Below are 102,556 nucleotides of genomic sequence, written 5' to 3'. Positions count from 1 at the left end.
TCTTAGTTGCAGGGAGACACTTGGACAGCCCAATCCATCAATCAAAGCAGTCCATTTGCTCAATCACAGATTCGCACTGATTGAAGGATTCAAATCATCTCCTCAATCACTCGTAAAATGGACGGCAAAAGGTATCTATGACAAAACAGGTCTAATCAACCACTCATCCATTAATTTGCTGCCTTCTACGGTGGATTGCTTATGGTTCCACAGAATCGTTTTTATTAGGTTATTGTAACCATCGGTCTATGGTTTGGAAAAGGGATGGATATAACAAAGATAGCTAACTTATGGACGATCGACCGAATTAAGTCTTTGTGATTTTCACATATTAGCATATGAAATTTGTGCTACACCTGATGGAAAGTGAGGATGCGACTGAGTATCCCAAATGCAACTATGAGCACTATAACTGATATGGTGGTCCGAGCGCAACGATTCATCTTGCCCCACGTCAATGAAAGTGAGAGAGATAATATATAAAAAAGTATTGCCTTCGCCCCCAAGGAAGTGAGCGGGATAGTTATTACCTTCGTCAGGAAGGAAATGTTGTTCATCAAAAAGTGTTGCCTGTGTCTTTCCGACCCATTCAAATCTTGTACCCTTTCCGACCCATTCAACAGGGTCTCCCACGTAAAAACGAAGACGTCCCAAAAAACATGCTAATCCACTCATTATGTGAGCCACAATTTGAATTTGGGAGTTTTCATGATTAGCCCGTATATCTATGGTTTACCTAGCCTAGTGGAAATTTCTAGTTAATCTCATCACTATTGTGGGACTTAATAAGATGCACGGGTTAGATTGGTTATACACAACATGGTGGCCCTAACCAAGCAATTACTTAAATTCTACGCAGGTTTGAATAACAAATAAATTTAGGGTGATTGGATAGTAGGGATGCATTGTGGTGTAGCTCATTATAGTTATTATTACAATTTTACAAACACACGTTACTCAACACAAATTATTTAACAGTCAAATGCATAAGAACCAGATACTAGTAAAAAAATTTATAATCATTATAAATTTATATTTCGTGATGATAGTAGAAATCTCTCATCGAAACGTAAAAATCAATGTATTTTCTTTTTCTTTTAACATCTTAATAAAGTAAAAATATCACTGTTGTACTTTTACCATATTTATCCAAATAAGAAAATTCTTAGACAAATGATTTATTAAGCAAGAGGCAAGTATTGTAATTTATAATCATTGTAAATTTATAATTCATTAGCATTCAAGGCAGCTATTGAATAACTCATCCACCTGGTTGAAATTTTTTTACTCCTAGTTCAACAATAACCCCATAAGAGCTTTGCTCAACCCCCACATGTTACAAGAAAAGCCATTTGCACAACCAGGCGGTGCAATATGCACTACATCCAACGAGTTGGTATGCATGGGCTAGGATGTTAGAAAAGTTGGAGAAGTAAAAGAAAAAAAAAAAAGAATAAATAAATAAACATGGTTTCACAGCACAATAGGTCTGATGTGCAGTCCATCTGTCAAAAAGGAATCACTGAATGGATGTTCTAGCAAAAATTTGATTGACCCGTGGGTCAAGGTGGACCATAGTTTACAAAACAAATGTACAAAAACTTGGCTAAAGTGAGGAGAAAAGATAGGAGGTGATTTTGGGTTAGGACAAGCTACTTAGGCCAACCAACCTGCTATACTAGGTTGCCCACATTGTATTTGTGAGATTCCATTAGATCCCATTAGATCGAGGTCAAAAGTCCCCTTTAATTTCATTTTTAATATAAATAGTAAGTTTTAGTTTGAGTATAACTTTTGATCCTTTGACTTGTAGGATTCATGCCCAATGTGAAAATTGCTTGAAAATGTTAGGAGAATAACGTGGTTGATCCAAATTGGACACTTATTATTTTTGGCCGAAAACTACAAAGTCTAGTAGGAATGAAGACCGTCTATAAATAGTAAGTTTACTATTTATAGTAAGCCACCTTTTTAGGCAGTTTGAGTTGGAGTCTAAGTCTAAGACTCCACTTTAGGTTTGAGCTCATTATTTAAAGGGTTGTAATTTCAATTTTTTTATTATCATTAATCAAAATTTTTTGAATTTATTAAGAAATTATTCTTACTTTTATCCCTTGTGGATTCAAGAAAGCTCTTAATTAATCCAAAGAGTTCCGTAAATTCAGAGTAGTTATTTAATGAGGAAGATGATGATTGACCTCATCACGTCTCTCCATGAGCCAAGTGATATCAGAGCGAGACTTCCTCCTCGTATCTATGGCTACTAATGACAGGTCGGGTAACATTCCCATAAACTGTGCTCTAAAAAATTTTCCTTTAACGGCGGCAGCTTTCGAAGCGGTGTAACAAGAAAATCATCAAGTCATGCAAGGGTTGCAAGCTTCCATCGATGGCATGATGGAGGCCTTAGGGTAACTCCATATTCATGGTGGTGATCCGCCCCCAGTAGGCGCTGAAATTCGTAATCCTACAAGCTCTAAACCGCTCGTTAGTAGGTCACTAGTTCTGAAATTATAGAGTAATGTTCATCTCATTAGGTTTGTGGTCCATCGTGGGAAATAGAATCAAACGACACCTAGAAACAGACGACTTGTGCCGTCTAGTCGGCACTTGTAAAATGCAACTCTCCCAAGTATTGGACAAAATTCTGAATTTTAAAACAAATGGCCCTCCCGCTTAGGACAATAAATTAAGACATTTCAGCCGTCGGATTCCACCAAAATTTACATCATAGGTTGAAAATATTTTCCTGTACTCGTTTGCCAAATCTAACCCCCGATCGAGAAATGGTGACTGTTGATCGCAAATCGAACCCCTGCGATAAAACTCCATGTCCATTTGCCGTCAAACTTTGCACAGCCATTCATTGGGCCATGGGGAACCTATCCAATAAATTAGATGGACCATGGGGCTATCAGGGCAAGCCCAACAGTCAGAAATGGGTCCCACAGGGCCATTTGAAGGAATTTATAAAACTCAAGGCCAACTAATTTAAAATTTATGGTATAAAACCCTTTAACCCCCCCTCTCTCCCTCATTCCCACAGCAATTTTCAGCAAAGGGAGAGAGAGAGAGAGAGAGAGAGAGAGAGAGAGAAGAGAGAAAGTGAGAGAGAATGAGGTTGTAAGAGGGAAGGGAGCTAGAAAATTGGAATTTCCACACTCCTACCTCCATCATTTACCGGGAACCACGATCCTACTACCGTAGAGACACGGTGTGGCTGATCTAAGGTAATAAATTCGAGCTCTCCTCCATTTTTCTTAAGCTAGGGTCGCATGCATGCGCCTTGACATGAAGTTCACGTGACACAGGGCCTCGACATGTCAAACTTGCAGACTCGGCACCGCTAAAGCAACTACAAGAACTTTCGATCGATGATAGGTGCAGACCATTACCTCTATGTGGCCGATTATCGTGCCTAGCGTAAATCATAGTGATTTTGTGTGGAAACTATGTGTGCATGTTGCTAAATTTTTTTATATTGTTTGGTTTAGAACCCATGTGTAAAATTTTCCTAAAATTGGGAGAGGGATTTAGGTCCTGAGGTTCCCTGACGTGTAGATTGCTAAATTTTTGGTCAATTTAGGGACTTGCATGTGCAATTCCCCAATGTTGTTGATTTTGTACCTTCAAGTTTGTCACATGCAATTGATAGATGTAATTGGCCCACAAAAGAAGTTCCATTAGAAATTGCCCACCATTGGACCATCCTACCCCCCGTGGCTTGGTTAGAAAGATACGGCACCGACAACAGCGTCGAGAAGTGGGACCAAATAGTTGTGGTGAGTTCCCCTTCAATGAAGAGGTGCTCACTGGTTTCTTCATCCCGATTGGACGGGTTGCAGCAGGCACAGGTCAAGGCCAGTTGGACTCCTCTCTGCTTCACCCTGCTATTGACGGGAATGGCTTGTTGAAAATCTTCCATGAGAAAATAGCTATTTCCCGAGGGAGAAAGGGATGCGACGTCCATCTAGTCCAAGCACGAGGCTGACCCCTGGACCTGATCAGCTTCCACGCTAATTTGGTTGAGAAATTCCCCAGCTTCTCCCTAGTCCAGATGATGCGATCTTCTCCCTGATTCACCTCTAGACCCTCAACCTGCACGTGTTGTCTGACCGCATCTGGCAAGGAGGCAGGGAAAATACCGTTGTGGTGAAGGTCGGCCGAGCCCAGCACGTCTCTGATCTTCAGGTCTGGCGGGTGCAGGGCCGCACCATCTAGAAGCCAATTCGAGAGGGGGCCAAGCCCCATCCAATTCTCAAACCAAAAATTGCTGGTCCCATCTCCCAGTAGAAGGCGGGAGTGATCTAGAAGGAGAGCATGGAGGTTCCTTGCCTGCTTCCAAATGTGGGAATCAGTTCACCGATACATAGAGACGTCCCTGGAGTGATTGACAATGTATTTCGAGCGCATAAATCTCATCCATAGGATGGATTTGTAGCCGAAAAAACAGTCGAGGCCCTCTTCATTCTCAAGGCCTCCGAGACATCCTGCAAGGCCTTGATGTCTAGGCCACCTTCCTTCGAAGGGGATGCAATATGCTTCTAGCCGACCCAGTGAAATTTCTTTTTTCCTTCCGACTACCCCCAAAAGAAGTCGGTAAAACCTCTTTCTAGTAAAGACGGTGTTTTCCTCAGGGCCTCAATTGATGCAATGGTGTGAATTGGAATACTCGAGAGGACATGTTTAATGAGCATGATCCTGGCCCCTTGATTGAGGAATCGAGATTTCCATCCCAAGATACGGGCCAAGATTTTATCGATCATGGGCTGAAAGGCCTCAGATGTAGTCCTCCTGCTGGATAGCGGTACCCCAAGGTAACGAAGAGGGGGGATGATCTTGAGATTCCTGACAGTCTCTCCACGCACCACGCCCTCCTCTCAGTCATCTTAGAGGAGACAATGAGTCTGCTCTTGGCCATATTGATCTTGAGGCCCGACACTTCCTTGAAATTCTTCAGGAACGCCATCATGTTTCTGATTGAAGGGGTGCTACCATTAATGAAAATCATTGTATCGTCCGCGAAGAGCAGGTGGGTAATTGGGAGGCATCCTCTACTCGTGTGAAAGGGCTGACACAAATTGGCTTCAAACATGAACTTGAGACCCCCGCCAAGGGATTCCATCATCAAGATAAAGAGACTGGGTGAAAGAAGGTCTCCCTGGCGGAGCCCTCTCTCAAATTTGAAGAAGCCCGAAGGCTCCCCGTTAAGAAGAACCGAGAACCACGAACCCAACCAACATTTTTCAGCCAAATTGATCCACTCCTTGCAGAAGCCGAACTTCTAGAGCACCTCTTTAAGGAACAACCAACTGACCCTGTTATATGCCTTTTCCAAGTCGATCTTGAAGATGGTATTATTGCTCCTAACTTTTTTGTCAATGTCCCTAAACAGTTCCTGCGCTAAAGAGATGCTATCTGCAATAGATCTCCCCTGCACGAAGGCAATCTGCTCAGCCGAGATGATCCTTGGCAGGATGAAACTCAACGTAGCTGCAATCACTTTGGAAAAGACTTTGTATACAGTTACAAAGACTAATGGGGTGAAAATCGAAAAAGGATCTAGGCGCTGGGATCTTTGGGATAAGACAGAGCAAAGACGAGGAGAACGCTTTAGGAATGTTACCTCCTTGGAAAAGGAATTTGACTGCGTGATGAAGGTCCTCTCCAATAATACTCCAGCAGGCCGAGAAGAAAGAACCAGAAAATCCATCCGGGCTGGGAGCGCCATCCACTGGAATGGCAGAGACTGCAGATTTTACTCCTTCCAACATTAGCAAGGCCATGAGATAGGCACTGTCCTCCGCAGAGATCAGCGAAGGGTGTGGGGATAAGAAATCGCCCATCGGGGCAATCTCCTCTTAAGAGAATAGGCCATTGAAGAACTCAACCGCTGTAGCCCTGATCTAAGCTTGGTTGTCAGTTGTGGTCCCGTTCAGAAGCTTAATTTCCCTAATATGAGCTCTTCTAGCCCGGTCGATAGTAAAGGCATGAAAGAATTTAGATTTTCTATCACCCTTCTTGAGCCACCTATTCCTGGACTTTTGTTTCCAGAAAGTTTCCTCCATACACTCCAACTTGAGCAACGACCTTCTCTCCGAATCCAGATTGGACAGAATCACCGATGTTGGGCTGGTAATCGACTCCTGCTCTAGCCTATTAACCCGCGCAGATGTGGCCTTGATCTGGTTGAAGATGTTCCTGAGAGAATCCCAGTTCCAAACTTCAAGGGCCTGTTTTGTACTCTACAACTTGCACAACAAGTGAACCATAGGATTAATGAATATTTCCAAGCGTTGGAAACAATCGCCTGGAAGTTATCGTGCTACGTCCACATCCTTTGGAAGCGAAACGGATGGGGAGCTGATGTGTGTGTGTGTGTGTGTGTGTGTGTGGGGGGGGGGGGGGGGGGGTAGGAAGAGGAACACAGGGCCCTATCCAACCTCGCCCATCTCCTACTAATGCCCGAACAATTGTTACACCAAGTGAAAGTAGAACCAGAGAACCCTGCATCAATGAGGCCAGATTGGTTGATCGCATCCGAAAATTCGGACGTGCTAATCCCCGTCAAGGAATTCTCACCAATTCTCTCCACCTGGGCCGCGTTAAAGTCCCCACAAACAATCCAAGGACCAGCCACCACATTAGCCTGAATGAGAAGATCAGCCCACAAACTCCTCCTACGCAGGTAGGAGCACTTGGCGTACACACATGTGAAATAAACAAGAGTGTTGATGCCTGGGACCGGAGCCCTGAAAGCCAAGAACGGATCAAAAGCCGAAAGCAAATCCATGGAGATCGCTGAGTGATGGAACACCCAAATCTTCCCACATGCCGACAAATTAAACAGGGAACAATGAAATCCCAACTTCAGCCCAATACTGACTCTCTTAGAATCAGCAATCATGGGCTCCATGATGATGACAATCGAAGGCTTGTTGGACTTGACAAGGCGCTTCACGTGTCTGGTCGAGGGGGAATTACCAATTCCCCACACATTCCAGAGAAGGATATTATCCATCCAAAACGCTGCCTGAGTTGATGGCTCTATTGTTCTTGGTAATCCTCCTGCCGCTTCTTGATATGGCTAAGCCATTCTACCCCGCGTCTTGATCACAACACGATCCCTGGTTCCTATTATACTTAATGCTGGAAGATGGGAGTAGTCTGGAGTTTCGCAACCACCTATTGAATCATCAGTCTCAGAATCAGATAGCCCACTGTGAGAAGAATTCAAGGACTGGACCTGGCTATCCTGAATCTGTGGATCCTTGGTTCAAGCCTAATGAGAGAGGAAATAGGGAGACAGATCAACATGTATCTAGCCTACCACATCATGGGATGCCCTTTCCTTGATGACTGCTTCCATCCTTAGAGAAGAGCTAACTCCAGCAGCTTGAAGGCAAAATACTAGGTTCCTCGGAGTTGCGCCCTCAGATTGAGAAAGATTTATGCGTCTGTACGTGATAATCTTCTAGGGCCTGCCCTTCTGGTCTAGGATTGCTTTCTGCTGAGGGGAGGGGCGCTGGGGGTCTCTGAGCGAGAGATGGTGCGCCTTAGAAGCACATTGGGGGAGATGGGGTGTTGGGGTGGAAGTCTGATTGATTGCCAATAATTGGATCTTTGCTAAAGGGGGGCGCTGATATTTCCAATTGGGGGAATTGCCCTTCCGCAAGGATGAGTTAGGCTGCATATGGCTAGGAGCCCTACTCCTTTGATCAGATCCTCTCTCTGTTAGGGGAATCGACTGCAGGTGAGGGGAGAACGGGGTGGCGGTATAACTGAGTCCTCTTGGGAGGGCGGAGTTGACAGCATGTGAGCATCATTGGGACTGCAATCTGACAGTAGCCGTAACTGTAGCCCACCCTGAAGACAGGGAGGAACCAGGTCAGTAGAGGCATTTTGACAAACACTTGGGGGGCCTTCCTGGAAGTCTCCTCTGATGGGGTTAAAGGACTGCAAAACCCATTGTTTTGTGCTCTGATCCTTCCTAGGATGAGGGATATTGGGTGAGGGACGGAACTTGTGAAGATCCTCCACAAGGTTTTCAATTACTGCTAGAATGGGGTAAGAATCCTGACCCACCTTTAGGTCCACCGTTTTGAATAAGTCTCTACCTGGCCTGACGAGCACCTTGATTCTGGCAAATACCTCAAATATGTCGAACCTAGACACCGAGTCGATCTCCACCACCTTCCCATAGTGTTGGCTGATGTCGACGATCACTGATTCCAGCCAAGCATGGGCTAAAATTCCATACAACCTAATCCACACCCCTCCACGCCCGAGGACGGCATTGGGGTGCCAGGGCTCAATCTTGTCCAGGCCCAAAGATGAAATGAGGTCACTATCTGCATTGAAATCCTCGAGCTCTTCCTCAGATCTGAATTGAAGAAGGAATGCATCAGGAGCTATTCTGTTAACATCAACTGCCAACGCCGCAAACCTGGAGTTCCAGAGAGTCTTGATGAGGTGAACGATGGGAGTTCTTTTATGACCTACATATCCCACCAGGGACAGAGCCAAACCCTGGCATCTTTGCTCGACTGTTGCTTTGTTATCCGTGACCGTGAACGACTCGGTTGCCGCCGGGGAGGCGAATGAGGGAGGGGGCCTTTGTTTGAGAATATTGCTATAGGAGTTAAAGATAGAAGGTATATATCTCTAATGCTGAGTTTTTGTCTGCTTCCTCTTTCCCTGGGATCCGGACTTCCAGAATGTGGGTTGAACCGTGACAACTCTCCCATCCAAGCGTTTACCATTCAAAACCCCAATCGCGGCTCTCGCATCCTCTTCGTAGGCGAATCGAACGAAGGCATACCCTCGCGATTTGAGAGATCTAGGAAATGTTGGTTGATATATCTCCCTCACTTTTCCGTATCTCTCGAAAATCGTTTGGAGGTCCTCCCGAGAGAAATCAAAGGGGAAATTCCCAATGAACGCAGTGAAGAAATCATACCTAGGTTGTGCCGGTGAGGGACAATGTGGGGTCTGGACACACTTCGTATACCTGTTCGTATTGCTTCGATCGCGGGGGAAATCCCTAACTGGAGGACGGCCTCTGCCTTGTTGGTATCGTCGCTCTGGCGAATGCTGAATGTCTAGAGGGTGAAGATGGCGAGACGAGGAGCGAAAATTCCTCATCCCAAGATGTATTACTTAGGTTGGGTTTTTTGAATACGCTAATAACAAAAAAAAATAAAATTAGCCTCCAGACTTTATCATTGCCCTCTCACATTCTGTCACCCACATGGCAATCTTTCCATCTGCATGGATATCCTGTGATTCTAACTGAAATCAAAGTTTGTTTAATTACATAAGAGTTTTTTTTTTTTTTCAAGAAAAGAGAGTGAATATGTGATGTAGGCCAATGCGGTTGTAATGTGTAGCTAAACTACACTTGACTTCAAAATAGCATATCTTCTTAAATATAATTTCAATTAAAGTAATTCAAAGTTCAGAATGATCCTTTGATGAGTCTTGTTTCAGAGAAAAAATAAAGAAAAATACAGATCCAAACTGAAATGATAATGATTTTATGACTTCTGGAAACAATCTAGAAAATCGCAAACTTCAGACAATTTGTACTTTAAGAATTTTAATAATTTTGAGGCAAAACCAAAATTTTAATAAATTCTTTGAGATTGTACTCGAAAATAAATTATCAGAAAAAAAAATATAAATAATAATTATCAACTAGAAATGCAAAAGGCTTTGCAAGTAACAAACCTGTGAGAATTAGAAATTTCTGCAACACAAAGTGGGGTTGAAGAACTGCGAATCACTCGACCAGTATGTGGCTGCAGGACTCACAACTAAAAAAGATCACTCGACTCCTTTCGGTTGTAAACTTGCAAGAAATAATACTTTTTGTAACTCAAAATAAATTCTTTTCTCATTACAAATGAGTACTTTTATAAACTAACGACAACAACCTCTCTTACATATATTAATAAAAATCTCAAATTTCCAATGTATGCAACATCTTTCTAGGCTAAAATACAATTTTCTAAGCAATGCAAAATAGTTTCAAGAAATTGTTGAGTTTCGTTGTTTTACTTTTACATGCAATGTAGTCTAAGGCCATGCGTCATAAAGACCATTAAATGCAATTGTTCTGAAAATCATGGGTTGAATTTCTAGATTTGGGCCTAAATCATGGGCGCCCATTAGGTACTACCCCGCCTGTTCGGAGCTGGGGACAGGTGGAGGCTCCAGGGCCACTGTGATGTTCCATACATTTTTTTTTCATATGATTGTAAATTATAACGTCAAAAATGGAGAATATTCACGGATCAAATGGACCACACTGTGGGGAATAAATTTCTACCGTTGAAAATTTCTGGGGACCACACAATTTTTGGATCAAGATGATATTTGTTTTTTCAATTCACCCAGGTGTATATGACATTATCAACAGGTTGGATGGCAAATGAATAACACGGTGGACCCTAAGAAGGTTTCAATGGTGGGCACCCTTAGCACCGCTGCTTCCTGTGGTGTGGTCCACTTGAGCTAGCCTTGGATCCGCCTTATTTTTGGTTCAATACTCTAAAATGAAACGGGAAAATGGATGGACGGTAGGATAAAATTCGAACATCACGGTGGCCCTCGGAGCCTCCGCCTGTCCCGATCTCCAAACAGGCGGGGTAGTACCCTGTGTTAATGGAAGTTGCATCAATATGACTCCTCCATGTCATTTTTACACGTGTCGTACGTGGACATGCTAGTACAACCATTAATTTTCTATTTCAAATAAAAAGTAGGCCATGGTCCAAAAATCACAATGCTCGGACCATCCTAACCATCCAACTGAAGGCTTATTGTCCTTCACGTTCCAATTTAATCTTGGATTTGTTAGTTTCTCCTGACAGAAGACGTCACGCAAAACAGTTTTGGAAAATAAAGATGTCAGGGCTAGAGCTTATATGCAGTGTTGATAAATCCATAAATTAAACCGTCCATCGATGCCATCGAGCAGGCTTTGATATTATCGAAGTTGGCTCGATGCCATCAGAAAAATCTGAAAATTATCGAATTAGTTGTTGGACACTTTAGGTACCATGTTCGATGCCATCAAAGGCTGCTCAATGTTATTAAAGGTTGTTTGATGCAATCGAAGGCTGCTCAATGTCATTGAAGGTTGTTTGATGCCATCGAAGGCCTGGTCAATGTTATCAGTAAATTTCGAAATTTTCATGTTTAATCGCTAAAACGTTTTATTATTAGTTCGATGCCATTTGTGTGGGGTTCGATGTCATCGATGGTCTGTCGATTTCATCGAATATGCCATCAAACATATGTACATATGTACACGAAGTTGCGTATCTGTGGGATTTGTTTCTGATTTTGATTGTAATTCTTTAAGATATTATATATAGGAGTGTAATTGGGATCAAAGGATATAGTAAGGGTTTTCTAATTCGTTCATAGGGTTTCGAAGGGCTTGTAAGGGGAGATTTCAGGGTTGTTTGATTTTGGTATTCTCTCTATCTCTTATAATTTCTGATTTCATAATGATTATTGTCATTTTGTGCCGCAGATTTTTCCCAAAAGGGTTTTTCTACGTTAAATTCGGAGTTTTTTTTTATTAGTGTGATTGGAATACTTGATTCATCTCTATGTGCTTCCGTTGTTCCCCAACTAGTGGTAACAGAGCAAAATGTTGGGATGCATGTTGAATTTGAAAGTAGATTATCAATGGCTTTTAATCTTAAGTTCGATGTTGAGAAACACTCTGGGAAAAATAATTTTAATTATGGAAGGTCAAAATGATTACGTATTAGTTCAACAAGGATTGGATGAGGTCGTTGAGAAGTGAACTAAATCTATGGAAGACGATGAATGGAACACGTTGGATAATAAGGCGAGAACCTCTATCCAATTGTGCCTAACGAATAAGGTCTTCTACAATATCATGAGAGAGAAAACTGCATCAAGTTTGTGGGCGAAGTTAGATAACATTTATGTGAAGAAGTCCCTTGAAAATCACCGACACTTGAAATTGCAACTGTTCAATCTAAAGCTGGCAGAGGGAGGTGATGTTGAGTCACACATTAGCAACTTTAACAATATGATCTACAAATTTCTAAATGTGGAGGAAGTTGTTAAAGATGAAGATCATCCCACCCAAATGCATAGACGAGAGAGAGAGAAAGAGAGACTGTGGTTGCCGGTTGGGTAAGGTGGAGCATCGGGCCACCAGCAGTGGGCGGCTTGTGGCTGTCTTGAGAGAGAGAGAGAGAGAGATGAGAATGGAAAGGAGGCAACAGGGGCAGCTTGAAGAGAATCAAGAGATTAAGGTTTTTTTAAAAAAAATTGTTTATTGCTTGAGATGGTCCGGTTCCAGGTTTGGTTCCAAGGACGGTTCCACGGTTTAGTTCTATGATTCGATTCAACGGGTTGGTTCAGTTCTACATAACCCCAAACTAAGGATCCAACTGAACTAATCGGTTCTTTGATTTTTAGAACCGGAACCGGTGCGCTTTATAACCGGACCAAACTGTGCGGTTTGGTCGGTTCCAGTCCAGTTTACCGGTTCTACCGGTTCCATGTGCACCCCTAGGGATGCCTAGCAAACCTCACATTTACACCGAACATGGACTGTTTGGCAAATTTTCAAATTTCAACCATCCATTTTCTTACATGTGACCCACCTGATAGGCGTACCACCCTTACATTCTGCACCCGGAGAGCACCTGGTGCGCATCATAGAACAGTCCTATAATTCTAAAATTGGCAAGTGAGACCTATAAAGCTTCAAACACCCATATATAAATTACAAATCCAAGTTTGTATAACTATAATAGAGAGTGGATATGCTCCTCTATGTCATAGTAAACAGGGCATGGTCCAAAATAAGACGATCCTAGCCATCTAGTTGACGCTGTCATTCACGTTCCAATTTGATCTCCATATGATTTACTTTCTTCTGACAGAAGACATCACTCAGAACTGTTCTGGAGAACAAAGCAGCCTTCAGTAGAGATAGAGCCTGTGAAGAAAGACACAAGTCACTATTTAAATATTTGGAGAGACAATTCATGGCACGTATAAAAAACATGGGAGACATGTGGAAGCTGTGGGCTACTCACAAAATCAAGATGGTCCATTCATATAGACCATCAGTTACCTGTTTTCCTGTCGACTTTCGCAATCATGTGAGGCCCACTCGATGTCTGGACCAACCAAACGTTTGGCCAAGGGTAGTTTTCACAGGGGACATGTCTAGTGATTGGCCCAGAATCTCACACGTGGTTTGCATGACTGCGGGTGGCAGACGAATGCAGGTTGGCCAAAAAAAGAGACGATGCAGTAAATGTCATGGGTAATTAGGATCTTCCATCTTTTTTGGGCTCACCAAATCAGCAATATCCGAGTCACATGCTTAAGTTTGAGTGCACGGTTAAGAAAATGGTGGATCCTGAGCCACGAATATGCAAAGAATCCTGGGGTATTCAGGTTGTCGGTTCGGAACCAGACTGTTGGTTTGATGGAACCCCGCTGATGGATCATGCTCCAAATTTTTCCTAGATTGGAACATCTGTTGCCATTCCTAGTTAAATGTGGACCGTTGTTCTTCTTATTGTCATAATCAACTGTTTGCAGACGCGACCAGTAAAACCGTCAGGATCTTTACATCTAAGGAGAGTGTTAGGGCATTACACATATATGGACAGATCCATCTTATCAACAGTCAGGATCAGTCAGCCATGGCTAATTCACTCATGCAAACTCAAAGTAATAATTTGCAAATGCAATAGAGGAAAAGATGGAAGCCCGTGCAACAAAACCGAACCTACGTGACATCCACTTCATTCATAGTTTTTTAGTTCTTTTAGGATGTGATCTCATTGATGAAGCTAATTTAATATTCAAGTGGGCTAAACCTCATGAAACAGCGGCGGGGATGGGATCGCCCACTGTTGAAATCTTCTTAGGGCCCACCGTGAGATTTATATCATCCAATCGATTGATAATGTGAGTCCCACCAAGATGAAATTAAAACATTAATATCAGCCTAATCCAAAACTTCAGTGGGCCCAAAGAAAGTATGATTGGTGGTGTTCCCATCCCCACTAGTTCCTTTGATGATGCGCACTTTAACTTATGATTTGATCACATACTAACATAAGCTGGTGAAATGGATGGACGATGGACAAAGTAGATGTCACCAACATTACAGTGGAGTTCGAGATCTTTTTGTTACACGGGCTACTTTTTGCGGTTTGTCAAATAGGTTGAATATATAATTAGCTACGCAAGTACCAACATGGAATTCTTATGACGAATCTAGGCCACTCGTCGGGAGAGGCCCTTCGCGAACACACCCTTGCCCAAAAATTAGACCGGACTTCTTGTTAGGGGTCCGCTGTGAATGAGAAAATTGGATGGGTAAAATGTAAAAGAGCCAAAATGTCTATAATTCAATTTCAGACGTTCGGTCCACCAGATGAGGGAGCACCAGATTTGATGCGGCCATAGTGGGGACCACCTTGATGTATGTATTGTATATCCCCGCTGTCTATCCGTTTTACTAGCTCACTTTAGGGCATAAGCCAAAAACGAAGCAGATCTAATTCTTAGGTGGACCACACCATAGGAAAAAAAGTAGTGGTTCAACGCCCACCATTAAAAGCTTCCTGAGGCCCTTGGCAATAACCAAAATAATGTTTATTTGCCATACAACCTGTTGATAAACCAACAGAGACCTGGATACAAGGAAAAAAACAAATATTGGCTTGATCCAAAACTTTTGTGCCACACAAGAAGTTTCCAATTTTCAATCGCCACAGTTTCCCGTGGTGTGGTCCACTTTAGATTTGGATCTCTTTAATTTTTGGGATCAACCCATAAAATGAACTGGAAAAACTGATGGACGGCATGGATTTAGAATACATACACCAAGATGGGCCCCACGGTCAGGGCCGGTTTGGCCGGGGCGCACGCGCACCTAATCCCCTCCCACCTGATGCATGGATATCAATGAGTTTTGGGCAAGGACGCATTCATGGTGGTCCCCAATTGGTGAGTGGCCTGGAACCGTCTATGCCACATTGGTCACCTCCAACCGCCTGTTAACCAGTCCTAGCATGACTTGCCTTAGCATTTCTCAATCTAATCGATGTAGGGAACAATCAACATTACCTCTTCCTCACCCACGCTCACTACTCGCTCCTGTACATCGCTGATGGGCACGTCGAATCTGTCAAGGATTGGAATGCCTGAAATAAACGATAGAGGCTTCACATCTAACCCATCTGTTACCATTAACATCGTATTCGGTCCCTTCACAAATCCTCCTCCACACTCCGTCGCTGCACCACTTAACTTCGGATTTATGAAATGGAATGCTGAACAAGGGCTTAGAAAAACGATACGAGGGATGGAAGTGACTTGACATTCCCGAAAGAGAGAAGTGTCGATTGTCATAGGGCCCGTATCCACGACAGGCAGTAGCTGGTTGTCACAACCTGAATGAACCGATAGCTTGGGGTCAAGTAGCATGGCCCTGCATTCCTCCGAAATGATACAATTGTCGTCACGGCTTAAATCTTCCACGCTTCTGTACAAGTTGTCCAAACATCTGATAGAAGAACCTGGGCCCAAGAGCTTTACTATGGACCCAAGAGGGAAGGTGAGGAAGCTGAACAGAAGGTCCAAGAAGTCATTTGTGGCCTCTGCATACAACACCTTGTTCTTGGATTCGCTGACCAGAAGCTTCACGCTCATCTTCTTGCCAGTGTCTTTCTTATCTGTGGCTATGTCTTCGAGGTACAACTTTAGGGCGCCAGAAGCATTCCCAAGAGCATCTGGCTTCGGCAGAAACACGTCCGTCAAAGGTGTGTTGGAGACCATCAATTGTCTCAGTATATGCAATGCCTAATTCATGATAAGACCAGTAATCATCAAAAATGTAGTTAGGGTCGGTGAGGAGGAGATCCAGCCTGAATATATTAGTAATTTGATTTTTTCTGTTAAATCGACTAATTAGTGGACAGTTAATGTACAGCCTGATGAAAACAATTGAGCCATCTATTCTTAACTGATGCAAAAACCATCATGGCTCAAGTATGTATAGGCCATGCCGATGGCCACACACCGGTGAACTAAAAATGAACTGTCATCTTCCCCTCTCGCCGGACCAAATCAATGAGTGGTCCAATGTGAATCTTGAGATCACATTTATGGCTCGTTTGGCATCTCTACTCCAATTGAATAAAAGCTACTCCAACTCTTGTTTTTAAAATACCATCTTTTTTTAATGGGCAGCTGACATTAGTTTTAAAAATTAAGATGAATCCAATGGTTGATGTTCATGTTCCATCATGTGGGTCCCACCTTTAATGTGGAATGGCCATCAAATGGGACCCGCTTGATGCACATGTTCCGTCATGCTGGGCCACACTTTGATGCGGGCCATCTATCATTTAGGGCCCACCTTTGATGTAAACCGTTCATTACGTGGGCCCACCTTGATGAGAGGCCCCACATTTGTTCATCATGAGGGGCCCACCTTTGGTGTTCACCATCCATCATATGGGTCCCACCTTTATTGTGGACCATCTATCATGTGGGGCACACTTGATGTTGATAGTCCATCATGTGGGACCCACCTTTGATATCCACCATCTGTCATGTAGGTCCCACCTTTTCTATGGACCATCCATCATGTGGGGCCACAATCTTCAATACGGGTCATTCATCATGTGGGCCCACCTTTAATGTCAACCTTTCATCATGTGGTCCCACATTAAATGTCCACCATCCATCATGTGGATCCCCCTTTGATGTGGACCATCCATCAGGTAGGGCCTACTTGATGTGGATCGTCCATTATGAGGGGTTACACTTTGATGTGGTCCCATCTTCAATAGGGGTCGTTCATCATGTGAGTCCCATCTTCAATAAAGGTCATTCATCAGGATGGCTTACTTTGAAGAAATTGTATAAAGAGAAGAGAAGAGGAGAGTAAGATGGAATTACTTGATTTTAAGGACAAACTTGTTCAAAAATTAATTCAAAATGTTTATCCATTTAAGCCAAATAAATTTCATTTCAAAAAATAACTCCTCCGTTATAAAATTAGAGGCTATTTGCTAATTTTTAAATAAATAAGCATTTTGATTAGACTTTACTAAACAGTCTAAAAGTTTATCCTTTTAAAAATAAGCCAGCAAACTCTTAACTATGGAGATGTCAAACGACTCCCTTATACATTGGGGGCACCTGATGGATGGTCTAGATCATGCATGGATTAGGAAGGTGATCATGCGTGCGTAGCTAGCCATAGATGGTCGAAATATTTAGTCACCGTAACATACCTCATTGGTACCCACATTCACACTCTTCTCCTCGAGAGCAGCCCTGTCCCTGACTCCAAGCTCGTTAAGCAGCGATAGGCAGGCATTCGTGGAAATGGGCCCCACCTGTAGATCATCGCTTATCATGAACCTCATTGTTCTCTTCACAAAGACTCCCTCATCGCTACCGTCCACAACTGGCTTTGACTTCCTAAAAACTATCTTGACAATCATCGCTCCTCCACAGCGACATCGGACGTTCTTAACAGTACTGATTAAGGGGTCGGCCCCATTGAAACGACAATTTTCACATATGTAATACGTAGTAACCTCTGCATTGACATTTAGCGCTACGTCCTTTGTTTGGGCCTCCGAGGCACTTCGTGGGCAGAGCAACATCTCCTTCACAGCCTCTGTCTGTAGATATCGAGAATGGAGATTCTCTATGCTCTCATACAACGCATCCATGCTTCCGAGATTGGATTTCTTGCTGCTGAGTCGCACCACAGTAGCTATTGGTACCGTCAAGAAGCTGAAGAGGGCATCGACAAAAAACGTATCGGATTCGGCAAACACGACTCTATTTTTCTCCTTGTCGATTAGCAGCTTCAACTCGATAGCCATGCTTCGATCATACATAAAAAATAATAAAAATAATAAAAATAAAGAAGAAGAAGAAGAAGAGACCATATCAATTTCAATGTTTGATTAGTTTCTGATGGAGCTAACTGTTGTGTACATGAAGGATCGTCTAAAACTAGCATGCATCGGTTTCGGTAAAACCTAGAACCTCTCGATTCACCTATTATAAGCTCGTATTGAAGGGAGATTAGTATTAAGAAACGTGTATTGCCATGTTTTAATGAATTTTGTTGGTTGGGAGTGTTCCACACACCCTTACATTACACGGCATGTCTCGCAAGTGTGGAGGACACCTGAACACAGCATGAGGTGGCATCCACTGGAAGATAATCATAGAATTATATATATTGGGTATCCGTCTAGAATAGACATCCTAAAATTCAAAACGAAAAAATTAAAAAAAAAACCCCTCACCAATGGTCCTGGTGAGTAGCCCGGCCTATTTTGCGTGAGGCCATTTGGACAGGAGATCGGCCACCTAATTTACCACTCGGATAAACCACACACTTGCCATGTTGCCATGAGCATAGTGACAAATCTTGTTCTCGGCAATTTTAAAATTACTTACCATAAATTAATAAATAAGTTTAGATTTTTAAATAAGGGTTTCGTAAATGTCCTGACCTTCATGGCAAAGCTAGGAACATCCTTTTAAACAGCACACGGGAAGACCTAACTTCGATCCAATCCATTCATCCATTCATACAATTAGAGTAAACCATGGTGCAAGAATCGTGCTAATCGGATGTGTTGGTGTTGAATTTGGTCGCATGTTTTATGTGTGTATGTTATATGATGGCCAGCTAAAGCCAACAGTTGCTCAACTCAAATTGAACACCTTGTGACCTCATGTGCTAACATAGACAAATTAAGACCGAATATGAAAAGATTGATGACCATCAAGCCACTCAATCAAGCCATTTCCCGAAAATGAGATTTTCTTCTTCTAATGAGTTCTTTTCACTTTAGGAGAAAAGACTTTTAACTGCGTAATGGCTTGTACCATTTAATCTTAAGAAAATATAACTTAAAAGAATAAAACTAGATCAAAACTAATCAATTAAATAAATAAGTTTTAAACATCCGTTAGAAAAGCACGTGATAAAAAGGAAAAGAAAAAGGATAACTAACAAAAATTTGTTCGTAGCAGATTCAGAATGACTGTCTACTCGTAACAAAAAAAGTCGTCGAGCCTGAAAGCTAGATTGTTAACATTATTGGCTTCATGATTGGACAGTTATTTGTGGGCTATGCTTAGTTATGCAGGACAATCGTGCCTGAAATGAGCTGGAAAAATGGAATGATATTACTGACAAAACACAAAGATCACATTAGTGGGTGTTACCCTTAGCGTGGGGCCCACCTTAATAATGTGTTGTATATCCACGCTGTCCATCCATTTTTGCAGCCCATTTTAGGACAAAATCCGAAAATTTAAGCAAATCCAAATCTCAGGTGGACCACACCACAGGAAACAGTGATGATTGAACACACCATTAAAAATTCCTAGGGCCCACGATGATGCCCTAAATAATGATTCTTTTCCACCCAACCCGTTGAAAAGGTCGACTATACCTGGATGAAGGGACAATATAAAGATAGCTTGATCCAAAACTTTTTTGGCCCATGAAAAGCTTTTAATTGGTATTTCCCACTATTTTCAGTTGTGTGGTCTGCTTGAGATTTGGATCTTCTTAATTTTTAGCATCAAATTCTAAAATGATATGGAAAATCGGATGGACGGCGTGGTTATACGTATAATTCATCAACTTGGGCTCTACACGGTGAAAGTAGTAACACCTGCTCCGCTCGCGAGATCGCAACACACGGTACTGTTGCCGTGTGCTCCGTACGCAGTCCCTGTTAAAAATAAAAAAAATAAAATAAAATAAAATAAAAGATGAAATTTTATGGGATGCCCACCCTCGCATTTGACGTGGCTTACTATGATGTGTATCTGACATCTATTATTAGGAGTCGTTTGGCTGCAATCCCTTCGTCCAGGTCTGCGTTACCTAATTAACAAGTTGGATGGCAACTAAACATTCAGGTGGCCCCAAGAATTTAACAGTAGGCGTTTGCTTTTCGGATTTACTTAAATGATGGCATGATACCCTAAAATGAGCTTTCAAAACGGATGGACGGCATGGATATAACACACGTCCATGACGGTGGCTCCCCGGTCATATTCTGGGAAGCCGCGTGCATACACGTCGAAGGGCATTCAGAGATTTATTTACGAATCTTTGTTCTTTTTTCCTTTCAAAGCAGCACCGAAGATAAAGATGCCTGTTGACTGCGAAAGCCGTCCTCGGGAAGCTAGCTGGGGCACCATGATATTTGTGAGGAATCTACCCTCTTCATTAGTTTCTTCATACCATGTTAGGAGTTAGAACTAAAAATTGAGGCAGATCCAAGACCCAAGTGGGCTGTAGGATGGGAAATGGTGAGGATTGAACGTCCACCCTTGAAACATTTGTTTGGTCACAAAAGTTTTGGATAAGATTAATATTATTATTTTTACTTTTGGATCAGGCTTTTTATTTATTTTTTATTTTTTTTAAAGTTCATCTCAACAGGAATGACCTTATTAACGGTACGAATTGCATCTAAACATCACAATGGATAATAGATTTCAACGTATGCATTTCGCTACCCACTTTGTTCAAGAAGTTTTGATTGTGCCTCATTTTTTAGGCCCATACCCTGACATGATCTAGCATAATGGATTAATAACGTGAATTTCTCACAGACATAATAGCATATTATTCCCTTCTTTCCTATTGTGGCTAGGAGAGGTTTTTAACGGTCAAATACCACCTCTTCATATTATTGTCTACTTGAGATTAGGATATGCCCGATTCTTTGGGTCATGCCCTAAAATAAACTTTCAATATGGATGTATGGCGTGAATATAGTCGCATACATCACAGTGAGGCTTTGTAGTAAGGGGTCCCACCCACCTCAATGGATCCAGGCTCACCTAATCCCCTCCAAAGTAGGTAGGACCCATGACTGTAGGGCCCCACTATGATGTATGTGATTACATCACACCATCCTTTCGTATTGAAAACCCATTTTAGGGCTTGATCGAAAAAATAGCAGTTTCAAATCCTGAATGGACTATAGTAAAGGAAATAGTGATGATTGACCATTAAAAACTCCCCGAGGGCTACAAAAGCTTTGGATCAAGGTGATACTTGCATGGTCTCTTCATCTAGTTGTTTGTGACCTTATTGAAAGGTTGGATGGAAAATAAAAATTCGGGTGGAATCCGTGAATTTTTTAATGATGAGATTCAATCAAAACTGTTTCCTCTGGTATGGTCCACCTAAGACATGACTCAGCATCATTTTTGGGATCACGCTCTAAAATGAGCTTTCAAAATGGTTAGATGGTGTTGATTTAGGGCACGTACATCACTATAAGTCCTACCCACCTTAGTGGATCTGGGGTCTCACCTAATCCGCTCCCCAGTGGGACCCACTAGAGATAGATGATCCTGTCAGATGATATGTGGGGCCCACCATCACATACATGTTTTATCCAAGTCGTCCATCCATTTTAAAATATCATTTTACAATATAATCCTAAAAAGAAGGCAGATCAAAGGCTCGACTGGATCACACCAGAGGAAGCAGAGGTGACAATGACCCCCACCGTTGAAACCTTCTTCCTAACACCCACCGTGACATTTACTTTACATCCAATCTGTGAAAGGATCACGTAAACCTGGATGAAGGGAACACATAAATATCAGCTTGATCCAAAACTTCCTGGCTCCAAAAGCTTTTAAGCGGTAGGCATTTAATCCCCCTGTTTCCCGTGGGGTTGTCCAGTTAAGCATTTTCTATCTGTCTCATTCCCTATAATGACTTTTCAAAATAGATGGACAGCATGGATAAAACACATACATCATGGTGGGCCCCACCTGGAGCACTAGTCTCTAGCTAGGTCCCGGTGGGTAGTACCCAATCCCCGCCCCCAAGTGAACCGCATGCAAGCCAGTTGAACCTGAGGTATAGTCCAACCGGTTGGACTTGAAGTTGAGAGTGCCGGTCCTTGGGCTGGGCTTATGAGTGTCTAGCCCGGTCCATTTTTGAAACGGACTTAATTTTTAATCTGGAGCCGGCCCTTGGGCCTGAGACACCCACTCAAACCCAGCCTGAAGCCAGCTTGGCCCGGAAGCTCGATGGACCAACCCAGCACATTGACACCCCAAACGGTCATGAACATTTCGGGTCATATGCTCGGAGGTTAGCTAGAATCCATCCTCATGCATTAATACACAATGGCTCTAGCCTTGTATCTGAATCATTTATCAGTGATCTAGACTTTTAATATGATGAGATACCCATATAAATGTGTCTGCCCAAAAAATCTTCAAGATGAGAAACCCTAAACGATCGATATGAAAACGCCCGACAGGTTAAGAGACATTACATACTCAAAACAAATGACTTAAATCATCAGTGTTGAAATATTACACTATGAGAATTTTACTAATCTACACAAAGGTCCATTATGCAAACGGTTTGAATTACTGACTATGGCCTCAAATCCAATGTTTATCTAGCGGACCCCCTGTATGGAAAACTTGCCGTACACCTAGTAGAATTAGGAGTCGTTGGCATCCTCATAATTTGCATAATTTGATCGGGCCGTCAATTAGGATCATTCCACTCTTCTTCCCCTCTGCAAAAATCACCACAATCGGATGGCCATAAACATTACCGACTGGAAATATCTTCTACGAACGATCATGTCCATCCATTTTTTTCATGCCACCAACTGTATGGTTTGGATCATCCAATCAGTATGATTTTTCAAGGCAGATTACAAAGCATGGCCTGGACGTAATGGATAATCCAGATAGGTGATGTGAAAGCCAACGAGCTCAAATGCAACTAGGTGCATGGAAAGCTTCCATGGACATGGCTCTCTAGATCATTTCTCTTGCTAAAATAATTATTAATTTTCCAAAGTGCATTAAAATTGAGTAATTGAGGGGGAAAAGCTGAATTTGGACAGAAAATGATAGGGATTAAGAATATAATTACCTAACAAGGCTGATAGAGCTTCAGATCTAATCTTCACTGTAATCTCTTCTTCACATCGTTGCTGGTATTTATTCCTCTTATCCCACAAAGCGTTTGGTCATCCGCAGGAAGAAGGAAAGAAATAAAGAGAGAGTAAAAGTAGAAGGAGAAATGCTCCGGTTTCCTCGGAGCACTGTAAGTTATAGCCTTCCTAACTACGTTGGGACACTAAACAGTCTATTCCTTCAATCTAGACTCTTCGCTTGATAACGAGCACATTTAATGGGCTGCAATGCAAGTATCACGTCGATACCACAAATGTTAACCATTTGATCAATGGTCTTTAATGTGGACGGTGAAGACCATTCACAGAAAATAGGTCCAATTAACAATTCAACCCATCTATTCGTTAGGACCCATCATGGAATTTTTATGATTCTAATGATTCACTTGTTTTGAAAAAGAAATTCTAACCATCCCATCCTTGAACGAGAAAAAAAAGAAGGGCTATGAAAAAGCGCCAGATGAAGGATGATTGGATCATCAGATTAATGTGATTTTTGCATGACAGCCCATAAAATATGTGATAGACTAAATGAACAATGTAGATTAATCAATTGAACTATCAAAGTGTCCCAGTGAAACAGGAGCAGTGTAACTTATAGTGCTCCGTGGACACTGGAACATTTCCGCCAAAAAAGCAGAAAAGCAAGAGAGAGTACCAAAGCAAGGAGAAAATTACCACTGTAAATGCCACCTTTCATCCAGCGTCTTCTATGGACAGTGCAAAACTTACCTTCCCTACTTAGACCTTGTATGTACGGACAGAACATTTGTCCGTATCGTGTAAAAAGCAAGGGTATTTTTGTCCTGAAATGCTCTGTACATACATTCAACGTCTAAGCTGGGAAGGTAAGTTCTGGACTCTTCAAAAAAGAGGCCGGATAAATGTAGCGTTTCAGTGGTAGTTTTCTTCCAAAGCAAGAGAGTGAAACAGCAACAGAGATTGTAAAATCAGAGAAGAAAACTATGATACCCCGGCATTGCCAAGGATAATACTAAGGCACTTACAAATTACTTAAACATAAAAGTTGCATACCGGAATACGATTAAGTCCAATTAAACGGTCCAAATTATTTCTCATGTATCACATACCAAAATCTACACTTATGTGATCATCTTAATATCATATAGGTGGGACACTCATTGGGCGGTTACAAATATTATCTTGCGTCTGTCACTTGGAGCAAGTGTTTTCCACAATTTAGTCGGTTTAATTTGAGCCGATGTTAGTCACATGTGGAATTTTCGAGTACCTGATTATGGAGCGTCATACACAACCAGAGTATCATATATCTCCTCAAAACTCAAAAGCGAAATGAGAAATTTATGACTGTACGACCCCTTTATGGCCCATTGAGGAGACTGAGCCCACCTCATTTTCCCTTGCGAGAATACGCCCCAGCTGTACGGATGGCTTTGCCAAAGGTCGAAAATGCCCCTGCTTGTTCCGTCAAGCGGATCGGTGGTGCTCGAAGACGAGCGCTGACACTCCTCAACTCCGAGTTGCACGAACGGTTCAAAAGATATCAAAGTTACGTAGGCCCCACAGTTACGTATTTATTATATCCACAACGTTCATCCATATTTCGAGATCATTTGGGAGCATTATCAAAAAAAAAAAATCATATCCAAAGATCAACTGGACCACACCACAAAGAGCAACGGGAAAATTAATTTTCACCGCTAAAACTTTTGTAGGGCCCACCATACCATTTATTTTCCATCCAATCTATTCATAAGGTCACGAAAGCCTGGATGAAGAGGGAAAAAATTTTTCATAATGATCCAAAACTTCTGTGACCCCTAAAAGATTTTCAATGGTAGACGTTCAATCCTCCACAACCTTTTACAGTGTGGTCCACTTGATAGCTAGATTTGTCTCATTTTTCGTCTCAAGCCTTAATACGAGTTCGTCCAATATATGGACGGTTTGGATATTACACATACCTCATCATAGGACCCACAAAAAGCGATGGAGATTACAAAAGTAAAAAATAAAATAATAATAAATAAATAGGCCAGGAACTTATAGCTACGGTGTTTTCTATAGCTACGGATTATAACTGTAGCCATAGCCGTAGCCCTTGATGCTTCGATATGTCCTTTTATATGTATCAAAAGTCTTTCAATTAATCGAAAAAAGTCCAGAACTGTCCAGCAAGTTTGCCTCAAAAATCCTGCAATTTTCGATACATACCAAAGAGTATTTGATATGTATCGAAGATGATATGACCAATAGCTACGGATTATAACCGTAGCCATAACTGTAGTCGGTGTCGATTTATGAATTTTTTTTTATTTTTTATTTTTTATTTTTTTACATAGATAAATTTATTCAACCTACAATTTTCTCTAATACATATTTATATAAATATGTATATATAAGCATATAAAAAAAAATTCTCTCTTTTTTTCATTTATTTCTTTATTCATTTAACAAGAATATCTCCTAAACCAAAATTAGTTACTTGACGTACCCTATATGATTTTGGGGTAGGAGAAGCTACTTTAGCCAACCAACCTAGTTATTTTTCAAGATTCCATTAGATCTATGGTCGAAAATCCATTTCATTCACTTCGCGGCCAATTTCAATCAGTTCGTGGTCAATTTCATTCATTTCATTTACATCGCGATCAATTCCATGCATTTCACGGTCAATCCTAGCAATTCCATTTTGATTCAGGTCATTTTCATGCATTTCACAGTCAATTCCCTTCACTTCATGGTCATTTGCATGCATTTCGCGGTCAAATCGCTTCAAACCATGATCATTCCCATGAATTTCACGGTCATCCCAAACTATTCCGTGTTGATTCACGGTCGTTTCGAGGCATTTCACGATCAATTCCCTTCACTTCACGGTCAGTTGTATGCATTTCGCGGTCAATTTGCTTCAAACCATGATCATTCCCATGCATTTCACGGTCATCCCAAACAATTCCGTGTTGATTCACGATCGTTTCGAGGCATTTCGCGGTCAATTCCCTTCACTTCAAGGTCATTTGCATGCATTTCGCGATCAAATCGCTTCAAACCATGATCATTCTCATGCATTTCGCGGTCATCCCAAACAATTCTGTGTTGGTTCACGGTCGATTTGAGGCATTTTGCAGTCAATTTCCTTCACTTCACGGTCATTTGCATGCATTTCGCGCTCAAATCGCTTCAAACCATGATCATTCCCATGCATTTCGCGGTCATCCAAAACAATTCCGTGTTGATTCACGGTCGTTTCGAGGCATTTCGCGGTCAATTCCCTTCACTTCACGGTCATTTGCATGCATTTCGCGGTCAAATTGCTTCAAACCATGATCATTCCCATGCATTTCATAGTCATCCTAAACAATTCCGTGTTGATTCACGGTCATTTCGAGGCATTTCGCGGTCAATTCCCTTCACTTCACGGTCATTTGCATGCATTTCGCGCTCAAATCGCTTCAAACCATGATCATTCCCATGCATTTCACGGTCATCCCAAACAATTCCGTGTTGATTCACGGTCGGTTCGAGGCATTTCGCGGTCAATTCCCTTTACTTCACGGTCATTTACGTGCATTTCGCGGTCAAATCGCTTCAAACCATGATCATTCCCATGCATTTCACGGTCATCCCAAACAATTGTGTTGATTCACGATCGTTTCAAGGCATTTCGTGGTCAATTCGCTTCACTTCACGGTCAGTTGCATGCATTTTACGGTCAATTTGCTTCAAACCATGATCATTCCCATGCACTTCACGGTCGTCCCAAACAATTCCGTGTTGATTCACGATCGTTTCGTGGAATTTCGCGGTCAATTCGCTTCACTTCACGGTCATTTGCATGCATTTCGCGGTCAATTTGCTTCAAACCATGATCATTCCCATGCATTTCACGGTCGTCCCAAACAATTCCGTGTTGATTCACGGTCGTTTCGCGGCATTTCACGGTCAATTCCCTTCACTTCACGATCATTTGCATGCATTTCGCGGTCAAATCGCTTCAAACCATGATCATTCCCATGCATTTCACGGTCGTCTCAAACAATTCCGTGTTGATTCACGGTCGTTTCGAGGCATTTCGCGGTCAATTTCCTTCACTTCATGGTCAATTGCATGCATTTCGCAGTCAATTCGCTTCAAACCATGATCATTCCCATGCACTTCCCGATCGTCCCAAACAATTCTGTGTTGATTCACGGTCGTTTCGAGGCATTTCGTGATCAATTCCCTTCCCTTCACGGTCAGTTGCATGCATTTCACAGTCAATTCGCATCAATTCATGATCATTCCCATGTACTTCACGGTCATCCCAAACTATTCCGTATTGATTCACGGTTGTTTCAAGGCATTTCGCGGTCAATTCCCTTCACTTCACGGTCATTTGCATGCATTTTGCGGTCAAATCGCTTCAAACCATGATCATTCTTATGCATTCGCGGTCAATTCGCTTCACTTCACGGTCAGTTGCATGCATTTCGCAGTCAATTCGCTTCAAACCATGATCATTCCCACTCACTTCATGGTCGTCCCAAATAATTCCGTGTTGATTCACGGTCGTTTCGAGGCATTTCGCGGTCAATTCGCTTCACTTCACGGTCATTTGCATGCATTTCGCGGTCAATTCACTTCAAACCATGATCATTCTCATGCATTTCACGGTTGTCCTAAACAATTCCGTGTTGATTCATGGTCGTTTCGAGGCATTTCGCGGTCAATTCCCTTCACTTCACGGTCAGTTGCATGCATTTCGCGGTCAATTCGCTTCAAACCATGATCATTCCCATGCACTTCACGGTTGTCCCAAACAATTCCGAGTTGATTCACGGTCGTTTCGAGGCATTTCGCGGTCAATTCCCTTCACTTTACGATCATTTGCATGCATTTTGCGGTCAAATCGCTTCAAACCATGATTATTCTCATGCACTTCACGGTCATCTCAAGCAATTCCGTGTTGATTCACGGTTGTTTCGAGGCATTTCGTGGTCAATTCCCTTCACTTCACGGTTAGTTGCATGCAACTGACTGTGAAGTGAAGGGAATTGACCGCGAAATGCCTCGAAACATCTGTGAATCAACACGGGAGTGAAGGGGATTGACTGTGAAATGAAGGGAATTGACCGTGAAATGACCGTGAATCAACACGGAATAGTTTGGGATGACCGTGAAATGCATGGAATTGTCCGTGAAGTGGAAGGAATTGACGGTGAAATGCATGGAAATGACCACGAACTGATTGAAATTGACCCCAAAGTGACTGAAATGGACTTTCGACCATCGACCTGATGGAATCTTGGAAAATAACTAGGTTAGTTGGCTAAAGTATCTTCTCCTAGCCCAAAATCATATAGGGTACATCAAGTAACTATTTTTGGTTTAGAAGATATTCTTGTTAAATGAATAGAGAAATAAATGAAAAAATGAGAGAATTTTTTTTTATATGCTTATGTATACATATTTATATAAATATGTATTAGAGAAAATTATAGGTAGAATAAAGTTCTCCATGTAAAAAATAAAAAATAAAAAATAAAAAAATTTGCATAGACTTTTACAGACTGCAGTTATGGCTACGGCTATAATCTGTAACTATATCTTCGATACATATTGAATACACTTTGATTAATCGAAAATTGCAGGATTTTTTATGCAAAGTTGCTAGACAGTTTTGGACTTTTTTTGATTAATCGAAAGACATTCGATAAATCGAAGTACATATCGAAAGACCTTCAATGCATAGTAGAGGACATATTGAAAAAGCATTGGCTGCGGTTATCTCTACGGTTATAATCCGTAGCCATAGATACCAGGCTTCTTTTTTTTTTTTTCCTGTTGTAATCCTCACCGCCTTTTTGGGTCCTTTTATGAGGTATGTGTTATATCCAAACCGTTCATCTATTTGGCAAACTCGTACTAACGCTTGGGAAGAAAAATAAGATAGATTTAGCTATCAAGTAGACCACACTGTAAAAGGCAGTGGAAGATTAAACATCTACCATTGAAACCCTTTTAGGGGTCCCAGAAGTTTTGGATCGTTACAAAATTTGTTTTTCCTCTTCATCCAGGTCGTTGTGACATTATGAATAGATTGGATGGAAAATAAATGTTATGGTGGGCCGTACAAAAGTTTCCACGGTGAAAATCAATTTTCTGCTGCTCCATGTGGTGTGGTCCAGTTGCTCTTTGGATATGATTTTTTTTGCTTGGATAATGCTCCGAAATGATCTCGAAATATGGATGAACGTTGTGGATATAATAAATACGTATCTGTGGGGCCCATGTAACTTTGATATCTTTTGAACCGTTCGTACAACTCGGAGTTCGAGGAGTGTCAGCGCTTGTCTTCGAGCACCACCTATCCGCTCGAAGGAACAAGCAGGGGGCATTTTCGACCTTTGGCAAGCCATCCGTACAGCTGGGGCGTATTCTCGCAAGGGAAAATAAGGTGGGCTTAGTCTCGTAAATAGGGCCATAAATGGGTCGTACGGTCGCAAATTTCCCAAAGTGAAATGGACAAATGATCCACTGCTCTCAGAGGACAATCATTTATAGCACACTTAGTTGCATTGGGACACTTGGACAGCCCAATCCATTAATCTAAATTGCCGATTTTCTCAATCACAGATTCCAAGAGCTACTATGCAAAAATTCACACGGAATGAAGGATTCAAATCATCTAATCAATCCCTTGTAAAATTGACGGCTAAAGGTGTTTATGGAAAAACTGGTCTAATCAACCAATTCATCCATCCATCTACATATGGCAGTCTACGGTGGATTGCTTAAGGTTCCACAGAATCACTTTTATTAGCTAGGTTACTGTAACCATTCCATCTATGGCTTGGAAAATGGATGGTTATAAGAAAGATAACTGACTTGAAGTGGACTGAATCATCAAATCAGTTTGATTTTCACGTATTAGCCCGTGAAATTTGTACTACACCTGATGGTGGACGGTGTGGATGCAACGATTGATTATTTAAGTGTTCCAATGCAACTAAGAGCACCATAAGAGCACCATAATTGATACACTGTTTTGAGGGCAACAAATCTCCCTCCCCGGAGTCTTAAAAAAGTGTTGCCTTAGCCTCGAAGGAAGTAAGATAAGAGGGACGCGTATTTCCTTCGTCACCAAGTGTTGTTCTTCAGCAAGTGTTGCTTGTGTGGCCCACCCTGGTGTCTTGTACGGTGTCTGAACCTGATCAACACGGTCGATCTCCCCACCGTAAAAAGAAGGCATCCCAAAAATCGTGCTGATCCACCCATTATGTGGGCGACCACATTAATTTAGGAGTTTTCGCTCGGTGGTTGTGTCTAATATCTATGGTTTAGCCCAAGTGAAGATTAGATAAGTGATTTTTGGTCATACCATCACTGTTGTGGAACTCAATTAGATGCACGGGTTAGATGGCTTGTATGCAACATGGTGGGCCCAACACAATCAGTTAATTAACTTTTACACGAAATTGAATAACGATTAAACTTGGGACATGTTTGGATAGATGGGATACATCCTGATGTGGTGCATTATAAAAGAATTTATAATTATTACAAATTTACTATGTATCCTTTATATAAATGAAAAAATCAGTGTATTATCTTTGTATATAATACAAAAATATTATCATTGCCTTTTATCATGCCTATCCAATACAAAAATGTTAAGTCATCTATTGACCACCAAACAAGTATGGTAATTTTTAATATTGCAAATTTACAATTCATTACCATGCAATGCAGCCATTGAATGCCTCTATCATATAGTTGACTAAATTTCGCACCTAGTTGAACAACAGCTGTGTTAGAGTTTTGCTCAAACCCATGAGTTACAAGAAAATTGAACCATATGCGCACTAGCAAGAACGCCGGCGTGGCCAATACGTCCGCCTGGTCGGTCTGGGTAGGCGAGGATGTTAGAATGACCAGAGAGGTTGAAAAAAAAAATAATAATAATAAGGAAAAAAAAAAAAACATGATTTGAGGGCTTTGCCAGGGCACCTTTGTAAGCAATAAAGCTCTTGTACACACCACACATGTGCCAGCATTGTACGGAAAGTCTGACATCCGACCCATCTGTCAGAAAGTAAACACTTCATTGAAGACCTAGCAAAAGAATCTGGTTGATCCAGATGTCAAGGTGGGCCATAGTTTGTGAAAAAACGTGCGGCTTTCAAAAAACAAGGATGAGGTTTCCCTGCACTTGTTTGCAACAATGGAACCGCATGCTGAGTGGATAAGATTATTATGATTATTTTTATTTTAAGAAAGTTCGTAGAAGGTTGGACGAAACCGATGAATGAATTGGATCTCACGCCTATGTGACACGATGATACATTGTCACATGTACGTGAGTTTTACTGGAGGTGTGTGTACTTAGCAAAGCTTTGTTTCATAAACCGCAATTCACCTGGACTGACATCATTCACGGGTGAGAACATTTACGTGATGGATTGCGTTTGTCGTAGAATATACCTTATTCTACAACACTTGCATAGAAATGCCCAAGGCTGACAATGGGCCGGGCTGATCTTCGGGCTTCCAAATTTGGCCAGACTTGGGCCAGGGTATCAGGTCTAAGGGCTGGCCTTGGGCTTAAAATGTATTTCATTTTTTAATCGGGCCAGGCTTGGACCCTATGCAACGCCCCAATCAAGCGAGCGTATTGTTACTGTTTGCAAAAGGAAATTTTGTAATATAAAAATGAATTCTGAAGTACTTCCAACCAGTTTGAAACTTGGGCCCCAATGTGGTGTTCGTTGGGGGCCTTGCACAAAACCTTAGGATCTAGCCGCCCAAAACACCAGAATTATGGAATAATAAAGTAATGAAATAAATCAAAGCATAAACCACACGACACCAAAGAATTTTACGTGTAAAACCCTCGAAGAGGTAAAAACCACGGGACCTCGTCCAAATCAGCAATCTACTATAAAGCAGAACGTTACAACCGATCACAAGCACACACCGCTTAGTTCAAACCTTCTTCACTCACACAGGAGTGGATAAACAACAAGAGAACAAGAAAAAAACAGAGAGATCTCACCGATCACGATGACGTAGAAGCGCTGAGACGTGGACTGTGAAACAGATAACCTCTACGAGCAGAATCTCCCTTTCACAAGCTTCCTCTCTCTCTCTCACATTTGATAGCCCTAAGCCCTCCTAAAAAACCTTTAGGAAACCTTAGAATACCCTGGAATACACCCCAATCTTGCATACACATCTTTATATAAGAATAGAAAGAGGTAAAATCAAAATAGGAAATAATTTTCGTAGAATCTGCGTTTCCGCAATCGCATCTGCGTAACTCTTCGATGATATCGAAGGTTTCTCAATGACAGCCTTTAATATCATCTAAGGTCCTTTGATGATATCAAAACAGGACAAAACTGTCCAGCGACCAGGGGTGAAAAATTCTAACAATTATCGATGTCATCAAGCAACCTTCGATGACAGCCTTAGATATCATCTAAGGTCCTTCGATGATATCAAAACATGACTAAAACTGTCCAGCGACCAGCAGTGAAAAATCTTGATAATTATCGATGATATCGAAACTGGTTCGATTTCATCGAACCCAGCAATGGGGAGAAATTTCTCATCAAATCTCCCCCTTTTCGACTCAAGAGGAATTCACTTTCTACAAGCCAGTTTAGTTTTTATAAACCTCAAACTTGCCCTTGAGCAAAGCCTTTGTCATCATGTCTGACCCATTATCGTCTGTGTGGATCTTTTCAAGCCATAACACCTTTTGTTCGAAAGTATCCCTAATCCAGTGATATCGAATCTCTATGTGCTTCGACTTGGAGTGCTGACTTGGATTCTTGCTCAAGTGTATAGCACTTTGACTATCACAATAGACTACGTGCTGCTGTTGCTTCAGGCTAAGTTCCTGTAGGAACCTCTTCATCCAAAACATCTCTTTACATGCCTCTGTGACTGCAATGTACTCGGCCTCTGTCGTCGACAATGTTACGACCTTCTGTAGCTTGCTCTGCTAAGAGACCGCTCCCCCTGCAAATGTAAACATGAACCCCGATGTAGACTTCCTGAAATCTATGTCACTTGCCATATCTGCATATGTGTATCCCTCTAACACAAGTTTTCCATCACCATAGCATAGGCTCAACCTGGATGAGCCTCTTAGATACCGCAGTATCCACTTCACTGCTGCCCAATGCTCTTTGCCAGGATTGGAAAGATATCGGCTGACAACACCAACCGCATATGCTATGTTTGGCCGAGTACACACCATAACATATATCAAACTTCCTGCTGCTGATGCGTGGAGTATTTTCCTCATCTCTTCCACCTCTGCCTTCGTCTTACGATACTACTAACTGGCTTCGCTACATTCATATTGAACCGCTCTAGAACTTTCTCAATATACCGCTCTTGTAACAGCCAAAGCTTTCTGCTACTTCTGTCACGGTTTATCTCCATTCCTATGATCTATTTAGCTAGGCCCAAGTCTTTCATCGCAAATGACTTGCCCAACTCCTGTTTCAGCCTGTTGAACTTCTTGCATGTCTTTTCCCATGATGAGCATGTCTTCAACGTATAAGAGCAGAACTAAGAAATCACCATCTAAGAACTTACGTGTGAACACATGCTTCAACATAAATGAGTCGAACTTCTTGTGTCATTGCCATGGAGCTTGTTTCAGCCCATACAAGCTCTTCCTTAGCCTACACACCATATGCTCTTTGCCCTTGACTTCGAACCCCTCTGCTTGGTGCATGTAGATCTCTTCTTCCAGGTCACCATAGAGGAAGGCAGTTTTAATATCTAACTGCTCTATCTCCATATCCATGCTAGCCGCCAACCCAAGCAACACCTGTATGGATGTCATCTTCATCATTGGTAAGAATATCGCCTCGAAGCCTATGCCTTTTCTCTGACCAAACCCTTTCACCACAAGTCTGGCCTTGAACCTCATCTGTGAATTCTTCTGCCCAACCTTCTTTCTGAACACCCACTTGTTGCTCAAACCTTTCTTGCCCTTAGGCAATTTCACCATATCATAAGTGTGATTTTTATGTAAGGATTCCATCTTTTCTTGCATAGCTTTCAACCACTCCCCATTATACTCGTCGGCTAGGGCTTTAGAATAATCTTCTGGCTCTCCCCTATCAGTTAGCATAATGTACTCATGCGGTGAGTACCTCTTGGATGGCTGTCTGTCCCTAGATGACCTCCTCACCTGTGGCTCAACAGGTGAATCAAGTGAGGGCTGCTTCCCTGGTCCATCTTCTTAAGGAACTCCCTCGTCCTCTACACCTTGCTGTACTCCCCCGTCATCAGGCACCACGGGTGGAATAATTGGATTCATGTCCTCTAGCTCACCTGAACTATGATAGTTCTTCTCTGGCTTACCAATGTCTTCTATACACTGATCTTCAAAGAAAATCACATTTCTGCTCCTGACGAGCTTCTTCTCGGTCGGATCCCACAATCTGTAACCGAACTTTTCATCACCGTATCCCAAGAACACACACTGTCTGATTTTCATATCGAGCTTGGACCTCTCGTCCTTTGGTACGTGAATGGATGCCCTGCATCCAAACACCCTGAGATGACTATACGATAGATCATGTCTAGTTCACACCTTCTCAAGCACTTCTCTATTCAACGGGGCCGATGGAGACCTGTTTATCAGATACACTGCTGTGTGCATTACTTCTCCCCAGAACATCTTGGGCAATTTCGCATGGGATAACATGCATCTGATTCTCTCAATAATGGTGCGATTCATTCGCTCAGCTACACCATTATGCTGGGGAGATTTTGGGAACCGTCTGTTCATGCCGTATACCCAGGGACTTGCAATACTCATGAAAATCGCCAATATATTCATCACCATTGTCAGTGCGGACGTACTTCAATGATCTACTTATCTCTCTCTCGACCATAACATGAAACAATTTAAACACACTAAAGACCTCGTCCTTAGATTTTAAAGCATAAACTCAAACCCTCCTAGATGCATCATCTATAAAAGTGACAAAATATAATGCCCCACCCAAGATTTTTGTCCTCAAGGACCACAAACATCAGAATAAACCAAATATAATGCATACACTTTATTAACATGAGAAACAGTTTTAACGAATGAAACTCTATGGTGTTTCCCTAATAAACAATCAAGATAGGTTTTGAGAGGTGTACCCGTCACGTCTGGAAGAAGCCACTTCCTCGCTAGTAGTTGAAGCCCTTTTTCACTTATGTGGCCTAGACGCCTGTACCACATGTCAATACCTGAATCTTCCGTTGCGTTCAACCCACCCTTGCATACACTGACACTTACCTTGTAAATGGTGCAATACTTCTTTCCTCTGGCTACGATCAATGAACCATTGATGAGCTTCCAGTGCCCACTAGCAAACCGACTTTCATAACCATCATCATCCAACCTGCCCATCGACATCAAGTTGAGGCGAAGGTATGGGATATGCCTCACATCCCTGAGAACCAATGTGCAGCCCACATCAGTCTTTACACAAATATCATCGACTCCTACGATCTTCTATACGCCAGAATTTTCCATCTTCACGGTCCCATAGTCACTAGACTTGTAGCTTGTGAAGAAGTTCCTGCATGGAGTCACATGAAAAGAGTCTCCTGAGTCAATCATCCAGTAGGTGTCTTGACTCGTAGCCGTGAGAGATACATCACGATCTGCTGAAAGAATAACTATAACATCGCCATCTGAAGTAACCTCAGTGGAATCTGATTCATCTTCCTTCTCCTTTTCTTTTCCTTTCTTGTCGTTCTTATTTTTACGACATTCATGCTTATAGTGACTCTTCTTGCCACAATTCCATCATTCAACATCCTTCCTTGTACTCGACTTGTCTCTTGATTTATCTCAAGCCTCCCGCCCTTCATGTTCTTTTCTCTCCCCCGTTCCTGTGTCATAAGAGCCTCTTCCTGAGTGGAACCCTGAGACTTCCTCCTTGTCTCCTCATTGAAGAAACAACTAGTTACTTGTTCCATGGATATCTTTCCGTCTAGCGTAGAGTTACTCAGAGACACCACCAATGTCTCCCAATTGTCAGGCAATAAACTAAGCAATAGTAAAGCTTGCAATTCATCATCCATGACCATCTTTATAGCAGAGAGCTGGTTCACTATATTACTGACCTCATTCATGTGCTCAGCTATAAAACCACCATCTTTGAACTTAAGATTCACAAGTCGCCTTATCAGAAAAATCTTATTACCGACTGTCTTCCTCTTATACAGCCCTTCTAATTTCAGCTATAGGTTAGCGGCTGAGGTCTTCGTAGACAAATGGTGGAACACAGAATCATCCAGCTATTGTCTAATAAACCCTACCGCCGTCCGGTCCATCTTCTTCCAATCACCATCAGACATATCCTTGGATTTTGCTGACATGTTTAAAATTGGAGAATATAAATCCTTACAATAAAGCAAGTCCTCCATCTTAGCCTTCCATATGGTTCAGTTAGAACCATTGAGGCTGATCATCCTTGATGAACCACCTTCAATAATTCAAAACCGATCCCACTCCATTCAATGAACTTAGCTTTGATACCACTTTGTTGGGGGCCTTACACAAAACCTTAGGATCTAGCCACCCAAAACACCAAAATTATGGGATAATAAAGCAATGAAATAAATCAAAGCATAAACTATACGACACTAGAAAATTTTACGTGGAAAACCCTCAAAGAGGTAAAAACCACGAGACCTCGTCCAGATCAACAATCTACTATAAAGCATAATGTTACAACCGATCACAAGCACACACCGCTTGGATCAAACCTTCTTCACTCACGCAAGAGTGGATAAACTACAAGAGAATAAGAGAAAAAATGGAGAGATTTCACCGATCACGAGGACGTAGAAACGCTAAGACGTGAACTGCGAAGTAGATCACCTCTACGAGTAGAATTTCCCTTCCACAAGCTTCATTTCTCTCTTTCTTACCTTTGATAGCCCTAAGCCCTCCTAGAAAACCTTTAGGAAACCTTAGAATACCCTGAAATACACCCAAATCCCGCATACACCTCTTTATATAAGAATAGAAAGAGGTAGAATAAAAATATGAAATAATTTTCGCAGAATCTGCATTTCCGCAATCGCATCTATGTAACTCCTCGATGATATCGAAGATCTCTCGATAATAGCCTTCAATATCATCTAAGGTCCTTCGATGATATCAAAACAAGACCAAAACTGTCCAGCGACCAAGGGTGAAAAATTTCGACAATTATCGAGGTCCTTGAGTAACCTTCAATGATAGCCTTCGATATCATCTAAGGTCCTTCGATGATATCGAAATAAGACCAAAACTGTCCAGCGACTAGCGGTGAAAAATCCCGACAATTATCGACGATATCGAAACTGGTTCGATTTCATCGAACCCAGCAATGAGGAGAAAATCCCCATCAGTGTTTATGTGAAATCCATACAGGACGTCAGGTGTGTCATGCTCGTTTAGAGCTAAAATCCAAAAACTCGCCCCATCCATTATTCAGGTGGACCACACAATCAGAAACAACATACAAAATGACTTTTCAGTCTACAAATAGTTTCCCTTGTTGTGACCCATGGTGTGTCATCTAAAGGCTAGAGTAGATTTTACATGATCATTATAATTCCTTGTAAGGGTGGACATCTCTCCCACCATTTTTCCACACCTTAATTACACATCAGCTTGGTTTTTAGGCCTTGGGACTTACATGTGATTACACATCTAATAGTCGCACAGGATCTCATATACATATTATGATGGGCTCGTCCAAAATGAAAGGTAGGCGTCACCTAAAATTCCCTCTCCCTCTCTTAACTTTTTTAGGGCGTGTTTGGATTAGTGATTCCTGTAGTAATATATTGTAAACTATAATAAAAAAAAATATTATCATTACTATGGTAGTCCAAAGAAAAGCAAAATTATAATGGTATGCAATACCAGAATGGTATCTCCGCTTTTCACATGCAAAATAATTTTAGTGGCTAGATACACTTGGATGTAATTCTGTTAATATGTTATATCCACGTCATCTATCTATTTTACAAAATCATTTTAGGGCATGTTCCCAAAAATGAGCTTAATCTAACACCTCCATGACCCCGAGAAGTTTTCAATGACAAGCATTCAATCAAACACGAGGCCACATGTGTGATCGAGGGCCTATATTTAGGTTTCGTGTGCGGTTAAGAAGTGTGGACGTGCTAGAGTTGTACTCAACTCAATGTTTGATTGAACACTAGTGCCTGATGTAGAGCGGGTCGCGGACAGTTTCATGGCCAAGATGGATCAGAAAAGGCCCAGTCGACGACAGAAGTGATCCGGACCGTCGGACCTTAAATCGGGCGTATCTCGCAATTCGGAATGAGTTACTGACATAAAATATATGATTTTGGGGTAGAACAAACTACTTTATCCAACCAACCCCGCTACGTCGGGTTACGCAGCCTGGAATTGCGAAAAGCCCCTGGATCGACGGTCGTTTCCCTGTTTTAATTTCATTTTTACTATAAATAGTAAGTTTTAGTTTGATTATAACTCTTCATCCGTCGGGCTTTAGGAGTTGTGCCCAACGTGAAAAGAGCTTAGAATAATTAGGAGAACGGTTTAGTGAAGCCAAATGGGACACTTACTATTTTTGGCCGAAAACCTTGCACACTAGTAGACATCACGACCGTCTATAAATAGTAAGTTTACTATTTATAGTAAGTCGCGGATTCTAGGAGTTTGAGTTGTAGTTTGATTCTGATTTTCTTTCCTATTGCTTGGTACTCCTATTTAAAGGGTTGTGAACTTATTTTTATTCATCAATTAATCAATTTCGAATTTATTAGAATTTATTTCTATTTTCTGCTTTCTTTCCTCGTGGATTCGAGAAGCCTCTGTGAGGAGTCCAGAGAAGCTCCATGGATTTGGAATAGTTATCCTCATCACATTCATCCCTGCGTCAATGCTCCCCATGTTGAGTCAGGTTGATTGGAGACTGGACGCAGGATATAGCTATTCTCTAAACCACTAGTTGAGATTACCAATCAAGTGATTTGCGAAAGGGTAGGGGTTAATCCTTTCTGATAGATTCCTCTTACCTTGTGTCTATGGACTTGTTCTTTCACCAGTAAAAGCGTTAGATTCCTTAAAAGATTAAAGAAAAATAAATAAATAAATAAATAAAGGTTGAATTATGCCGATTGAAATAAATAAATAAACGAGAGATAAATATATAACCTATATGTAGGAATAGATGATCGAGGCGAATGGTCAACAAGATGTGAGCGGATATGTATGATTGCTTAAGTAAGAACTCAGTTAATGGGAATCTAACAACTTAGGATTGTGGGCATTTAATCTAATCATACGGTACTAAAGGATGCTGGCAATAATGATCTATGCTAGAGCAAGACTAGACTATGCTAAGATAGAAGTAAAGATAGATGAAAAATGAAAAATAAATTGTAAAAGTAGATAGATGCGTTTACCGTGGGGCCTCGAGCACTTCTTCGCGTGCTCCTTTTATAACTTGTTGAGGCAGCTAAACCCTCATTAGGTTTCCTTATTGATCATAAATCTTCCGCGTATTCAACATGCATTCTAAATAGAAATGTCTATGAATAGATTCGAATCTACTGGCTTTTGGGATCTTTTTCTCGTAGTTAATCCCTTTATAGGAGATCTTCATGGCCCACTAATCGGATTTATGATCAATCAGTGAAGCGTTTATTGTCAATCTTGGACCTCAAATCAATCATGATCATGCATTTGGATGGCTTGATCAAACCATCTCAAACTCTCTCTTCCTAATGGTTTGGAGTGTTGGAGGGATTAGATAGACCAGATCCATCTAATACTAATTTTTTATCAAATGGGTTAGATTAGATCTTTCATTGAGCACTTCCATCCTCTTAATTTCAATTATTGTACAACATGGGACTTGATATGCCTGATGTTTTCTCTTTCATAGTTTAGGTCCAAACCACTACCGAATTTACATAGCTAGATATCAATCCAATCTTCAAACATTCGGGATTTTCAAAACCTTCACAAATCCTCCCAGCTTCTCTAGGAAAATTTCCAATTTTAGGACTGTGAGAGACGACCTTACTGAGTATATCATAACTAGATCTGTGATAGGATTCACTATTTTTCTCGATGGGTCTTTATAGATATGTTAGGCACGTTGTCTTATTAATTGGCTCACTAATCATAGCCATGTGGCATGGTTGATTTACTCTTTAAAGGCATGTGTAAGGGTCTATGCCATTTCATTAATAACTAAATGCGTGTCATTGAAGAAATATCCGTTGAACATATCTTCGAGTGTAAGTAAGATTTTTGTGAGTACCAAACCCGTAGTATCAACACGTGACCGACTTTCCATTAGTCCACGTCAAGGCATTGAAAATAGGTGTAAACACTGTGATTAAAGTGAGCCATGATAAAGGAAAGAGTTGGGAGAGAGAATTCCATCCTTGAGTTTTACAGGGCCCATGATGATTATATGAAATCCACTTCAACCATTATATGTTATACCAAAAAGCTTAAGCCTGAGACTCAAAAATTCAAGCCCATGTATAATTCAGGTGGGCCACACTAAGAGAAATAGTTTGGAGGATGAGTGTTTCCTTATATATATTTTTTTGTATAATTGTGTGGTCCACCTAGGATGGGGATGATTTTTGGGACCTTAGCCTATATGAGTGATGTACCTAATGGTCAGGACGCATTTCACTTAAACACCATGGTAGGGCTCATCCCAGCCTATGACTCTCCCCCCTCTCCATCCATTCCCACAGGTTCAGAAAAGATTACGTCGGACTTGGGCTAGAGTGGGCTGGATTTGTGTCTACCGTTGAACAATAGAGGCTAGGTTTGGATAAAGCTTGGCCTCCTACACCGGAGGACCAATCAATAAGGACATTAAGAATGGCCCAGATGATCTGACGCATCAACATCACCAACATCAACACATATACCTTTAAATCATAGAGGATTTCCCACATGAACCCAATGACAACAGTTTGTCATAGAGGAAAAACAATACTTCCTCTAGTTTGACTTTCCATATTTTGATATTGGTGTCCCTAGAATACATCCCCACGTATTGCAATACCATATGGCGGGACTTTAGCCTTTGAATATTGTTGTGGGCAAAACTGAACTGGTCTACCATAAGGGAATTACGATCGACCATAAGAGAAGTGTCTCGAATTTGAAGCAGCTAGAGAACCAGGACAGGCCTTTGTCTCAAGCTGATAGAATTAATGGATCATAGAGCTCGGAAGGCAGGGCAAGTAATTCTCCCAATGAAGAGATGAGTCTCGAGCCGACCCAAGCCAAGCTGCCTAAGGACAAAACCTGGTGGGATGAGAATAATCTCACCAAGTGCATCTACAAATGTTGACAATGAACCCGTAAGGCAAGGAGCTTGGGCCACAAGCCCCTAACCTCCTGAGCTAACTGGATCAACTACGACCAAAGGCGGGATGAAAAATCCAGAGAAAATCCTGCCTCAGACCCATAAAGAAAAGATTTTGAACAATCCCACCCGAAGATCACATCGACCGAGGCAGACTCAATGATATTTTCGGAAGACAATTCTAAATAAGGACCATCCAACTTATCCAAGGAAGATACGCAGGTCTTTGAACCGCCCAAGGATCGTATAAGTATAGCCACTGCAATTGAAGGAAGGTAAGTGAATAAACACAAGCTCAAGGCTTTGATTTGATTATACCAGTTTGACTTAGGCATCGGGCGGTCCACGACCATCAATGGTTCCCTCCATTGTCTACATCTTTCTATTTCTTTACAAGTCCATCCTTGGGTGCACCTCCACAATTGATCACACCTGTTCGACCAGATTCCAGTGATAAAAAATATGATGATCCAAGCCAGTTATATGATGTGTCTTCTTGTTTTTTTATTTTTTGTTACAATGTATAGGAAACAAATAAGTAATCTTAGCTAGATGATTTTAATACGAAGGGAGCGTTTGGATCATAACTTACTTAAGATAGTGTTGAGGGTCAAATATTGCATATTAGACCCCAATTATTGCCTGGATTTACAAGCATGATACCGTTTAATGACCTGATTTAATCGTATTTGTGATGCAGAGTATATTTACAAGCATGGACTGAAAAAGGGTGCTTAAAGCATGGATTTAACGCTCTGATGACACCAAAGGCAAGGAACGGACTCCAGGGGACCAAGATCGATGGAATTACATACCAGGGATCTGCGAAAATCGAAAAATTGAAGCTCAAGTGGCTCGAAAATCTTTCAGAATGCAAGATCACGGGGTTCCCACCATCCGTTCAGCTCAAAACTTCATACATGGCCAAGGGCCCACAAATTAACCGTAAATGTTGAATTTCAACCCTCAAATCCCTCCGGAAGTAGCCCAATGGACAGATCAGCCCATTGAATCATTATGTGGGGCCCGCTTGATATCTGGATATACTTTAATTTTGGTCTCAACCCCTTAAACTGCGTGTTAAAACGGATGGATGGAGCGGATTTCTCACGAACATCACAGTGGACTCCACATGTACAGTGCGTATACATGAGGTACAGTGCTCGCGCCGCACCGGACGGTCAGCCCAGTCAAAGCCGGGCTGACCCGTGCCTTCTTCCTCACGGACCGGGCTGACCCGCGCCTTCTTCCTCACGGAGGCAGTGTCCAACGCTGTCCGACCATTTTTTGGCTAGTGGGCCCCACACATCATCCAAATGGATGATCAGTACCGTCTATTGTGTCCATAGGGGGACAAAAACCCTCTCCTAGGTGTCATTTTGTCCTCATGCAAGCTACTGGAAGATCCTAACTATAAATCGCAGGATGAACGGCAACGAGCAAAGTTCAGTGGACCACACCAACTACACTCCAAAACCGTCCATTCCTGACTGGTTTTTTGCCAGGAATTCAATGGACGTGGTGGATTTTATCAAAAACATCATTGTGGGGTCCATCAAACATCTTTTATTCCGACACGGAAGCTCTGTTTCGCGTCAGAAGCTGCGGAGAAATCTTGTGGGCCGCTATCGTGATTCATCAGTCGGATCTGGACCGTCCATCTGACGCCCATGCTGCTTATAAACATTGCTTAGGTGACAAAATTCCAGAAGGCAGAGGAGAACGATTTTCAATCATCCAAACGGCAGACGGACGGTGGAATGAAATCATTCATGGGCCACCAAGAAGCTGATCCAAAAACGGTCATGTCTAACCTATTTTTCGTGACTAAGCTAATGGACAGGCTGGATTTCTCAAATAATTATGATCAGGGGTCCCACCAATACCTCAGCGCATGAAGTGCGTACTCTGTTGCGCGCGTAACCAAAAGATCTGGGCCGTTCTACAATTTTGGCCAGGATCGGACCGACGATCCTAGACGACCAAATCTATCCCCTGAGGCAACCGACCACCCACAAGAAGTGTGAATGGATTAGATGTTCCAAACAGATCAGTTATTGTGTCGAACGAGGTTGAGCGCGGGTCCTCTGCGTATGTTGCAAACCGACTGCGAAATAGGTCGATTGTGCAAATCGAGCTTCTGTTGCTGCGCAGGCAAGGTCAGTTCCTTGCAACCAACCTTCCTACCACTCTTCCCTGCCTATAAGAAAGGAAGAGAGAGAACATGGGAGGGGAATCCAAGTCTTTGAAGGAGTTGCTGTGGATGCCAGCCGTGGAAGAGACTGAGAGAGTTTTTCCTTTTCTTAGTTTGTATTTTCTTTTTTTATTTTTATCTTTTTAATTTGAGGATAGCCTAATCATAGTAGGCTAAACCTCTTAGCTAGGGCTAAGAGGTGAAGCTTGTGGCGTGATGGGGTTGATCCTATGGCTTGGATGCATGTGATGAACTATATTTGATTCTAGTTAGATGAAAGAATGCTTTAATTTTTAATGGTTTATTGTGACTTACATTACAGTAGATCTGCGATGGCTTGAGTATTTCTTTTCCTTTCTTGTGATTATGAAGCCAGGACACCCCGTTGTTCACCATCGCCCCTTGGACATGGTGGAATGACGGAACTCTCCCTGACATTCATACATCACCCAGATTTGCTATGAATTAGTTTAATTCTGTTGTTTGCTTTGTCTCATGGGCATGATTTTGTAATGGAATTCATTCTAATTTACACGCGTCTGATCAATTGAAAACTAAATTAAATGAAGTTTAAAATTGATTTTCAGGTTATATCTTCCAACTGGATGAAGATGGGACTCGAAGTCTAGTTGAGTTCATGAATCGACCGTAAATCTCTCTGATCTCTACAAGTGGATCCTCTGAAACCCTAGTTTCCTACCTTTGAATTCTACATATTTTAGTTTACTATTTCATCATTATTCCTCAAATCCACCTGATTTAGATTTCATCTTTTTCTAGTTCTAGTTCTAGTTATTTTTAGATTACATACAGGTTTCAGTCCCTTGGGATTCGACCTCGGTCTTACCGAGTTCATTACTACATCACAACCCTATACTTGGGGAGTGAATAGATAGCTTGCTTACACCTCAAGTCTTATCTTAGTTTCTACTTATTAAGCTATAGTGATTAATAACTTTAAATAAAAAAGTTACTTATAATTAATCTTAAACTAAACTTATCTCAATTAAGTTACTTATCAACTGTTCTAAGTAGAAAAAGTAACTTATTTGACGGTATCCGAACGGGCCCTAAACATAACTTGGCTCATTTACCATTCAAAAAAAAAAAAAAAAAACCCTTGGCTCATTTACTTGAATGTTGAACCGTCACCATGACCTTTGTACAATCAAATTGAAATACTCAATCTGAGAGTTTTTTAGGGCATCCCCACCCGGAGAGCCCTGTTACATAGTCATTTTTAAAAAATCTTGTTTGTATAGTTTTGACATATTTTATTGCAACATGCGAGAATATAATTTAGTAAACCTCTTTAAAATTTCAAAATAAGTCCCAAAGTGGTCATGGATAAGAAAAACATAGTATATCTTAGCTAAAATGGCATCAATTATGTTCTCGACATGAGAATTTTTAAAACGCTTGGAAACTATATTAGTAATGGTATGTTAAATGGTTTTAAAGATGATAAAACCTAAAGTATTATTATTCTAAGTTTCATGGAAGAATATTTGTTTTAGTGTCTTTGAAGACTAAAAAGGAAATTATGGAAGCAATTATAGAAAGTGCCTATGAAACAGCATCGGAAATATACGATTTAACTTCACTTAGAAAAGTATAATTCCCGTAAAATGAAAGAAATTGATACGCAACGTGCATCTTAGCATAGTTTTCACACGATTTCAAATATTGTGAAATGCCAAGCTATTGTGCATACCATTGGTCCCCCGCATTCAAATGTGGATGGACTATGATCCAAAAATATCCGTGACAGGACAAAACTAGTGTCTATTTGTGGTTTAGAGATAGATGGTTAAGAAGAGAAATTCAACAAGTATCTAATTTTAACTGAAAATGGTTGGGTCCTTACTCATGCCTAGGGCTGTACATTGAGCCAAGTCAGGTCGAGGTGGGCCAAGCTTTCCTTGACTCATCCATACTCTCCTCGAGCTTGAGCTCACCCTCAAGCTTAAAATTGGAGCTTGATTTATTTTCCAAACCTTTCGAGGCGAGCAAGTGGATAGAGTCGAGGCGAGCTTACTCCCACCTCAATTTATTACATTTTTTTTTTTTTTTCCGCTACAAATTACAAAGTAAAAGTCCATCATTGCCATCTTGTACAACGGATAATGCCATCTTTTTTTTCGGGTTATTACAGACAATACCATCAAGAGCTCTCACCCTAAATATCTGCCATATTGGAAGAATCATAACCACTTAATGATGGTGAATTAATAGAAGGTTAAAGAATGAAAATAAACTAATAGCTCACATTCACCCTAGGGTTCTGCATTGGCATTTGGCCATCTACATCTAGGCCATGAAATTGATGGTTCAGATCACTGCCTCATCACCCATGGGACCCACTTCTACCATATAAACTTCCCCCTCAGCATTGCAGAAAGCTTGAGTAAGGGTTTGAAGCTGTGAAGAATCAGACTAAACAGAAAAACAAAATGCCAGACGATGGATAGTTTCAAGACGGAAATACATACACACATACATGCATATAGAGAGAGAGAGAGAGGATTGGGCAGGGTTAAGGTTTTGGGAAGAAGATTGTCCGGGTAAATTAGAATGATTAGGTCTTTTTTTTGCAACTATTTATAACAACTAATCCAGTCGATGTCGAGCCGAGTCGAGCCTAAGTCGAGTTGAGTTTCAAGGTGAGTTGAGTCGAGTGAGTAAGTGCTTGACCTCGACCCATTTTTTGACTCGAGCTCCTAAATACGACTCGCTTTGACTCATCCCACTAAGTCGAGGTGAATGAAGTCGAGTCAAGCGAGTTTTTCGAGCTGAATCAGCTCATGAGTTGACTGGCTCGAGTACCCATTAAGGGTGCGTGGATGTGAAAATGCACGGTCTCATCTCTGTGAGATATCTGGATTACCAAACCCCTGACTGGCCATAATGACAGTTAAAATCGCAAGTATAGCGCACATGATGAGTCGACCAGTCTGAATTTTTAGACCCAACCGTGTTTATGGTGGGCCACGACTGATGGATGCCCTAGCTTCCGTTGACAAGTGCCGCGGTGGCAGAAGTGCCCTCAACCCAGTACCACGCATGCGAGTATACGATCGATAATGGAGCTTCAATTTACCTGCGTCTCCAATCCAGTGTCTATCGAGACTATTTTACAACCGTGGAGCGGTCTCAATCAATGTCTCAGCGTACTTGTGGAAGTTATGAGTGGATCTGGACCGTCCACCTATTCATGTCTCCCTTGATGGCTCATGGCTCAATAACCATACTAATAATAAAATACTAACCATCAGTTTCTCTTCCGCTCCCTCCCCATTTGTAACCATTTAACTCTTTCTTGTATCTCACCGTCCATTTGAATTACTATAGGTCTCAAACACATAGGGATGTGTTCTAGCAAACCTCAAACACACATATATCAGTTACAAATCCAAGTTTTTATAACAAGAAAAGATAGAGGATATACTCCTCCATGTCATAGTAAGGCATGGTTCAAACTAAGACAATCCTAGCCATCTAATTGATATTGTCATTTGCGTTCCAATTTGATTTTAGATTGATTTGCATTCTTCTGACAGAAGACATCGCTCAGAACTGTCTTGGAGGACAAAGAAGCCTTAAGGAGAGAGAAAGCCTGCGACCACAGACAAGTCCAATATAAGTTTGCATTCTTATGGTTCCTTACTCATACCTAGTTGGCAGACTCACAAGAGTTCCAACACGAGGTCCTCCAGGACATGGGTTCAAGTGCCCATTTTGTTGAAATCACACAGTAGTATGAGTATATGTTTAGAAAGAAAAAGAAATTGTTCTGCTTCTATTCCAGATTGGATCATTTTCAGTTGGGGCAAAGTCCATCCATGGTGAGATCCAGCTTATTAGCAAAAGCAGTATAGGGAAGCCATGGGACAGGAATTTCCGGACACGCCAATTACAGGAAGTCGTGCAATGAAAACTGAACAAATCCACTCAATCCATCAGTTTTTTTTATTTTTTTATTATTTTATTATTTTATTAATTTTTCATTTTTTAGTTCTGTTTGGGATGTGATAAAAAAGCGAAGCAAATTCAAATTTTTAATTGGGCTATAGCCACATGAAACAGTGGGAACAGGAACACCCACTATTGAAACCTTCCTAAGGTCCACCGTGTATTTACATGCCATCCAATCGGTTTAGAAGGTGATACCACCAAGATGAAAGGAAAGCATTAATTAATATCAGGAGTGGGGCCTAAGAAAATGTCATTGGTGGGCGTCCCTTCCCCACTGGTTCCTGTGATGAGAAGCACTTTGCCGGATGTTTTGGATCACATCCTAGCATGAGATGGGGAAATGGATGGATGGAGTAGATGTCACAGACATCACAGTGAGCTCCACATAAAGTTTTGTTGCATGGGTTCCTTTTAATGCGTGTTGCAGGAAATTGGCGTTCATAGCCAAGGCAGTTTGTTAAACAGGTTGAAGAATTCGATGACCAAGTGCCAACATAGAATGCCTATGGGGAATCTAGGCCACTCATCATGAGGGGGCCATCGCAAACACACCCTTGCCCGAAAATCAGACTGGACTTCTTATCAGTTCGTCCACTCTGCATGAGAAAAATGGGTAAAAACGAAAAAGAAATAGACAGAATTGCAGACATTCAGTCCACCTGGCGCATGGATATCAGTGAGTTTTGGGCCAAGGCACGTTTATGGTGGCCCCCAATTGATGCTTGGGCTAGAACCCTCGCTGCCACATTGGTCACATCCAACAGCCTGTTAACCAGTCCTTGCATGACTCGCCCTAGCATTTCTCGATCTAATCGATGTAGGGAACAATCTACATTACCTCTTCAACGCCCACGCTTACTACTCGATTCTGTACATCGCTGATGCGCACGTTGAATCTGTCAAGGATGGTAATGCCCGAGATAAATGATAGAGGCTTAACATCCAACCCGTCCGTTACCATAAACTTCAAATTTGGTCCCTTCACAAATCCCCCTCCACACTTTGTGGCTGCACGACTCACCTTCGGATTTATGAAATGCAGTTCTCGGATTGAAACACCACTGCATTTTGAATAGTCGTGGCCATTGTCGCAGCCACAGTGAAAACAACTACTAAACTCAGACGGGTAGATTGTCTTAGGGCCTGCCTCCACGACTGGCAGTAGCTGGGAGTCACACCCTGAATGTGGCGATAGCTTGGGGTCTAGTAGCATGGCCCTGCATTCCTCAGATATGATACAATCGTCACCACCACTCAAATCCTCCACGCTTTTGTGAAAATTATCCAAACATCCGATAGAAGAACCTGGGCCCAAGAGCTTTACTACGGATCCAAGTGGGAAGGTGAGGAAGCTGATTAGAAGGTCCAGAAAGTCAGTTGTGGCCTCTGCGTACACCGCCTTGTTATTGGATTTGTTGATCAGAAGCTTCAAACTCATTTCCTTTCTAGTGTCTTTCTTATCTATGACAATGTCTTTGGGGCTTAACTTTAGGGAGTCAAAAGCATCCTCAAGAGCCTCAGGCTTCCGCAGAAACACGTCCGTCAAAGGTGTGGTGGAGACGAACAATCGTCTCAGTATACGTAAAGCCTAATTCAAGATAAGAAGAGTAAACATCAATTATGTAGTTGGTCAACTTGGCTCAGTTATCCAAATACATCAAGAAACATTTTAAAATTGAACAATCAAACATTTCTTTTACTCTTAATGTTTCTTTGAAGACCAAAGACCGACACAACTCGGCTTCTTTAATGGGTGGGTTTCTTAATAGTGGGTCATTCGTAATGGGACAATCAGATGGGTGGTGTAATCACCAATTTAAACATCAGCTTTATAGAGGTGAGAGCTAATGAACCGGGCCATGGCTGTAAACGCAAACCCAGCCTCATTTATCTACATTTCGAGTGCAGATAGTCTGGGTTGAAAAGGTAAAAGAAATTCCAGGACACATCATTTCCGATGAGTACAGCTCACCAAATACACCAATTTTATCTCAGTGAAATATATTGGGTGCTACACAACACAACTATAAACAATGAGCCAAAAAATAGATGAACGAACTACCGTTGAAACATTCCTAAAACTAACTGTAAGGCTTACATTCCATCTAAACTGTTCACAAGGTTATAAATACCTAGATGAACTTAAAACACAAATATCAACTTAATCAGAGCCTTCTGTAGCCCCAAGAAGTTTGTGTCAATTCCTACCACTTTCTATGGTGTGGTCTACTTGTGCTTTAGATGTCTTAAGGGCTCATGTCCTTACAATGATATGAAAAGATGGTATGACGTTTTGGATCTAAAAAATACATCACAGTGATCTAGTAAATCCGACACCTAAAGAAATTCTGTTGCTTGGTGTGTGGTGCGGCACATCCCCAGATAGAGAGAAGAACAGCCGAAGTGTAGACATGTGAAAGTTCCATAGGCTCCATAATGATGTATGCATTAGAGCCACACTATTCATCCATTTTTCCATGCCAGTTTTGGGCATGAGACCAAAAAACAAGCAGATCCAAGGCTCAAAAGGGCTACACCAATGGAAACAGAGGGAATTGAATTCCTACGTTGAAAACTTTCTAGGGCCATAGAAGCCTCTCGTTGATATTTGCATTTTCCCTTTGTACAGGTCCGAGTGACTTTATGAAGAGGTAAGATGACAAATAAACCTCACAGTAAACCCTAAGAAGGTTCCAACGGTAGTACCAACGATAGTAATTCAATCCCCTATGCCTTTCAAATTAAGTTTTCATTAAGACAGTCATTAATCAATTTAGTCTCAAACCAGTAGAGCTGTACATGAGTCGAACCGAGTCGAGCTTGGCACAGCTCAGCTCGGCTCAATTAGTAGCTAGCCCCAACTCGAACTCGGCCTGGCTCAGTCCTTGAGCATGACTGGCCAGTTCGGCTCGATTTAGTCAACAACTCGGGCCGGTTCAAGCAGAGTTTGAGCCTGTGCGACATTTTCTCTAATATATAAAGTGCATCTTCAATTTTCACATAATGCAAAACAGTAACAACAATTTACAGGTATTTCATCAAACACTTGGCAGGCGCGCAGAATCAAAATCAAGATATGAGGGTAGTTTTATAATACATTTTTTTTTATATATAGTGATTTGTTTCGTATTCATTCCTTCCTCGCCACCAACTGATCCCGCGGAAAATATATGCACCCAAAACAACATTTCGTTGAGTCATGTCATCAAACACTCGGGGAGCAGCGTCAATATCAAAACAATCAAGTCATTGAGTTGATTCGATCCGAGTCGATTTGAGTTGAGGTTTGATTCGAGTCAAGTCGATCTCAGGCAAGCTCAAACTCGGCTTGAAATTTTTCCGAGCTCCAAAAACTAGCTCGACTCGGTCTGAAACGAAGTTTGAGCCAATGCAAGTCATCTTTTCCGAGTCAAGTCGAGCGAGCTGACCGAGCTAACTTGACTCATGTACAACTCTACAAACCAATACCTTTCTTAGTTTTCTCTCACTTACACTAGTTTATAATATGATTTTTCCCTAAACTAACAAAAAATGCCCACCAATTTGCGTAATAGAGTTAAATAAATACTTGAATGTAAATTTTATTATTAGACGCCAAAATGGAAAATTCTCTCGATGCACGTTGCATTGTAGCAGTGATGTAACTACGGTGGGTGTTGAGAATTTCATATTTGGTTAAATTAAATAATGCATTTAAAAATAAAAATCAAATTTCATTTAAAAATTTTATTTCCCTCCAAAATAATTTTGAAAATTTTGTAAACAAAAAAAATGTGATTTTCATTTGTCCTACATCGCTTGGATATGACAAAATTCTTGGGTTCATAAATGATTCTTTTAACAGGAATGCATGCACATGCGCATGCTGGCATGAACAGTGTAGTTTTAGAAGTGTTGGTAACGCACTTTGCACTTCGCACGTGCATATCGTGACAATGGTTAGATTCATCCATTGTGTATAACGGCTAGAAACTAAAGAAGGTTAATGCTAACGGTCTGATGATGTACAATGGTCTATTCACCCAATCGAATGCCCCAAGTTCATATCAGTCACTAGAAATCCAATCAATCTTCTCTAAGAGAACAAATCTTTATCTTTTCTTTAACAAGTTAGTAACATTAAGACTTCTTGAGCTCACTGAGTCATGAGTTCGTGTACTCACTCAGTCTGTCAAAGACAGTAACTGCGTTATCGGCACGCAAGATCAAACAAGGCTCGTGGTACCAACCCGTCAACAATCTCAAATCTCAGAAAGGTAGTAAATTACGCTTTAAGGATAGTGTATCCATGGGACCCATCATGATATATATGTTTTATCTACACTATCCATCCATTTTTCCACAACATTTTCGGCCGTGAGCTCAAAAATGAGGCTGATCCAACTCACAGTTGCATCACACCATAGAAAATGGTGGTGATTGAATGCCCACTAGTAAAAATGAAAATCCTAAGGCCCACTATAATGCCTATCATAATGTTTATTTTCCATCCAACCTGTTGATTAAGTTACACATACCAAGATGAATCGAAAAAATTAAAAAAAAAACAATTAACTTGATCCAAAACTTTTGTAGCTCACCAAAAGTTTTCAAGTGTAGGCATCCACCACTGCTTCATGCACCGTCTTCCACCAGACATTAAGACGATGACCACAGAGCACCGCATGCAATCCGGGCTACACTTTGTCATCTTTGATGGACGCGGAAGCTCCTGTAATGGGAAACTGTGTGGGGCCCACAGAGATGCCCATCACAAATCGACTCCGTCCAGTTTTGCAAGACAAGAATAGGATAGGAGGCCGAAGATAAGGCAGATCCAAAACTCACGTCCACCGTTGGAACCGTCCGGGAGCCTCATCAGGATGTTTATTGGCTACCCAAACCGTTCATTGGGTTAATACCACACAGATAAATTGTAGGTACAAAGATCATCATGAAACAAAACTTCTGTGGCCGCCACAGACTTCCAAATGGTGGGCGTTTAATCCATGCGGTTTCATGTGGTGTAGCCCACATGAGTTTTGGATCTGCATGATTTTTAAAATCTTGCCCTATTGTTTTCTTGAAAAACTAATGAATGGAATGGATTTGTTACGGGAATCTCTGTGGGCCCCAGACAGCCTCCTACTACAGTACGCTTAGGGCACAGGTAATCCGCCTCTGTCTTTGCAACTCGCTAGAGCTGGGCAATCTTGATCTGATCCAGTAGATCCAACCCGATCCGACGGCCTGGATTAGTGCGAATCGAGTAGAGCAATCCAGATCCGAAAGCTTTTTGGGTCAAGTTCGGATCCAGACCAACCCGGACCGAACCGATTCAGAATCCGATCCGACCCGATCCTGAGCAAATAAATCACATGCATTTCCACGATGGGCCCCACCAAAGTTTACTCATACCAGAAACGGATTTGTCGGTTTACCACACACCAGTTGTATAGCTATTGTAGGTACATGTCGTGTGGGAAGAAGAGTACTAGCGGAGACGGATCGGCTACTTCCCCTTACACCAGCCCCGTGGCTGGTGGTCAGTGCTCTGTGGGCCCCATCAAGATGTATGTGTTTCATCCATTCCGTTCATCCATTTTACAGATCATTTTAGAACTTTATACAAAAAAATGTTAAGGCCGTAAGTCTCAGGTGGACCACAGCACAGGAAAACAATAATGATTGGATATCCACCATTACAATCCTCCTAAGGCCCACTGTACTATTTATTTAACATCTAATCTATTGATTAGGTCATAAGGACCCAGATGAAGGGAAACAATAAATATCAGCTTGATCAAAAACTTTTTTAGCCTGCAAGACATTTTTAATGGTCAACGCTCATTCAACACTGTTTCCTATAATGTGGTCCACTTGAGATTTCAATATACCTCATTTTTTTTCCTCATAATATAAAATGTTCTATAAAAATAGATGGAGGGAATGGATGAAACACATATATCATGGTTCGGGCCATAGAGCACTGACCACTAGCCATTGGCTGGTGGCAGGGGGAGTAGCCAATCCGTACTTGCGTCTGGCGCTCCTTAAGCTCCGAGTTGTATGAACGGTTCAAAGGAGATCAAAGTTATATGGCCCCACAGTGATGTATTTATTATATCTACACCGCTCATATATTTTTAGAGATTATTATAGAGCATTATCCAAAGATCATCTGGACCACACCACAAATAGGAACAGAGAATGATTTTCACCGTTAAATAATTCGTGTGGTCCACTTGATAGTTAGATCTGTCATATTTTATGTCTCAACCTTTAAGACAAGCTCGCCAAATGGATGGATGGTTTGGATATAACACATACCCAATGATCAGACCCACAAAACTTGGTAACTTCGATACAGAAGTCACCCTATGCAAGCTGTCTTTGCATGAAAAGCAAGTCACTGCACTTAAACAGTCCCGTAAAAACGTGGATACGTGAACAGAAAGTTCTCTCAGAACCATGTGGGGGCCACCTTGATGTATATGTTTTATCTAAGCCATTCATTCATTTTGACTTATCATTTTAGGCCTTGAGCACAAAAAGACGGTATATTAATAGCTGAAGTGGACCACACTAAATGAAAGGGTTGGATTAAATTCACGTGATCTGAATCGTACCCAACCTCATCCGACTCGCTTTCCTGACCGAGTCGGACTCGGTTTGGGCCAGGCCAACCACGCATCAGATCGGTCTGAGCCAGGTGACCCGGACTGGATTTCGGATCAGATCGAGTTGGACCCAATCCGGTCCGATCGGACCAATGCCCAGCTCTACAACTCGCTAGGTGCGGCCTCGGCTTCACCAACCACAGTGCGGCCTTGCCGCCCACCTTGATGCATGTGTTGTATATCCATGCCGTCCATCCATCTTGTCGGCTTCTTTTAGGACATGCATACAAAAATTGAGTAGATCCAAATCTCATCTGGACCATACCATAGCCTGGTTGAATGTCCACTATCATTCAAAACTTCCTAGAGCCCATCGTAATGCCCATCAAAACTTCATGTGACGTGATCCACCTGATATTTGGATCTGCCTCATTTTTAGGGTCGTGCCCTAAAATGAACTGGAAATTTGGATGGACCGCATGCATGGATTAAACATGTACATCTTAGCAGGGACAACAGTGCACTAGCCAGTAACGACTCTTTATTGGCAGGGTCAGGGATTGAACGCCCATCGTTGGAAAAGTTTTGCACGAGGATGATACTTGTGGTACGATTTATCTGAGTGGTAATAACCCTATGAACTGTTTGGAGGGCCTATAAGCAGCATTATGGTAGGTTCCAAGAAGGTTTCAATGGTGGACATTTTCCGTTCCCACTGTTTCATGTGGTGTGGCCCACATGAGTTTTGGATCTGCGTGATCTTCGCAATACTGTTCTGCTGTGGTCCTGAAAAACGGACGGATGGAGTTTATCCGTGACTAGCTTCTCTCGGGGACCACACACTTTCCGACTACAGGAACTTTCTGTGTGCATCCGGCGAGGACACCAAAGGCAAAAGGTAGGCCTTTGACCTGGATTGCATAGAGTGCACGGTCGATCGGCCCTATCATGTTTTATTCAAGCGGTCCATCCATTTTTCAAGATCATTTTTAGGCACGAACCCAAATATTAGAGAACCATATCTCAGATGGACCTCACCACTGGAATGGTGGTGATGAACGCTCACTGTTGAAAACTTCTTGTGCACTACAAAAGTTTTAGGTCAAGCTGATGTTTGTTTTTGCATTCGTTCAGGTCTGTGTAATCGGAACCACAGGTTGGATGGAAAATAAACATTATGTTATTAAGTTTTTAATGGTGAGTGTTTAATAACCATGGTTTGCTATGAATTGCTCCACCTGATCGTTTGGATCTGTCTCATTTTTGGGCTCATATCCTAAAATGATATGAAAAAATACATTGCCAGCATGGATACAACACATTTATCATGTAAGTCCCACGGAGCACCAATAAGTAGCCACGTCACTACTACTAGCAATCTTTGAAAGCTTAATCAGAAAAGGTACCGGCATGTAAATATAAGGATATTTGGGTAAATTTATAAGGCACGGCTTCGGTGGATCCCCGGAATTACGAGGTAGCTGGGAGCCGTGACTGTGGGGGCGGACGCGGATTAGCTATGGCTCCCGCTACTCAAGTGACGTCACCAAGTTACGTGGGGCCACCATGATGTATGTCTTGTATCCTGACCATCCACCCATCTAGAGATATCATTTTAGGGCATTAGCCAAAGAAAGAGGCAAATCCAAAGCTGTAGTTGACCCATGGTAGAAAACGGTGGTGAGAGTGACACCCACTGTTGAAAGATCACATGTTCATGAGTTAACACGGACATGAAAGAAGGTAAAACACAAATATCAGCTCAATCGAAAACTTTTGTGGCCCTTAGAAGTTTTTAATGGTGGGTGTTCGCTCTCCCCACTATCTTCTATGGTGGGGTTGACTCGAGCTTTCGCTAAAATCTTTGGCTCATGCTCTAAAATGATATCCCCAAATGTATATAAGGTGTGGATACAAAACATACGTCATGGTCGGGCCTCTGGCTACTCAACCTGTCAGTAGCTAATCTGCTTCCCTGTGGGGCGCACAGTGATACACTTTCCTTAAATCCACATTGTCCAACCATTTTGACAGCTAATTTTAGAGCATGGTTTCGAAGATGAAGCTAAACGAAATCTTCAATGGAGCACATTACAGAAAACAGTCGTGATTGACCCAAATATTAGGTGGTTGATCTAAGATTTGGATCTGCTTCATTTTCTGTATCAAGCCCTAAAATAAGCTGTCAATACGGATGGACCGTATGGGTGTAGTCACATACATCAGGGTGGGCCCTACTGTCATGGGTCCCACCCACTTCGTCAGCCGCGCCCAAATAATAGAGTAACATTTTGGTACGCAGAGACTATTGGATGCGGCAGCCGTATTTTAAACCCTAACCTGGGCAGATGCATGTGAATTTGGATCCTATCAAATTCTTATTGGCCCAAGTAAACTAACACGTCCAAACAGACTCAGCCCAACTCCTGACCGCTGTGAAAATGTACAACCCCATATCTATGCTTGTTAGAAGTTTAGAATGTCCATGATAGTATTTTGCTAACCCCAGTTGTGTCACACCGATCCTTGTGTGCTATAATATTGAAAACATGTGGGAGCTACCATACGTCCATCAGGTGAGCATTGTGTAGTGTTTCGCACTTGTACTTGAAGTGTGGGGTGGAGATGTACAATGCACGTGGAACTTAGCCAACTTTTTCTTTAACGCACCATTCACTTCCTGAAGTGTGGAGAGCCATACTGAGTTAACTCTTTGGGACCCAACCGTGATGAAGTCTTATCCACACTTATCACAATGTCCACTCGTTTTTCCAGCGCATTTTAAAATATAGTCCACCATTGAAGCCTTAGCAGAGCCTATAGTGATGTTTATTTGTCATCCAGCCTGTTCAGAAGGTCACACAGGCATGGATGAAGGGAAAACATAAACATCACATTGATCCAAAACTTGTGGCCCCTACAAAGATTTCAATGATAGGCATTGAATTCCTACTGTTTCCTAGTGTCAACTATTTGAGCTTTTGATATGCCTCAATTTTGGGCTCATGCCCTAAAATGAGTTGGAAAAAGGGATAGACGGCATGGTAAGGCACACATCACAGTGGGCCCACAGAAGCGTACTGAGTAACTCAGTAGGCAATCGGCTCTCTCAATATTGAGTGAACATTTATACACTGTGCGCACCTGATGGATGGTCTAGATGATGCATGGATTAGGCAATTGATCATGTGTGGCTAAGCGTATAAGGTCAACAGTCGTCATAACATACCTCATTGGCACCCACGTCCACATTCTTCTCCTCGAGAGCAGTCCAGTCCCTAACACCAAGCTTGTGAAGCAGCGATAGGGAGGTCTCCGTGGAAATGGGGCTCACCCGTAGATCATCGCCTATGGTAAACCTCATAGTTTCCTTCACAGTGACTCCCTCATTGATACCGTCCGCAGCCGGCTTTGACTTCTTAATAACCACCTCCTTAGCCATTTCTTGTCCACAGCGACATTGGACATTCTTAACAGTACTGATCAAGGGGTGGGACCCTGTGTAACATGACGTACATACATAATACCTTGTAAGCTCGGTATCGACATTTAGTGCTAGATCCTTGGCTTGAGATTCCCATGAACTTTTCGGGCAGAGCAACATCTCCTTCACAGCCTCTGTCTGTAGATACTGAGAATCGAGATTTTTTACGCTCTCTTGCAATGCATCCATGCATCCAATATTGGATTTCTGGCTGCTGAGTCGCACTATAGCACCTATTGGTATTGTCAAGAAGCTGAAGAGGGTATCAACAAAGTACTTGTCGGATTCGGCAAGCACCACTCGGTTTTTCTCCTTGTCAATCAACAGCTTCAACTTGATAGCCATGCTTCGAGTTTACATAAATAGAAAATACAAAAAAGAAAAAAAGAAAAAGCCATGTCACTTTCAATGTTATATTAATTTCTAAAGAAGCCAACTGTACGTTGTGTACATGAAAAATAATAACCTCGCCATTCACCTATTACAAGCTCTTATTGCTGGGAGCTAAATATTTAGAAATGTGTATTGACATGTTTGTTTTACAGGCCGTTACATTGCAGTGCATGTGCCAATCTCACAAGCGGGAAAGGGACACCTGAACGCAGCATTAGGTGGCATCCACGGGAAGAAAATTAAATCATATGCAAAAATAAGGTCGTTTAATCATTAGGTAATCCGTCTAGACGACTTTAAATTCATAAATAAAAAATTAGATAGTCTTGCCAATGGTCCACATTCAATTTTCATGTCCTGGTGAGTAGACTGGCCTACTTTACATATGGCATTCCGGACTGTAGGTCAGCCACCTAATTTACCACTTGGATGTACTACACCTGCTAGGTCGTTATGAGCATAGTGACATAAATCGTTCTCAGCAATTTTAATATTACTTACTGTAAATTAATTTTAAAAAAAAATTTAAAATTTTAAATATGGGTTTTACCAACATCTTCAGACCTTTTAAATGGCACATGGGGTGACTTTTTGGCGATCTGACCTATTCATTCATTCGTGCAACCAGGACCAAGCCATGGTGCAACAACCACATAGATGGGATGCTCTCAATCCTTTGAATGGAGCTAATTTGTTATAATTATCCATTGTTTACGCGGTATAAATTACATAGAATCATTAAATCAAATAGTAATACTTTAGAATCAGATAGTAATACTTTAGAATCATTGGCATGATTTTTGCACCATGGATTGCTCCTAGTTGCATGAATGAAAAGTCTGGGGTAATAACAGGTCACCCCATGTGACATTTAAAAGGTTCGGGGATATTGCTAACGTCTTTGTGAATGTGGGGACGCTAGCAAAACCCATCACATGCGTATGTTAATTGTAAAATTAATGAATTCTCATGTTAAATTCATGATAATTTTGCTATAAAATTATGGAAAAAAAAAATGGCAAGATTTTGAGAATATCACAAAATTGTCTTGATTTGATCATTTTGCTATTTACCACTAAAATACCGTCGGAATTTTAAAATTTCAGCAATATTTGTGACAACGGTCATTAGGGGTGTCAATGGGTTTGGTTAGGGCGGGCTGAGCTCCATCCAAGCCTGGCCTACAATTTCCAACATAGGCCCAAGACCAGGTTGGGCTTGGGCCTGTGACAGGCCAAAATAGTCTAGCTCGCTTGAGAGAGAGAGAGGGAGAGAGAGAGAGAGAGAGAGAGAGAGAGAGAGAGCTCATTTTTCTGAGGAGAAAAAAGAGAAGCAATGGAAACCCCCCCTCTCTCTGGTACACTAGATGAATAACCTCATGAGACCTCTAGGGCCCAAAAGTTAGCCTAATTTAAAAGTTAACCATATGAAATTGTTTCTCATGGGAATTCTCTCTCACTTTGCTATGACTCATCTGGTTTTTAGGTGAGGCTAACTTTTTGGCCCGAGGATTTCGTTAGGTTAATCATCTAGTGGACCATTTGGATTTTATGTCTACATCATATGTCAAAAAGTGCTCCAAAGTTCTTATGAGAACCGGTTCTATATGAGTATCTCTCTCCCTGTTTATATATATGTATGGGAAAAGGTACTATGAGGTCGACCTCAACCGGTTCCTATATGAGTATCTCTCTCCCTGTTTATATATATGTATGGGAAAAGGTTCTATGAGTAGGGGTGTACACGAACCGAGCTAGCTCGGTTAGCTCGCTCGACTCAACTCGAAAAAGCTCGATTTGACTTGGTTCGAAGTTGAGTTCAAGCCGAGTCAAATTGATTTTTTTAGCTCAAAAATGAGTTCGAGCAAGCCCCAGCTCAACTCGACTCAGATCGAATCCAACTTGAATCGAACTCGGATCGAACTAGTTTGGTGACTCGGTTACTTTGCCATTGATGTTGCTCACCAACTGTTTGATAAAATGACTCAACCAAATGTGGCTGGTGGCAAGGAAGATTTGGCTAGTGGCAAGGAAGGTTTGGCTGGTGGCAAGCAAGGTATGTACATTAAATAAATACATTTTTTCTCTATATTTTTTTTTTGGGTTTTTATGTTACTTAGAAGGTGTTTGATAAAACACTTGTAAAACCATTGACTCTGTTTTACAAACAGTAGGATTGTGAAGTTGCAGTTCAGGTGTTTGTGGAAATGTCTCAATGACGAATTTGACTCGATCTTGGCTCAAACTTGGCCTGAGCTGTTGACCGAAATGAGCCGAGCTGGCCAGTCAGGCTCGAGGACCGAGCCGAGCCGATTTCGCGCTGAGGTCAGCCAGTGTTCGAGCCGAGTCGAGCTGAGGCCAACTCGACTCAGTTCGACTTGATTTACACCCCTAATTATGAGGTCGACCTCACGGGAAGCTTCCCATGAGGTCAGGCGCTATGTTCTCCACCATGATGTGTGACAGGCATCCATAGTAGAGACAACTCTTAAGATTGGATATCCACCATTGAAATCTTCGTAATTGTTTATAGAGTCCATTGAGACATTGTTTAGAAATTCAGCCCATCCATTATGTGTGTCCCACTGACGAGGGGTCAAACTAAGTTTCAGCCATATCAAAATCTTAAGTAGGACCTCACAAATGCTTGTAGACATTTTATACATGATTTCATACTATTTTATATGGTGTGGCACAATTGAGTTCCAGATATAGCTGCTTTTTGAGATGTCTCATAACCTAGAGGGACAAGCCAAATGATTGGTACGTGGATGTCCAATACACATCAATGTCAACCCCATAGTACCATTTCCATATGTGTGTGTGTGTGTGTGTGTGTGTGTGTGGAAAAGGTTCCATGCGGTCGAGCTCATGGGAACTTCCCATGAGGTCGAGCGTGTTGACCATCAACACCGTACATTTGATGGGTCCCTTTAAATAATGGGATATCCCAAAAATCAGCCGTACATGGAACTCAGGTGGGCCATACCATCTAAAATCATGTGAAGACATGTCTAAAACATATAAAAGCACTTAGTGGGGCCTACCTAAAATTTGGCTGCATCTGAAACTTGGTTTTTCAAAGTGGGATACACATAATGGATGGGCTGGATTTGTGAAAAACATCTCGGGGGACCCAACAAATGATTATGAATGTTTTAATGGAGGGTAACCCCTCTCAACTTTTGTATGTGGTGTGGCCCACACAAGTCACGGATTGACTGGATTTTTAAGCCCCAGGCCCACCATGGAATGGTGCATCAAATGCACGGTGTTGATGATCAACACGCATCACGGTGGGGCCCACACAGCTCGACCTCATGGGAAGTGTATGGGCTTTTGGACATCAATGTCCAACCCAGCCCGATTTTAAAATGGGCTTGATTTTTAAGTTCGAGCCCAATTTTTGGGCCTAATACTCCATTCTAAGCCCAGCGTAAGGCAAGCAGGGCCCCGAAGATTGACAGGCCAACCCTGCCCATTGACATCCCTAACAGTCATGAGCAATTCGGGTTATACGATATGATTGGGGGTTAGCTAGAATCCATCCTTATCTATTACTACTCTATACACGGTGGCTCTAGCCTTGCATCTGGATCATCTTTCAGTGATCCAGACTTTCAATCTGATGAGATACGCAGATAAAGGTGGCTGCCTCAAAAATCCTCAAGAAGAGAAATCCTAGACCATCGATATGCAAAGGCCCAGAAAAGACAGGTTAAGAGAGTCCATATTCAAAACAAATGACTTGAATCATTGGTGTTGAAATATTACATTATGAGATTATTAGGACCATTAGGATACCACCAAATAAGTTGCTTTTTCTACTTACAATATTAGATAAGTAACTTATTTGAGATACGTAAGTTTATTTTAAGATCAATTATAAGTAACTTTTTTTACTTATGGCCCATTTAGACATCACCAAATAAGTAGCTTTTTTAACTTCTGTAAGTTAATAAGCTGCTTTTCTTAATTAAGCTAGTTTGGTTAATCAACTTAAGTAGCTTTTTAAATAAAGTAACTCATTTTCTTAAGTTGTTTTTTATTGCCTTCTAATTTACAAAAAGTGACTTAAACCACCATCAATATGAGGAGTGCCTTCTAATCATGATGAATGGAAGTACGTACCATGTTGGGAAATCTACCTATGATGTTTTTGAGAAATTAATCCTGTCAACAATTTTATTCATCTCATTTTAAGAGGTGGGCCCAAATATGACATAGATCCAACACTTAAGTGGGCCACGCAACTTACGATAGTGGTATTGCATGCCCACAGTAGAAACCACACTCATTGTTATGTGGCTAACCATGATGTTTTTCAGAATCTACCCTGTCCTCCAGTTTTTGCAGCTGATTTTTTTAATTGGCCGGCTCAAATATAACAAACATCCAAAACTCAAGTAGACCGGGTAGCTTGAAACAATGTTATTGAACCCCAAAGTCACCATGAAGGAGCTCAAAAATAGTGTCCTAACATAATGTTTTTGAGAAATCCACCCTATCCACCATTTTTGTGAGCGCATGTCTTCACATATGATCTTATGGGTGTGGGAATAACTTTATGACCGTTTTGGATGGCGTATAATCAGCATAGCAGGCGGGAAGATTTCAAACGTGGTTATTCAATCTCCATTGTTTCGTTAAATATGACCCACTTAAGCTTTGGATCTGCCTCATTTTTTGGCCCACGTTCTAACATGATCTGGTAAAATGGATGGACAGGGTAGATTTCCATGAAACATCATGGTAGGCCTAGGCATGTGAAGTTGGGTTCACACCTTGAAGTGGAGTAGATTAGGCTAATCAGGGTAACAAACGTGTTCAGTCATACCGTGATGGTGGACCCACCTTAATATATGTGTTGTAAATCCATGCTTTCCATCCATTTTGTCAATTTATTTTAGTGCATGAGCTTAAAAATGAAGCAAATTAACATCTCAGGTGGACCACACTATAGGAAACATGATGAATGAACGCCCACTATTAAAAACTTCTTAGGAGCCACAAAAGTTTTGGATTGAGCTGGTATTTGTGTTTCCCTTCATCTTGGTCCATGTAGCCTTATCAACAAATTGGAAGGCAAATAAACATTTTAGTTGGCCCTTCCAGGTTTTTAACGTGGAGCATTCAATCACCGCTGTTTCCCATGGTGAGGTACTCTAAGATTTGAATCTGATTCATTTTTGGGCCAATACTTTAAAATCAGTTGGGGGATTGATGAAGTGGCTAACATATACATTAAAGTGGCCCCACTGTTGGGGCATTACCAGACTAGGTGTTTCAACATGGCAGCTTGAATCTTTTTCGTGAGGTGTTTTAAATGAATATCAATTATCTGTGTTGAAGGCACATGAAATTGTATGCAGCCCCAGTGGTAAGGTGGCCACTGACAGTGCTCTAATCACCCCTGCATGATATACCGTGCATCTATTTTTTCGTATCATTATAGAGCACGATCCTGAAAATGAGGGAGATCCAAATCTCGAGTAGACCACACCACAAGAAAACAGTGGCAATTGAATGCCCACTATTAAAAGATTTCTAAGGCTCACCGTAATGCTTATTTGTCATCCAACATATTGATTAGGTAACGCGCACATCTGGATGAAGTGAAAATGCAAATATCACAGCTTAATCTAAAACTTTGGTAGCCGCTAAGAAGTTTTTAACGGTGATTGTTTAATCACCACTAGTCTATACGAGATTTGGATCTTCCTCATCACTGTGATATTTATTTCTCATCAAACCTGTTGATTAGGTCACGCACATCTGGATGAGGAGAAAACACAAATATCAGCTTAATCCAAAACTTTGGTGGCCCCTAAGAAGTTTTAATGGTGAGTGTTCAATCACACTTTTTCCTTTGGTGTGGTCTACATGAGATTTGAATCTTCTCATTTTTGGGCTCATGCCATGGAATAGTCTGAAAAAATGGATGGATGGTGTGGATAGGATACATACATCATGATGGCCCACAGAGGACCATCAGTAGTCAGCTCGCTACTGACGCTCAGTAATCCGCTATTGCAGTAGCTTCTCATTGGTCCACCTCATTTTCGATGACCGGAGATAAAGTGGAACGCTTCTCCCAAATAGATTGTTGACTACACTGTCTACACAACACAAACTTTCAACGTATGGAACTTTCCCGAGTCCCACCATAATTTTTGAGTTAAATCTACAACGTCTAATATTTTTCCAGATAAATCTAGAGCATGATTTTAAAAATGATCTACATCCATGGCTCAAGTAGATCACACCGCAGGAAGAAGTGGGGATTGAACAAACAACCGTTGAAACTTTCCTAGGGCCAACCGTTGAAACTTTCCTAGATCACACATACCTAGATTAGGTTAAAATACTCGGCTTGATCTATATCCACTCCGCCCATCTGTTTTTTCATATCATTTTAGAAGATCCAATTATCACGAGGACCATATTCTACGGAACAGTGGTGATTGAACACCCCATCATTACAAACTTCTTACGGCTCACCTTAATGTTTCCATGGTTTTTATCTGTATCCAGTCTGCTGATAAGTTCACGTAAGCGTGGATGAAGAGGAAAAACAAATATCATATTGATTCAAAACTTTTGTGCCCATTAATGGTCAATTATCATGGTTTCCTATGGCATGGTCCGCCTGATAATAAGATCTACTTTATTTTTTGGATAATGCCCTAAATTGATCCGGAAACGAATGAACCGGCTGAATACAGAATACACGTCATGGTGGGCACTAAGGTAAGGGCCGCACTCCTGTGGTGCAGCACATTCCATGTCTAGAGAGAAGAAAACTGAAAATTTTGACATATGTAACTTTTGTGGGCCATGTTATGATATATGTATCTAATCCACACTATCCATCCATTTTCCCCTGCCATTTTATAAAATGATACAAAAATTAGAGGCATAACCAAGGCACAGGTGAGCCATACTAAATAAATAGTGGGAATTAGACGCCTACTATTAAAAACTTCTAATGGGCCACAAAAAGCTCGGATAAAGCTGATATTAGTGTTTTCCCTTCATCCGGGTCTATGTCTCGTATGAAGAGGTTAGATGGAAAATAAACCTCACATTGGACCTCAGGAAGGTTTCAATGGTAGCCATTCAATCCTCACTTCTTTCTTTGGTGTTGTTCACTTGAGCTTTGGATGTGCCTAAAAAATAGGGCTCATTCTTTGAAATGATCTGTAAAAACTAATGTACGGTGTGGATCTAAAACATAAATCATTGTGGGGCATATAAGTTCCATACGTTGAAAATCATAATGTGCAGCACAATCCATCTTGGAGATAGAAATCTCCTGAATTATCGGCGAAGACGGAAACCAATGAGAAGTGACGGCACTGGACTTTCCAGTGCATTCAACACACGCGATCCGTACAGATTAAGTAGAAATAATGAAAAGTTACTTTATGCATAAGTAGCTTATTTAAAGTAATTTATCATCCGAACAAGCTCTTAAATTTACTCAATCACTTCAGTTTAATAAATAGAAACTAATATAACCTACTTGAGGCATAAGTAGCTTATCTCAAGTAACTTAAGATCCAAACGCCTCCTTACTATTGGCATATCCTCATCCACACAAAGGTTCATTTTGCAAACGGTTTGAATTACTGACTAGCCTCAAATCCAACAGTTATTGTGGCAATGTGTATTAAGGAGAATAATAATGCTACACAACAGAAGATAAAATCCAGATCTTAGCATTACGAATCAGCCCAGTCAATGTCGAGATTTCTGCCTTCTGTTACTGCCAAAGGGGATTTAAATTCATACGGTTTTTTTTTTGTAATTATCTTTTTGTAACAGCTGTATATTTGATTTTGTATTCCTTCCTAATATAGGACTCTTAAGTTCTGTATATATATCACTCTGATTCAATCAATAAGAAATGCAGGATTATTTCCATTAATTGGCAGTGTGCATTTATCTTATATGGTATCAGAGCACCTACCTCTAACGAGATCAAGATCCGAACTTCAAACCATGTCTTCCGTAACAGACGCTCCTTCTTCCTCCACCACTGAAAATCCCTTGGTTGTCTTCAACATTACTGCCCAGATTAATGAGAAGCTTACTCCCTCCACTTTTCCTTAATGGCGTGCTCAATTTGAAGCACTGTTAATTGGGTATGACCTAATGGCCTACGTTACTGGGGATTTACAGTGCTCTTCCCCTGTCGATACACCCACTGCTACCTCCCAAAAACACCATTGGGTTAGGCAAGACAAGCTTATCTTGAGTGCTATTCTTGCATCCACCTCCCCCACTATCACTCCACTCATCGCAACCGCCAAAATATCTCAGGCAGCCTGGAAAAAATTAAGCACCATGTATGCTAGTCACTCACGGACCAGGGCCATGCAATTGAAGGAAGAGCTCACCTTAATTCAACGAGGCACTCGCTCTGTCCCAGACTATCTCCATGCTGTCAAAGTATTAGCTAATGAAATAGCACTCATTGATCATCCCATCTCTGATGATTATCTCACTCTCTATGTCCTCAATGGACTTGGACCCGATTTCAGAGAGATTGCCGCTCCTATTCGGGCTAGGGAGAAATCCCTGATGTTTGAAGAACTTCATGATCTCCTTGTCGGTCATGACAATTATCTTCGTCGCATGGAGGCCACTCAACAGCAACTTATTGCAGCTGCTAATTTCACGACGAATAAACCAGGAAATGGAGGCCAGCAGCAGAGGTATTTTTCCAAGAACAATGGTTTCGAAACCCTAATTCAAACCGATCGGGCAACAATCAATCCAAGGAGCATAAATCGACCAACCGGACCTCGGGCCAAAACAACTCAGCCCAAAAACGATTTCAGCCCAAATGTCAATACTGTGATTAATTGGGTCACACGGCAAAAGGATGTCCCCAGCTGCAACCCACCGACTTTAGTGCAAACTTAGCTGCGACTTCAAATCCTCAGAACTCCAAGTGGCTTCTTGATTCTGCCGCTTCACACAATATCACTGGTGATCTTGGAAATCTGTCCATTCATTCTGAATACGATGGCACAGATGAAGTAATACTTGGTGATGGTACAGGTTTGTCTGTCTCACATGTTGGTTCATTAACCCTAAATTCGCCTCAAAAAACGTTCTACCTTCGTGATACACTTTGTGTTCCTAATATTCACAAGAATTTAATTTCTGTGCATCACTTCACAAAACAAAATAACGTCCTTGTTGAATTTCACCCATTTTATTTTCTTGTGAAGGAACAGAAAACGGGGGTGATACTACTAAGAGGAGCATGTGAAAATGGCGTCTACATGTTTCCAACTTCACTGGCGACATCAAATTCCACCATGGTTGCTAATGTGCATGAACGAACTTCAATAGATGGATGGCACAAGCGTCTTGGTCATCCATCTATGAAAATTGTTCAAAGAATTGTTAATTTATTTTCTCTTCCGCTTTCCACCAAAAATTTTCCATCTTCATGTACTTCTTGCAATATCAATAAAGCACATCAACAACCATTTGGCTTAACTAGTCTCAAAAGTTTTACTCCTCTTGAAATCATTTATACGGATGTTTGGGGTCCGGCCCATGCTACCGGTCTTGATGGTTCCCGGTACTATCTCATTTTTGTTGACCACTTTACCAAATATATGTGGTTTTATCCCATGTCATCAAAGTCGGGTGTCTTGTCTATTTTTCCACAATTCAAAACTTTAGTTGAAACTCGGTTTCAATCAAAAATACGAAGTTTCTACTCGGATAATGGTGGTGAGTTTTTAAGTCTAAAAAAATACTTGTCCATTCATGGAATAAGTCATTATACTACCGCTCCATATACTCAACAAAATGGAGTCTCTGAACGTCATCATAGACATATTGTGGAAACCGGACTCACCTTACTACAAGATGCCTCTCTTCCTCTTACATATTGGCCTCATGCGTTTCAAACCGCCACATATCTCATAAATCGTCATCCCACTCCTCTTTTGGAAAATAAATCACCATTTGAAGTGTTGTTTGGTCAAAAGCCAAACTATCTTAAATTAAGAAAGTTTGGGTGTCTTTGTTATCCTCTCACAAGGCCATATAATACTCACAAAATGCAGCCCAAGTCCGTACCTTGCATTTTTCTTAGATATTCTCAAACACAAAATGCTTACAAGTGCATGGATCCTCTTACAAACAGGCTCTACACGTCACGGCATGTCCTGTTTGATGAACATCAAGGCCCATTCAAAACTCCCGGGCCATTGACTGATGCTAATCCATCCATTGGATCTCCAATAGTCTATCTTCCCCCGTCGAACTCGGTTTCCCCAGGTTCCAGAAATGCCACTTCTGTTCAACCGAATCCATGCACCTCATCTCTTAAAATCCAGCCGCCAGTGACGTCGGAACCAGTTGACGCTGTTGGAGCATCACCTCCAGGTAATATCTCTTCCATTCCTGTTCTAGATCCCACACGCACATCTGATGCTCTAGGTTTTGGAGATTTAAATCCAATGACTCAATCTATTGATTCCAATTTAAATTCCATTCCTTCGCATACATCTCCGTTAATTGCATCTTCCATACCATCGACCTCTGTTTCAATGCCGACTATAATATCTGAAAAACCCCCATCTCGGCCTCATTCCATGACCACACGGTCAATGAACAATATCTTTAAACCCAAGCAGATTCATGCTGTCACTAAACATCCCCTTCCATCATCCATTGAACCAACATGTGTTAGTCAAGCTGTCGCTCACCCACAATGGCGTGAGGCTATGTCCAGTGAGTTAACAGCTCTCATGCGACATGGAACCTGGGATTTAGTCCCTGCTCCTGCGCATTGCAACCCAGTCGGATGTAAATGGGTTTTTAGGGTCAAAAGAAAAGCTGATGGCTCAGTGGAGCGATTCAAAGCCAGACTTGTTGCTAAGGGGTACAATCAACGTCCTAGCCTTGACTATAAAGAAACATTCAATCCGGTTGTTAAGCCGGCAACTATTCGAGTTGTTCTATCCATTGCTATTATGAATGGCTGGATGCTGCGACAAATGGACGTCAACAATGCCTTTTTACATGGGTCATTGACAGAAACAGTTTACATGGTGCAACCCCCGGGGTTCAAAGATCCTTCAAAAGCTGATTATGTTTGTAGATTAAAAAAAGCAATCTATGGGCTTAAACAAGCTCCCCGTGCATGGTACTCAGCCTTAAAAAGGGCTCTTGTTGAGCTTGGATTTCAGAATTCTAGAGCCGATTCTTCTTTATTCATCTATAGACATGACTCTGTTACTTGTTACTTTCTTGTCTATGTTGATAATCTTGTAATTACGGGCAGTGACAAAAAATTTGTGGGGTCCATTATTGACAAATTGGGTGCTAAGTTTTCATTGAAGGATATGGGTAACCTTCATTTTTTCCTAGGGGTCGAATGCATTACAACTTGTGCAGGCTTGTTTCTATCACAACACAAGTACATTCGGGATTTACTACAAACCACAAACATGTTTGGAGCAAAGGATGTATCCACCCCTCTCTCAACCAGCACTCCCCTCCATCTTCTAGATGGTACTGCAATTGTGGACAACACTGAATTTCGAAGAGTAATAGGCAGTCTTCAATACTTGTCTTTAACTCATCCGGATATCTCTTATGCAGTTAATAAACTCTCCCAGTTTATGCATAAACCGACTATCACTCATTGGACAGCTACTAAGAGGCTCCTCAGATATTTGAAGCAGATAATATTTCATGGGATTCAACTAAAACCAGCAACTGCTCCATGCTTAACCACTTATAGTGATGCTGACTGGGCAGGCAACAAAGATGATCGAACTTCAACTTCAGCATATATCACTTTTCTTGGATCCAATCCAATTTCATGGAGTTCTAAAAAACAAAAAGCTGTTGCACGTTCCTCAACGGAAGCAGAATATCGTGCCCTTGCAAATGCTGCTTCTGAAACCATGTGGCTGTTAGCTCTCTTCCATGACATTGGTTTTCCACTCAAGGAAACGCCTATGCTTCGTTGTGATAATCTTGGTGCCACACACTTGAGTTACAATCCAGTACAACATTCAAGGATGAAACACATTCAGATAGACTTACACTTTGTGCGTGATTTGGTTCAAAAAGGCACACTTAAAGTCTGTCATGTGCACACTGAGGACCAGCTTGCAGATCTCTTGACAAAACCACTTTCCAGGCAGCGCACAGAATATCTAAGGATCAAGATTGGTCTTGCCGATGGCAGCCAAATCTTGCAGGGGCGTATTAAGGAGAATAATAATGCTACACAACAGAAGATAAAGTCCAGATCTTAGCATTACGAATCAGCCCAGTCAATGCCGAGATTTCTGCCTCCTGTTACCGCCAAAGGGGATTTAAATTCATACGGTTTTTTTTTGTAATTATCTTTTTGTAACAGCTGTAATTTTGATTTTGTATTCCTTCCTAATATAGGACTCTTAAGTTCTGTATATATATCACTCTGATTCAATCAATAAGAAATGCAGGATTATTTCCATTAATTGACAGTGTGCATTTATCTTATAATGTGGACTGTAACGGTAGGTAGGGCCGTTTTCTAGCAAAACATATACGATCATATGAGATATGATATAGTGGGCCCACTGTATGGAAAACTTCCCATACACCTAGATGAATTAGGAGTCTTTGGCATTCGCATAATTTGCATAATTTGTCCAGGCCGTCAGCTACGATCATTCCCCTCTTCTTCCACTCCTATACAAAAATCACCACAATCGGATGGCCATAAACATTAGACTGGACATATCTTCCACAAACGATCATGTCCATCCATTTTTTCATGCCACCAACTGTATGGGTTTGGATCATCCAATCAGTATGATTTTTAAAGGAAGACTACAAAGCATGGCCTGGACCAAAAAATGGGGCAGTCCAGGTAAGTGATGTGGACGCCAATGAGCCCAAATCCATGCCCATGGCTCACTAGATTATCTCTCTTACTAAATTATTATTTTTTTCAAAAGTGCATTAAAATTGAGTAATTGAGGGGGAAAAGAAGCTGAATTAAGAAAGCAATTGACAGGGGTTAAAAATTGGATTACCTAAGAAGGCTGATAGAGCTTCAGATCTAACCCTCACTCACGTCTCTTCTTCACACCGTAGCTGGCAGTGATGCCTCTTATGCCACTGAGTTTTTGACCGTCAAACACAAGTCGGTAGAAAGAAATAAAGAGGAAAGTGAAGGAATAAAGACAAATGCTGCAGTGCCCTCTAAGTCAGTAGAAAGGCGAAAGAAATCCTTAGTGATGTTTGAAAGTGGAAAAGACGTCGTTTTTCTGCCTCGAGCCACACAAGATGCTTTTAGAGATTAGAGAATTTTACGAAAGTGGACCCTACCTTTTATCCATCCGTTTTTATGCGCAATACAAACTAAACAGACGAACTTAGACGTGCTTGCCTAAACAGACGAACTTAGACGTGCTTGCACGGACAGCAAATTTGAGGACGAAAATACCCCTATTTTTTAAGTAAGACGGTATATGGCTACAGATTTGGCAGCCCTCGTTGGCTACGGATTATAACCGTAGCCATATGTAATGTAGCCGATTTGGCAGCCAACCTCGACAGTGGGACAAGACATTGAATCAGGGTCGACCAGGTCAATGGGACAGTGACTCGGGGTCGAGGTCAGTAGGATGTGGCTTTTCAAGGCAAAATCCAATGGTTAGCATCATTTTCTCAATGTAATTTTTCAATTATTCTCCATAATTAAGTATCCATGCACCATTCATGTTTTTTTTTCTTTTTTTTTTTAATTAGCCATTTTCTTCGATTTTGGAATGAGAAAACTAATTTGGTTCCATATCTCTAAATTCAGATTGATCATATAATCCTAACCATCTAATTGATGGACATCAAATGGAGGGTTATAGTAAAATAGCCAGTGGTCCCAAATCCGACTATTAATATCACCATCTCAATGCAATATTTGGGTTATGCTTCATCAGCAATTGTGCATGCATTATGTAGTTATCAAATTCCAATGTTGGTTGTCTCATTTTGGAGTGGTTATACTAAAAAATCTACATCCCTGATAACCCATGAGTACATAAGCAATGTTAACATGTAATCGGTGATTAAGATAGATGATTGCAACATTTTGTATTGAATGCATTTCTACTAGCACCTTTTACTCGGATAAAATGATGGTCCGTCTTGATGTGTTTTGTCCTTGTTCTACAGCTAAGATATGGATGCTAGTTGATCATCCATCTCAATGTGTTTTGTCCTTTCTCTATACATGAGATATTGATGCAAATAGTCACGTCTTTATCGAACATGTCAGATTGGTTAATGGCCCGTCCTGCAACCTTAACGATCAAGACTAATTTTCTCAAGAAAACTCAGTTTAACTGTATGTTTTAAAGTCATTGTGATATCTTGAATATCTTATTGTAATTTGAGGAGCATGCATGAACTGACTAACCACTCTATTTATCTAACCGAGGAATTGCTTATTGGTTGGTGGTGAGATAATAATCTTTTCATTTCTTACCAAACAATTCCGAGCAAAAATTCTTCAATTTTTGAATATAAACATTATATCTAGGTCATTGTTTATTGTTTATTGGTACGTTCTCGAGTCATCATTCCTATTGGATTATCATAGACAAAACCCATGTGCTAAATGATATCGAAAATGGAGTTTCTGCAAAAATTGAAAGAGAATTTAACCACTTTTGTAAAAAATCTTGGGTTCTTCAATTTTCTATTTCGCAATAAAGATATATTGAGATCATACTTTTAAAATACAAATTCGACTCAAACCCTATTGAGTTGAGTTAACTAAAACAAAAACTCAGGCAAGTTTCTTGAAAACTCACACTAGTTAAATTGAGTGGGGCGAGCATGACATTGAGTGGGGAAAACATGAAATTGAGAGGGGCAAACTGAAAATTCAGTGGGGCAAACATGAAATTCGGCGGAGCAAATTGAAATTTGAGCGGGGCAAGCATGAAATTTAGCGAGGCGAACATGAAATTGAGCGGGGCAAACATGAAATTCAGTGGGGGAAACTGGAAATTGAGTGGGGCAAATTAGAAATTGAGCGAGGCAAACTAGAAATTCAGCGGGGCAAACTGGAATTTGAGTGCGGCAAACTAAAAATTGAGCGAGGCAGACATGAAATTCAGTGAGGCAAACATGAAATTCAGCGAGGCAACTTGAATTTCAGCAGGGTAAACATGAAATTCAGCGGGGGAAACTAGAAATTGAGCGGGGCAAACTAAAAATTGAGTAGGGCAAACTAGAAATTCAGCGGGGTAAACTAGAATTTGAGTGGGGCAAACTAGAATTTGAGTGGGGCAACCTAGAAATTCAGCGGGGCAAACTAGAATTTGAGTGGGGCAAACATGAAATTGAGCGGGGAAAAGATCGCAATATCCAAATAATACATGAAGGGAAATATCCCAAAATGAACATCTAAGTCAATTTATCTCCCTCTTTATAAAATTGATTGTGGACTGTGTTCATGGAACATTGACAAATGATTGCAAGCTTGCGTGTTAGTATTGAAGTGCAAAATACAAGTCAGTAAACTGAAAATGAAGGAGCTTAAATTATTGAACTGAGTGGTAACAAGACATCATGCAAGAGGTTCTAAAGTGATGAAACTTATTGTTAGTTGTGTCTTAAGTTCATTTGAAGGGAAGTCATCTTTCATTGTTGTGCAAGAACAAGTATTTGGACGAGATATAGAGGTATGTCATACTCATCCCACTGATAAAGTAGAAAAACTTTTCCCACTATTTTGGGACTTGCTAGGCAATTAGTAATGACTTACAACCGATATAATCGACAATATATCGATAATATCAACGGCCAAATGTTTTAAATTTAGAATATTTTTAGTTTTTCTTTTATTTTTTAAAGAAATTTAGGCTAATTTCATGTTTGGATTATCGATAACTGGTCGATATATCGAGAGAAGGTACTTTCTCGATCTATGAGTTCTGGTTCTTTTGGCATTTTTAGACCCCTCGCTACAAAATCACACCCATCCTAGAGATCAACCACGACACCCATCCTTTCCAACTCATTTCTATAAGAAGGCACTATTTCTTTTGTATTCTTAGTGCAATTCAGCATTAAGAGAACATTGGCACTAGTTACACCACTCGAAGATGAAAGTGACTTGAACTGAACGGCAACTATCTTAATTGAACTTTCGAAATCTATGACCACCCCAATTTCATTATCATAAAAGGATTCATCAATAAAAATCGTGGAGGCTATATTCCCCATTCAACAAAATAAGACTAACCATTTGAGCTTTGGATATGTGAAAGTTGGACTCTTTTTCATGCATCCAAGATAAGTGAGAGGATAAGAATGCTCCTTTGCCAGAGGTAATGAAAGGCGATTTGATATTAGAATAAGCTGGAAAGGTAACCTCGTACAATTTACTGAATTCCATCGCCAAAGGCAATCTAGGAGGGTAGCTTGGTTATTTTAGCGGGGCAAGCATGAACTTCAGTGGGGCAAACTGAAAATTGAGTGGGGTAAATTAGAAATTCAGCGGGGGAAACATGAAATTCAGTGGGGGAAACATGAAATTGAGCGGGGCAAATTAGAAATTCAGCGAGGGAAACATGAAATTAAGCGGCATAAACATGAAATTGAGCGGGGCAAACATGAAATTCAGCGGGGCAAACATAAAATTCAGCGGGGCATGCATGAAATTGAGCAGGGGAAACATGAAATTCAGCTGGGAGGAAACATGAAATTGAACAGGGCAAACTAGAAATTCAGCAGGGGAAACATGAAATTGAGTAGAGCAAACTGAAATTTGAGAGGGGGATTTCACGTAACCCTGGCTGTAACGCCCCGATTTTTCAGGCGCCGAGCAGGAACTCGACTCTCAAATTCCCGGATGTCACGTGTGCCAAAATGGGCTTCAAACTTTAATTACATTTGGATGATTTTGTAAGCAATAGAGAGTTTAACAGGGCATGAAGCATAACTAAGTCATAAGTCATAAAGCATAATCAAGTACCACTAAATGTAAAAATATCCAAACCATAAATCTAAAAATATCCAAAAAGGGAATTAGTCCCTCTCATACATATCCCCCCAAAGTGAATAAGAACACTTAAAATATATTTTACTATAGTCCACCACTAACACGAGCTTACGAAATATTAAACTATGAAATTCAATCCTACTCAAGGATCCTAATTTAATTGCACAAAAACAACTTAAACAAATATATATATATATATATATATATATGTGTGTGTGTGTGTGTGTGTGTGTGTGTGTGTGTGTGTGTGTGTGTGTGTGTGTGTATAAATAATCAAATTAATCACGGGATGATTCTTAGTATGATTATAAATAATTTCTAAATAGGCACCAAATACTAAACCTTAATATGAAAAGACATGACTAGACTATTGACAATCTCGAAGTTGCAGAAATTTCTGGTTTCAACTATTCTATTATTTGTAACATATTTGTCATTTTTGGTTACTATATTATTTTTATAATTTTTATAGTAGTCCATCATTAAGATTTCTTTTATTTTTATAAAATTTTATTTCATTTGAAGTTCTATAAAAAAAAATTTGCAAGTACCGGTTGTCCTAAAACCAGCGATTTTCCATTTGCTTATAAAATACTTCTACCGCTTATGGTGTTTTTCATTCTTAAAGTAACTAAATTATTTTTAAAATTTTTATAGTGAGTTATTAGTAAGTTTAATTTCATATTATAAAATTTCATCTGGCTTTCAGTTGTATAAAATTTATTAAAATTTTAGAAGTGACAGTTGTTTGAAACTAACGAATTTTTATATGATTGTGAAATGTCTCTATTCCTGGTAACGTTTTTTTTTTTATACTTTTAGTATTTTTAATATTTTTAAAAATTTTGTAATGATTTATCACCAAGTTTAAATTCATCTTAAAAAATTTCACTTCATTTAAAGTTGTAAAAAAAATTATTAAAATTCTAGAAGTAACAGTTGTCCAAAACTAACCATTTTTGGATAGTTGTCAAAGCACCCTAGATTTAGCTATATTAAAAATTTTATTTTATTTATTTATTTATTTATATGAAACTAGACTTATCAGGCTTCAATATGGTTTCTGAATTACCTAAATCGGAGTTATATTGAGAGAGATATGACTTTTTGAAGTTGGTCAAAAAAGACAGAAAATCGCAGAAAATTTCAGTGCGGTCCGCCGAAATTCGGTGCACAAGCGGTACGCCACCGTCATGGCGGTGCCGCCGATCTGGTAGTGGCGCTGCCATCCTCTGTGGTGTCTGGTGGTGGCTCTGCCACTTGATATTTGAAAATTGGTGTATCTCTCAATCCAGAATGAGTTATTCGATGTGTAATATATGATTTTTGGGTAGGAGAAGCTAAGCTATCCAAATAACTTAGTTATTTTATGAGATCACATAAGGTTAAGGGTCAAAAACTTAATTTATTTACATTTTTACTATTTATAGTAAATTTTAGTTTAATTATAATGCTTTATCCTTTAAGCTTTAGGATTTGTGCGTAATATGAAAGTACTTAGAAATATTTGAAGAATAAGGTGGTGGAAGGTGAAATTTCTCTAAAGGAGATGGGTTGGAAGGGGGATTTGAAATTTATGGATTGAGTTTTGAGAGCTTGGGAAGAGAATGAGGTGATGACTTGAGAGTGAAAAGGATACAAAGGACTAGAAATGGGGCATAAATGAAGTAGAAATGACCTTAGGTGAAGTCCCTACGGCTTCTATGTAATTTATGAGAGCAAAGAGGGGGTCCCTTCTATAGCTGAACCCTAGGCTAAGACTTCAGTGTTCAAATTAGCTGGATGGCTTGGTCCTAGGGTTCTTTAACATCGCTAAGTTCGATCAGTTAGCTCAATACGTTAGTACCTTATGCTAACTAACAATTAGCGCAATAGGATGGTAACTTATGCTAATATTAATGGCTTGGAACTATCTGATACATGTGGCTTTTTGGACCATGCTCCATCCACAATAGGAGCCTTAATTTGAGTGAGCTTATTGGCATAAATGCATACCATGTTTATGCACATGACTGGGTAGTTGCTCAGCATACTTAAGTCATGACAGATGAACATTGTAGCCTGTTTCACAATTAAACCATAAGAAAACTAGGTTCCCTCAATTTCATGTTTGGATGTTACCAACTTCAAAACTTAAAAAAAGTTACTTCAAATTGAGCAGGGCAAACTGAAAATTTAGCGAGGGAAACTGAAAATTCAGTGAGACAAACTAGAAATTGAGTAGGGCAAACATGAAATTCAGTGGGGCAACCTAGAAATTGAGCGGGGCAAAATAGAAATTGAGCGGGGGCAAACATGAAATTCAGTGGGAAAACATAAAATTGAGCGGGGTAAACTGAAAATTGAGCGGGGCAAACTGAAAATTGAAGGGGCAAACATGAAATTGAGCGGGGCAAACTAGAAATTCAGTTTGCCTCGCTCAATTTTTAGTTTGTCCCGTTGAATTTCTGGTTTGCCCCGCTGAATTTCTAGTATGCCCCACTCAATTTCATGTTTGCCCCACTCAATTTCATGTTTGTCCCCCTCAGTTTTCAGTTTGCCCCGCTGAATTTCTAGTTGGGCCCGCTCAATTTCTAGCATGCCCCGTTCAATTTCTAGTTTGCCCTGCTCAATTTTCAGTTTGTCCCGCTCAATTTTTAGTTTGCCCTGCTCAATTTCAAGTTTACCCTACTCAATTTGCATTTTGCCCCGCTCAATTTCTAGTTTTCCCCACTCAATTTTCAGTTTGCCCTGCTCAATTTCTAGTTTGGCTCGCTCAATTTTCGATTTGTCCCGCTCAATTTCTAATTTGCCCTCGCTCAGTTTCTAGTTTGCCCGCTCAATTTTTGGTTCGCCCCGCTCAATTTTCAGTTTACTCCGCTCAATTTTTGATTTGCACCACTCAATTTCATTCGGGTCTTTGTGACCTTATGAATACAATTTCCCCGCCACTATTTGTGGTGTGGTCCAATTGATCTTTGGATATAATTTTTTATTTTTCAAATTTTATATAATGCTCCGGAATGATCTCAAAATATGGATGAACGATTGTGGATATAATAAATCCATTATTGTGGGGCCATATAACTTTGATCTCTTCTGAACCATTCGTGTAACTCGGAGTTCAAGGTGCGTCAGCACTGGACGCGGATTTCCTCCTAAAGCCTTTTCAAGGAAGTTCCAGTGCTGGGAACCCAGGTGGGGTCCATGTGATATTTTTGGGAAATCCTCACCTTAAATCTGTTTTGTGAGTTAATTTCAGAGCATGATACAAAAAATGAACCGTATCCAAAGCTCAAGTGGGCTGTACTAAAGAAAAATGTGGTTAGGGAAATTCGTACCGTTGAAACCTACCTGGGTTCAACAGTGATGTTTAAATGCCATCCATACCATTAATAACTTCATTCCTATTGGGATGAACCGAAGTCACAAATATTAGCATGATTCAAAACACTTGTGGGTCACGAATATTTCAACTGTGGATGTTCAATGATCACATTTTCCGATCACTTGAGCTTTGGAAACGGTTCATTTTTAGCATCACGTCCTAAAATGAACTTACAAAATGGATAGGCGGGGAGGATTTCTCACAAACATTAGTGGGCGCCACCTGAGTTCCCAGCGCAGGAACGGAAATCCCCGTCCGTCAGTTCTCGTCTCTGCACACTAGCCAATCCGCTTCCAAAGGAGGGTCGGGGTATTTTCGTCCTCAAATGCTCTGGCCGTACATGCAGGTATAAGTTGATATGTTAAGTTTGATTTATTTCCACAATAGTAAATTTCTCTAGAGATGATCAGGGTTATCCGTGTTATTCTGGCAGAAAGCGTACAATAAATACGGCCTAGACAGTCAAGGCCTAAATGATCTAATCCTTTTAATATAGACCCTTCACTTGGTAAAGAGCACAATTTGTGGGCTAGCATGCAAGTATCATGTGGACCACACAAATATTAACCATTTGATCAATGGCCTTTAGTATGGACAGTGAAGACCATTTAACGGGAAATAGGTCTAATCGAACAATTTAATGGGATCCTTACTCTTGCAGAGGTTGTAGACACTCGGGAGTTTCAACACACGGTCAAGGGTTCGAGTATCCATAGGTGGTGAAATTCCACTAGCGTGAGTGTGTGTAGGGGTGTACACGAACCGAGCTAGTTCGGTTAGCTCGCGCGACTCGACTCGACTCGAAAAAGCTCGATTTGAAGCTAAGTTCGAGCCGAGTCGAGCTGATTTTTTGAGCTCAAAGATAAGTTTGAGCCGAGTTCGAGTAGGCCCCAGCTCGACTCGACTCAGATCGAATCCAACTCGAATTGAACTCGGATCGAACTAATTCAGTGACTTGGTTACTTTGCCAATGATGTTGCTTACCAACTGGTTGATAAAATGCTTCAACGAAATGTGGCTGATGACAAAGAAGGTTTGGTTGGTGGTGAGGTGGCAAGGAAGGTATGTACATGAAACAAATACTTTTTTTTTTTATATTACTTAGAATGTATTTGAGAAAATGCTTATAAAACCATTGTCCCTGTTTGTAAAACAATGAGATTTTGAAGTTGAGTTTAGGTGTTTGTGGAAATGCCTTAATGGCGAACTCGGCTCGATCTTGGCTCGAACTCAGCCCGAGCTGGCCTGAGCTGCTGACTGAACCAAGCCAAGTTGGCCAGTTAGGCTTGAGGACCGAGCTGAGCCGAGTTCAAGCTGAGGTCAGCCACTGTTCGAGTCGAGTCGAGCTGAGGTCAGCTCGACTCGATTCAACTCGATGTACACCCCTAAGTGTGTGGGGTGTGTGTGCGTGTGTTAAAAAAAAAAAGAAGAAAAAATTGAACAATTTAATCCATCTATTTGTTAGGAGCCATCATGGAGTGCTTATGATTCTAATGAATCACTAACACCATCATGGAGTGCTTATGATTCTAATGAATCACTTTTGTTAGGAAATTCTAACCATCCCATCCTTGAACAAGAAAAAAGAAGGGCTATAAACAAAAAGGGCCAGATGAAGGATGATTGGATCATCAGACCATTATGATTTTTGTAGGAAAGCCCATGAAAGATGTGATGGACCAAATAAACAATTTAAATCAATGGATTGAACCATGTGTCCCAGTGCGAGTAGGAGAGAGTGCAGCGAGAGCACCGGAACATTTCCCGAAAACAAAGTGGTAAAGCAAAAGAAAGAACTAAAGCACGAGAGCGCCCCAGAAGAAAAGTTTGATACTCCGGCAGTGCGAAGGAAAGTAAAAGCAGTAAGCAGGAGAGCGCCCAGAAGAAAAGTTTGATACTCCAGCAGTGCGAAGGAAAGTAAAAGCTGCAAACTGGCATACAAGTTCAACGAAACCGTTCAAATTATTTATCATGTATGATCAGATATCAGATAAGTGGACACTCATTGAACGGCTGAAAGTGTTTTCCACATTTTAGTTGGTATAATTTGAGAGCCACGTCCCACGTGTAGAGTTTCCGTGTGCCGGAGCATGGAGCGTCATACTACGCACCCCTTTTTTTTCACACACCCCCACACACTCACGCTGTAGTGTGATTTCACCACCAATGGATAATGAAACCCTTACCGGGTGTTGAAACTCCTAAGAGTCTACCACTAATTTATAGCGCTCTTAGTTGCACGGGGACACTTGGACAGCCCAATCCATCAATCAAAGCAGTCGCTTTGCTCAATCACAAATTCCCTGAGCTACCATGCAAAATTCACACTGATTGAAGGATTCAAATCATCTACTCAATCACTTGTAAAATGGACGGCAAAAGGTGCTTACGACAAAACGGGTCTAATCAACCAGTCCATCCATTAATTTGCTTCATTCTACGGTGGATTGCTTATGGTTCATAAGAATCGTTTTTATTAGGTTATCGTAACCATCCGTATATGGCTTGGAAAAGGGATGGATATAGCAAAGATAGCCAACTTATGGACGGACGACCGAATCAAGTCCGTGTGATTTTCGCATGTTAACACATGAAATTTGTGCTACACCTGATGGACGGTGAGGATGCGAGTAAGTATCCCAAATGCAACTATGAGCACTGTAACTGATATAGTGGTCCGAGCACAACGAATCATCTTTCCCTACCTCAATGAAAGTGAGAAAGATATATATATATATATATATATATATATATATATATATATATATATATATATATATATATATATATATATATATATATATATTGCCTTCGCCCCCAAGGAAGTGAGCTGGATAGATATTGCCTTTGTCACGAAGGAAATGTTGTTCATCAACAAGTGTTGCCTGTGTGGCCCACCATAGCGTCTTGTACTCTTTCTAACCCATTCAACAAGGTCTCCCCACCATTCAAAAGAAGACGTCCAAAAAACATGCTAATCCACTCCTTCTGTGAGCCACACTGTGAATTTGGGAGTTTTGACGGTTATTCCCTATATCTATGGTTTAACCTCGTGGAAATTTCTAGTCAATCTCATCACTATTGTGGGAGTTAATAAGATGCATGGGTTAGATCGATTATACACAACATGGTGGGCCTAACCAAGTAATTACATAACTTCTACACAAGGTTGAATAACAAATAAGTTAGGGTGCTTGGATAGTAGGGATACATTGTGATGTGGTTCATTATAGTTATTATTACAATTTTTCAAACACACATCATTCAGCACACATAATTTGATGGTGAGATACATAAGAACAAGAGAGTACTAATAAAAGAATTTATAATCATTATAAATTTATAATTCATGATAGTAGAATTCTCTTATCTAAAGATAAAAATTAGTAAAGTATATATATATATATATATATATATATATATATATATATATATATATATATATATAGTAGACACACTCCCCTGCTAGAGAATCGGTTCCAAGACCTCAAGTGTTTAAACGAGCTAATCTCCACCCAGTCTACCAGTTGAGCTATGCACTTTTACTATATGTATCCAAATAAGAAAATTCATAGTCAATTTATTTTTTTTTTATTTTTTTTTTTATGTCTCTGGTATATTCATTAGAAGTTATAAGCTTTTACACCAGTCAAATTATTTATTAAGCAAGCGGCAAGTATTGTACTTTATAGTCATTGTAAATTTATAATTCTTTAGAGTTACAGGCAGCTATTGAATGACTCATCCACCTGGTTGAAATTTTTTCACACCTAGTTCAACAATAGCACCACAAGAGCTTTGCTCAACCCCCACATGTTACAAGAAAAACCATTTGCACACTACCACATCTGCTGGTGTGTACACCAGGGGCAATATGCACCGCATCGAGTAGGAATGCATGGGCTAGCTAGGATGTTAGAATAGTAGAAGTAAGAGAAAAAAAAAAAAGAATAAATAAATAAACATGGTTTCACAACACAATAGGTCTAGTGTCCAATCCATCCGTCAGAAAGGAATCACTGAAAGGATATCCTAGCAAAAATTTGATCGACCCACGGGTCAAAGTGGACCATAGTTTACAAAACAAATGTACAAAAACTTGGGTAAAGGGATGTAGAGCACGTGGTAGATACTTTTATGGCAAAGATGGACCAAAGAAAGCCAAGTCCGAGGCAAAAACAATCTGGACTGTTAGGACCTTAAAATTAGTCGTGTCTCACAAATCGGGAAAAGTTTTCAACACAATATTATATATGATTTTGAGTTAGGAGAAGCTACTTAGCCAACCAACCTGTTATACCAAGTTGTCCACGCTGTATTTGTGTGATTCAATTAGAACCCGTTTGATCGATGGTCAAAAGTCTCATTTAATTTCATTTTTAATATAAATATTAAGTTTTAGTTTGAGTATAACTTTTGATCCTTCGACTTGTAGGAGTCATGCCTAATGTGAAAATGGCTTGGAAAAGTTAAGAGAACAGCGTGGTTGAGCCAAATTGGACACTTATTATTTTTGGCCGAAAACCATGAAGTCTAGTAGGTATGGAGGCCATGGTAAGTTTACTATTTATAGTAAGCCACATTTTTAAGGAGTTTGAGTTGGAGTCTACGACTAAAACTCCGTTCTAAGTTTGAGCTCATTGTTTAAAGGGTTGTAATTTCATTTTTTTTTAATCATCAATCAAATTATCTCAAATTTATTAAGAAATTTTTTTTTAGTATCCCTCGTCGATTCAAGGAAGCTCTCGATGAATCCAAAGAGCTTCGTAGATCAAAGTAGTTATTTCTTGTAGAAGACAATGATCGACCTGATCATCACGTCTCTCCCTGCGCTAAGTGATATCAAAGTGAAGCTTTCTCCTCGGATCTATGACTTCTAACAACAGATCGGGTAACATTCCCATATACGATGCTTTAAGAAATTTTCCTTTGACAGTGGCGCAATGAGAAAATTAGTAAGTCACGCAAGGGCTGCAGGCTTTCATCGATCATATGACGGAGGCCCTAGGGCAGCTCCATATTCACGGTGGTGATCCACCCCTAGTAGGCGTTGAAATTCGTAATCGTGTTAATCGAAGGGCAGTGCCAACAGTGAATTGCAGGATCACGCTTAAGGAGGTCGAATCCAGTGACAAGGAGATTGATGCGATGATCCTCCAACATCTTGAATGAGGTAGTGATCGGACAGATCAAGACTTCCAGATGAAAGTCGACCTCCTTAGCTTCAACAGCTAACTTCGTGTCAAGGACTTTCTCAATTTGTTGCTTGAAATCAAATGCTTCTTCAACTACATGGATGTCGCTGAAGAGAATAAGGTTAAGCTTGTGGCTTATAAGTTAAAGGGCGCAAGTTCAATTTGGTGGGAGCAACTTCAGCTTTCAAGGACGAGACAAACAAAAGCACCAATTTGCACATGGTAGCGGATGAAGCATTTGTTGCATATGTGATTCTTACCCAGCGACAATGATCAGGTATTGTTCCAAAAATACCTAAATTATCGGTAGTTGGTCAGTGAGAGATTATGCAGAAGAATTCTATAGCCTCAGAACGATTTGGTTGAAACTGAATCGCAGCAAGTCGCTCAATTCAACGACAAATTGTGTGTTGCAATCCAGGATCGGGTTTAGATACAACCCATTTGGACAATGAATGAAGTGATCAAGATGGCTAGCCGAACGAAAGTGCAACTCGAATGCACCAATACACGGATCTATTGTACTAATAGGATAGTTGCGGCGGGTCCTTCACAAGAAGCTCCACAGACTAAGGGGAAAGAACCTATTGGAGGATGACATCAACCTCCTATACGCAAACCGAGAGCCGGAAAGCAGACAAGTAAGACCTCAAAGAGAAATAACTAATGTTGCCAGTTTGAGCAAGATCCTGAATTCTTATGGTCAGCCACGATCTGACCATTACTATTGATGTGGCCAACTAGGTCATTTATCAAATACTTGCCCTTAGAGGCAAATGACAAAATTCACCGTTAATGATGGTGGCATTGAGAACACAAAATAAGATCCAGAAGATGATGAGTTAGAGCATGCCGAGGATGGCGAAGCTAATGAAGTAGAATGGGTTTCACAGGATCATGGTGAGTCGCTGGTCGTGACGCGGCTATTGTATGCACTAAGGAAGGAAGTACATCCACATCAACACAATATCTTCCAAACAATATGTACAGTGAATAGAAAAGTTTACGATGTGATCATGGACAACGGGAGTAGTGAGAACATCGTCTCCAAGGTCTTGGTGGAGTAATTGCAACTAAAAAATAATGCATTATATCTTTTTCAGTTCGCAAACATTATAAAGACCAAATCATATGCAATGTTGTTGACATGGAGGCTTGTCACATTCTACTCGGTCTACCATGGCAATTTGATCATGACACCACAAATAAAGAACAAGATAATGCATGCATTTTTGTCAATGATGGTTGAAACACCATACTAGCCCCTATGGATCCAAAGGAGCCACACGAAACTTTTAAAGTAGAGGGGCGTTCTCTCTTAACCATATGAGACTTTGTGAAAGAACTTAAGGTGATGGGACAAGCCTATGCATTAATTGTAAAGGGGAGGGGAAAGAACTTGAGACTGCCAACATTCCTGAGAAACTAACATGATTCACAGGTGAGAACATTTACATGATGGATTACGTTTGTCATAGAATAACCTTATTCTACTACAACACTTGTAAAGAAATGCCCAAGGTTAATAATGGGCTGGGCTGGCCCTTCAGGCTTCGAAACTTGGCCCACCATAGGCTAGACTTAGGCTAGGGTATTGGGCCCAAGGGCCGGCCTCGAGCTTAAAATGTATCTCATTTTTTAATCGTCCAAGCTTGGACCCTATGAAACACCCAAATCTAGCGAGCCATACTATTATTGTTTGTAAAAGGAAAATTTTGTAATATAAAAAGGAATTCTCCAGTACTTCCAACTAGCTTGAAACTTAGGGCCCACCATGGTGTTTATGTGAATTACATCATGGCCATCAGGTGCATCACACTATGTCAAAGCCAGAATCCAAAATTTCACTCCATCCGTTATTTAGGTTGACCACACAATTAGAACAGTAAACAGAGCAACTTTTGCAGCATACAAATTGTTTCCCTTTTTGTGACCCACTCGAATCACATATGGTCCTAATTTTCGGATCTAGGACCTAAGTTTTGGTGTGTCGTCTAATGGCTAAGTAGGTTTTACATAATCATCATGGTGTTCCTTGTAAAAATCAAGGGTGGACATCACTCCCAACATTTTCTATTGGTCTACCCTACCTTAATTACACATCAACTTGGTTTTTAGGCCCTAGGACTTACATGGGATTACACATCTCATGGTTGTAGTGGATCTCATCTACATATTATGATGAGCTCGTCTAAAATGAAGAACATGCGTCACCTAAAATTCTCTCTCTCTCTCTCTCTCTCTCTCTCTCTCTCTCTCTCTCAACTTCTTTAGCACATGTTTGAATTAGTGATTCCAACAATAATGTGTTGTAAACTGAGATTAAAAAGTAATGATTATCATTATTATGGTAGTCCAAAGAAAGAAAAATTGTGATGGTATACAATATTAGTATGGTATCTCTACTTTTCACATGTAAAGTAATTTTGCTAGCTAGATACACTTGGATGTAATTCCATTAATTGTTATATCAACATCGTCCATCCATTTTGCAAAATCATTTTAGAGTTGTCCCGAAAAATGAGATCGATACAGCACCTACATGACCTTGAGAAGTTTTCAATAGCAGGCATTTAATCCCCATGCTAGCTATAGTGTAGTCCATGTCTTCTTAGGACTTGCCTTATTTTTTATCCTATTTCATTAAATGATCATGCAAGAGGGATGGACGGTGTGGATGTAGCACATACATTATAATGGGGCCCACAAAAGCATGCCACATCAACACACTTTCGTCACTCTGCATCATGGGGTGATTTTAAAGCATTATTATTATTTGACAGCAAGCAATATCCAATCAAAGGTAAAGAGCAATGGTGTGAGTTTTGCACTACATTACTGTGGTAATCCATTATCCAAACAAGCCGTTCAACTTATCAGATGAATGAAAATATCCAATCCTTCCAATAGATTGACCCCACCATGAAGATCACATATTAAAAAAAAAAAAAAAAAAGGAGTCCCGTTTACCCATCAGGTGGTCCACAATACAAAAAAGATTTATATCCATTGATAAATTGTAAAATACAAGTGTGGATGAGTAGATTGTCTAACTTTTTTTGATATGATTATCATGATGTGACGAACCTACTGAGTGGGTCGAATGTAGTAAGGATATGAAAGCTTGAAGGTTATCTATTGATTTGGAACTCTCTCTCTCTCTCTCTCTCTCTCTCTCTCTCTCTCTCTCTCTCTCTTAATACATCAAACAACTGGCAACATATAAACGCCCACCTTGATTTTTTAAGGGTCTCATAGTATGTATGAGAAATATGCTTCAACCATTTGATGTGTAGTTGTAAGCTAAGTCCATGACCAAAAAATAGGTTGACCCATGTGTTGGCTGAATTCAATCAAATACAAGTTCACACATGTGATCAAGGGCATATATTTAGGTTTCATGTGCGGTTAAGAAGTTCAGGCGTGCCAGATTCGTACTCAACTCAATGTTTTATTGAACGTTGGTGCCCCCATATTGAGTTAGACTCATTGGGGATTGGACGCAAGATCTACCTATCCTCTCAACCACTAGTTGTGATTACCGATAAGGTGATTTGCAAAATGGTAGGAGTTAGTTATTTCTGGTAGACTATTTTTTCTTTGTATCTAAGGTCTTGTTCTTTTACTAGTGAAAGTGATAGATTTCACAAAAGATTGAAGATAAATATATAAATAAAAGAAAGGTTGAACAATGCTGATCTACAGAAATAAACAAACGAGAGATAAATATATGGCTCGTCTGTAGGAATAGATGATATAGGAGAATAATTAGTAGGATGTGATCAGATAAGTGTGATCGCCTAAGTAAGAACTCAATTGATTGAAATCCAACAACTTAGGGTTTTTGACATTTAATTTAATCTTAAGGTATTGTATCGGTGGATGCTGCCAGTAATGATCTATGCTAAAGCAAGGCAAGGCCATGTTAAGATAGAAACAAAGATAAATGATAAATGAAAGATAAATTGTAAAACTAGATGGATACGTTTAGCATGGGGGCCTCAAACTCTTCTTCATGTGCTCTTGTTATAAATTGTCGAGGTGGCTAAACCCTCGATCATTGGGTTTCCTTGCTGATCCTATATCTTTCGCATATTCGGCATGTGTTTTGAGTAAAAAGGTCTTTGAATAGATCTAAATCTACTGGCTTCTCCAATCTTCTTCTCGTAATTAATCCCTTTATGAGAGATCTTCGTGGCCCACTAATCGGGTTTAGGATCAATCAAGGGAGCATCTATCGCTGATCCCAGACCTCTAATCAATCATGATCGTGCATCTGGATGGCTTGATCAAACCACCTCGAACTCTCGCTTCATGATGGCCTAGAGTGTTGGGGGGATTAGATAGACCGAATCCACCTGATATTGTTCCGTTATCAAATGGGTTAGATCAGATCTTTCATTAAGCTCTTCCATTTTCTTAATTCTAATTATTGTACAACATGGGACCTGATATGCCTGATGTTTGCTCTTTCCTAATTTGGTTTCAAACTACAACTAATTTTACTTAGATATCGGTCCAATCATTGAACATTTGGGATCTTCGAAACCTTCACGAATTCTCTAAGCGACTCTAGGAAAATCTCCCATTTTAGGACTTTGGTTGGCTAAAGTAGCTCGTTCTACCCCAAAATCATATATTTTATGCTCGATAACTCATTCCGGATTGTGAGATACGCCCGATCTAAGGTCCAACGGTCTGGATCACTTCTGTCGTCGACCGGCCCTTTTCTGATCCATCTTAGCCATGAAACTGTCTACGACCTGCTCTACATCATATGGTGCAAAAATCTCAATGATGGGATGATCTAAATCCTTGAATGGAGCTAATTTGTTATAACCATCCATTGTTTACAAGGTACAAATCACATAGTTAGAATCATTAAATCAAGTAGTATTAATTTAGAATCATGAGTAATACAAAGTGGGATCCGTCTAATTTGTGCTTCAAGATAATTATTGGACCTATTTTGTTTCTCTAGTCAATCTTGACTATTCATTTTCATGCCATTGATCTAAAGCTTAAGATCACCTGATTGGTATGATTTTTGCACAATGGCTTGCTCCTAGTTGTATGAATGAATGACAATGCATGGGTAACTCCGTGGAATGCGGGATACTAGTAAAAACCTTCAAACAGACATGCACACATGTAAATGTAAAATGAATTCTCATGTTAAGTTAAATATAATTTCGCCATAAATTTTCAAAAAAAAAAAGGCAAGATTTTGAAAAAATCACAATATTGTCTTGATGTGATCCTTTTGACTATTTTCCACTAAAATTTTGTGGGAATTTCAAATTTTCTGCAGTATTTGTGACAATTATCATTGTCATTGGAGGTTTACACGGGCCTGGTTAGAGTTGTACATGAACCAATTTAGCTCGGTTAACTCGCTTGAATCATCTCGAAAAAGCTTGATTTGACTCGGTTTGAAACTGAGTTCGAGCCGAGTCAAGCTAATTTTTGGAGGTCCAAAAATTTTTGAGTCGAGTTCGAGCTTGTCTTAGCTCGAATCGACTCGGATCAAACCTTAACTCGAATCGAACCAGTTCGGTGACTCGGTTGTTTTGATATTGATGTTGCTTACCAAGTGTTTGAAGAAATGACTCAACGAAGTGTCGGCTAGTAGCCAGGAAGGTATGCATATGAAACAAATACCCTTGCATCTTGATTTTGATGATGCCTACTGAGTGTTTGATGAATTACATGTAAACCGCTACTATTGTTTTACATACCGTGAGAAGCTGAAGGTGCAGTTCATGTGTTTGAGAAAATGTAGCAGAGGCTCGAACTTCGCTCGAACTGTCCCGAGCTATTGACCGAACTGAGCCGAGCTAGGCAGTCAGGCTCGAGGACCAAGCCAAGCTGAGTTCAAGCTAATGGCCAAGACGAAGTTTGACTTGTGCACAGCTCTAGGCCTAGTTAGGGTTGGCCGAACTCGATGATTCTGGTAGACTACATGATTGGAAAAAGTACAAATGTCAACTCTCACCGTCCATTAGGGGTGTACATTGAGTCGAATCGAGTCGAGCTGGCCTCAGTTCGATTCGGCTCGGCAACTAGCTGACCTCAGCTCGAACTCAGCTCGGCTCAGTCCTCAAGCCTTACTGGCCAGCTCAGCTCAGTTCAGTCAGTAGCTTAGATCAGTTCGAGCCAAGATCAAGCTGAGTTTGCTTATGCAACATTTCCACAAACACCTAGACTATACCTTCAAAATCCCACTGTATGGGAAATAGCAACAATGGTTTTCAAGGTATTTTATCAAACACCTTCTAAGCAACATAAAAACCAAAAAAAAAAGTATTTATTTCATGTACATACCTTCCTTGCCACCAGCCACGCCACCAACCACACTTCGTTGAGTCATTTCATCAAACACTTGATGAGCAACATCAATATCAAAGTAACCGAGTCACCGAATTAATTCGATCCAAGTTCGATTTGAGCTGGATTCAATCCGAGTCGAGTCGGGCTGGGGCCAACTCGAACTCGACTCGAACTCATTTTCGAGCTAAAAATATCAGCTCAACTCTGCTCAAACTTAGCTTCAAACAGAGTTGAATAGAGCTTTTTCGAGTCGAGTCGAGCCGAGCGAGCTAACCGAGCTAGTTCGGTTCGTGTACACCCCTACCCTCATGTGGCCAACCTAAATCACAAGTCAGCCTGATTTTATTTTTTTTTACCTTGAGCCTAGAGCATGATTACATATCTAATGTTATAAACGGACCTCAAATACACATCATGGAGGGCCGTCAAATATGAGGGTGGGCATCCCCTAAATTTTCAGTTTTTCGGAGTGAGATTGCATATGTATCACATAGCAACCGTACAGTGTGCTGCTAGTAAATCTTTGTGGGCCGCACCATGATACGGGTTTTTATCCACACTGTCCATCCATTTTTGTATTCATTTTGGAGCAAATTTTGGGTGGGTTATATCATAGGAAACCGTGGTGATTGAACACCTACAGTTAAAATTTCCTGGGGCTACAAAAGTTTTAATCAAGCTGATATTCGTGTTTCCCCCTCAACCAGGTCCGTCTGACCTAATCAACAGGTTGGATGACGAATAAACAGTAGTGGGCCCAGGAAGTTTTAATTATGGGCACCAACGTTTCTGCGGTGCGGTTGACGTGAGATTTCGGTTCTGCCTGAAATGAGCTGGAAAAATGGAAAGGATATCACGGACAAAACACAAAGATCACCTTAGTGGGTGTTACCCTTAGCGTGGGGCTCACCTTTATAATGTGTTGTATATCCACGCCGTCCATCCATTTCTACAGCCCATTTTAGACGAAATCCCAAAATTTAAGCAGATCCACATAACAGGTGGAGCACACCACAGGAAACAGTGATGATTGAACACTTACTGTTAAAAATTCCTAGGGCCCATGGTGATGCCCTAAGTAATGTTTCTTTTCCATCCAACCCGTTGGAAAGGTCAACTATACCTGGATGAAGGGAAAATATAAAAATCAGCTTGATCCAAAACTTTTTTGGCCCATAAAAAGCTTTTAATGGTCATTTCCCACTGTTTCCAGTTGTGTGGTCGGCCTGAGATTTGGATCTGCTTAATTTTTAGTATCAAATCCTAAAATGATATGGAAAATCGGATGAACGGCGTGGTTATACAAACAATTCATCAAGTTGGGCTCTACACGGTGAGAGTGGTAACACCTGCTTAGCTCGCGAGATCGCAACACACGATACAGTTGCTATGTGCTCCGTACGCAATCCCTGTCAAAAACAGGAAATTTTATGCGATGCCCACTCTCACATTTGACGTGGCTTACTCTGATGTGTATCTGACATCTACTCTTACCATCACACACACACACACACACACACACACACACACACACACATATATATATATATATATATATATATATATATATATATATATTCAAGGCCAAAAAATCAAGATGATCGGTGAAGTTGAGAGATGACCACCTTAATTTTTTAGGGGCTGCAATCCCTTCGTCCAGGTTTGCGTGACCTAATCAACAAGTTGGATGGCAACTAAACATTCAGGTGGCCTCAAGAATTTAATAGTGGGCATTCAATTACCACTCTTTACTATTGGGCAGTCCACATGAGATTTGGATCTACTTAAGTTTTGACATGATGCCCTCAAATGAGCTTTCAAAACGGATGGACGGCGTGGATATAAGGGACGTCCATCACAGTGGCTCCACAGTCAGATATTCTGGGAAGCCGCGTGCATACACGTCAAAGGGCATTCAGAGGATTTTTATTTATTTTTTTACGAATCTGTGTTCTTTGCTTTCTTTCAAAGCAGCACCGAAGAGAAAGATGCCTATTGACAGCCAAAGCTGTCCTCGGGAAGCTAGCTGGGGCCCACCATGATATTTGTTAGAAATCCACTCCGTCCATCAGTTTTTTCGTATAATGTTAGGATATATACTGAAAAATGAGGCAGATCCAAGACCCAAGGGGGCTGTACGATGGGAAATGGTGAGGATTGAACTTCCACCCTTGAAACATTTGTTTGGTCACAAAAGTTTTGGATCAGGCTAATATTATTGTTTTTTCAGTTCATCTCAATAGAAATGACCTTATTAACCGTATGAATGGCATATAAACGTCACAATGGAACAAAGGAGATTTCAAGTATGCATTTCCCTACCCCCTTTTAACGTCCAGAGGCTCACTTAATTTTTGAATGTGCCTCCTTTCTTGGGCCTATATCCAGACATGATCCAGCATAATGGATTAACAAGGTGAATTTCTCACAAACATAATAGCATATTATTCCCTTCTGTCTTATCATGGCTACAAGAAGTTTTTAACGGTTAAATTACCACCGCTTCGTGTATTATGGTCTGCCTGGGATTTGGATATGCCTGGTTCGTTGGATCATGCCCTAAAATGAACTTTCAACATGGATGTACTGCATGAATGAAGTCGCATAGATCACAGTGGGGCTCTGTAGTAAGGGGTCCCACCCACCTCAATGGATCCGGCTCACCTAATCCCCTCCAAGGTGGGTGGGACCCGTGACTGTAGGGCCCACTATGATGTATGTGATTACATCACGCCATCCTTTCATGTTGAAAACTCATTTTAGGGTTTGATCCAAAAAATAAAGCAGTTTCAAATCCCAAATGGACTATACTAAAGGAAATAGTGATGATTGACCGTTAAAAACTTCCTGTGGGCTACAAAAGCTTTGGATCAAGATGATACTTGCATGGCCTCTTCGTCCAGGTGTTTGTGACCTTATTGACAGGTTGGATGGAAAATAAAAATTTAGGTGGAATCCGTGAAGTTTTTAATGATGGGATTCAATCAAAACTGTTTCCTCTGGTGTGGTCCACCTAAGACATGACTCAGCATCATTTTTGGGATCATGCCCTAAAATGAGTTTTCAAAATGGTTAAATAGTGTTGATTCAGGGTACATACATCACCATGAGCCCCACATCAGGGTCCCACCCACCTCAGTGAATCCGCGGTCTCACCTAATCCGCTCCCGAGTGGGAACCACTAGAGATAGATAATCCTGTCGGATGATCTGTGGGGCCACTGTGACATCCATGTTTTATCCAAGTCGTCCATCCATTTTAAAAGATCATTTTATAATATGATCCTAAAAAGAAGGCAGATCGAAGGCTCGAGTGGACCACACCAGAGGAAGCAGAGGTTACGATGAGCCCACTGTTGAAACCTTGCGAACACCCACCGTCACATTTACTTTCCATCCAATCTATTCGTAAGGTCACGTAAACCTAGATGAAGGGAACACATAAATAAAAGCTTGATACAAAACTTCCGTGGCCGGAAGAGTTTTTCAGCAATAGGAATTTAATCCCCACTGCTTCTTTTGGTGTTGTCCATTAAGCATTCTATCTGCCTCATTTTTCTAGCTCATTGCCTAAAATAAATTTTCAAAATAGACGGACAGCATGGATAAAACACATACATAATGGTGGGCCCTACGTAGACCATGACAGGAGCACTCGTCTCTAGCTAGGTCCTGATAGGTAGTACCCAATCCCCGCCCCAAATGAACCGCTTGCAAGCCAGATGAACCTGAGGTTTAGTTCAACCGGTTGGAGTTGAGAGAGCCGGCCCTGGGCTGGGCTCATGGGTGTCTAAGCCCGGTCCATTTTTGAAACCGACTTAATTTTTAAGCTGGAGCCGGCCCTTGGGCCTGATACTCCCACTCGAACCCAGCCTGAAGCCAGCTACGCCCAGAAGCTCGACCAACCCAGCCCATTGACACCCCAAACGGTCTTGAACATTTCGGGTCATATGTTGAGAGGTTAGCTAGAATCCATCCTCATGCATTAATACACAGTGGCTCTACCCTTGTATCTGAATCATTTATCAGTGATCTAGACTTTCAATCTGATGAGATACCCATATAAATGTGTCTGCCCAAAAAATCTTCAAGATGAGAAATCCTAAACGATCGATATGAAAAGGCCCAAAAAAGACAGGCTAGGAGACAGTACATATTCAAAACAAATGACTAAAATCATCAGTGTTGAAATATTACACTATGAGACTTTTAGTAATGGGGTATCCCCATCTACACAAAGGTCCATTATGCAAACGGTTTGAATCACTGACTATGGCCTTAAATCCAATGTTTATCTAGTGGCCCCCCACTAGAAAACTTTCCGTACACCTAATTGAATTAGAAGTCGTTGGCATCCCCATAATTTGCATAATTTGATTGGACTGTCAATTAGGATCATTCCACTGCAAAAATCACCACAATCGGATGGCCATAAACATTACCGACTGGAAATATCTTCTACGAATAATCATGTCCATCCATTTTTATCATGCCACCAACTCTACGGTTTGGATCATCCAATCAGTATGATTTTTCAAGGCAGAATACAAAGCATGGCGTGGACCTAATGGATAATCCAGATAGGTGATGTGAAAGGCCAACGAGCTCAAATCCAACTAGGTGCATGGAAAGCTTCCATGGACATGGCTCCCTAGATCATTTCTCTTGCTAAAATTATTACTTTTCCGAAGTGTATTAATATTGAGTAATCGGGGAAAAGGCTGAATTAGGAAAGAAAATGATAGGGATTAAGAATATAATTACCTAACAAGGCTGATAGAGCTTCAGATCTAACCTTCACTGTAATCTCTTCTTCACACCGCAGCTGGCATTTATTCCTCTTATCCCACAAAGCTTTTGGTCGTCCGCCTGAAGAAGGAAAGAAATAAAAGAGACTAAAAGGAGAAAGAGAAATGCTCCAGTGCCCTCAGAGCACTGTAAGTTATAGCCTTCCTGACTCCGTTGGGACACTGGAACAGTACTTTAATCTAGACTCTTCACTTGATAAAGAGCATATTTTATGGGCTGCGATGCAAGTATCATGTCGATACCACAAATGCTTACCATTTGATCAATGGTCTTTAATGTGGACGGTGAAGACCATTCACAGAAAATAGGTCCAATTCAACCCATCTATTTGTTAGGAACCAACATGGAGTCTTTACGGTTCTGATGTGTCACTTTTTTTTTTTTTTTGAAAAAAGGAAATTCCAACCATCCCATCCTTGAACAAAAAAGAAGGGCTATGAAAAAAGGCCAGATTAAGGATGATTGGATCATCAGATTAATGTGTTTTTTGCATGACAGCCCATGAAATGTGTCGTATGAACTAGTAAACCAAAATCGTCATTTAGAAACGGTTTAAAACCGTTCCTAAATGAGGCGTCGCAGAAAAACAGGAACGGCTCAAAACCGTTTTTCGTACCGTTTCAATTTTTAGAAACGGAACTTTAGGAACGGTTTTAAACCGTTCTTATGCCAACGGTCTTCTTAGAAAATTTAGTAACAATTGTAAACCCCGTTTTTTATTTATTTATTTATTTATTTATATATATATATAAAAAAAACCTAGAGAAACTTCATTGATGGAGATCCAATGATAACATCTATTGCATGCTTTTGTTGAAGCACATACATCTAAACCTCAACAGTAAGATTACTCTATTTACAAAATATAGAAAAAGAAAAGAAAGCAGCAAAGACCATCCCAACACCAAAACCAAAATTATAAATTTGAAGAAATTTCCAAAAAATCCATTAGATAAGAATTACAAAGTGGGGCCCAAGCATTCATCCCAACCCAATCAATCCTTTTTTGGAGATTTTGAAGCTTCCTCAGACTTCTTAGGCAAGAGAATAGAGTTTATGTTTGGCAAAACACCACCACTTGTAATTGTCACACCAGCTAGCAATTTCCCAAGCTCCTCATCTAAGTAACATTAATCAGTGCATGCTAGAGATGCAAAGACATGACTCTTTCAGGTACGCCATAAGTTATGTACAGGAATGTTTACAACCAGCTTGAAGATGCAGCTAACAGGACATTTTCATTTTTCAGCTGATGGCAAGAGATGATGCAATGCACCTCTAATCGAAGGGGTCAATTCAAGGATCATGCTCGCTTGCCATTGCCATCCCTATGCAAAGGCATGTAGGACACATGACCTGCAACAAATGAAAACCAACAACATCATGAATTATGACAAAGCAATCCCAGCTGTGTAAAACATAATGAAGAAGAAACATGTGGACTGAATGTTAAAGATTAGTAGAATAAAGCAATGACCCAATATAAAACGTGCTTGAACAACACTCCATACATCTAAAAATTATCATGTTGGGTGCACCTGTCAAAATCCACATTGGCAAACAATAAATGGACATCAGAACAAAAAAAAGAAAAAAAAGATTGATGTTTGCAGCATGTTGGATTTTGATGTTTGCCCATTTGGGAACACAGGTTTCTCAGGGTGGGTGGTTGCATTAAAGACCATAGTGGAAATAGCTTGATAGAATTCTCTACAGCAGCTAGAGTACAGGACTCCCAAATTTGCAGAGGCTGCTACACTTCTCCAAGTGACTAGATTAGTGATGTCAAAAGTTTGATGCCTGTGTCAAGTGACTAGAACATGAATTCACATATGATTTGTTATTACTTATTACAGAACAGCCTTGTCCAAATGTTATCATATCCCTGATCCCCAGCAGACCACGTCAGATTAGCGGTCTGCATGGGTCCTACTTCTTATGTAATTGGGCAGGGACTAGGGACCTTCAAAAATTTTCATGAACCAAGAGGTCTGCTCCATCAATGCATGTGTGATAAGCAAGCAGTGCGTAATGGGCAAGGTCAAGGATTACAATAAATCTAAGATGTTTGAAATAATTATGGGATGCTCTATTTATTTATTTATTTTAATTTTTGAGAAAAGTAACGTAACTTTAGCAAGAAACCCCACCAAATCAAAAGCTAGGCTGGAGAAAGATAATTACTGGCCGAAAAAATATATAAGATGAGGCATTTACTGAAGATATTAGAAAAGGCTATAAACAAGATTTCATTTAAAAAAAAAAAAAGAAGTAGATACTCCTATCATGGAAGAATTATCAAACTCAAAGACTTCCGTACCTCTGTAGCAATATTCACAAAACCGCCCATCTCAGCTGATAGAAAAAACTAATAAACAAGATTCACTGAAAAAATATGATAGAGAATCCCTCCTGAATGGGATTCAAATTGGTAGGTATGACTGATTGATGAGTCCATATCCTTCCAAAAACTCGATTGATTGGAATCCGACGAACTTAGGGTTGTGGGCATTTTATCTAATCATATGGTACTGAATCGGTGGATGCTGGCAGTAATGATCCATGCTAGAGTAAGGCTAGACTATGCTAAGATAGAAGTAAAGATAAATGATAAACGAAAGATAAATTGTAGAAGTAGATGGATCGTTTAGCGTGGGGCCTCAAGCACTTCTTTTGCATGCTCCTTTATAACTAGTCAAGGTGGCTAAACCCTCATTGGGTTTCCTTATTGATCATGAATCTTCCACATATTCGGCATGCATTATGAATAGAAATGTCTTTGAATAAATATGAATTTGTTGGCTTCTCGGATTTTTTTCTCATAGTTAATCCCTTTATAGGAGATCTTCATGGCCCACTGATCGTGTTTATAATCAATCAATGGAGTGTTTGTTGCTAATCCTGGACCTCAAATCAATCATGATCATGCATCTAGATGAATTGATCAAACCATCTCAAACTCTCTTCCTAATGGTTTAGAGTGTTGGAGAGATTAAATAGACCAGATCCATCTAATACTAATTTGTCATCAAATAGGTTAGATCGGATCTTTCATTGAGCACTTCCATCCTTTTAATTCTGATTATTGTACAACATGGGCCTTGATATGCCTGGTGTTTTCTCTTTCCTAATTTAGGTCCAAACCACAATCGAATTTACATAGCTAGATATCGATCCAATCTTCAAACATTCGGGATTTTCGAAACCTTCACAAATCCTCGGAGCATCTCTAGGAAAATCCCCAATTTTAGAAGGATTGTGAGAGACGACCTTACCGAGTAAATCATAACTAGATCCTTGATAGGATTCGCTCTCTCTCAGTGGGTCTTCATAGACATGTTAGGCACGTTGTCTCATTAATTGGCTCAGTAATCATGGCCATGTGGCATGGCTGATTTACTCCTTAAAGGCATGCATAAGGGTCCGTGCCATTTCATTAATAACTAAATGCATATCGTCGAAGAAAGATCCATTGAATATGTCTTTGAGTGAGTAAGATTTTCGTGAGTACCAAACCTATAGTGTCAACATGTGGCTGACTTTCCATTGGTCCACGTCAGGGTGTTGAAAATAGGTATAAACACTGTGATTAAGGTGAGTCATGATAAAGGAAAGAGTTGGGAGAGAGACTTCCATCCTTGAGTTTTATAGGGCCCATGATGATTATATGAAATCCACTTCAACCATTATATGTTATACCAAAAAGCTAAAGCCTGAGACCCAAAAATTCAAGCTCATGTATAATTCAGGTGGGCCACACTAAGAGAAACAGTTTGGAGGATGAGTGTTTCCTTATATATTTTTTCTAACTGTGTGGTCCACCTAGGATGGGGATGATTTTTGGGACCTTAGCCTATATGAGTGATGGACCTAATGGTCAGGTTGCATTTCACTTACACACTATGGTGGGGCCCATCCCAGCTTGTGAGTACTCTCCCCCCTCTCCTTGCTCCATCCATTCCCGCAAGTTCAGAAAAGATTACGCCGAACTTGGGCCACATTGGGCCGGATTTGTGTCACCGTTGAACAATAGAGGGTAGGTTTGGATAGAGCCTGGCCTCCTAAATCAGATCGAGGACCAATTAATAAGGACATTAAGAATGCATGGCCCAAATGATTTGACACATCATCATCACCATCATCTGCACATATACCTTTAAATCATAGAGGATCTCCCACATCAACCCAATGACAACAATTTAGTCATAGAGGAAAAACAATGTTGCCTCTAGTTTGACTTTCCATATTTTGATATTGGTGTCCCCATAATACATGCCCAGGTATTGCAATACCATATGGCGGGACTTTAGCCTTTGAATATTGTTGTGGGCAAACTGAACTGATCTACCATAAGGGAATTACGACCAACCACAAGAGAAGTGTCTCGAATTTGAAGCAGCTAGAGAACTAGGACATGACTCTGTCTCAAGCTGACAGAGCTGATGGATCACAGAGCTCGAAAGGCGGGGCAAGTAATTCTCCCAATAAAGAAATGAGTGTTGAGCCGACCCTAGCCAAGCTGCCTAAGGACACAAACTCAGTGGAATGAGAATAATCTCACTGAGTGCATCTACACAATGAACCTGTAAGGCAAGGAGCTTGGGCCACGAGCCCCCAACCTCCTGAGGTGACCAGATCAACTACGGCCAGAGGCGGGATGAAAAATCCAGAGAGAATCACAACCAAAAAATCGAGCAAAGGCTATGGAGTATGGAAACTTTTAGCTACGGATATAAATCGTAGCTAGTTTACTATGGATTTAATCCGTAGCTAAAACCTCCTTAATCTGTAGCTAAAACCTGCCTTCCACCCTGATCTTATTAGAGGTTGGTGGTGTTTAAGGGGCTCCATAGGGCCCATTGGAATATATATGTTTTATCTAAGCCGTCCATAAATTGTGATATATAATTTCATTGGATGAGCCCAAAAAGTAGGTAGATTTAAGGTCTAAGTGGACCACACCATAAGAAATAATAAAAAATAAATTTGTATCATTAATATTTTATGTGGTCCGGTTACAGCTTCAATCTGACTCATTTTTTGGATCAACCCTTAAAATGATCTTTTAAAATGAATGGACGGAGTAGATACGTAACATACGTCACGGTGGGCCCCACAAGACCTAAAGCTATGCATATACAAGTGTCGTCCATCACCCGCCTCCCCCCAAAAGAGTCCCGCGCGTGCCCATCTCCCAACCCAAATCCCTCACATCTCCCTCGCGCGCCCGCCCCTCTCCCAAAACCCAAACCGAGCATTCTTGCGCCCGTGCCTCTCCTTCTCTCTCTCTCTCCTCTTTCTCTCTCATGGCTGCTTTCGGATCTCTCCAGCTGCAGCAACCTGATAACCCATTAGGTATCTAGATCTGCTTTTGGATCTATTTCTTGCACTTTGCAAGGTTTTTTGACTCGTTATGGTAGGGATTTACTAGATCTAGAACTAGGGTTTGGATTTCAGAAGATGTAAGTGAGAAGATGCTTTTTCTTTTTCCATTTTTCATCTGTGGATTTCTTGTGTATTTTTCAGGACTTTCTCCTCTCATGAGCTGAGAGAGTAAAAAGACAGATCTGGATCTCATTCCACGCTCTTGTTAAAGCAGACGCTTCCTCCTATCCTTGAAGTTCTCAGCTCACTGTCCTTCTCCTCCCCTTGATTCCACAAGTAATTCTCGTTTTCCTTCTTTTGTCTTCTCATTTTTAAAAAAAAAAATTAAATTAGTCATTTGATTGAGATTTCCCTAAATTCTGTTAATTGAATTCATGTGATTGTTTCTTACATTTGTTGGGACCAAACGATCAATATCTCCACTTGATTTTCTTTCCTATGTTGTCGATGACAATTGACTGACTCTGATTTGAATTTTGCGTGTTCCGCCCATTCATGCTAACAGAGTCGAGGGTTTATTAATAGATTCTTTAGGTGGCTTTTTATGATGACATGATTTTACAATTTTTCCTATTTGTAGGAAATTGCAAACGTCGACACCTGTTGCTTTTGTCATGTGTTGGTCGTGTGTTACTGTCAGTTTTGCTTCATAGCTCCATGCCAGTGTATTTCCAAGAGCAGGGGGTTTCATACTTTCCTTATGGTTGCCCTATTCTTTTGTTGGAGACCCTGATTTTTTCGTTGTGTCCTTACATTACATTATATAGAGCATGTTCTACTATAGGTTCCTGTGCTCCCTAGCTTAAGTGTTTATTTCAGCTTTATAGATACAATGACAGGTGGTGTGTGCTCCCACTTTCTTTGAAAAAGTAAAAACATGAAGGAATTGTTAATGTGAAGCTTTCACTTGGTATCTAGGTTCAAGCCTAACTAATCCTTCTAGAGTGTCATCTGTTCGAGGAGCTATACTTATGGAAGGGAATGGTGTCATCCCAAATGTAATTCTTACTTTCCTTTTCCTGTGGAAATTTTCTTAGCCATGAGGTCTTCTCCTTTGTCTTGGATTTGATTGAGATCCATGCACTGCTGATGGTTCCACTCAATTCCTGGTGGAACTTTGTTCACTGGATTGATTTTTAGGCAAGCAGAACTTTTTATACTTTTTGTACCTTTCTAATACCAAAAGTAGAAAAAAGGTGCCTGCATTAAAAACATAGGGTGTAAATCCTTTCTATTTAAGAAAGTCTTTCTAATAATTAAGGAAGGTAAGTAGAAATTTGTGTAGGAAGCCTTTTTCTTTTTCTTATTTGTGGGACTCTTCTGCAATTCAAAATTATTTATATGCAAGAATAATTGTGAATATTTCAAAGTCTTGGTTGAGTTTGTGACTTGTAACTTTAGTTCTGATTAATAAGATATAAATTGGCTATCACTCTTAGCTGTTCAGGCAGTTTTGGTTGGGTTTGTGACTTTACTATGGTTCTGGTTAATAAGATATAAATTGGTTATCCCTCTTAGCAGTTCAGGCATTGATAGTTCCCAGTTTTATGAGCTTGTAAGAATTACAACCCAAGTGCAGTATGGCATGTAATGATGGATGTTGTTTCTTTATTGCAGGCCCCTATTTACATGCTACCACATTCACGGACACATTTGATAATAGCAAAAGGAGTGGGTAGTTCAATTGCAAGAAGAGAATCATTGCATGTCAGTTGCTTTCCACTTGTACAACTTCTCTCTATTTTTCATTCTAACATAGAATATTCCATGTTTACCTCCATTTGTACAACTTTTCTCATCTTTTCTTTTTTCCTTTTTTATTTTCTTTTTCTTTGGTAATTTAACTTGACTATTTTTTCTAATAATCTTGTAATTTGAGAATTTAGAGCAGCTAAAAGCCTTTCAAAAGTTAAAATCAGAAAAGGCTTTGGAGGTAAAGGAAGTGTAAGTAATAGAAGCATTGATTAGACATTGTGTTTTTTTCATTCTCTGTTTGCACTGTCTTGATAAGTAGAGCCTCTGAATTCCATCAGAGCTTCTGATGAAAACATACAACCAAGGGTGCCCCTAGAATCTTGCTTGGCAAGCTTTTCAGCTCCAGAGGAAGTTCATGGTTTTTACAGCAGTGCCTTAAAGTCCAAGACTACAACAATCAAGTAAGCTTGGCGATATTCCTCACCTGTTCTGTGTTTGCACATGCATTTATGTGTCAAAATACTTATAAGATGGTAACTTGGATAGTTACATCACAACAAGTATTTGCATATCTATGTTTAGTTGTATTTGCATAAGAAAATTTCCTTGTCTATTTATTCTTCTACTTTTATCTCATGGTATTGTGAA

At 40.7% G+C, this 102,556-nt stretch overlaps 2 protein-coding genes across 7 annotated transcripts; both read right to left on the bottom strand.

Moving 5' to 3' along the window:
• Positions 1–12,727: 12,727 nt before the first annotated feature.
• On the bottom strand, positions 12,728–94,879 carry LOC131240728 (uncharacterized). 6 transcript variants are annotated; one of them, XM_058239155.1, is made up of 5 exons: positions 94,784–94,873; positions 17,999–18,060; positions 17,325–17,931; positions 15,148–15,882; positions 12,728–12,994 (listed from the first exon to the last, which is right to left on the bottom strand). In XM_058239155.1, the coding sequence occupies exons 3-5, from the start codon at positions 17,925–17,927 to the stop codon at positions 12,890–12,892; spliced, it is 1,443 nt and encodes a 480-aa protein (XP_058095138.1). In that variant the 5' UTR covers positions 17,928–17,931; positions 17,999–18,060; positions 94,784–94,873; the 3' UTR covers positions 12,728–12,889. The 6 variants fall into 6 exon arrangements, with proteins under 6 accessions (XP_058095138.1, XP_058095136.1, XP_058095135.1 ...); XM_058239153.1 differs by lacking the exons at positions 17,999–18,060; positions 94,784–94,873 and adding exons at positions 23,006–23,036; positions 71,180–71,303 and having other exon boundaries at positions 17,325–17,928; XM_058239152.1 differs by lacking the exon at positions 94,784–94,873 and adding an exon at positions 23,006–23,343.
• LOC131240730 (uncharacterized) lies at positions 47,002–71,263 on the bottom strand. The gene is made up of 4 exons (XM_058239156.1): positions 71,149–71,263; positions 57,432–58,032; positions 48,442–49,191; positions 47,002–47,244 (listed from the first exon to the last, which is right to left on the bottom strand). Exons 2-4 carry the CDS (start codon positions 58,029–58,031, stop codon positions 47,140–47,142), a joined length of 1,455 nt encoding a protein of 484 aa, XP_058095139.1. The 5' UTR covers position 58,032; positions 71,149–71,263; the 3' UTR covers positions 47,002–47,139.
• Positions 94,880–102,556: the final 7,677 nt, after the last annotated feature.

The sequence above is a fragment of the Magnolia sinica genome, chromosome 3 (genome assembly GCF_029962835.1).
Source record: "Magnolia sinica isolate HGM2019 chromosome 3, MsV1, whole genome shotgun sequence".
Taxonomy (NCBI): domain Eukaryota; kingdom Viridiplantae; phylum Streptophyta; class Magnoliopsida; order Magnoliales; family Magnoliaceae; genus Magnolia; species Magnolia sinica.
The sequence above is the reverse complement of the archived record's forward strand: the minus strand, read 5'-3'. Positions and strand labels throughout refer to the sequence as shown.

Excerpts from the sequence above, each read along its gene's own strand:
- LOC131240728 (XM_058239150.1), bottom strand. Across the intron at positions 15,883-17,324 it reads TGAATGTGGGTACCAATGAG|GCATTGCATATACTGAGACA; the intron begins GTATGTTACGGT and ends ATCATGAATTAG. Across the intron at positions 12,995-15,147 it reads TGAGCGTGGGTGAGGAAGAG|GCTCTATCTCTACTGAAGGC; the intron begins GTAATGTTGATT and ends CTTTCTTCACAG.
- LOC131240730 (XM_058239156.1), bottom strand. The coding sequence starts at position 58,031 with ATGGCTATCAAGTTGAAGCTGTTGATTGACAAGGAGAAAAACCGAGTG. Across the intron at positions 49,192-57,431 it reads TGGACGTGGGTGCCAATGAG|GCTTTACGTATACTGAGACG; the intron begins GTATGTTATGAC and ends ATCTTGAATTAG. Across the intron at positions 47,245-48,441 it reads TAAGCGTGGGCGTTGAAGAG|GCTTTCTCTCTCCTTAAGGC; the intron begins GTAATGTAGATT and ends CTGTGGTCGCAG.